This window comes from Coptis chinensis, chromosome 4, assembly GCF_015680905.1.
Source record: "Coptis chinensis isolate HL-2020 chromosome 4, ASM1568090v1, whole genome shotgun sequence".
NCBI classification, from domain to species: domain Eukaryota; kingdom Viridiplantae; phylum Streptophyta; class Magnoliopsida; order Ranunculales; family Ranunculaceae; genus Coptis; species Coptis chinensis.
Window position 1 is genome coordinate 96303486 of NC_141459.1, and position 144179 is coordinate 96447664.

General features: G+C 37.1%; 6 protein-coding genes and 1 long non-coding RNA gene across 14 annotated transcripts; 5 read left to right on the plus strand and 2 right to left on the minus strand.

Annotated features, from left to right (window-relative positions):
* Positions 1-33001: 33001 nt before the first annotated feature.
* LOC147505932 (uncharacterized) lies at positions 33002-34224 on the minus strand. Its single transcript, XM_086604194.1, has one exon. It carries the CDS (start codon positions 34164-34166, stop codon positions 33258-33260), a length of 909 nt encoding a protein of 302 aa, XP_086460320.1. The 5' UTR covers positions 34167-34224; the 3' UTR covers positions 33002-33257.
* Positions 34225-59262: 25038 nt separating this feature from the next.
* LOC147505933 (Terpenoid synthases superfamily protein) lies at positions 59263-62091 on the plus strand. The gene is given in 3 exon segments (XM_086558320.1): positions 59263-59321; positions 60725-60887; positions 60889-62091. Coding segments are annotated over 2 exon segments (912 nt in total). The 5' UTR covers positions 59263-59321; positions 60725-60746; the 3' UTR covers positions 61660-62091.
* Positions 62092-64011: 1920 nt separating this feature from the next.
* Positions 64012-74400, plus strand: LOC147505934 (uncharacterized). The gene is given in 14 exon segments (XM_086558322.1): positions 64012-64268; positions 64360-64539; positions 64621-64741; positions 64819-64882; positions 67492-67544; positions 67635-67690; positions 68398-68550; positions 68699-68937; positions 69288-70891; positions 71052-71854; positions 71856-72003; positions 72995-73397; positions 74003-74065; positions 74160-74400. Coding segments are annotated over 14 exon segments (4014 nt in total). The 5' UTR covers positions 64012-64209; the 3' UTR covers positions 74228-74400.
* Positions 74401-76486: 2086 nt separating this feature from the next.
* LOC147505935 (Protein phosphatase 2C family protein) lies at positions 76487-78915 on the minus strand. Of its 2 annotated transcripts, XM_086558323.1 has the most exons (6): positions 78730-78878; positions 78488-78661; positions 77863-78138; positions 77323-77581; positions 77068-77195; positions 76487-76859 (listed from the first exon to the last, which is right to left on the minus strand). In XM_086558323.1, the coding sequence occupies exons 2-6, from the start codon at positions 78524-78526 to the stop codon at positions 76722-76724; spliced, it is 840 nt and encodes a 279-aa protein (XP_086414449.1). In that variant the 5' UTR covers positions 78527-78661; positions 78730-78878; the 3' UTR covers positions 76487-76721. The 2 variants fall into 2 exon arrangements, with proteins under 2 accessions (XP_086414449.1, XP_086414450.1); XM_086558324.1 differs by lacking the exon at positions 78488-78661 and having other exon boundaries at positions 78730-78915.
* Positions 78916-86538: 7623 nt separating this feature from the next.
* On the plus strand, positions 86539-97527 carry LOC147505936 (uncharacterized). 6 transcript variants are annotated; one of them, XM_086558326.1, is made up of 5 exons: positions 86539-86683; positions 86774-86999; positions 87088-87120; positions 94935-95010; positions 97133-97527. In XM_086558326.1, the coding sequence occupies exons 2-5, from the start codon at positions 86796-86798 to the stop codon at positions 97168-97170; spliced, it is 351 nt and encodes a 116-aa protein (XP_086414452.1). In that variant the 5' UTR covers positions 86539-86683; positions 86774-86795; the 3' UTR covers positions 97171-97527. The 6 variants fall into 6 exon arrangements, 2 of the variants coding, with proteins under 2 accessions (XP_086414452.1, XP_086414451.1); XM_086558325.1 differs by having other exon boundaries at positions 86556-86999; XR_015193513.1 differs by lacking the exons at positions 94935-95010; positions 97133-97527 and adding an exon at positions 91670-92111 and having other exon boundaries at positions 86551-86999.
* Positions 97528-98875: 1348 nt separating this feature from the next.
* Positions 98876-104340, plus strand: LOC147505937 (uncharacterized). 2 transcript variants are annotated; one of them, XR_015220711.1, is made up of 4 exons: positions 98876-102093; positions 102210-102319; positions 103141-103244; positions 104137-104340. It is a non-coding gene; the product is annotated as an uncharacterized LOC147505937 (long non-coding RNA). The 2 variants fall into 2 exon arrangements; XR_015220710.1 differs by lacking the exon at positions 104137-104340 and adding an exon at positions 103580-104106.
* Positions 104341-116488: 12148 nt separating this feature from the next.
* On the plus strand, positions 116489-117752 carry LOC147505938 (uncharacterized). Its single transcript, XM_086604196.1, has 4 exons — positions 116489-116638; positions 116743-116809; positions 117121-117388; positions 117544-117752. Exons 1-4 carry the CDS (start codon positions 116633-116635, stop codon positions 117590-117592), a joined length of 390 nt encoding a protein of 129 aa, XP_086460322.1. The 5' UTR covers positions 116489-116632; the 3' UTR covers positions 117593-117752.
* The last annotated feature ends 26427 nt before the right edge of the window (positions 117753-144179 follow it).

Here is a 144179-nt window from a genome sequence, read left to right on the forward strand (position 1 = left end):
ACTCACCCCCTTAAAATCCACCTTTAAAGTTTTTGTACATGTGTCCAAAACAATACCTAAAGAATAATGGCAGAATACATGTAAATAAGTATAATGTAAACCCTAAACAAGTTCAAAGAATAAACCCTAAATAAGTATAATGTAATTTATTACATGTGCTTAGATTATGGAAACACTTCATTTACAGCTTCTATGAGACCCTTTTTGTCTATCGAGATAAATGTCAATGAATTCTTGTGTTTGATCAGATGAGGCCTTAGCTTGTTCAAAAGTTTCTTCCATGTATTCCCATTCTCACCCTATAAACATATATAACAATTGGGAATAACCCATTATGCATCCCATCGACTCCCCAAATTAAATGTGCGCTTTTATTACCCTTGCATTCTTGCATTATAACCCTTCTACGATAATGAAAAGACAACTCATAGTTTTCTTGCCTTTTCGGGTTATATGTCATTTTAGACCACTTATCATAAAAGTTGCATCTTAAGCCAAAAGAAACCTTATTAACGCTTATTATGAGACTCAAAGCTGCTATGAAAAGTCAAGTCAAAGATCAATGACTTAAAACTAGAGAACTAAAAATCACGTCCTTAACTTCATAAGACTAGAGATGGATGGCCTTGTTACAAAGAAGACTTGCTCAAAACCTAGTTTGCTCAAGAAGATATGAAAATGCAATAGCAAAAGCATAAAGGAAAACATAAAGCAACATGGTGAGGTGTCTTGATTGTAGAGGAAGAGGGAAAATTAGTCTTTGTAAAAATAGGGGTGTAAAACCTAAAAGTATGAGGGACGAATACACCTAGAATTATTCTAGTGTCATGTAGGAGTAGTGAAATCTTTATTTTCAAGTCATTTACATTCAAGTTTTGTTTTTTACTTTTGTTCTTCAATTCAATCTTTTTCATTTCAAGTTTATGTTTCAATCTTTAATCAAAGTTGTTTCATTTCAAGTTTATATTTCAATCTTCAATCAAAGTTTTTATTCATTAATCAAAGTTGTTTCATTTAAAGTTTAGAAAGTTTTAATACAAAATTTGAGTCATTCAAAAACAAGTCATGAAAGTTAAGAATCCTACATTCTCTTTTTCATAAACTCCCATCAATTCATCTTCTAAACAATTTATGGTGAACCTCATTTTCAATCTTTTGAATACACTTACCACACAGCTAACAACTTCAGCATCTAAGGCCATGACACTTAGACAACATCCACCATATTTCCCTTTCAGAAATGACCCATCTAATCCAATCACAGGTTTACAACCATTGCATTCAATGATGCTTTGTAAGCAAGCAAGAATCCAACAAACTCATCTGTTTCAGCATGTTTGTACCAATTCACTACACTTCCCTGATTCCTTTTCAATATATGGTTTTTCAACTCGGATACTCTTTAGTAACTAGTCTCATAATTCTCATTTATTTTCTCAAACATCATAACCTTAGATTTCCAAGAAGTGTAATAAGATAACTCAACTCCATATATTCTAGAAACTTCCTTGTGAACATCTACATGCTTCATGTTTGGGTGATCTCTAAGGAAATCCTCAAGAACGGTTGCAACCCTTGGAGCTTTGGCTTGTACATACAACCCGATTCTTTCCATCAGCCTCACAAGTATGAGTCCCCACATATTTTCTTAAGTTCACAGTATGGTGGTCTGTAGTGAGACTACATGCCACCTTCCTAGGGCATCCTTTAACCATTTCTTGATCTGAATGGTCTTTACCAATACAATAAATTATGTACCTCTTCTTGTCATTTTGCTTTTGCTTGAAACTGAATATGTCTTATATTGCCAAAGTCTTAAGAAATTTTCTACATTATTTCATTGACTTCCATTGCATGCTAGGTTCTAGCTTGTTTTTGTTTTCTTAATACTTTGGTATTGTTCCCTGGTACAAGTTGCTTGTGAACTTCCCAAGACTATTAATCACATCATCAACTTCTTCTTCAAGATATGTTGTTTCATTCACCAAGTCATTAGCAATCAATTTGTAATATAATCAGCATGTTCATCATCTTCTTTAGGTGTGAAATATTTATCTTCATCATATCATCAAATGATTGAGTACTTTCATATCTAGATCTCATGTCCACACATAGTCCACTAGCCTCAAACTTCTGAAAGTACCTTCTAGGTGCATCTTCATCTTCACTCCCATCATTCTGTACAACATCTTCACTCACATTACTCTGTATTGCATCAACAAATGCTTCTCCAATTTCAAATAACTCAGCAAACTCATTCACAACATCTTCTATAGTTTGTTTTATCTCTTCATATCCATCTTCACCTTGATTAGTGTTCTCAGTTGTAGGACTAATGTGAATTGTTTCATTTAGAGGGTTTGGACTTTTTAGAATGATATGGGTTTTTGAAAAGGTGGGATACTATTAAGGGTTGTTTAGTGGGGATCTTATAATGCTTATTAAATGGTTTACTATGGGCCTTCTAGGTGTAGGGAGTTCACCTATTGCACTCATATCCTAGGCCCATAGTAAACCACAAACAAGCCTTATATTGTATCCCACTAAACAACCCAATGGTATATCCAAAACCCTCTACAAATGCAATTAACACCACTAATGGGAACATCACCCCCCACAGGTTTGTGAATATCTTCAATGAGCCTCATATAACTCATTTCATCCCTATTTAACATAAGATGAAACTGAGAACCACCATGATAATCTAGATATATCTTTCATTCTACCAGACACTATTTGCATCAAGAAACCATCATAGTGTATCACAAACTCTCTCTGACCTCTTAAATGTGAAGCCATCACATAATCAATTGCATACATACACAGCATGCATATAAACACAAACAATATGCATACAAACACAGACATCATAATTAAATAAGGTTTAACAATAGCAACATGCTAAATTTGTAAATATATATATAGAATTAGAGACCAACCCCCAATTAATTTTTTAACGTTCAATATGAAAGCCCCAATTTGTTACAAGAAATTGGGGTTAATTTATGTACAAAGTAAAAATCGATCCCTAATTTGACGAAATTAAAGCCCCATTTTATATGGTATAATTTGGGCTAATCTATGTTCAATTTCAAAACCCCCAAATTTCAAAAGTAACCATAGTTACAAAACTACCCTTCAAGTAATTTCTAGGGTTTGGTCCCCACATTCCTTAATGTATTCATCACTTTTCATGCATCACACCAACACAACAAAATTACATGCAACACTAACATAAAGGTCGTACCTTTCCACACACTTGATCCAACACACACTTGTTCCAACGAAATCAAAACTTCCTACTCATAAATCAAACACACTTGTTTTAAAGGGTAATCGATGTTTTAAATTTGCTTCACTTGTACTGATGAAGTGATAATATAATGAGTTGAAGAGGAAATGAGCTGATGAAGTGATATGATGACTTGAAGAGGAGTATGGTTTTGGAGTGGGCTGGAGTGAGAGAGACAACAAGTTAGTTAATGAGAGAGACGAAGGTTTCATAAGCTTTAAGAAAGAAGGATAACTTGTGTAATTTTTCCGCGTTCTCCACCACATTCTCGTGATATGTAAAATCCCCAAACATTTTAATCCAAGTCGTCAATGTTTGTAACATAGATACTTGTTACGTGGACTTTTAAATCGATATCATCGAAACGAAATTTGTATTGGATTTCAAAATTGAAATTTTACGAAATTAGTATTTACGAGATTCATGCACAACTCACGTAAAGGGTAAAACTGCCACTTTGAAAATATGCTTCGGAGCAGTTAAAGCTGACGCTGAATACCATATTAAAATTGGGACCAAAATTGAATTAACCCTAAAGTTATGGTATGTAATTATTGGCAAAAGCCATCTAAGTATATGTTACAGCAGCTTTACAGTAAGACTAAATTGCCTAGATATTTTGAAATTCAATGGGCCAATTTAGGATTGTTGTGAATTTTTTTGATAATAATCAGAGTTAGATATTGTATGATTCAAAAAACCATTTTATGTATTTTTGCATAATGATGATACTAAAAGTGGCTAACACATATTACGATTTTATTCTCAGCTGGTAACTATCGCTTGATGGCCTAATGATATACGTAGTTAGTATAGGAGGTCAGATTTCATTAAGAACTTTTTACCTACTAATATGTCAGGTCTTCTCTTAAACGGATTATCCGTTAACGGGCATAGTGTTTTGGACAGCTTATTTAGTGTCTTGAACAACTTATATAGTGTCTTGAACAGCTTTTTCAGTACACTTATTACATGGTCGTGGGCAAGACACTAAATACGCTGTTCAAGACACTAATAAGCTGCGTCAAGACACTATATAACATGTCCGTAAACGAATAATCCGTTTAAGAGAATTCTGGCACCTACTAATTAGAAAAGGGGAGAAACTACAAGTAGATTGCGATGTTCCTACCAATCCATGATGATCTATCTTGCCATATCCTTGTCCCATCCTTCAATAGAAACTATCATAGTGAACTTTCGGTTCCATAGGAAAACAGGTAGCTCCTCCTGGACTAGGAATATAATCTATTTTCATGGATATGAATCATAAGAACGACGAGGAATTTCCACTTGGATGCGCTCGACAGAAAGTTGGTCAGAATACTGAACCAGCAGAGGACACAAACGCCGATAGATATACAGACAGAAAGTTGGCACATATACCGATATACGGCAATACCATACCACAAAAGAGTATAAACACATAACAGGGCACGAATGTGATATTGATTAATTTGGAAGCTAAGCCGGACGAGCATTTGTAGGCAAACAATCAGACGCTCAGAGCTAAACCACAAGATGTTTTTTGTTTTTGTTTTTGTTTGGTAAGGTGTGAATGTATTGCTATGAAAAACATGTACATGTGTTGCGGAAGTGTGAAGCACCTAGGTGTTTCCACTCCCAGATAGACTTGATCTGGTACCTCCCATTTATATACCCATGGTGGTTTGCCCCTCACACAGAATAGTGCTATTCACATCGATTCTAGTTCCCATATTTGCTGCTAAATCGGCTGAGAAGTTAACCTCTCTCCGTCTGTGAGTAATTCTGCATGAGGTCATTTTGCTCACTGCCTCTCTCCACGCACCTAGCTTTGAGTTGTGTATACTGCATGGGACATCGCCAGTCCCAAATGCCACCACTGCTGCTCTTGAATCTGACTCTACATACCCAGAGTTGATGCCAACCTCTTTGAGCTGCAATCTCAACACTCTCCAATATGGCTAGTGACTCAGTCATATAGTTTGTCGTAATGCCCAAGTGTCTGCTATAATTAAATAAGTAAAAACCAATCCCATTGAATTTCGAAACACTGCACCAGCCCCAGACCTTCCAGGATTTCCTTTGGATTCCCCGCCTATATTAACCTCGATCTCATTTCCTTCAGGGAGCATCCAGCAGCATTCCCGGATCCTTGGAGCCGCTCTCAACCTTGGTTCAGCCCCCATAGCCTTAGGGAGTCTGACGACTGATTGTTGTGTACTCCAAGCTTTGACAAGTGCAAGGTAGTCATTACTCGACTCCTTACATATTTCTTACAGAAGTCTATGGAGGCAGTCTTCTGTTCATAAAAAAACAACTTATTTCTATCAACCGATAGAGCTACGATACCACTAACAATTCAATAAAAAACGATCGTCTCTTAAGAGGATTGATTCCCAGTTGCTGTTATAGGAGTTGTACCACCTCTTGGAGTTGTATGTCCTCTTGAAACAAAACCAACTCTAACACTTTGAGAAGCAGAAGTTCTCACATTACTTGTATAAGTTGCAACTTCGTTCCCCTTCTCGAGTTATTCTTCTGTGACTACTACCATTTTGTTGAGGTGCAACATTTTGAGTTGGTGTAGTCATTTCTTTTTCATTCACTTCTTAATCCAGCAACTCGAAAGAATTTACATTCTGCACTATGGGATCAATTTGTTTCTCCCTTGCATAAGTAATATATACAATAGATCGACCTAAGAGTTGATCAGAAGCTACCGTTAAGTTAAGTTGGCTCCATTCTTCAGCACAATTGTCAACCACATTGATAATTTCAGTTACTATTCAGCTCACTTGTTTTTCTGCTTGATTGTTTACCATTAAACTTCTTGACTGCCCATACAGAAGAAACTTTGGATACACTGCACAAAGGTTTGCTTTTGTGCCCAAACTTTTACAGTTCGTAATTTATGGGTACTCTAGATCAAGGTCTAGTTCCTTTTCTCCCATCTTAATCTAGATATAGAATTCCTATAATCGTGATCTACTGGAAATTCAACACATAACTTAGCAAAACTAAGTCTTTGTTTTAGTTTTGTGGCTAGATCTGTACACATTGGATTACCGATCGAGCTCGCAATATAGCTAAGCTAGCCCTCTTTAGGTAAATTCATCACTTTAACCCACACAGGCAGTGTCTTAATCTTGGATTTTTGAGCTTCCACCTCCGGTGACCACTGCCTGACCACAGAGTTTTCAGTGATATATACTGGCTCATCTTCCGCTAGTACTTGTCTCATATCTTCCACCAAATTAAACTTCAAATAAAATAACTCTGTCGTTTGTGGTAATGGAGTACCCACCTTCAAAACTTTTAGGGGTTAGGCAGACCCCAACCTGCGTATATTGATGTTAAAATCTTTGATACAGTTCACCTCTGGCATCCTCACTCACTATTACATACAATCTTTCATCCAGTGGAAGCATGCCATACATTATACAGTAGTCACTCATGTCACAATTCCAAACTATATAATTAGCTGCCCTATTGCTTTCTCTGTAAATATGTTGAGCAATGAGCCACTGCTTTTGAACTCTAGTGAAGCCTATTTAGAGGATGAGTCACATACTAACATGCGCACAATTGAAGGAGTGACAAGTGCAGATAAGAGTCGTCGACATAGAGTTTTACCGATAAACCAACTGCCGAATAGTAGAGAACGAGATATGTATGAAGGGTTAGTTGCTAGATGTGAGGTCGTAGAGGATGATCGATCGATCTCTCAGAGAATGAGAGAATGAAACTGATCAGTTCTTTGGAGATAAATTAAAGTAGGCCTAACACTTGTTTTGCCTAAAAACTCATCAAGCCATGTAGCGTGTTCTGAGGATCAAAATCAATGGACTACTGTGAAACCAAAAAAAAAACAAAAAGATTCAAGAGTGTGCATAAAGACAAATAGAGCCTACGTTTGCAATGATGAAGAAGGTAAGTAGCTAATGTAAAACAAAAAGATGAGATGTCTTGAGGACTACACCAAAGAGTACTGGGACGATACTTTGGAACTCACTTCTTATGTGTGCTGCGCTTGCAAAGGATTCTTTTGCAGCTATGAGAAAGCGCAGAATCATCTTAGGAAAGATCATCATATCCTAAGATTGTTAAGGAAATAATGACTAGGAAGTATGATTACTATCTCTACTTTTTTAGTTTTGAATGTAACATGGTTAGCGTACTATCTTAAGTACGATAGGTTTGAAGCTTGTAGTTTTTGTTGTGTCTTTGTGTACCTATTTTTAATGATCTAACTCTTAGGGAGGATTTGTAAGGTTTAACTTTTTGTAATATAACATGTGGGGTGGGGTCTGCTTAACCCTAGCTTAATTTTTCAAAAAAAAAAAAATGTTGCACCTCTGCCGATCGATTGCAATGTGAGCATGAGACCACTATGACTTGTAATACATTCTCACAATACCATGGCACTGTTCCCTTTCCTAGTATGATGTTAACTACCTTAATAGAGTCGGAGTTAATGACAACCTGTCTGACATTGATTCCTTCAGCTACCTTAGCTTCTCTGTTTTGTTAATGTTTCCTTGGCTGGCACTAGCCTCTCCTGCTAATAGTTCTGTCAAATTCTAAAATATAAGATGCATGGGCAAGGGGTCGGCTTGTATACAAAATTCTCTCAGTGCACTCGATGTTGCTAGTCTCCAAGTCATAGTGGATAACCATCTAGGTTCAGTGTAACTGAATCCGAATCTCTCCAAGGTTATGTCCATCCTTTGCTATTACAATCTCAATACTGTCAATTAATGCTAAAGGATCTTGATTGGTGTCCGAATTTTGTAAAACACTGCCCAAGCCTGCTTGACCCCTCCCCTCTCCCTCTCCCTCTCTCTTTTGGAAGCACCATCACAGTATATATTATCATTTACCAAAACGATTAGTTGGTCAGCTTTTACGCTCCTTGGTTTTGCTCGCTTTAGCCTAGTCGATCTGGATTCAATTCCAAAGACTTCAGGATTTAAGGTTATCTTTACTACAGAAATTCTCTTAAATGACATAGTCTTGACGCATCTTATTTAGTGTCTTGAATAGCTTATTTGGTATCTTGCATGACTATGTAATAAACGTAAATGAAAAAGTTGTAAAAACACCATATAAACTGTTCAAGACACTAAATAAACTGTCCAAGACACCACGTTAGTTAACTGATAATCCGTTTAAGAGAAAGCTTGATATATCTTTACTAATTAAACTCAGTATTGTGTGACATATGTTCTTCCTTCTCAGTCTTGTGCATTCTGAAAAACTAGGTCTCACCACAGTACCGGCCTGCAGCTGGTGCATTATATTCCAAGTGTGCTTTACAGGGTGCTGCAGTTTGTAGTCATGTTACATGCTTCCTTCAATGTTCTCAAAGTGACCATACTAAATTTACAAAATATTTTTTAAGACGCTGCCAAGAAAGGTGTGTGGATCGATTCTCTAGGGTTTTGACACGGTGATACTACTCGAGGTTAATTGTTTCGTCGATTAAGGGTTCACGCATATTAAAGACTAATGACCTAAAAATACAGTGTATGTATTTTGCTGTTTTTTACATTACATACAATATATTTTTTTTCTTGCCTAAAAATACATTGTACTTTCAATTTTTTACAATCAATACAATCAGTTAAATTCGATTGCACAACACGTGAATTAGCCGTTAAAAAAGGTTATGTGAGTTCCATACCCTTCTTATTTTACTTGTATGACCAAAATACCCTCAAATACAAATCGAATTTTCATTATGCACCAGAATAGAAAACTAGTATCTCCTCTCACAAAATGAAATTGTACTGCCACAAATGGAAACACTAAAAATTAGTTGAACGGCCTAGCTCTTTAATAGACTCCGTTAGCAATCCATCAATATGATAAAAACTACATGTGTTTCTTAGAATAAATCAATTGGTGATCTTAATTCCAGAAATCAATTATCTACTTCTATGCTAGCTAGTAAACACTTAGAACACTGATCCAAATCAAGATTGCCACAAAAATGACAATGTGATTGAGGCTTCACTGTATTGTACAAAGGCCTTAATGATGGATCATCCCGATGGCGATTCGAGCATAATTTTCAATGAAGGAAACAATGGGGTCAACAACAACAACTTCTAATATCTCCAACAAAGTCATCCCTAAGAATCAATTGCTCACCGCCTTTTGAAATCCACAATTCACAGACGCGTAATCGAATTCGGGAAATACCCATAATCGAATTCTTTATATTTAGAGGAATATACGCTCTAACCCCCTTCAGTGTACTACCCTGATCAGTAAAATTACCCAATGCCCTCATCTTATAAACTTAAAAATCCAGACAATATAAACTTAAAAATCCAGACGAAATTGTTGAAAATTTCATAATTGAGAAAGCAAAAGAGAAAGTTCTTTGAATTTTGCACAATTGAATCAATTTGTGGTCACGAATCACTATGAAACAAAATATCATCACACTTTTGTAGTTGCAATGATCTTGTATTTTTCTATTAGAGCATTTTAGTCATATTAGAAAAGAAGTGCTCAAATAGGGAAAGAGTGTTGGGGATGAACTCACGTAATTTTTTTTAATGGCTAATTCTCATGCCGTCAAATCAGATTTAACGGATTGTATTGATTGTAAAAAAATGAAATTACAATATATGTTTTTTAGGCGAGAGAAAAAATACATCGTATTTAATGTAATAAACAACAAAAGATGTTGTATTTTTAGGTCATGTCTATATTGAATTAGGTACATATTTTGCTAGCATTTCTATTTCAAAGAATACATTTTTATTTTTTGCTTTAGCGGAGGCACATTATGTCACAAACAAGGCAAGGCCGGTGACTGTGGACCGATGGTGCTTAAACGGAGAAAACTAAAAGATAATTAACTTCGAAAGATTGAACATACCTTCTATATATCATATTTGATCGCTAACCTCAATCCATGACCCAAGGGATGAGCCTGGAGTAGTTCTCTCGTGGTAAAATACTTGAAGGCCTTGAAATGGACCTTAAATGTGTGTTGGAGATATTGCCGGGGATCATGACGCTGGCCTATTGATCCAAGGGAGATAATACAAGCTAGCGGTTTGAGTACAAAACCTCCCAACTTAATTTCCCAATAACTTTCTTATTGAAACAAATTAGGATGTTGTATGCAGCCAAAACACAATAGTAAAGTAAATTTCTGAAACAGAATAGAAAAGTATGTAGAATTCGAGATAATATTTTTTTTTTTCGATAACCTGTAGAATTCGAGATAATATAATCAGTAAGAATTGCGTAGAACCCCAGTAAAAATGCTGACAAATTCGTTTATTATGAAATCCCACTTTCTCACCAAGACACCAACAGCAAAAATAAAAACCGTTGGTAGGTATAAAGCACCTCGATTATTCCATAACAAGATCTGAATTGATGTTCTGAACCTTGTTTTTGGATCATAAATTAGGAATAATTTTTTTTTATCAATTCTTCTGAAGGGTTTAATGATATCAATCGCTGAAACTTTAAACTGCAGATCGAAATAATCACATACAGTCGGGTTCACTTAAAAGTTCACAGCCAAAGTCGAAGAGATAACAGATATATAGATTCATCCATCATCAGCCCGGCCTATATTACAAAAGCTAAATCAAACAAAGACATGTCTCAAACAAATGTAGTTCAAACAATTTCTTATATTAACTTTGGATTCATACCAACATTAAAGATGACATTCATGAAAATACTGTCTGCTTCATCACAAAAAGTTTAAATTAACTGAAACATTAATTTTATTTGATAGGGGTCAATTGTTGATAACATAGTACCAACATAGGACCTTTCACTAACAAGTTGAGACAAGGAAACAAAAACACAAAATAAAACCACACTCAAACAATGCATAATCAAAACAATAAAACAGTCTGTTTGTCATTCCTAAGGACGACCAAGCCTAAGACTAGTGTCAACTCGAACATCTGGACCATCTCCCAACCTCAGAGTCAAGTCCAGTTTCTTTCCAGGCTGCATGCTGGACGAACCACCCACTTGATTTCCACCCCGCCAGTTCTCCCCAAGCAAATCTACAAATGCCCGGCCATTGAGCTCATTATTGACTCTTTCATTAGCAGCTAAGACAGATGATTCACGCTTACCTTGAGGAACCAGTCGAGTATTCTGACCACGAAAAACTGGAATATTTGGTCGGAAGGACAGATTCACCTTGGTCCTCAAAGCAGCTTGGAATCTCTGGGACACGATTCTCTCAGTAGTAAGTGGGTCTCTCAATGGTTTGGCTTGAACAGTTGGCACAGATCTGGAAGCTTCAGACCTAGGTCTGGCTCCTAGAGGTTGGAAATTCGGCTTGTCACTCACTGGTGAGAACTTTGGAGGCCTGGCTGCCAGTGGTCGAAAATGAATAGGCCTGTTCCTCACAGATGGAGAATTAGTAGGCCTGCTGGCTCTGACAGGTTCAACAGTCGCCATGGCTCTCGAAGGTTCAGAACTCGGCATGGCTGTCCGAGGTTCAACCACAGGCACGGCTCTCAAAGGTTCAGCATTTATTGCATCAGCATTCAAAAATTCCTTGTTCGGCTCGATACCCATGGCCCTCAAGAAATCTAGTGGGGACACTCTATTAAAATGTCCCCAAGGCGATGCATTGAAAGGTTTAACACTACGCATGGCTCTGAAAAACTCCATCGGCGTAGACCTTCCATTCAAAGGTGCCACAGGCGCTGTATTCAGAGGCTCCACAGCAGGCAGCGCGGCATTCAAAGGTTCAAGTTCCGCCTGCGCTGCGTTCGAAGGTTCAACAGTTGGCGCTGCGCTGGAAGGTTTAACAGCTCGCCTAGAGGCCCGTTTAATTCTCTGTTGTTGAGCTTGACGTTTCCTCTTCCTTACAAGTTCTTCAGTTAGGACCCGTTTAGTTGACTCTTTCACGTGGATATTCGTATGGCCAGCAACTGACTGTGAGCTGAAAAATACTTTGTGACAGTAGCGGCAAGTATAAGTGCGCCGAGGAGAAGTCGTTGATTGAATCTGTTTGTTTTCTGTTGGGGAAATTTGAGTAGCATTACTGTTTGTGCTGGAGGCAGGTTGGCTGGAGACAGCTGAAAGCACCATAGCTAGATTGATGGAAAGACAAAATGCAGAAAACAATTCAATAAGAAAGGAATGAGAGTGATGGATGAAAGCCTTGATTTCATGCTCTATTTATACATGGTTCTTTCCCATTTTTGGAAAGGGGAAATCTATTTGGTGGATTGGAAGAATATTCATATCTTTTATGAATTAAAATCTGTTGGCTATTCAATTTCATCTTTTTAATTTTTATGCGAGCTTATTTGGTTATGTCATAACTGATAATACAACTTTTTGTGCCATGTCACATTTGTCAAGATTGCATTGCATAACCAATTGCTCTTTTTCCATTGACAAAATTGCACTGAATTGGCAAGGAAACGATTTTTTTCAATTAGAATGGGAAAGAACCTTTGTGAATTTAATGATATGGCTAATTAGTTGTCTGATGATTACTTAAAATGGTCGTTTTAAAATTATTATTAACGCCCTACCAAATATGCCACATGAATGCCTTTTGAATTTAAACGTGTTTGTTGGGGCCAAAACCAGATTGACTAGTGGTTCGTAGACAACGGGAGAAAATCTCAGAGTAATTGTGTAAGATTCTAAACAATCTGATTTTTGTCAATTTTATCATGTCTTTTTTTTTTTTCCTTTTCTTTTTCCCGATAATCTTCAATTTTATCATGTCAAATATTCCTTTTGTATTTTAAAGTAAACTGCAGTATCTCAGATCGCTCCACGTAATCCAATAAATTGGGGATTTCCCTCCTAAATGTTTAGCCTAAAAAGCATAATATCCGATTTCTATTTTTCGCAAGGCAAAAGATTGGAAAATGATGTTACTCGAGCCAAGGCCCTCTTAGGCATGCCCAAGGCCCAATAAAGGGCAAGGGCTCATCCTTGTCCAATTCACCAAAAAACAGTTTTCATTATGAAGTTTTCAAATGGTAGAGGCTAGATATTTTTATATCTATTGAAGATATTCGGGGGTATAGTACAAAATATTCCGATATATCGTGATATTTGGGGATATTTATTCAAATTTTAGAGAAAGATATATAAATATCACGATATGTTCAGAGATATATACGACTACAAATATCGACGATATTTCAATGATATTTTGCGATATTTAGAGATATTTGGTGATATTTTGTGTATATAACAATTTTATTTAATATTTACCATTATATTTTAAATAAATATAAATAATGTATCATGATATATCAAGAAATATCTACAATATCTATGATATTTGTCGATATTTTGGATATATCCACGATATTTGCATGTGAAATAATGTCAAATATCTCCAAAGAGAGGGATATATCTATGATACATATCCAGAAATTGAATATCGATAAATACCCATATCCTGATATTTTGTACTATGTTCGGAGGCATGTAATAAGCAAATTCCAATACCTAAAAACTATTAAAAGTTGATTTAGAGTCGTTGAAGGAGTTCCTACTAGTAATGCGATCATAAACAAACAATTTATAACCTATCAGTACGCGTATAGTATTTGGTGGCATAGAAATGAATGTAGGATGAACAAGCTTAAATCTAATGTGCAATTCATTCTTATTTTTGCTCATGAGAATTGGTATATATACATGGGAATCTTTTACATATGATTGATCTTACTATTGATACAAGGCTACCTCAAACTTTTGAGAAAAATTGGATTACTCTACCACCAAGGTGGGTCAAGATTAACTTTGCTACTAGTTTTACGAAGCCATGAAGTGTGCTTATATTGCTGTGATTGTCAGAGACCATTGTGGCATGGATGGGAGTGGCGCCAAAAACAAAAATGGTTAGGTAGAGTTTGCAATGGAGGCTCACCTCATTTCTATTGAAGTGGCACATAAACTATAGCTCAAAAGTATCATCATAGAAGGAAATGCTAAAAGAGTGATTAGTGCTATGTATATATGGAAGGGAAGAACTCATCTTTGGAATGGAGGCTTAGAACCCTAGTAGTGAAGGGGACATAGTAGGAGCCGCAGTTAGGAGGTTCAGGGCTCAGGAAGTTGGGGAAGCAGAAATGGGTGCAGCTGAAGTGGCAGCTCTGTTGGCAAAGCAGCTCAGCTATAACCATTATGTTTTGGAGGGTGACAATTTGGAGGTGATGAAGGTACTTCAAGGATCAGACTGTCCTTGGCCCTTGGAAATGCCAAGAACTCTATAAACTCTATTGTTCTGAATTTTAGTTCATGTATCTTTAATTGGATTCGTAGGAGTTCAAATGGGGATGCAGACTCCCTAGCTAAATGGGCTAACCATCAGCTGGGTAGTTCTGATCTTTCGAAGTGTATGGTGGTTGTTTTTTGTGTTTCAGTTCACCTATAGGTGATTATATATAATCTAAGTAGTATTGCATCGGAAAAAAAGATCCCTAGTAGACAATACTTTGGTTAATTGTTGTCATTTTGATGAATGTAAGCTAAGATACACCTCGAAACTTGCAAACTATAAGTCCTACAAAAGTACAAATTGTGCATGTGGGCAAAAGACAATGACTTGATTGATCCATGTACCTTCTTTGCTTTTATTGTGGAGGCGTGGAACAACTCTAGTTATTAATGAAGTTCAGTTTATCAAAAACAAAAAGAAAAGGAAATTACAACATAGGCCATCAGTGTTGTGAATAGATATATGGCTAACGATCCTTAGTCGATCAACCCGGTTTTTGTTTTAATCAGATCGAAATGATCGAAATACATGTATAGTAAACATGTGCTTGAATGTAAATCGATGTTATCTAGTTAAAAAGAGTCGTTCCTTAAAAGAGTCTGTGAGGCACTGCACAATGAGATGGGATCGTACTTGATTGAAGATACATATAATTATTAATGATGATATATAGCTCGCACATAGCAAAATGCTATATTATCATTAGATGTTTCTAGAGCAATCTCGAAGGAACAGTCATCCTCCCGATCGTCTTGATCTTTAGCTTTTATGACTTAGGTTTCAGAATATTCTTGCACAATGGAGGTACAAGAGGGAAGGTGTGTGCGCTTGATTTGTCATAACTAGATTTTTGGGCCCGTTCAACGAACGGGGACAGTTTTTATATATATTTTTTCATTTTATTATTATGTATCAAAAATCTTATTTCCCAACTATGTTGAAACTCATACAGTAAATTAATTGATCAAAGTTTCCATAGTCAATAATTTGTTATGACTATTAAACAAAGTTACAAACATAGAGCGCTTAGCAAAATCCATTAAAAAGTAAAAACTTGCGCTCTTGGTTATCAGTGTGGGAAAGACTGGCACGAAAGAACTCCACTGCCATTTCCTTATAACACTTGCTGCTTCTAACCCCAATAACTGTAACATTTTGACCCACTAAAGAAAACAATTAATTATATCTTTTTGCTTCCACTTATACTTGTAAACGACATATTAAAATGAGATTTTCATATATGAGAAGCCACAATTGGTTTTAATCTAATGGTTCAATTTAAGTTTGTTTTTCCCTTATTCGAAAAAACTACAAAAGAGAACCAACCTTAGAATACTTATTTTTTAGTATTTAATCTCAAAATACTCATTTCGTCAAATAAAATTAATTAAGTACAAAACAAAATTTAGTTGAAATCTTATATGTAGCTAGTAGAGCTTATGCATCAAAATCGATTAAACAGAGATATGGAAAGAAAACCAGATAAAAAAACAATTAATTATATCTCTTTTTTGCTTCCACTTATACTCACATTAAAATGATATTTTCACAAATGAGAAACAATGGTAAGTATATGAAAAAATATCATAAAGTGCAATATATATGTAATATATGTACTATGTAGTACATTACACAGCAGTTGGGCAGAAGCTAATTAGGATTTATGTAAGCACTTTTCAAAATGAAATTGCTAATCTAACTCCGTATAATTAGTTGAAAGTTAACGTATGGTAGTTGTTTAAGCTTTATCAATTTTGTTTGGTGTGTTGTGCTTTAGCAGTACCACAACTTTTATGTTGTTATACTTCTTGGTAGCTTTAGTATCTGAGAGTTTTGGAATATGCAATGCAACAATCACACAACATAATAATATATTACATAGTTTTGGAAGCTGATGCATGCTGCTTAATTTTCAGAGAAAATATATATAACACTACTTTTTAAAATTGTTTTATAAGACATACCAGTGATAAATGAAAAACCTTTTTGTAGCATAAGAACTCTGTTTACAATAGAGTTGCCTTACAACCACATACAATTGTTGCCTATGTATTAAAGCACTATACATATGCATGGATTCGGACAAAAAAGGATACAAAACTTCTTATGAATAATACACACCCTTAACACTATTGAAAAGTGGTTGGCACGAATTTTCTTGTGTGAACTGGCATATCGGACTCTCGTAGTTCCAACAAACAAACTGCTCCAGTGCTCCTTAAAGACTCATAAGTCATATCCATCAAATGACATATACTTATTTTTGGGGCAGGCCATCTGAAGTTCATCTTCATGATGCTCCTCTAAGAAATTAGCTATGAAAAACCTACAAACACATGGATTACATATTACTCCAAATAATTCCATTAACAAATCACTAAAGCTTGAGCACCACATCCGAAAAAACGGTTCCAAGTATGCATTTTAATGGTGTTTATGGCTAACCTGTACCACTATACTGGTGTTAACGAACTTCTTTGTTTTTTCTCAAAAAAAGTGATTAATCATAATACAAAAGTTACGTTGCGTATCAATGTAGGCCTTCCAAAATAAGAAAGTTGTGTTTCCGTGTCTGCAATTAAATCATGATATTGGTTCCCACTTTTACCTTTATAGCTTATGTTTCCTACTAAGACTTATCTAACTCACCTTAGCAATCACCCGATCAATATACATCTCTCTGACCCACTAAACATTCCAAGGATTATCTCCTTGTTGCAAAAATATATTCTCAGACACCACATTAAGATATCATCTATAAATTATCTTATTAATAATTGTCTATCAGCTTATTAAATGAATCAAAAAGTTGAAACATGAAACATGTGTAGAAATTAATATTGGCTACTCTGTAATCATCTCAACTAAAAAAATAGTACCGAGCATCTTTAGTCACCCACTCAACCAAATACCTGCATGTGAGAGCTTGAAATTGTGGACATGGCTAGCTGCAGGCTTTCTTATTCAACAATAACCTCTTCCAGGTTTTAAGGAAGCAATTCTTCTCTCTAAGTCTTGGAGCCCGATGATGAAACAAATCTGGAACTTAAGGCGGGGTGGTGGAAGCAATGGTAAGCTTATGGAACACGAGGAACAAGGTGTACTTTAAGAGTAAAGTACTCAATCTTATGGACTGTAAACAGTTTGTTAAAGCTCAAATCGTATGCACCCATCACCGGAGTAAAGTTTGCAATGGGAACAACAACTGGGAAACACTAGTTCTCAACTTTAACCGGGCAAGAACTCAAGACCCAAACAAGCACCTCAACTGAAGATATGTGTTCGGATTCCTCCAGAACTAAACATCATGAAGCTCAACATCGACGGGGCGGTGTTTGGGAGTCCCGGGCCTTCGGGCATTGGGATATGTTGCAGAGATTCTGAAGGAGAGTTCATCTTCACTTTTTGCAAAAGACTAACAAATGGTACTATAGATAGAGCTGAAGCTTATGCAATTGTTGAAGGGATTGAAATAGCTATCAGTAGAGGCTTCTATCATCTTTGGGTGGAATCGGACTCTCTCTCTCTCAATTGTGACCTCTTTCAGTTCAGGAGCAATACTATGGGAATTACAATCAAGATGGAAGAGATGCAAACAGAAAATCACATCGATCATGTTCACTTATAGATGGAGGGAAGCCAACATATCTGCGGATACCCTTGCTAAAGCTGGAGTTGTTCTTCCCATCGACGGTTTTCTGTTTTTTGTAGGAAAGCCCGTATGGCATTTGAGCAATTTAGTATAATATGTTAATGCCTCCTAGATAGAGATATCTATGGATGGTTATGAACTTGGAACTGAGAGATTGCTCCGGCAAGATTTCATAACCATTCTTTTGTTTTTTCTTTAATATATTTTCACCTTACCAAGCAAAAAAAAATAAAAATGTGAGAGCTTGAAATCAAAGGATGCATCAAACATAATGACATATCCGGCATCCAAGTAATAATTATTGTCAGTGAGACTTGAGAGGTTGATAGTTGCAGTAAGCCATGACAATACCATTTGTAATTCTTTAATGTGTTTCACTGAATGGGTGCCTTTAAATGAAATAATTTTTTGTTAAAAGACTTACAAGTATTCGTAATTAAGCATAGGATGACACATAAGACCCACTAAAGACTAACAATAACATTAGTCATTGATCAGTAGATTATGTACTTTCCCTTTAATAAAATTTCCTTTACTAAAAGAGAAAAAAACGAAAACGTTAATAGTATATATATAGTCTATATATGACTTGCATGAACTCCAAAAATCTTAGGTCAAAATCTAATTACTCAACTTATGTTTCATTATGAAGTTTGCATGGAGCTGATGCCACACTCAATGAAATGATATGAGAGAGTTAAAAATTGATATACCTTTGCATATTCCTAAAAAGTAAGATATAATGTTACATTGCTAACAGAAATAATAACCCTCAACTAATGATGGGCAAATCTAATATCAACACAAAAAAAGATAAACTATATACGCTCACCACCAAATGGCATATTGTTGACATTGGCTTCAAGGATTGCTTGCATCTTACTTGTATTGTACAGGCTATAGATTATGCGTGTAAATGCAAATGGCGAGTGGAATGCAACAATGACTGCAATTCATTATAAGGGTGTCCTTATAATGAAGAAAAGTTTACATAGTACCAACACGTACTTGTATACCTTGGTGTCTTTGTATATCCATTCGGCCTTGACTATCTGCAACCAATGTATATTCCAATGTTACCATGTTATATGCTTTCAATAAAAGTAGGAAGTGAAAACCTAAACCAATGATTAAAATTAATAACACTAAAAGCAATTTTGATCAAGTTGTCATCTATGTTGATTATTATAAGGGTGTGTCATTATTGTTACACCAAAGTTTCCAATGTGCATTTCTAATTAATCAGTGTCTTTACCATGCATACTATGATAACTTAAGTTGTCAAGGCGCCTACTCCAACTAACGATCCCCTTGCAACTTATGTTGTTAAGGTACCTTTCTAATTAATGAAAAACCAAACCAAGGCACTTTCACAATAAACATATTATCCAAAATAAGATCAAATCGATATGTATATAGCAAAAAACCATTCATCTACTAATGAAGAAGGTCTCGATCTGTCCACATGTTGTAAATCAATGTTTTAATGAAGAAGCAATACCTGCTAAATGCGGTTTGAGGTTCATGCCAAACGTGGCAAGCTACCACTCTAAACGTTTTGATAAATGCTTTGTCAATCTCGCTCTCATAACCAATGGATTCTTATGATTGAAAAAGACCTACAAAAACAAAATAGCTGCCATGAACAATTTACATAACCCATTTTATGTGATAAAAAATTAAGATATAAGTAGTACAAAACTATTTCTCTTGTTGCACATACATATAAAGAATAAATATGACATATGATATAGATGACATACCAACTATTTCTCCAAAAAGTTCACTCAAGAGTGTCTCACGATCAATTAAATTGCCCTCCAGGATGCAGTCGCATAGAACTTCTAATTAATAATATATGATTGATATCGTCCCCAATTGAAAACATTAAAAAAAAATAAGAAAAACAATTATGCTGCAATATAATACATAGACCTACATGGATCCATACTACACAATCTAGTGATTCCATGACAAAAAATTATTTGTATTGAGCAATACGCATGGAGGCAATGTCCACATGCATATCTAAGAAGTAGATTGAATATTTAACTTTCCAAACTTTTTTTAAAAAAAATTCCTAGTCCTCATTATGGATTAAATAAACAGTTGGAATCTCTCAACCATGTTATTTCATAGATCAGATGCAGCTAAAGATTGTAATATATAAGAGTTGATTACTGGGAATGTATCTACAGATAAGCCCGCCCTATAGATCCAACATTGTCTAAAGTAAACTAATCAATAATAGGATTCAGAGTAATAATTCTCAACCCAGCATAACTGTTTTAACCATATAATATTTTTTTTATTAATATTAATAGTTAATAAATTACTTGAGGTAACAAACCCGGCCAATTGAAGCCGATGAAAACTTTTAAGCATATTAATCATACGTCTATAATGCAAAATTGTAAAAGCTGTAAATGCAACACAGTAGCAAGAACGAACCTGAGAGATTAAGAATTCTTTGGGAGCAATCTGAAATAAAATCAACATGCATAAAAACCCAAGGTAAGGAAAGGGGAAAAAATATATTGTGGAACCCCTAATCTATTAATATATTAAGTATTATGGAAACAAATAAGGGGTTTTCACTGTTGGAATTCAAGTACCTTGCAAAGAATAAAATGATCAAAGAGAGAAAACAGAGCAAGGAGAGTTAGACCCCTTTGGAGCTAAACAGAAGGGAAGGACTCTATGTAACATCTCTCAACTATGCGCAAATGAGCATCAACATGCTGAAATAATAAGACCAATTACAATGTCATCTCCATGTTGAATTACTCGAAGACCGTGACACATTACTAATCTCGACGAAGTCAAAAGAGTTACAGACCGGCAAACATGAGCATGTACTTGTATGAGTGTGCAGTGGCAGTACATGCAAAACCCAAAGTTGTCATAAAAGTGTGTTCCTGCAATTGAAAAAAGAATAGCAAGTAAATGAATGGGAGTCTAAGCTATTTTCAAAAAATAGTGTAACACCCCTAATTTCAATACACTGAAACCTTATAATTTAATTCTGAGTCAAGAATCAATTTCCTTGATTATACTCTACAATCACATAATGGTGATAATGAAGCCTTCTGTATACTTAAAAATTACAACCTACAAGCTCGCTAGTATTCACTTTCTCTCACTCTCTCTTTTTTCTCTTTCTCTTAGTCTTTTTTCTCTTTTTTTTCTTTATCCTTCCTCATCTCTTTTCTTTATATCTACCTTTTCTTAACTCCCCACTCGTGCAGTTCCTTAACCACTTTCCATCCAGCGATCTCCATCTCCTCACGTGTCGCGTCACCTTTTTTGCGGTTAGGGTTCCGCGGCATTGATCTGTTGCATCATGTCTTCTCTCTACTACTCCGCATCTGGCCCACTTGCCACCAATAACCTCTCATGTCATGAATATAGCCTATACACCTTCACTGCCATTCAACGGAAAATCAAGCCCTAAACCATAGATTTCCATCGAGAAAATATTGAAAATAGATAATATATTAGCCAACTAATTAATAGATATAGATGTGTATTATCTTCCATCATAGATTCTAAGGCTAAGGAATAACATTTTTCCTTTTATAAAGAAAAATCACCTATCTAGGCGTGGTTATGAGCCATCAGATATGCTTAAAGAAATTGATGGTAAATAACTCAAATCCACGTTATTGAGAAGATACTAACTTTCTTAACTCCAATAAGATGGTATAATTAGGTGTGCAAAAATAGTAGCTATATAGGCTGCTGTTTTCTTTTCTTTTTTGGCTATATTAAGGTATTTGCTTAACAAAACAAAAAGTCTCCTAATCAGGTCATCAATCTATAATTAAATTTACTACAAACTCAAACAATAATAACATGAGCATATGATATTACATGAGCATGAGCATAGTATATGAAAAATACATACTTCATGATCCATTATTTTAGTCCTAATTTAGTCAAGATTCATCTGACTTCTATCCAGTAGTTGTGCCACACCTGCAAGTAACTACTATTTTTTTATTCATCCCAAGCAAAGGATCATAACAATCGACCCTGATAAAAAATGAGCATTTCTCATAGGCTCACAGTACATTTACTTAAAACAACACAGTACAGAGATCAACACATTTTTATTGGACAAATTTGAATAATCAATTTTCCCTGATGGATTTGAATTAGACTTAAGCTAACAATAACATGTTTTCATCCATAGAAAGCAAGAGGGATTATACTTAACAAAATGGTACTTCAACATATCATGGCTGATACATTTATAGAACACTTCAAAAGACTTCTCTAAATGTGAAGTTGATAAGAACTACTCTCATGAACTATAAATAAGGCTCATCATTTATAAAGCCCCTAAACTGTTAATAATTTAATATCCATTTCCCATTACATGCTATAAGCATAACCAATTAAGGAAAAGAAAAACAATTGCTGTCATAGACTTACCTTCAGTTTGCACAACTTGAGTTTTAGTAGACTTCTGCAACTAATCAATTGGCAGAAGAACCATCCTGGGTGCTACTTAACATTATGTCTAGCTATACAATATTGAACTAAATTCTTTGAAATGATGGTTTAACCAATGAATCGTATGCAAAGAATATTTTTAGTACCTTTTTATTATCTGAACAACCGAATATTTTCAACTGAGAAGTTGCAGGTGCTAAGATATTTCTATCTGAAAGTGCAAAAACCATATACTGAACATAAAACTCGAACAAAAAACCCATCAAAAGATAAAACATCCAAGAATAAACTAATTGGTTAATATAATTGAAATTCAATAATATTACTCAAAACACATTGTATGGTTTTCAGTTAATGCAATATACATTGCAATCAAACAATAGCGCTGCTTCAAAAAAAAATCTAGTATGTCTGCACTTAAGAGATTGAAAAAGTTTAAGAGAGTAGCAACTATTTTTCTATGGAGATATGCTCAAGGAATCCATACAAACTAAAGAAACCAAGGTCTAATTTATGTATTGAAGCTCCTCGCTTTAACAACACTAAATAGCAAAAACTAGTGCCCAAAGAACATTGTGCTTGACTATTAATGCAATCAAACATCAACTGGCATATACATAGTTGCAAATTTGAAAATGTCCTCAACAATCTTACAGTATATAACATGGAAATTCAAGGTAATTAAAAACATGGGCATTACCTGATGTCTATAATTCCAATACCCACTCCATCCAACAATTAAAACAACATCGTCAACACCACCACGAACCGAAGGCAATTTCAACAAATTGAAAGTCACAGATATCAACACTTTGGATATATTACAATGTGTTTCGACCAAATATGATCAAAATACTAAGTGATGACGAAAGAGATGAAGAACGTAGAAAAGTAATGGTGATCGGGAGAATGATAAGACTGTACCTTTCGGTTGCTTACGTACCCAAATTATCGATGGAATCAAGTCTCAAGAACGTAGTTCTGTATGAAAAATAGTTTGGTATTTATATAGGTAGAGTAGAGACTCCTTGTAGCTCAAGTATTCTTATAACTTAAGTAATTGTAATTGAATATAACTCTCAACTGATAATTATCTCTTATATAAGAAACAAATATGGACATAAATTAATGTATATTAGTGGCAAGCCATGTGGCTAAGGTTTAGCCTTAGACACATGAGTTAATGAGCATGTACATTGATCCATGGTATTGCAAATTGGGCTTTAGCCTTGTCGATTAAACGAATAAAGTGGAGACCCTTACCAATGGACATTTGCCACGTAGGTGAAACACAATGCATTAGTATGAAGTTGGCAAGTCGAGGATCGATGTCTTTTTTCTTGCTTTGAAGGTATGTAGTAACCTAACTATTCCAGTCTTTCGACAATGTTGAATAGTGAAGTGTGAGTGCACTATACACACCATATCATGGAGATATGTTTGTTCGCAAGAACCAAGAGCTACTATACGTCTCACAAAACCAGTTAGGTCTAGCAAAATTATATTGTTTGTGCATTTTCAATAGTGCTAGATGTAAAGTCCTGAATTATTATTAAGGGTATTTTTATAAATTTCATATCAAATCTAGGGTCGTTTATGTAAATTGGTCGTCGGGTTTATATTTCAAACGTACATAACTTAATGAAATTTAACTCTGATTCATAAGTCATGTTAGGTAAGCGACCCATATGCGAAAATTTAACAAAAATGTCGGTTAGCGGTTTCCTGCGTTCGAAGCAAGCATGAGTTAACAGCTTACATGCATGAGTGTGCTATCGTTATAGCCTGCGGTGGGATAGAATGTAGGAGATTAAATTAAGCTGGATGGGCCTGAAAAATAATTACGACGCGAAGTCAAATTCGTTAGTGGTTAGGAGTCTAAGTATGACGTTAGGCCTAATTTAGTCATGGTGGGCTTGGGCCTTAATTAAACATAGCAAGTAAAGACGAAAAATAGAACAAATCGCACGAGACAAAAAAATCGCACCAATTTCTTTTCTTCTTCCCCAATTTCGCAACACTTAAACCCTAGGAGAGAGAAGCCTCAAATTCTCCCAAATTCAGTGATCCAAACCCAAAATTCAAACACCCAATCCTTAGTAGCACTCAAATCAAGTGTGAAGCTTCGAAAATTCTTGGAGTTGCGTCGTGTTTCCGCGAAAGGTTAGTGAATTTCGCCTACAGTAAATAGATTGAACTAGATTTCAATGTAGTTGGTTGTATTGATGAAGTATAATTGAAATGGGGTGGGTTTAATGTCGGCAGTAGCTTGTTTGGAGAAGGAGAGCTTGCGAAATTGGTGGAGGAGAAGCTAGAGTGAGCGAAAATTGGTGGAATCGAAAGCTAAGGAGCGATTTTTGCCGACTTGGTAAGAATTTTTGGTTATTCACTTCAATTTCGAGAGACTCATGTTGATTTATAACTGTTTAAGATTTGATTGAGTAATGATCGAGGGATAAGGAACACCCACCGATTTTATTAATAGAATTAATGTGAATTGAGAGGTGTAGAATTCGTCGTAGTTGGAATTTGGAATGGATAAGAGTGGTGTGGCCATAAGGTCCTACAGTGGCTGTAAACGGACTACCGAGCCTGTCAGAGTATTAGTACCAGAAATGGCATGTAGCTCTGTTAACGATAGTTAGATGAAAATTTACCCGAAACCAAATTCTTAACGTCGAGATTCTTCTCGACTTTCGTAGATAAGAATTTCCTCGTTAGTTTGATAAACTCTAACGACCGACGTATACATCTGATGTTATAGGAGTGATCTCGAGTGGATTTGGTTAAGTGGGCTTGATTTGGTTAAGTGGGCTGGAGGAGAACGAAGCTTGCTAAGGTAGGAACTTACATACCAATATATAGCATGCTTATTGTCATGCATGATTTGATTGTTTTAAATTTGAGAAAAATAGTTTGCGTATCAACCATGCATGTATATGTGATATCCATGTTTTGCATTGTATTCATCGATATAAACTATATATATGGATAGCTTTCGTGTGAAAGGGTTTTTGTGAAATCGGGGTAGCAGGGATTTATTTTCTTGTTAAAAGAGCAAAACTGGTTTTGGAAAGGGTTCTCGTCTCTTGTCTTAGTAAGGAGACAGAGAGATGGATTTTGTAATGCGGGTAAGGATTACCCGGTTGTTTTTAACTAGGTGTGAGGTTTTGGATTGTTCCTGGAATGGTTGTTGTTGTTTACGATGATTCGCCGTTTGGGAATCATCGGTTGTTATTTACTATGACTGGGCCGTTTGGGAGTCATAGGTTGTTTTTATTTGATGGTGGGAAATCCAGGAACTCATACCTACAGAATCAACGATTTAAAAGGAAAACTAAATATGTAATTATAGTATTTTAAAAATAACTGGTAATACGAGTATATATATATATATATATATATATATATATATATATATATATATATATATATTACTACGCTTATCACGAGGGGATTTGGAAAAGAATTGGTGAATTCCTATAAAGAAGGAACTGTTGTCGCATTTCCGGAGACGACAGTTCGCTCTAGGATTCTGATAAGAGCCCAAAACTGTAGTTTTAACCCTGTAACACTCATACTATTAGACCAATTATGTGAGTAATAATTAAGAGTTAACACCGATTCGTGTTTTATGCATTTCGGGCTTCAAAGTCCATTATGTGCAGAAATGTGCCACTTTAGCGAGATAAAGGAGCAAAGGTCGGTTACTAAGGAGTTCCGTGATTAAAGGCTAAGTTTCAAGAAGACAAAGCCTTTCTAAAGCCCGGTCAAAAGCTGAAAAGTCGACGCGGGCAGAAACAGTACACAAGTCAGCAGAACTTCCAAAGGCCGTATCTTTGGACTCAGACCTCGGAATGGGCCTACCTTATGTCAAAACGACTGGCTCGGAAGGAGCTTTCCAATGGTCTAAGCTTTGATCCAATAAGAGGAGCAGAAGTGGACAAAAAGTCTGTTGAAGCCAACTGCAGCTGAATAGGCCTTTTTGGACTGAAAGAATTGGGTTTTGGGCCTGATTCTCTGGCCCAAAACGTGGCTCCAAGCCCATGCATGATTTTTGGATCTGAAAGTATAAAAACCAAAGCTTAGCTCTTTGTTAATGGTAGATAGGGTAGATAGTTAAGGTAGCTAGTTAGACCTAAAACTATATAGAATTCTAGATCTAGTTTTCAGTAGAGTAATTAAGTTTAAGTTCCATTTTTCAATTCTTGTTTTAGATTAAGTCTTTGAATCATTGTTCTTGATTGATTAGATAAATAAGAATAGTTATTTTTGTCAATTTCGATTCTTGTCAGTTACATTTGTGTTAGATCTGATTTCATTTATTACTTGTTATTCAATTCTTAGTTATTAATTAGATTTTAATTATTGTTTAAATTAGATTAGTAAATTTCAAGTCTTTATATTATGTTTAGTTTTAATTTAATCGGAAATGATTGCGTAATGATTCTCGGCTAAACCTCCATTAGAGGGGGTTGAGAAGCCTTGATGAAAGCTTGATTCCGATTATCGTAGAGTCGTCATAAATTCCTTTCCACTATAGAAACGATTAGTTCACCATGAGAATGGATTTAATCGTTCACATGCTAGTTATGAATAGGTAGGAATGCCATGTGTAATTAGGGATTAGGAGTAACCATATTGTTCTCGCGATTCAATTCGGATTCTGATTACGATTAAATCGGATTAGTAGGATTAAGTCGAGTTAAGGTGGAATCAATCCCCCTCTAACTCCTTATCATAGAATCAACGTAGCATTCCCATAGTTGTTCTGATAATCGACTAGTTGCATCTTGTGGGTAGTTGCATCGTAGTCTAGTTGCCACTTTGTAAATCTCTCATTAGACTTTAGAGTTAAGAGTACTTATACGAAGAGAACATTAACATGCGGAAGGACTAGGAGTGGAACGAATCACTCTACTCCACTATATCTCATAGGATTGAGAGTAGAAACTTTGATAAACATATAGGCACATAAGATAGTTTTAGTTTACTTACGTTTTGAGTTTCATCGTTCATTTCGTAAGTAAACTATCCATTTTTATATTTTATCAGATTCCAACTGTGGTGTACACCTTTCGAGGTGGTGGGCCACCTTTAAAGGGATGCATCACAGGATGTAGTCCGAAAATTCCTTTTCTACTTTTTCAGATAACCATGTTTGTACGTGTCACGCTGTATGGTGATTAACTTGTGTGAGATTACATGCTACCTCGATGAGGTTTAGACGCGAGGAGTGAGAGTTTAGTCCACTCACGGATGTGTCGGGGATCCCGAAAGCGTCTGCGGTCGGCCGAACGGTTGACCACCGTAAGTTAGGGGACAGCCGCATGGGGTCGTAGGTCACCGCAGGCCCCACCGAGCCCTAAAAGCTTTGGGGATTTTGTGTGTACGAACCACAACAACGGCATTCGGCTCCTGCCCGGTAAAATCGAGGAAAAACACGGTGCATGGTTCACACTGGAAAGTACTGAACCGAGATTTGCCTGTGATTGGGGCTGAGTACCAGTCGTACCCTCACCATTCTAATAGGATGCAGCGGCCACAATAGTTGTATGATGATTGTGAAAACTATATTTTGAATATTAACGAAGCATGTCGAAATGATTTATGCTAGTTAGTGATGTATGTATATAGTCACGATATGTTGATTCGTATTATGAAAACCCTGCATGTTTTAAATGTTTTTATAAGTAGACTATTTATTGGTTATGTCGTTTCTCTTTTAGGCATAGTTGTTGCTCATCCTACTTAACATTTCGCAGGGCGAGCGATTCTTGGAGGAGGCTTTTCCTAACCCTAGCGATGATGGTTATGGGGATTTGGGAGGATTCCCTTATGCTTGACGAGGACAGAGTCAAGTTCATATTTTGGGTTGTATAGAGATAGTCTAGTCATTTTGGTTGTATATATAGAGAGCTCAAACTCATTTTGATGTATTTATTTGATGTATTGGAGTGTAGTTCATCTTAAACATTTTGGATATGTATATGGGCATCACAGTTGTGTATATGGTGCAGATTTTGTATATATATGGTTGTTGGAAGGGTATTATGAAATGTCTAGGTTTATGACAAGTTGTAGGGTTTATGAATGTCAATTAAACAAAGGAAGCTCTGCCGAAATTTCGGTAGAATTGGGATGGTGTCGGCCTTGAGATTCACTCATCGTCCTCGGGATGTGTGTTGGGGTCTCGGGGCGTGACACTAGAATATTTATATCCAAATCCGAATCTGAATATGAATCCGAACCCAAACCGAATCCAGATTCAAATATAAACCTAATCAGGTAACACTAAAATTTGTATTTAATTGAAAATAATATGATATTTTATTATTTCTCCGTATCCAAATCCGACCGGATATATCCATATATATATTTTTTGACTTGAACTGAATTGGATTCAATTCGGATCAGTTTCAAGTCAACCTGATTCCTTGCCCTACTGCCCTCAGATAAAGGAGCAAAGGTCGGTTACTAAGGAGTTCCGTGATTAAAGGCTAAGTTTCAAGAAGACAAAGCCTTTCTAAAGCCCGGTCAAAAGCTAAAAAGTCGACGTGGGCGTAAAAGCGATTACCTGAAGTCGTGAGAACTTCCAAAGGCCGTATCTTTGGACTCAGACCTCGGAATGGGCCTACCTTATGTCAAAACGACCGGCTCGGAAGGAGCTTTCCAATGGTCTAAGCTTTGATCCAATAAGAGGAGCAGAAGTGGACAAAAAGTCTGTTGAAGCCAACTGCAGCTGAATAGGCCTTTTTGGACTGAAAGAATTGGGTTTTGGGCCTGATTCTCTGGCCCAAAACGTGGCTCCAAGCCCATGCATGATTTTTGGATCTGAAAGTATAAAAACCAAAGCTTAGCTCTTTGTTAATGGTAGATAGGGTAGATAGTTAAGGTAGCTAGTTAGACCTAAAACTATATAGAATTCTAGATCTAGTTTTCAGTAGAGTAATTAAGTTTAAGTTCCATTTTTCAATTCTTGTTTTAGATTAAGTCTTTGAATCATTGTTCTTGATTGATTAGATAAATAAGAATAGTTATTTTTGTCAATTTCGATTCTTGTCAGTTACATTTGTGTTAGATCCGATTTCATTTATTACTTGTTATTCATTCTTAGTTATTAATTAGATTTTAATTATTGTTTAAAATTAGATTAGTAAATTTCAAGTCTTTATATTATGTTTAGTTTTAATTTAATCGAAATGATTGTGTAATGATTCTCGGCTAAACCTCCATTAGAGGGTTGAGAAGCCTTGATGAAAGCTTGATTCGATTATCGTAGAATTCGTCATAAATTCCTTTCCACTATAAAGCGATTAGTTCACCATGAGAATGGATTTAATCGTTCACATGCTAGTTATGAATAGGTAGGAATGCCATGTGTAATTAGGGATTAGGAGTAACCATATTGTTGCTAGAAGCGATTCAATTCGGATTCTGACGATTAAATGGATAGTAGGATTAAGTCGAGTTAAGGTGGAATCAATCCCCTCTAACTCCTTATCATAGAATCAACGTAGCATTCCCATAGTTGTTACGATAATCGACTAGTTGCATCTTGTGGGTAGTTGCATCGTAGTCTAGTTGCCACTTAAGTAAATCTCTCATTAGACTTTAGAGTTAAAAGTACTTATCTGAAGAGAACATTAACATCTTGCTTGAAGGAAGGACTAGGAGTGGAGCGAATCACTCTACTCCACTATATCTCATAGGATTGAGAGTAGAAACTTTGATAAACATATAGGCACATAAGATAGTTTTAGTTTACTTACGTTTTGAGTTTCATCGTTCATTTAAATAAGTAAACTATCCATTTTTATATTTTATCAGATTCCAACTGTGGTGTACACCTTTCGAGTGGTGGGCCACCTTTAAAGGGATGCATCCGCGGGGATGTAGTCCGAAAATTCCTTTTCTACTTTTTCAGATAACCATGTTTGTATGCGTGTCATTTGTATGGTGATTAACTTGTGTGAGATTACATGCTACCTCGATGAGGTTTAGACGCGAGGAGTGAGAGTTTAGTCCACTCTGGATGTGTCGGGATCTGGCGGTCTCTGCGGTCGACGACGCGGTTGACCACCGTAAGTTAGGGGACAGCCATTATGGGGTCGTGGTCCGCAGGCCCACCCGAGCCCTAAAAGCTTTGGGGATTTTGTGTGTCTGAACACAACAACGGCATTTCAGCTCCTGCGGGTAAAATCGAAAACAACGGTGCATGGTTCACACCTTTGAAAGTCTTGAACCGAGATTTGCTGCGCGATTGGGGCTGAGTACCCGGTCGTTACCCTCACCATTCTAATAGGATCAAATGACCACAATAGTTGTATGATGATTGTGAAAACTATATTTTGAATATTAACGAAGCATGTCGAAATGATTTATGCTAGTTAGTGATGTATGTATATAGTCACGATATGTTGATTCGTATTATGAAAACCCTGCATGTTTTAAATGTTTTTATAAGTAGACTATTTATTGGTTATGTGCGTTTCTACTGGGCATAGTTGTTGCTCATCCTACTTAACATTTCAGACGAGCCAGTTGCGGAGGAGGCTTTTCCTAACCCTAGCGATGATGGTTATGGGGATTTGGGAGGATTCCCTTATGCTTGACGAGGACAGAGTCAAGTTCATATTTTGGGTTGTATAGAGATAGTCTAGTCATTTTGGTTGTATATATAGAGAGCTCCGCTCATTTTGATGTATTTATTTGATGTATTGGAGTGTAGTTCATCTTAAACATTTTGGATATGTATATGGGCATCACAGTTGTGTATATGGTGCAGATTTTGTATATATATGGTTGTTGGAAGGGTATTATGAAATGTCTAGGTTTATGACAGGTTGTAGGGTTTATGAATGTCAATTAAACAAAGGAAACTCTTCCGAAATTTCGGTAGAATTGGGATGGTGTCGGCCTTGAGATTCACTCATCGTCCTCGGGATGTGTGTTGGGGGTCTCGGGGCGTGACACTAGAATATTTATATCCAAATCCGAATATGAATATGAATCCGAACCCAAACCGAATCCAGATTCAAATATAAACCTAATCAGGTAACACTAAAATTTGTATTTAATTGAAAATAATATGATATTTTATTATTTCTCCGTATCCAAATCCGACCGGATATATCCATATATATATTTTTTGACTTGAACTGAATTGGATTCAATTCGGATCAGTTTCAAGTCAACCTGATTCCTTGCCCTACTGGCCGGGTAAAGGGCATAAATGATATCAAAATCACATATATTGTTCATCCTTGTCCAATGTCTCTATATTATATATGACTAGTATCCCCCCATACGGCAAAGATCTGGCACCACCTTCGATGCCCGGCCGAGCATCCGCCCCTTTTTTTTTTTTTAAATGAGCCCATACTCATGTTTCGAGAGCCCAGCAACCCATAAAAGTTCATCCCAAAAACAGTCCAGGCCTTTTTTGCGTGGGGTGGGTGAGGTGAGAAAAACTTTTAAACTCACTCCAAAAAAACTTGTTAACTCACCCCAGAAAAACATTTTAGTGGCTATGGTTAGGGGGTGTCATAACCACGTATCACCTTATGAGGTGGAATTTGTCAACCCACTCCACCCTTCTTTGTTATATAGATTGGCCAAATTTTCACAATCCCCCCTTCAAATTCCATTTTTTTTTCCCACTTTTTATTCATTATTTACTTTTTTTTTTGCTAGGTAAGTTTAAATATATTAATAAAGAGAAACATACAAAATAATGGTTTGAGTATGAGAAACCTAAACTCTGATTCTAACCGAGATGTTATGTGGACTCTAACAAGGGCTTTTCCCATCGATTGGATAAGCCATGAAGGCTTTCCTTTAGTGATGATACCTTATCCATTATTTACTAAAAGCTCCCTATATCCAATTTATTCAAATAATACTCTATTTCTATTTTTTATTATTTAGTAACAACTCCCTGTGTCTAATTTATTTGCAAAAAAATATCAATTTCCGTAGCGATATCTTATGTAGTGATGTGTATAACTTGAAAAACCGGTGCTTCGGATTGGATACTGAGCTCGTAAATCTGAGGAGATGTGACAAAAAAGTAATAAGGATGTGTTTGTTAAATTTTAGCTAATGAAAAGGAAATGAAATAAAATAGGTGGTCCACTATGGAATGGAATGTAAATGAAATAATTCTAAAATGGTGTGTGTTTGTTAAATTGGGAAAAAAAAAAATCATATTTGTTTGCAAAAAGCTATGCAAATGAATAATTATATTGTTGTGTGCTACTAGATAGTCCCTAGCTATTCATTTCCTTTTCTTTTCTCAAAATTTGTAGGGATTAGCTAAGGACACAAAATCAACAAACACTCATATATATTTATGCAATGCAAAATTATCCCTACTTGTATCAGTAATTTAGTACCTAAACACACAAAATCAATCTCAATTCTCACCACCTGACATCATCAATTTACAATACTGAACTGCCTTTTTATATTGTGAAAAGAAAACAAAATGAGGACATCCCAACAAAGTTTCCGCGACACCAATCCAAATCCGTTTAACCTAGCAATCAGCCCAGGCAGCAGACACCTGTCCCCATGAGTCTGTCAAACTGTCATAAACGACGAAATGTCAATCATCGTATACGAGTAGCCGCATGATAAATAAAACGTCCGTTACCGTCACTAATGGCGTCAAACCCAACTGACCGACACTGAACAGAAAATTTCTCAAACCCAGGTGGAACCGAAACATTAGACGGAACTGGGTTTATCGTTCTCAGATACGAACCGAACCACTTCAATTGCATGTACCGGTTTTTTCTCCATGGTGGCAAAAGAAGATCTCTACTCTTCAAAGATTTCTTGGCTGCATCACACATCAATTTAACTATTTGCTTCAACTCTTCACTTCTCCCTACATACACCCTAGGCAACACTTTGAACAAGTCTTGGTACTCAATCGTCTGTCGCGCGATTTCAAACTCTCCAGCAAACTCAACATCTATAATGTACCGTTGTTCGGATATAATAACATCGATGTACTCGTAATTTCCTGACGTTAAAGCACCATTGCCATCCCATTTAGTCTTGCATATACCAGCATTATAGCCTAATTCTCGCAAATACGTCATTATTCTTCTTTGAAAAATTGATTTATTTGGTTTGAAGAAAAGGAACATATCCATAGCTAATGAAATATGAGACAGTAACGTTGTATGAAAAGAATACCCGGGTTGGCTAGAACTGAAACTTGAATTACTCAATAGTAGTTTTTCAATCTCCTCTTTCCGTTCAGATACATTGATGACTATATTAGAATCTTGAAAATCATCTTGCACTTGTTGTAGAAGATGTACATCGTTGTCCTCCTCTTCTAAGAAACCATGAACTAGATGAGAAAGACAAGGAGAACCATCATGTTCACTTCCACTACTACTACTACTAATATAGTGATCTAGACTTTCATCTTTGCCACATAAACAAGCTTTAACTTTATCATTCAAGGGATCTGTAACTCTCTTTGATCTAACAAACACAGCCATGAAATCCAAAAACTAAGATTTTGAGCTTTAGGAAGAAAAATTCTTGGATTTTATCAAGTTGAAGATGGAGATATATATATATATATATATATATATATATATGACAGAATGGCTTCATATTAACGTCGGAATATTCGTAATAAGAGTCACACTTGTACGGTGACTTAAATATTTTATTCCTATTTTACCCTTTGCACATATAGGATAACGTTGAAAATTGAGAGACTAATTGCACACGAGAGAGTTAGAGAGCATATGCTACTGCTTATGCCCTTCCGTGGCAGCATATGCGGCGACACTGTCCTTTATTCGCTTCGTATGTTTGAAATGGCATGGTGAGCTCCTGGTTTGCCACGTTTCTTATGTTTTGGTTGCGGTGGCATTGTATTTGTGCAGGCCACTGTAGTTGCATAAATGCATGGTTGTATTTTGAGGCAGCACCATTATTTATTATTTATTATTTATTTGGAAAAGATATGTTGGGTGTAGGGGTGATTTCGGATCGGTCAAAGCGTTTTTGGAAAAATTTCAATTTTGGAATTGGTAAAATTCGGAAGTAAATCGGAAATTTGAATTATGTAATCAGATTCTAACTCTTTTAGGATAATTATTTTTTTATCCAGTTAATACATTCATTTAACAATCATTTTGAAATGTATTAATTCATTAAACAATTTAAACTTTTTAACACATTCATTCAACAAATTTTTTTTCATGTTAGTTCATTAATTCAATAAATAGGAAGATGAGAGAAAGAAAGACATTTACTAGAATGATAATATTGATTTATTGAAATTGTGAGAGAGACAATGTTCTACTTTTCTAGAGTTTTTATTTGGTTTGTAAACTATCTGTCAAAACCCACTTGGGGAAATTTCCTCTCCGACCCTCGATCCACTTGTATTAGATGTTGGGTGTGTGGCATTTGCACTTAACATGGATGCTAGATGCGGAAAAGGATGGGGTTTTCCCTCTTTTGCATTGGCACTGCTCTACTAGACATTGGACTTCACGCTCTAATTCACACTATATATACTATATATTGCATAGCTAGGTAATTCAGCTCTTCCGGTCACACTGTACATTTGTATACATGTCTCACGCGTGTAGGCATACTCGACCTACTAAATCAGACAATGGGTTTAATCTCCCTGCTACTTAAATGGTTGCACAAAAACTCCCTATAAGTGAACAAATGCATAAAATCTCCCTATTATTTAAAACATAACAACAAAGCCAAAATAGACCAAAATACCCCTGTAAAAACCGAGCTGACGTCATTAATCTTTATTTATAATTTCGGCTTAAGGACAAACCAGCACTACAACAAATAGGGTTTTTAGCGACGAAATTATTACCGACGTTTTTATTTCGTCCCTGAAATTCACCTTTTGGCACGTTTACATCGTCCCTAATAGTCTGTTGGTTTCAGCTGGGAAAATTAGTTTTTGCGACGTTTTTTTCGTCGGAAATTGTGTTCTCGTGATTAAAAAGAGTTGAAACTGTGTAGTGCCGACGATAAAAACGTCGGAAATGGGTTTCTACATAGAGCGATGATTTATTTCGTCGGTACTGATATAAAAGTAGCGACATTTCAGACTATCGTGGGAATTGGTATTTTATACCGACATTTAATACTGTCAGAAATTGTGTTTTCGTTTGCGCGCAATTTCGGTAAAAACCAGCGCCAAATACTTTGATTTTTCACAAAAAAAAAAAAAAAAAAAAAAAAGAGGGAAGAAATTTTTGGGAAAAATAATTAGAGAGGAAAGAACAAAAGATGTAAACTAAAAAAGGAAACAAAAGAACAAAAGATTTCTCTCCTCACCTCCGAATTCCAATTTACTTTCCAGGTACTCATTTCTTAATTTTTTTGTGATTGTTCTTACCCCCTTTCTCTTCCTACCTTCTGTAATTGTTGCAAATTCAACTCTTTTGTTGTAGGCTTTTTATTTCGGGTTCGGTTTTGCCTTCTCCTTCATCCTTCATTGAGAGAAAGCAAGTCAAATTCTGGTAAGTTATGAAACAAAAATCATTCTTTGAACTTGTTTACCGATAAAATCGATGAAAGCTATGATTTTTCTTTTTGTTTCTACAACATTGAAGCTGTTTTTGTTTGGAAGCAAGAATTTTTAATCAAATTTGTTTGTAGAAATTAAAGAAGCAACTTTTTTCTGGTATTAGGAAGCAATATTATGAACAAATGCGTGAAAGTGCATAAATTTTGTTAGAAGATAAACATTGGTTTTATTGTACTGTACTGCAAGAATTTGCTATCTACAAAGGAACCTCACGTCAAGGTTTTTTAGATTAGAACATTATTGGTGAATTCATTGCAGAGCATAGCAAGACTATTTTTTTTTATAGGTAGCATAGTAAGACTATCCCTCGAAGCATTCATTTGAGGAATGAAATTGTAATATTCTTTTTGGTAGTGAGATCATAAGGATCATATATTTTATGATAGTTATAAGTCTGTAACAACTAACAAGCAAGCTGTTGAGATATTTTCATTCATTCCATGGGAAGTTGTTATTATACTTTTATACTAACATCAGTTTGATATAAAATGTCATCCCACGTCAATTAACTTTTTGGTACAGATCTGTCTTTGTTTGTTTCTTAAACTAAAGGATTATTAATATCAATAATAATGAGTAGTTAGTTCACTAGTCCTACACTCCTCTACTTAACAATACTTTAATGACGCATTCATACACATCCAAGCAATTATGTCTCTCTTTTGCTATCCATAAAGCCTAATAACATTCGGTCGCTTATTGGACTCTGTGAATATACTTCATTTTTGCTAGCTTTAGTTCAGGTATTTTTTTTTTTGCTTGTTGGGCCTACGAATATTTACTTTTTTATCATGTTATTTTTGCTTACTGGCTATTTAGAGATATATCAATTTATTATTTCCTGAGCTGGTAGTAAATAAGTTTTTGCGTGGTTGTTTGAAGTGGTAGCTGAATATTTGGAAAGTATATAGGTTAGTTGAGCAATAAGCTGAGCTACCTTCATGGAGTTCAGATTCCATGGGAAGTGAGTAGCTGCTTTGTAGTTTGTACACAATTTGGATTTTGGGTTCACTTTCCTTGGCGAGTCACGTGCTCAATTTTCTACTTAACTCATTAATTAATTTGTTTTAATACCTTTTGTGCATAGGAACGGATATGGATAAAAGTTGGATGAATATATGCATAGGCCTGAATACTTTCAAGGTCTTAAAGATTTTATTAAACGCTTGCCACCAATCATTTAGACAAAAAGCGTGTAGATGCGGTGTCCATGCAAGAAGTGCAATAATAGGTATTACCTGCACATCGATGTAGTAAAAGATCATTTATTTGATTCGGGTATCGACAAAAGATTACACTCGATGGGTGCATCATGGTGAGCCTTTTTTAAGTAATGAGTGATGATGATGATGATGATGATGATGATGGTTCGGGTGGACATTTTCATGGGTTGGACGACTTGCTTTCGCAGATGTAGCACCGATTCCTAGGGATATTTTGGAGCCTAGAGTGCAACATTCAGAAGCATTTGCTGTTCCTACTACAAGAGATGGAAATCCAGAACCATTTGCTAAACTTTTGCATGAAGCTCAAAAGCCTTTGTTTCCTGGTTGCAAGAAATATAGTACGTTGGATTTTCTCGTAAAGTTGTTTCATCTGAAGATAATTAACCGTTGGAGCAATAAATCATTATTTGACATGGTTCTCAAGTTATTTAAGGATGCATTACCAGATGGTGAAACACTCCCGAAGTCCCATTACGAGGCCAAGACGTTATTGCGAGGCTTAGGACTTGGTTATGTTTGTATACATGCTTGCATCAATGATTGTATGCTTTTTTTGGAAAGAAGACCAAGATCTTGAAAGTTGTTCAATTTGTGGTGAACCGAGGCACAAAATTAATCAAGGGAAATGTAAAAAGATACCACAGAAAGTCTTGAGGCACTTTCCACTAAAACCAAGGCTTGAGATTGTTTATGTCTAGAATGACTGCTGAAGACATGAGATGGCACAAAGACAAACGAGTTCGGAGGACAATGTACTTAGGCATCCGCAGATTCAAAAGTTTGGGATGACCTTGACAAGGAATATCCGTGGTTTGCTTCTTGATCCTCGCAATGTTAGGCTTGGTCTTGCAAGTGATGGGTTTAACCCTTTTGGTGACATGAGCAGTACTTACAAAGATGTGGCTGTAATGCTTATGCCGTATAATTTGCAGCCTTGGAAATGTATGAAAGAACCATTCCTTTTCATGTCTCTACTTATACCTGGACGCAAAGCACCTGGAAATGATATTGATGTTTACATGCAACCGTTGATAGAAGAATTATTGGACTTGTGGCAAAATGGGGTGGCGACATTTGATGCGGCGACAAATAAAATGTTTGTAATGCATGCAGCAGTATTGTGGACAATAAATGACTTTCCCCATCATGAAATTTGTCCGGTTGGTCCACCAAAGGTAAGATGGCTTGCCCGAATTGTAACAAGGATACATTCTCTTTGTACTTGAAGAACGGGCATAAGCAATGTTACATGAACCACGGCTGATTTTTGCGGCCAAGACATCCTTTGAGAAAGCGTCTCAAGCAATTACCTGGTGGAATTAGTGGTAGCAAGTTTGAACCAAAGAAATTAAGTGGGGAAGATGTGAGGTTACAACTTCTGCATGTCGAAGAACAAACATTTGGAAAACATCCAAATAACAAGAAGAGAAAGCGTACTGAGGCTGAGTATAATTGGACAAAGAGGAGCATTTTTTTTTGTTTACCTTATTGGCGAAGCCTTAATCTGCGGCACAACCTCGATGTTATGCACATTGAAAAGAACGTTTGTGAGAGTGTTATGGCAACGTTGTTACACCTAGAAAAAACAAAGGATTCAGTGAAAGCTCGAATGGACTTGGAAGCATTGGGTATTAGACCAGAGTTACATCTGATTCCTAGGGGTAATAAGTTTGTTATACCCCCTTCTTGTTATATCTTGTCACCTGTCGAGAGAAAGAGCTTCTGTGAATGGTTGAAGACGGTAAAATTTCTTGATGGTTATGCATCAAACATTTCTCGATGTGTCAATGTTAAAGAATGCAAAGTATCTGGAATGAAGAGTCATGATTGCCATGTTCTTTTACAACGAATTCTCTCAGTTGCACTTCGTGGTTTCTTGGCTAGTGATGTATCAAGTGCATTAACCGAGTTGGGTTTGTTTTTTCGAGAACTATGTTGCAAGACATTAAATCTGGAAATGCTCGAGAGATTAGAAAAGGATATTGCTGTGATACTTTGTAAGCTTGAGTTAATATTTCCGCCAATATTCTTTGATGTCATGGTCCACTTAGCGATTTGCTTGCCATATGAGGCGATACTTGGAGGACCAGTTCACTATCGGTGGATGTATCCAATTGAGAGGTCAATGTTTGTTAGCTATAATTTAATTTGTTTTTACTTATATATTTCTACTTAGAATTCACTTGTTTAAAGTCTAAATAGGTTTTTGAAAACTCTCAAGCAATATGTTCGTAATAAAGCACACCCAGAAGGATCCATTGCTGAAGCCTACATTGACACTGAATGTCTCACATTCTGCTCAATGTATCTAGAAGGAATTGAAACACGCTTCAATCGTGAAGAGCGGAATTATGATGGTGATCATTCTAAACAAGTCAAAGGGTTGCATGTTTTCACACAGAAGATTCGACCATTAGGAGCTCCCCAAATTATCGAACTTAGTATGAAGGATTTCAATAAGGCTCAATACTATGTGTTGAATAATTCAGAAGAAATATCTTCACATTTTGAGTAAGTCCCCAACTTAGTTTTCCGACATTGTATTTATTATATATGAACATATATGTAATATTTTATTTTAAATACCACAACAACACATGGTTGAGCTTAAAGACAAAGTCCACATGAATTAGGCGAAAGGCAAGAACGACACTTTGCTGAATGGTTTAAAAAACGCGTAAGTATTGGTTGAGTTTTTCAAGTAGTTCCTTTACTTGAGTTTGAGAATTTTGTATTTGCATTAATTTTTTTTTTTTATCAATATAGATGCAAGTAATGCGTAGAGAGAAATCTTTTGAAGCAAGTGACGAACTGTATTCATTAGCATGTGGGCCTGATCGTCGTGTGACTCGGTATAGTGGCTGCATTGTTAACGGAGTTAGATTTCATACCAAGAACCGCGAGGCAACACTCCGAACCCAGAATAGTGGCATGGTTGTAAATGGAGAACACCAGTCAAAAGAAATGGACTTTTATGGTGTCTTAACAGATGTTTTAGAGCTAAATTACCTATTTGGAAACCGAGTTTTTCTTTTCAAGTGTGATTGGTGGGATGTTGGAAATAGGATGGGAATAAATATAGATGACAATTTCACTAGTGTTAATGTCTCAAAGAAGTGGTATAGTGATGACTCATTTGTGTTGGCGACCCAAGCAACTCAAGTTTTCTATTTGGAAGATACCAAATTGCGTGGTACTTGGCAAGTTGTGCAAAAGGTAACTCATCGAAATGTGTATGACGTTATAGAGAAAGATGAAGTGACTACTCCAGAGAATGATGATGAGGCTTATCAACAAGAAGAGCAGCTTGGAAGGGAAGAAATCCAAAGTGAAGATGTTACACTTGTACAATTAAACAGGGAGGATGTGGAGCCTGATGAAGTTGATGAGAATGCGGTAAATCAAAATCTAATGGTTGTAGGCAATGACTTCATTGATGATGATTCTGAGGTTGAAGAAGATGATACATTACTAGACTATTACAAAGGAAGAAGAAGGGAATGCTTCTAGTGATAGTGATACCGACATTGATTAGAAGTTCATGTAATAACATTATAAATCATGAATGAGTATAGTATCACTTCTAACTTTTCTTATAATATTAATTTTCTTTTAGTTATTCTTCTTTTTATTTACCATTTATGGTTTTCAATAAATAATTATCCATTTTGAATGTATATCATTGTTATTTGTCAATTTATTGCTTATTAATATTATGGGATTGCATTCACCGACACTTATTGAACTAATCTATATTTCTAAACCCTAATTTTTTGTTCTATTTAACATTGTGGTTTTATTATTTGTGATCAACCCTTCATGTCTCTTGTGTAGTTATGGCACCTGGTCGTCCTCGACGCCCATATGCTAGTGAGCAGCCTCAATCCAGTCAGGGTGGTTCTTGTATGGGAGATAAACTCATTCTTTTAATTTGTTTTACTTTTTTATTACGTACAAATACCTAACTCTATTCATGACTTTTTTTTTTTTTTTTTTTTTTTGGTTCTAAATAGCTTCTGCAACCAATCGTAAAAGGGTTAGAGGAAGGGCAAAAAATAAATATCTTACAAAACACATCAAGCGGGGTGGCGGGAAACCAAGAATAGAGATTCTTCCTGGGAAAGCGAGGCCTATAGGCGATTGGGGCCAAGAATGGATTAATGAGCTTGGCATGATAGCTAAGGATGACATACCCCCTTTTGCCCATAAGTGGAAGGATGTGGATGATGATACAAGAACGCTTCTTCATGAAAAAGTTTTGGTAAATGAGTAATACATATTAATTATTGCATTTCATCTCTTAGCTTTGTGAGTTTATTATATTACTACTATTTCAAGAGCTTAAACGTGGTATGTTTTTCAAATGAGTTAATTATGAGAGTGAGATTATTGCTTACTAACTAATTGGTAGATGCCTTGCATTAGTTCATTTAAATTGTTTGTATAAAATGACAATTTCATTGGTTGAACTTTTGTGTTAGTTAAGTTGTTTATTTTTGTCTAGCTTATGTTTATTTTTCGTTCTTTCTCTTTTCCTTTCTTTATTTTTTTAATATTTTTTGTAGGATAAGTTTGATATGGATATGAGTCAACCACATGTGGTGTCAGCTGTAAATGGATATTTAAGGGACCGCTTTAAGGATAACAGGTGCAGCCTTCACATGCACTATGTGAACCTACCCAATAATGTAAACAAACGTGAACACCCATACAGCAGTATTTCACAAGATGCGTGGGAAAGTTGGTGTGATTTCTGGGAAACTGAAAAGTTCAAGGTAACGATCTGCACTTTAATGATCTATCTGATTTGAACTATAAGGATTGGCCTCATTGTAGCGAACTTTCTTTATTAACTACTTGAAGACTTTTCAAGAGGAAAAAACATACTATGGAGGAACTCCCTTCTTCCTTTCTTCCCTTCTTGCTAGCCTACAAGATAGGATAATAAGTACTTTCATTCATTCGATTCCTAATACAAATTAAAATGCATTTGTTTGGATGTAGAATGTCAGTGAGAAGACCAAGTATAGTTAAACGTTTTTAACAACCGCCACCGTGGTGGTTCAAAGTCTTTTATCCGGCTCTTGCAGATATGGTATGTATATAGGATTTCTTATTACTTAGATAATTATGTTTTTAGTTTCTTAAACAAATGGTATAACTTGTCTCTCTTTGGAAATGGTACAGCTGATCCCGAGAGCCAACAAGAGCCTAGTCAGATTGAACTGTATAAAAATACCCACTACAATGAAAAGAAGGTTGGATTTCTCTTCAAAGTCAAGAAAAAACTATGTAAGTAATATGTACTCTGAAATGCCCACTATTTGTTTGATATTTAGTTCTAACTAACTAACAATAATATAGGAAAGAATGTATGAACTCCGATCAAACCTCCACAAGAAGGCTCGACCCCATTGAGAGAGCAACAAATATTTGATAGAATATTGGGTGTAAGGCGGGTTACAATAGAGGCCTTGGTCATGGACGGGGTAGCTCCATTAAACAAAGCCGGAGGTGCATATGTGAATCTGCAGAGGTGGATCAGTGAGGAGGAGGGCAGCAGATGGGAGAGCCAGCTTGAGGAGTTAAGTAATTGACACAAGAGAGAATGAATGCCCAACAAAGGAAATCGATGCCCAAAAGGCAAGAATCGATGAGCAACAACGCGCATTGGACTTCCTTATGTCGAAGTTCCGAGAATGCTCCTTAATTGTGGTACGAACAACTTTTGCTCCTTTATCATTTGAAATTAGTTTTCCAACTGCCATGATTTTGAATAACTCTCCATGTTTCCTCGTTGTTTTATTGGATTTTTTCTTTCATGCCTTCAATTGTTTAGGTTAGTTGGTTCTGCCATGCGTCAGTAGATTGTACATAACTTTCTGCTCATTCCTTTGTTTTACAAACCGCTTTTGTTGTTCTTGAAAATAGACTTCTCAAGCTTTCCATGGGCATTGGAATCTTGGTGGAGTGTTCAGATTCTAGGTTAAGTAATCAGTTTTTACAGGGGATTTTGAGGAGTAATATGTACAAACCACAAAGAACCAAATTTGGTGATATTAATGTAATAAATTTATTTGACTCATGGAGAAAAAAAGAGATATTCTTCTATGCTTGTGACGTATCATAGTTGAGAGAGATACAAACCTAGGCAGAGCAACAAAGATGTTTATTAGGCAAGGAGCATTCTACTGGGACAAACATTGACCCCAAAGATCACAAGCTATTCCACTCTGTCTTTTTGGTTCCAGAATACATCCACCATTGTTTCTGTTCTTGGTAATGGAAGCATTGTACTTGGTGTCTCTATCACCAATATGTGTGCTACTTTTGCACTATGAAGCACGCCTACTTCTTCATAGGCAAACTATCTCAGGTCCGACACGCATTGGATATCGATACTCCCGATTTGCCTCCGACATGTATCCGATACTCGGTTGAAGTATCCAATCTTTGAATATTTTTACAACTTTGGGAACGCTTTGGGACACCGAGGGACATGCCCGTGACATGCACATGGCACTATTTGTGTATTTTGTTCGTTTTTGATATTTTTTCACCGAGAATAGGGATTCACTCGTTTAAAACAAAAACAAGATAGGCGAATTGGATCCAACTGAAGTTATGCTACTTATTGCTTAATCTGTTAGAATTGCCATATCCTACTGTTTGAAAAGTGTCGTATTCGCGTACCCGTGTCGGGGCTTATCCATATCCTATTTCGGTGTATGTGTTTCATAGTGTCTGCATGTCAATTTTATGCGTACATGTTAGGTACTTAAACCAAAGTTCTTATACATGGGCCTTTGATACTTCAACAATCAAAAAGAGTCGAACGCGAGAGACAAAATGTTATTGGAGATTAAGACTTCACATGTTATGTTAATATTGGGCAATGAGCCCAGGAACAAATTTTATCTCATCTAGGTAATCACCTATATTTTAGGGAACAGAAAAGGCAGAGATGGATCTGATCCTCTTTGATACCATGTCTAGAAAATAGGAGACAATTTACTGAGATTATCAACTTTATACATTCAGTGAGATGACTTAATTGTCTAGAGACTAAGAAATTCACTTTGAAGAGTGTCTACGAGGCACTGTGCCGTTTGCAAAGACAAGGTGATATACCCAATTTAGATTGTTGCAAAGGAAATACTAGTTCAGTCTCTTTGTTGTCCAAAGAAGAGAGAACTCTATTTATCCATATAAGTGTATGTTAGTAGTAGCAGCCCCCCTTGAGTGGCAATTCTAGATCCACCCCTGCCATCAACTGCGCTTCTTTGTGGTAGTCAGGTGCTACTACGTCAGTCGTGCACACATATGACGGGGACATAACATTTGGGTCTATTCAATAATAGTTTGGACTTTTACTCTTTTATGAGAGGTTGTGAAAATAAAGCATCATTCGGTGATTTGGTCAAAGTTGCACACTATAGACTAGTAGCTAGAATTATAGGAAACATATATGGCCTTTACCACTTCGACAATTGAACCTAGGAGTGGTGATCTTGCTGTTGGTGAAACTGCTTGGCCTATGTTCCGTCCACATCCCTAGCTAGACCCGGTTCGGGAACTCAAGTGGTTGGCTGCTCAATTCCATCAGGTCTTGAATGTAGGGCAGTTCACTCAACAACACCACCCCAGCCGAACTCAGAAATTAAGGAAGCATGGTCTTTTCTCTCTTTCTTTATCCAGCTATCAGCAGTTCAGACGCAGCTGATGCGAGCTTCTATCAACTTCACCGTTTTTTCTTTAGTGCTATACTCGCTTTCTTTCTATTAATTAGTAAATGGGCGAGGACGGACGCCAAAGCACCATACCGTATTGAGATGCAAGACCTGGCAAGGGAAGCACGCTTTTAAACAAAAACAAAGGCCGACTCAGGAGAAGGCCCTTCCAGACTTGAGATCCCCCTTATTCTTTCGATCGATGCCCTCCGTCACCCAAATGGAAGCTCTATAACCAGCTACTACGCGAGAGGGAGGACGGACGGAAAGCAAACTCACTTTAGCGAGATAGGAGCACTTGTTTTGTTAAGGATCCCTCCTTCTTCTTGCCCGGGTTGGCTTGAAGGCTTGGGAACTTTATTGGCGGGCTTACCCGGGCTTCCTTCGACTTTCGGGGTGAAATCGCCATTGCTTTCGCTCCCATCGCGGTTAGCTCTGTCGATAAGCTCCCCGTGTTAGCTCTGTTGTTGGCTCTTGCCGTTAGCGATGGTTGCCTGCTACAGTCGTTTTCAGCGCCCTCGACATATATCACATATACATATAATGATCAAAATCGCCTTGATTGCTTTGATCGAGTGTTGATGCATCAAGGGTAACAGCCTCGAGCCTCCGGTTGGGTTGCCCGGCTCTTTGCTTCGATAGCAGCCATCTAGTTCTTGTCCGGTACCCATTCCGAAAGTGGAACGCATTGTTAAACGAAATGCCCGAACCGTTGTCTTCGCAAAGCCTTTATGCCTTCCTCCCGTCCCGTGCAAATTCATATCTGAGGAGAAGTGGAACTATTGAGAGATCAGATCTTACGCCCGGGCCGTGAACATGCTTTCTGGCGAGATCGGATATTTGTGAGCTCGCCGGACATTAACGTTTTGTTATGCCATTACATTATTAACATGGAGATCACGAATATGCACATTTATGGGCTCCGCACTCTGTCGGTGTGGTTCAGTTGGTAATTGCCTGGAAACAGTTAGCGATAAGTGAGATTACACACCAATAAGCTACACAGCTACATCGGCGAGGGTTTCGCTATGCCATCCATATGGTGTTGCAATTGTTGTTTCCTCACATTGGGAGTCTGTCCTAGTACAGAACCCTCAATGCTCTCTCTTAAGTGTCCTTCGAGGATCCGCTCGATCCGATCTCCGATCAAGAGGTTGGGTAGGTGGAAAACAGAAGTCGGGAGTCAAATCAACAAATCAAAAATAGAATATCTACTTTGTTGCCGCTCAAATCTAATAATAAAAACGCTACAGATATAAAGGCGAAGCTAGCCAGCTAGAAGTAGAGTGAAAATCGTCCCAAAATCCTTTTTAATGAATAAAGGCATTTATCGTCTAAGGGTCTTCGCTTCGGAAAGCAAGCAATAAGTATAGGTGCCTCGTGTCAAGGGCCTTCTATTCCTTTATATTCCTAGTCATAGTAATGTAAGTAAGGGCTTAGGCATTCTAAGAAGCCTCGCGACCAAGCTGCATGCATGCATGGGCAAGAGGGGTCGGTCTCACAAAAAAGGGGCTCAGATCGCATCTTGTGTCTCCCTAATCAGATATAATAGAAGAACTCGGGCAAACAACCAATGTATTATTCTGCTGCCAAGTGTGTCTGCTCCGCTCTATGATCCGGTCAATCACGATGATCCATCCGGTCAATGATATTTGATTCCACTTCTTCTTTACCAAGAAATCAGATTCCGATTGATACTTAGTTGTTCCTCCATCAATCACATCATAAGAACAAACCAAACCAGCATAGCTCGCAGACGAGCACGGGAGGCTCAGAAGTGAGAAAGCCCTTGGGGCTAGAGAAAATCCCAGTTTCGAATCGCACTAAGCCCAAGTAGAGCTAATGAGAGTCGCCTTGGTCCATGAAGGAAAAGCTCAAGCTGTATCTCCTTGCTCTGGTAGCTCAAAGCCCACCGGTACTGGTCGACCCGCTGCTTACTTACCTAAGAAAAAAGGGCAGGATTTGATTCATAAACTAAGCTCGCAGGATCTAAAGTGGAGTCTCACTACAAGTCGAGCTTGAAATGAAAAGTCCAATGGATAAAGTCTCGCTTTAGCATGGCGATATCGATATCGTGAGGTGTTGTCTTGTTCTCTTTTCACCTTTATAACTCCTCCTGCCAAAGGTGCGGATGGGTTCGGGTGGCCTAACGAGATAAGCATAGCAAGGTCTTTTCATATGAACGGGAAAGAAGAGGCTGGGCTTAGGAGTACTTAAGAGCAAAAACCAAGCTGCTATAGAAGTTAGGAGCTTGGCTTTTTCCTATTTTTTCTTCGGGTTGATTTAATCAGGAAGGAAGGGATTTCTCGTAACAATAGGAGAGCAGACAGATATAGAGCACTAACACAGTCAATCCGAACTTATTATAAATACAAGTACTATTAGTTGAATAAGATCTAGCATTTAAAAATGCGTAGATAGGGGTTTTTTGGGTCATGTTCATTTTACTATTGAGTTATTGTTTTCATTTAAGCAGTAAGCAGCAGTTAGTTTGTTATCTTTAGGCTTTTTTGAGAATCGATATAAGACTAAAGATTCAACATCCTCCCGTTGCCATACCCTGGAGAAATCTCCCACTTTCTAAAACAAGGAATGATTTATTGATTATATAGGTTTTATAGAAAGTACCGGCTTTGAGGTTCATATTTCCGGGGAGGAATGTACCTATTAGGGTCAACATATTTCCCTAATCCTCTTTATTTCTAAAATAAGAGAAAATCTTCTTTTTTTTTTATTCCCCCTTTTATCTTAGTAAAAACCGGAATTTCAAAACTGTAAAAGAAGCTTAAAAGCACTATAGCATACTTTTGGAAGTAAACACTCATTGTTTATTTCGGTAACTGCCTCTCAATGTAGACCTCCTGTACCCTTTTTGGCACTATGGGGTAATCCTTGTAGGAGTCCGTTCACTCATTAGTGACAATAGATGTGTCAATCATCCCCGTTCGGTACCCTTTTGGAAGGGTACCTCACTCCATTGTACCATAGTAGTTAGTTCCGGAAAGGGGAAGAATTGTCTCTTTCGCTCACTTCCTCTCAATGTAGACCTCCCTTCGCCTTTTTGGGGCTATGGGAGGTCTACTTGGAGTATGTTCTCTCATTCGCTAGAATTGATTGACTAATTCATACCCGTTCGGTACCCTTAAAGAAGGGTACCTTCACTCCATTGTACCAGTGTTGTTAGTTCCGGAAAGGGGAAGAATTTTCTCTAAAAGCAGGTAATCGAAGGGTTTATTTATAGCTTGAGCGTTTTTCATCATGAATTAGTGGCCAGCGGTTAGTGACCCTTGCTTGAGTACCCTCACTCTGGAAAGATTGACTTCACGAACCTACGGAAGACTAAAAGTGTGTTTTTCATTCACAAGAGAGCTTGAAACAGATAGTATGAGTTTATAATAGTATGAGTTTATATCTTTCTTTTTCTCTAAAGTAGTGGAAGCACTACAAAGAAACCATTAGAAGAAAATGAGTAAGCCACTGACCAAGGCGGTCCGCGGGATGCATACAACAAGTATGGCTGCGCGGGATCACACGCGTGGCCAATGCAAGCCTTACGGGAAATGCTAGAGGTACGGCTCATGGTAAGGCCATCTAGGTCAGAATTGCTGCATATAAAGTGTGTTGGAAAACTGGGTGTTTTGGGTCTGATATACTTGTTGGGATGGATTGTGCAATATTAGACGGTGTTGATGTGCTTTCACTTTCACTTGGTGGTGGGTCTGCACCTTATTACTGCGACACCATTGCCATAGATGCCTTCCAAAGTGAGAAAAGGGGTACCCACTTGTTATATATGTCTTTGCATCTACAAAAAGACAACATTATTTTTGTTCCGACAGACAAAAAAACAGACACAGCTTCATTTTACTATTTCCACCTCAATAACTAGCTAAGTAATCTGATACCTTCTTTCTCTTATTAGTTGACTTCACCGACCCCAGTTGTGTAGAAAAGGCATTTGGTTTTAGATTTCAGCTGGGATTTCTCAAAAAAAAAAACAAGTATATGGAGAGATGGTCCTCCTTGTATAGCTTTTATCTTAAGATATTGTACGTTAGTTGTCTCAAAGATATAACTGTGGATGAGTTTTAAGAGGGACAGATTGTCTCCCGGCGTTCAGACCATTTGCTTAGACGGCGTCGAATTCGTCTCCAAGCAGATTATAGGCCATCGCCAAACCACCGTAGGCCATTTCGTTTACTATTCTCTTATCTAGTTAATTAGTTATCGTTTGATTTTTTCTAAGCCCATAGCTATATATGTTACTTAGATTAGTAATGAATTAATCTTCTCTTATTGGTATTGAGATTTTTGTTCGTTTGCTTGAGATTCGGGAAAAACCTTGAATGAGTTGAAGTGAAGTGAAATACCATGTGAAAATAGATTCGAGGTTGGGAATTGGTTAATTAGTGGAGTTACATAATTAGAACATGAGTGAGGAACCTATACCGCCTTCCTCATCGGAAATGACTTAATCCATTCGTATAGAAACGCCCTATCAATAGGAGAACTACGATTGGCTTGATCCCTAAATGGGTACGTAGGCAATCACAAGGCTCAGCCGCTCCATGTACAAGGAAGTCGAGTGTTTAACATGTTTTATTATTATTGATAAATTTTGGTTAATTATGTTTTCGAACGTGTTAAACATGATCTAAATCCTTTGATAATATTGATTATATTGCGTGTTGCTAACGTGTTTATTTTGAAACTTCGTTAATCGTTATCTGTACAAAGATTTATATAAACAAAATGTAATAAGAATTGTCAAGTAGCTGAAAGAGGATGAACAGGTACCTACCGTTCTACATAGAGAACTAGAATATAGGTTGCTAGACTAATACAATGCAAGCACCAAGTAATTAACCTTGTTTAATTATTATATACATGCATTGACTAAGTGACTAACGTTGGTCATTTGAGAATAAATGACAGAGACGTACAAGTTTGTTTGATAAGTATCAACCATGCAAGCTTCATCACCATAACCGTAGCTTCCGCTAGGATAAGGAACCTTCATTCTTTAGTTCAAATTGATTCTTTTTAACTTGTTTTGTAATAATTTAGCTATTTTTTCACATTATTGAATTATGAAACACTATTATACTGCATTCATTATTTAGAAGTGATGACGATATTTAGCGTTCAGAGATATTGGGTAAAAGATCGGTTTCGTGGCGCTGTAGCTACTTGATTTAACTGGCACTTGTCGAGATGATTAAGTAGCCGGTTCCACGAATCAATATATCTTTTAGTAGTCGGGTTTATGGCTGAGGTATTTTTTATATTAAATGGAAGTATATTATTTGAATTTCAGGTTAGGGCCGGGTTTTAAATTTATGAAATGTTAGAAATACAGAGGAAACTCTGCCGATTTTTTTTTAGAATGCGATGTGTAGAGGTTGTTTTATATTTTAGTTCTAGTTTGGACTCATGTGAGTCAAACCCGCTCACGTCTTGGTTTATTAGATTGTTGAATATTTGGATCGAGCTCTTTTATTTGAATATTCAATTGTCTGAGAAATTGGGGCGCTATAGTATAAGATAAGTAATGACTTGAAGAATTAAGGAGAGGGTGCAATAATGGAGTTACCTTCTTTGAATTGGTAAGAAATTCTTTTAGTTTGGTGAATGGAGATATTTTTAGCTTGCAGCAGTGTTGGAGGTGGATATGCTTGCTGCTTAGTTGCGCTAAAACTTTTATAACAAACTATGGAGTAGAGGGGTGTTATAGCTAGCCAAAGATATGTCAGAAGATGGCCTGTCAGTGGCCTGGAGGATGGCCTATAGCAGCCTACGAGTTAAATTATACTAAAATGGAGAGTAAAACACTAATTAGGTGAGTGTTAGCATTTAGTATCTCATTTTTTTTTATCGTTGTACATACTAACATATTCCATATTTCTACGTTAAATAAATATCATTATAACTGATTAATTCTTAGATTTTAATTATGTGTATGTGAATTCTAGGAGCCAATGAGGGGTATAGTTTGTTATTTAGATTACATGTCTGGTGTTGGATTATTTGGATTATCTTTAAATACATGTTACCATATCTTGGTTTGACATATTTCAACGAATGTGAACTAAATATTGTCATATTTTGTTTACAGGTTCTCATGTGGTTTGGAAGAAACAATTTATATGGGTTTGTTTGGGCATTCTTCTTTTGGGATATGAAGTACTATGCGATAGATGTTGGATGTTCAGACAATTTTTTTTGATGTTTTGTTGTTTATAAGACTATTGTATATATATATATATATATAATGAATCATATTACTCTTAAACATGGAAAGAGCGATCTTTATAAATTACTTTTGAGAATGTTGTTGGTTAAATTTAATGTGGTTGAATTGAAGTTATTTATATGATTCTTTTAGGTTTTGTGATTGAAAGAAACGAAGTAATGTAAATATGTAATTGAACAAAAACAGGGTTAAAAAAAAAAAAAAAAAAACGCTTTGTTAAAGCGTCGCTAAAAATAAATTTATAGTGTGAAACCATATAAGCATATAATTTGCGACAAATTTAAAAAGCGTCGCTACAGGTTCATTTTCAGCGACGGTAAATATTGTCGCTATATGAATTTAGCAACCAAAAATTTGGTGTTGTTGCCCCGAAACAAAACGTCGGTAGTATAAGATTACAACGACGAGATATACAACGTCGCTACAAGTTAATCTTTCGCAACGGTAAATAACGTCGCAATAGTAATTAAAATAACGAAAAATTGGTGTTCTTGCCACGAAATAGAACGTCGGTAGTACTATATAGTACCGACGTTTACAGAATCGTCACTAGTAATTTATCTTTAGCAACGAAATATAACGTCGCTATACTAATTTTAGTAACGAAAAATAGGTGTTCTTGCCACGATAGAGAACGCCGGTGGTGCTCCTCATTACCAACGTTTTCTTAAATCGTCGCCAGAATAGAGCTTTTGCCACATTTTAAATAATCAAATTAAAATATATATACCGACGTTATTTTGGGCACTACCGACATTATAAAATGTCGTTGATATTGTCCATTCACTGACGTTTTTTTTTTGTAGTTTCTGATCTTTAGCGATTGTACTTCTTGCGACGACCATAAAAACGTCGCTAATAATAATTACCGACGTTTTTTGTCGTCGCTAAAACTCTTATCTGTTATAGTGCAGGCTGACATCATCTTATGTAAATTTGTATTTACATATGACAATATAAAATTACATAGTCTTCTTAACCTATTTAAATTTAAATTTTCATATGAAATTTTTTTTTATAAGAAAATTTAAATTTATATTCTGTCTGGTGTCGTCGAAAAATTTTCAATCCCAAAAGTTACTATGTAAATTTAAGTTTTTATAGCTCCAATGACTATATAAATATAGTTTTACATATATATGACTATGTAAAAATACATTTACATATATTCTGTCAGGTGTCGGGAAATTTTCAATCTCAAAAGTTACTATGTAAATTTAAGTTTTTATAGTTCCAATGACTATGCAAATATAGTTTTACATATATATATATGACTATGTAAAAATACATTTACATATAGTCCGGAAATTTTCAATCCCAAAAGAGTACAAAAGGAAATAAGATAAAATGGGAAATAAAAACAGACCAGATTTTATCTTTTTTTTGGAAAACAGGAAAGTTATTTAACGAGACCTAAATAATAGGGAGGATATGTGATATGGGTAGATGGGAGGGAGTTTATACTCAACCGAATTAGAACCAAGGGACTGAGCCTCATTTATTGCGTGCTTAATCGCCTTACCATTTGTACTGCATTGTATGCCATAGTTTATGCCGTCTTGGTACGGTTCTACCAAATACCCATCAAGTAGGTACTAGGTAGTATACTGCCATTTCAGAATCTATCAGCAACATAAGTTGTTTATATAACATTCCTGTTGATGAATCTATCAGCAACACAAGTTGCTTATTTGCTTATATAAATTCCTGTTGATGAGCCACCTTCAGTGTCCAGTGACAATGGCTATAACAGAATTACTTCTGGTCCTGGAAAACAAGCATAGTGGGTCACCCAATTTACCCCAAGATCGTACAATGCACGTCCACCCTCTTGGGGCACGCGCGCTGCCTCATCAACGGTTTTAACTTAGGAAGACCTTAAAAGGCAATCAGCGCTGGCTATTTATGACTAGGATCATTTTAGTTTTTGCTGGAAATGACTTGGAATTAATCTTGGATCATTGCTTTTTTTTTTTTGGTAACCTTGGATCATTGCTTTGAGTTGGATCTAAAAAAACTAACTTCCCTTTTTAGTCCTAAATACGACCGTGTGAATGTGTGATCCACCCCTCCCAGCTGATGGAATAGCTCCCATTTCCTTTGCTTAATTATATATATCTGTTTAAATGACACTTGAACATCCGCGATCTTGCCCTCCTACTAGTATGTACTTTAGCAAACAAAAATGTCCTAGGCTTCTACTATTACCTACAGAGGGGAAGGCAGACCCCTACCTCCACCTTAAATTGCTAATGGAAAATGTGTGTGTGTGTGCGTGTCTTTGTGTTCGGAAAGGGAGGGGGGAGGGCCGGAGGGGTACATTAAAAGCAAATAAACCATACTAAAACTAATGCAATAATGTACCAATTTTGTTAAAATTAATCAATGATATATAAATTTCCCATATATACCAATCAATCTTGAAAAAATATCTTTCGATTCTTTGAGTAACCCCATAATTAAATAAAGCATAAACAGTATATTCTTGTTGGAAAAATTAGTCGAATTGGTCTTCATATATATTACCAATTTGAGTTCGGGGTCCAAGCAAAACCTTAACACATAAAATTACAAAAATATATATAAAAAAATAAAATAAAACACATCACGCACAGACAGCACCACTACGGCGTTCATCTATTTTGTAATCAATTACAATTTCAGTACAGTTCATATCTAAAGTGCAATTTCAGTAAAAGCAATTTCACAACCTCCACCACATTTTGAAAAAATGGAATTTTAGTGCAAGCAATCAAAAATATTTTTAAAGCAAAAGTAAATACATGCATTTTAACTTTCAAAAAATTAAAAGTTCACAAAGATTTTAATTTTAAAATTTCCTGTAATACATTTGCCATCTCATGAGCTAATAAATTCTGCAACGTGTCACCCAGTCATAACTTCGTTTCCATCTAAACATATTGTCAAAATAATCAGTACCATTTTTTAGTTTCTTACTTATATTATACAGACTACTAGACTATCTTTTACCCGACTTCTCATCTTTGCCTATTCGTTCCTATATTCAGTTGTCTCTTACTTTTCCATCCAATTAACTCGATCTAATGGCCAACCAAGAGAAAAAACTAGAACTGGTGAGTGGTAAGAAAATTGTGGACGACAAACCAAATGTGGAAAAACTGGTTAGCGAAACCCCCAAGGAGAGTACTAAAAGAACCAGTATATTTATGTTCGACTTAAACCTTCCTTATGTGCTACCAGAAGAGGATGATGATGAGAAGGTGCAGGATGTTGCTTTGGCACCAAAAAGGAAGTGGTTCGAAGAAGCTGAGTCCAGCAGTATCAACCACAAGAAAAAGCTGTTGGATCAGAAACTGATGCCCCCTCCTGCTGAAGCTGAGAACCAAAGCTCTCCCAGCACTGAAAAGATGGTAGAAAAGAAGAAGGAAAAAGTGGGAATAGATTTGAACTCGTCACTCCCTTTGCCTGATCTTAATGTTAAAGATGAAAATATTACCAAGAAAGGAAAGGGAAAGATGGATCATGATTGGAACCTTCAGTGGTGATTGGTTGGTATGTAATTGATGATTTCTTGAAGTTAGATCGAATAACTAGAGCATTTGTTCTATGATGAATTTTGTTTGTGTGTGTGTGTGTGAAGAACAACATGCAGAAATATAGCTAAATGATGTTATGGTTGAAATAAAAAAAAAACGGTGGAAAACCTTATTTAGTTTGGCACATTCCCTAGTTATACTGGAATGTGAGAAGTTGGATTGTATTTGATCATTTTCAGCGCCTTCTTGATTGTAGGCTCTAGAGTTTTCATGTAGGGTTTAATTTCTTTCTTTTTGTTTGGACTAATTTCAGCGACTCCTTATTATTTAATCTTTCTTACTTGTGATCTGATCGAATTGCGCTGGCCATCTATTATTTCGAGGCTAACTAACCTTAGCCAACTCGAATATATATATGTTTTTGTGGTAGATGCTAGAGTTGATCGATCACAGATGGGAGGATTATGCCTTACCTTCCATCTTCTCATATCCTCGAACAGTACGTATGTGTACTAAGGTCCCTCCTACATGAGGACTCAGGAGTGCACTGTTCATGAAGAGGAGATTACGGAATTACAGATCGTCAATTGATGTTACTGTCCAGCCTTTGGTTCTAGCCAGATAGACTCATCGATTAGTGTGCATTTGTATCCTGCAAATTTGTAAAATTTTCTAGGTAACATCTTAACAAGCAAAGGAGGAGATAAAAATAAGACTCCTTAGGTCATTCGAAATGGAATTCCATTTCCAAAAACTTCGACGACAAAGGAGATAACAATCCGGTAAATATTTTTCCTGCCATTATTTATTCCAATCAAAATTGCAAAGTTTTGTGTGTATTTGCAGGTTTTTTAGGGGAGGAATGAAACACAGACGAAATCCTTTTCACTTGAAAATTTACAAATTTGCAGGTAAAGGTACTTAACAAGAGCAACCATTACGTCAAATAACTGCTTACATTCTTTTTTATTTCTTTATTTTTCGTGTGTGTGTATGCATAGAATGAAAGAGTGTATATACAATTGTGATCGAGAAACTCCTTTAATTTTCGCTAAAAGGGTAAGTTAGTATGGATATGATCATAAAAAGAAAAAGAAATGACGTACAGCTCTTACAAAGTACGTTACAAGTAAAAGATGAAAGGCTATTGCACTAGTAATAAAGTATGTATGTATTGTTCAACAGTACATACAGGTAATTGCTGCAGCAGCAATGTTACCTTCAGACCAAGTGTGAGCATGCAGTCTATGCAAGCCATCACTATGCATTTCTAAAGTTTCGAGCAAGGCAGGGATGGAGCCACATCCATTAGAGCTGTGCACACATTTTTGGCATACAAAATGAATTAAGACCTGATTTTTTGTGAATATGATATATTGGCCCACAGTGGAGATCATCCTCAGGGAAAATCATTTGGATATATATGTCTACCCTTGCGGAAACTAGTATTCAATTTTGTACTTTTATTTAACATCCAGAATAATCCAATTTCATAACAACTTTTGAATAAAGTTAGACTTCTTTCAATGATTAATTGAAATTTTGTGGGCATGTTCTCATGGTGGGGAGATCATATCTACAAAATATAAACCCTTAATTCAACTTTCAAGTCCACATTTTCATGGATGAGTGTACAATGTGGCTCGATCTATCATTCCCCATATATATGAATAAACAAAAATACTCTCAAGATCTTGTCAAGAAAGAAGTTGAAAATAGCTAAAATTTTCAATAATAACTAACCCTAACAGTTTAAGAAAACTTTTACGAAGAATTTTTTTAATATTTATCAGAACCTAGAGCCCTATTGTGCGCCCTCTTTACGTAGTCAGGCAATTAACATTTATCATACCTATCTCCTTGTAAATAAAGTAGATGCACTCTAAAAAACATGACAAAGTTCTATATCTTACTCACATTAGGACGCAAACCTATATAGGTTTTTCCTTTTTATATTGTTTCTCTCATCTTATTATCTCCTTCACCTACTATGTAACTTTTCTCGTTCTTATTAATAAAATTTCAAGCTCGATCACTTAGCACAAAAAAAAAAAAAAGGATGCAAACCTATATATGCATTAAAATCTGTACCGTATGATAATTAAATGGGGTTATAATATAGATAGGGATTTGCAAAATCCCAGCATCATTTCTAAAAAAAAAAAAAAAATTGTAGGTATATATATATTTAAGAACACAAGAAGAATCAGACATAATTGTTGCAGAATAAATAAGGTAAGAGCTCAATCTTACCTATAACCCGGCCTTAATTAATTAATAAATTGGAATTATTGTGACGATATTGCAATTAGATCACCCTTCCAAGTAAGATATCAAAACCTACGCCTTCTACAGCAGAAGATTCATTTCTATCGTTGTCCTTGCAAGTTCAAGAAATAAAGCTCATTTTAACTCTTACATGATTGTTACTACGTATGGTAGGACCGCTCAAAATCTATATACCAATTGGTCTTGAGTTGGATGCTTCGAATTTAAGAAATCCGTGTCCAATTTGACGAGAACAAGCAACAAACATGCATACATGATGTTTGCTAGAACTTTTACATAACAAATTTGTAAAATCATTGTCTATACATACTCTATGTAAATACCAAATTGGGTATATTTAGGACTCACTCTAATATTACACCAAATGCGGTTACAGAGATATCTTCCATCAAGGAGAACAACCATTAACAAACACTTAAAACCTAGTTTTAAGCCAAGGTAGTTTTAAGGGTTAGTTTTTATAGATATATAGTGTGAGGAGAATCATGATGACAAAGAATGGGTCTTGGCTAAGAATGTGGCTGTGCAATACGAAATGGTATGGCTGAACAATGTAGTTGGTAGAGAAGTATGGTTGTTGAGGTTGGCAAAAGGGATGATGGTCATAGTTGGTGAGGTAATGGTGCTGTGATGTTGAGATAATGGATGATGGTTTGTACTTGATGCGTGTGGAGAAGGACAACGCTCTAGGTCGGCTTGGTTAAGGGCGTCCTACATGGATGTGGCATTGGTGGAACGGAGTAGAATATAGAACGTAACGTAGTTCCTGAGTTCTAATCCGGTTGGCCTGAGTGAGATGTCTTCTGTTAATAGAGCGGTGTTGATCGAGTACAAAACGTAGTACCTGGAATCCTGGATTATATTGTAGTCTGGCCAGCCTGGGCGAGATGTCTTCTGTTAATAGAGCAGTGTTGAGTATAGAGCGTAGTACCTGGATTAATGTAGCCCGGTTGTCTGAGTGAGATGTCTTCCATGGGTATTCTTTACTTGTTTTGATAGCTTGACCTGATGTGCTGCTGACGTGTCATCTTCATGTGATTGGTGCTCGAGGTTGGATGAGTATATGCCCTTACAGGCTTACACTACTCTGTATATATAGGTAGGCATATCCGCATATATCAATATATGTTTAATTGTGAGAGCTGATGAAGCTAATTAAGTGACTATAGTAATGATGGACCTTCGAACTTGGAAGTACATAATTGATAATTGATCGTATTTGTTCCTCTGTTTGCCGTTAGGCTTCTTCAAAGAATATTGAGCCAAAAACAATATCATGTGATTCATATCCCTCCATTCGTGCAAAAGGACGTAAGTTTAGTGCTAAACTTACTAGTCTAGCAGTCTAACCAAATGCAATGTGCTAATGTCAGCTGACTTTAAACCTAACTAGTCTGGGCCTCTATTTGTTAGATGATCTAGGTGAAAAACAAAATAGTGAGATGAGAAAGGTTAAGGCTGAGTCCAATGGTGCATCCACCCTCTATCTCTATTCCACCAAAAAACAGTGTGTTTGAAGATGAGGAGTCAATTTTAGTGTCCAATGGTTTGGACCATTCTACACCACTTCAAGTGAAGCCGTTTGGGTTGGTGGAGACATAAAACAATTTTGGTCATAATTAGTTTCTGACTTGGTGGGGACACAAAACAATTGTCTTCATTCCACACCACTTCAAGTGGCGCCGTTTGGATTTTTACAAACCACGCCATTTCAAGTGGCGTAGAATGCACTCTCTATTCCTCAATAACACTCTCTATATATAGAGAGTTATATTGAGATAGGAGGGGAAAACCACCCACTCCCTCACCACCCACTCCCTCCGCTTTTAAGAGAATGGGGAGCCATTGCACCCAGCCTAAGGGAGGAAGGGATACTAACTCAAATGTCCATTTCATTTGTTGATTACGGGCCTGGTTCCCACCTTAGTGTTGCATAAATACTAACAGAGTCCATGACAGCCCAATTAAGTACCTCATGGGCTTCAAGTATAACTTAATATCTACCCATTTGGTCCAGCTCAAAATACTCAGACTCTCACACTCTCTTTCTCTCCCAAGGTACGTCCCTATTTGTCTCTAATTAGACAATTTTTTTATTTAGATATACCATTCTTTACTTTGTGTAGATAGCAATGAATGTTTTTGAATGGGATTAAATGCCATTTTAACTTATTTATCGGTGGAGTAGAATATGCCGATTAGAGGCAATATTAAATTCCAAGAGGTATTGATCTAAGACAATGGTCTTGACGGGATTAAGTGTTGAAAAAATGCTTTAGTGAAGAGATATGATGCGGAATGAGCATTCCCATGAGTAAAGACTAGATATTTCGTGAATAATAAAATTAGGTGAATGAGTTGAAATCAGTTTGATGCTATAGGAATAAGGTTTTAGTAAAGTTGGTCATAGGCAGGCTGCGGATGGCGGAAGTTTATAACTCCTGCTAAAGTCTACCACAATGGTTGTAGGCAGGCTGTGGATCTAATAGTCTAAGACAGGGTGAAGTAGTCTAAGATGCAGAATGAGCATTCCACAGTTTGCACTGAGTAGAGAGTAGATGTGTTTTCAATGATGAGATCAAGTAGAGCGGTAAAAGAATCATGTTCTGACTTTGAAGTCAATTTTTAGATAATTTGTGTGTTTAGATGTTATAGATTAGGTAATAGTAAAGGGTTGTAGGCAGTCTGCGGATGTGGAAATTTCTTGGATGATGTGTTACTGCTTAGTAGGATTAGTAGTTCTGCCAACTAAAAGGAAGTTAGTCAAGATTGTAGGAAAATATTATGTTTAGTTTAAAATGGGAGTATAATTTTGGAGTTAAGAACGATAGCAATAAAAAAGGTGGTAGCTTATTGTCATAAGGTATTTCCAAAGAAAATGGAACTTCTGGTTTAGAGAGTGTGAACTGCTTTTTGGTACCATAGACCATTAGTCTGTCTCTGATTCTGGAAGCACAGACTGCATAGAAAAGTTTAACGGTTGTGGCCAAGGAAGAGGTTGCATGCAAGAATGGAAACAGGGGAGCCCCAGTTTAGGAAATCCAACAACTTTTACTACAATCAGTACAATAGTTCCTGAATATAAGGCTTCTCCCCTCTCAAAAATCAGTCAGTTTATAGTCTATTGAGCCAGAAAGGATTGTGCACAGACTAGGCATTTTATTAAGTCTATTTATAGTTTTTATACGTTACTATTTTAATCCACTTTTGAATTCAAGAGTTCTACACAAAGTACAATATTGAAGGTTCTTTATGTTTGAACAACCAAACTGAGTATTTGTGAGTATGGTATATGTAAGTTTAATTTTATGATAGAAAACACATCCCTGAGAGTAGCATAGTTTCTAGGCTGATTACTAAAGCTTTACTTCTACCTTTATTTTATTTTTATCTTCCCCCCCCCCCGAAGCTTTTCCTACTATTGGATTGTTTTACTCATTGCATTTTCTTTGGACTTGCAGAAAGAAGCCTGCCGAGGATTTGATGAATGGTGCTTCAACATCCAGCAGCATTCGAGCAGCCTTATCCTACTGCGTGCAACAAGTTCGAAGTTATGATTACCACCACTACCTATGTCTCCTCCAACTCCCACATGACATGCGGAAGGCTGCATTTGCCCTTCGCTGCTTTCAATGTAGAAACTGCTAGAGCCATGGATGTGGCCTCCGACCCTAGGATTGGCCTCATGCGTCTTCTTTGGTGGCAAGAAGCCATAGATAAAATCTATTCCCGCAAAGTAATCGAGCACCCCACTGCTCAGGCCCTCTCTTCAGTAGTCTTTGATCACAAGATAAATAAAAGTTGGTTGAAGAGGTCTGTTGAAGCTCGAATTAATGATGCAAGAAGGGAGGACGATGATATTCCAGAAAAAATTGAAGAGCTGGAGCAATATGCAGAGGATACAATGTCCACCATTTTATACTCAACACTCCAATCTGGTGGAATAAAGTCCACTAATGCTGATCATGCAGCCTCACATATTGGGAAGGCAAGTGGCCTCCTGTTGCTGCTTAGATCACTACCTTATCATGCTAGTTGTAATAGACTGATTTCTTACATACCTGCTGAACTAGCATCCAAACATGGGTTGTTAGTTGAGCAGGATGGCAGAAGGCAGATACGTATGGACTCCCGTGAGGGATTGACAGATTGTGTTTTTGAGATGGCATCAGTTGCTAATGATCACCTGCAGAAGGCTCGTGAGTTGGCTACAACAGTGCCAACCGAAGCACTTCCTGTTCTTCTTCCATCAGTTCCTGCACAAGTTATACTAGATTCCTTAAAAAGAGTGCAGTTTGATGTCTTTGATCCAAAGCTGGCAAAAGGGATATTGGGTATTTCACCAATCTGGTTTCAATTGAAGTTGAATTGGTATGCATTGAGAAGAAAATATTGATCTTCTCTTTCTCCCTACCCCTGCCTCCTGTGTAGAATAATTGGCAAATGAATACGCAGAACAGTTGTACCCTTTGTTGTCTCAATGTAGAAAGTGTAGCTATTAGCTAACAACTACTTGGAGCTAGTAGATCGATAGGTGGGCCAGCGGATAGGTCAGTGCTTCTTTATTCTTCTTCATTCGAATTCAATTTTGTTTTTTACATCAGACGAAATGACTTAGATGTATTTTTGTTGTAACATTGAGGAAGAGAAAGGCTACCCAAGAAATGTTGTAACCTCCCCCCCCTGCTGTTATTTTTTCTTTCTGCTATCTTCTTCTCTATCTTTACTATCTTCCTATATGCTCAATGGTTAAATGCTCGTTTACGATTGTGCTTGGATGCTGTAAAATTGCTGGTGCTAATAAAGTTTTGACTAAGCTTGCATATTTTGTCAAGTTGTGGTGGAACACCTATTATGGTACTTGCAGCTGGCAACACGCTTTGTTTAAGTTCAAACTTACTTAATCCTAGCTCTAGTTTACATGGAAACTTTTGCAATCAACCAAGCACAATCGTATGAGTGCTAGCTATGAAGCTCATCAGTTTTTCTGAAACTCAGTGCTGCCTTAACGAATGGATATCAAACCAAGTAGCAGCAGCTATAGCTGTAGCAAATTTTCCCTGGAGGGAAAGCTGACTCCGGATGTTGAATACACCTTGCAACTGAGACATACTGTCATTTTTACTTTATATTTTCACTCTGATAGTTTTGCTACTGGATGTTTGGATAATGTCGGCCCCTAGTATGGGAACCTTTTCTCCAAGATTGTCAAATCACCAGGGGTTAGGTTTGAACTGGGTTTCAATGAGTTTGAGCTTTATTAGGCCGGTCTTTTCGGGTCTCATAAATTATAGGTCAAGTTCAGATGGATCCGGAGTCCCTGAGCAAGTGAGCAGGTTTGTTAAGTCCTTATCTGCCATTAAGCTCCTAGGCCCTGCCTATAAGTTTTGAACTTGCCCTCCCACCAAGCCTTCAGATTTCACGCTCGAACCTAATCCTTAATATGTGGTACGAGGAGAGGGTGTCTTCATTCTTCACCAACAGCAAACAACCATCCTGCAAAGGCGCAAGGGAGTCCCATTTTGCCCGACAAGACGTTACGAGCGAAATTCAAAATTATTAATGTCGCATTTTCTGATATATGATCAGTTTGATGATTTTCTTTAACACGACTTCAAGCTTAAAACATAATGATAATCCTGTAATCCAGTGCCAAGTCTTGTATAATAAAACAATATGGTTTGCAACATATCATTGCGAAATTCATAAGTACTCAGTTATTCATTGGCGTTAGATGGGATGACTGATTGTGGGCTGGGCAATCTAAACTTTCCAGGCCTACAGAAACGTCGATCTGCTGAACAAAACCATTACTTTTTTTTTGTAAACAAAACCATTACTTGAATCTTGATCATATGAGATTATTAAGTTATTCCCTATAGTATCTTATTGTACTGTATAATATTTGAAGTAGAATACTCAATTATGACCACATCTTCTTCACCAACGGCTAGTGCAGGTCAACGAAAATGGTGCAGTAAGCTACCTAATACGTACGTAACAAAATCGTCTTAGAAATTGAAAGAAATTTCAAAACTTCAATACTGATTCGAAACATCATTATTGTTGACACTCGACAGATACAACTATACAAGTGCATCTCCCTTGAGTTAACATGGTGGTTAAGCTGCCAAACATTACTGGCCACCACGCTGTCTTTTATAGCTACCCAAAGAAATTTCACTACTTAATTCATTTATTCTTTCTAACTATAACAAATTCATTAGAGCTTAAAAAAATCTCTTCTACTTTGAAACCTTTTATCCCGTATTTTAGCTGAAAACAAATGTCAAAACAACTCCTAATAAACGACATGGATACAAAATTACAAATCATCCAATAAAATTTCTCATGTCATACCAGACAAATGAAATAGCACAAAAATGGTCACAAGAGACACAATACAATACCACACAAGAAGAAGAGCGACCTAAAGATGAAGACAACTTTAGGTCCCATTGCATTACAAAAAAAGGTTTGCTATAGTTGGCCAATATTATTGTCTTTGATTAGTTTCTTTGTCAAGTACTTATCACCGAGTAGGATCCACTAATCGTGTTAATTACTCAAATGTGGGTGAAGCCGAATTTTTTGTTATAATGGACCATCCACTAATCTTTTGTTACCTCTCATTGGATACCCCAAGTGTTTTTCGGCGCATGTGATAGATAAATTGACGAAAGTACCCAAACTATTATAAAGCGTTACTGAGATATATATATATCAAAACAAAATGATGAAAATGTTTATGGTCCGAAGGCTAAACTAACACTTTAACTCTTTATTATTATTAATATTACTTACTTCACTTCCGCCAGTTTACTTTCCATTTCTTCTTTTTTTCTCTGCTCTACTTTTTGACTTTTTTTTCCAAAACGATGATCATCTTTCATCTTCATTTATAAACCGTTTTAATTCAGATATTAAAAGTTATATTTATACTGAAATGAAGTCGAAGACTCGACTTGATTCTGCTGTGTTTCAGCTCACTCCAACTCGAACCAGGTGAATAATTATTCTTCTTTTTATGCATGCAATTAAATTTCTGTTGTTTGCAAATTGGTGACATTGGTTGTGTTGAATTATATATATATAGGTGTGATTTATTTATAGTTGCGAATGGGGTAAGGGAGAAAATTGCTTCTGGGTTGTTGAACCCTTTTCTTGCCCACTTGAAGACAGCCCAAGATCAGATTGCAAAAGGTGGTTATTCAATTACACTTGAACCAAGAGTTGATAGTGACACGACATGGTTTACCAAGGGAACAATGGAAAGGTTTGTATCGTTTCATTTGAGCTAGTATGGAAATCGTAAATACTGTGTTAAGTTATCTGAAGATATATATATCGTATGTAGGTTTGTGCGCTTTGTAAGCACTCCAGAGGTCTTGGAACGGGTGAATACCATTGAGTCTGAGATCTTGCAGATTGAAGAATCCATTGCGATGCAAAGTAATGAAAATATGGGGTTAAACACTGTAAGTATAATGGCCTACATATGTATTTTTGGTGTTCATTGTGATGAGAGGCCACTTATTCGGTATTTTAACTGTAGCAAGTAGAGGCGCATCAAAACAAGGTGGAAGATCATCAAGTAGGATATCTGGAAAGCACTGAAGGTACAGTCCTTCATCCTCAAAAAAACAGATAGAAGTATTATAATCATCTCATTTCCACATTGAATTGTCTGGAAGAATGTTAGTCAGATTTGATTTTCTTTAGTAATAACCAAAATGAAAAGTACATTCCTTTTAGTAATCCAAAGTTTAAATAGGAGAGTCTTTTTCTTTGTTGATCTGGGGTTCTTATGTATACCAACTAGTTAGGTACAAATGGAAAATAAGCTATGTTACATGGACACCCCATATTTCAAAATTAATCAATATTGGATACATATCAACATGTTCGTGTCGGACACACATGGACACATTGTACGTGATATATCACAATTTTTGATATTTTACCATGTCAGACACTTCGTATCCATATCGGATACATGTATCTGTGTCAATGTAACTCAGCAGATAAGTTGTCAGTGAAGGGGTACAAGTGTTCAAGAAAGTTAATGTGCAAAGGTACATTATGCAATTAGCCCAATGTGTTTTTCAAAAGTTGGGGACCAAGTTATGCAAGTAGTTTCAGGACATTCCATTTGCCCTTTTTTTTTATAGACAAGAGTGTATAATTATACTTTATTCTTTATGGTGTTGGGGAGGGGGTGAACTTGGGGGAAGTTGCAAATGTGTTCGGGTGTAGTGTGGAGACTTTGCCTACAAGTCTACAACTTACTTAGGTTTGCCCTTGGGAGTGCGAAGCAAGTCTAAAGCTATTTGGAACAAGGTGATTGGGAAGGTGACATATAGGCTTGCTGGGTGGAAGTCTAAATACCTATCTAAAGAGTGGGGGAGGAGGAGGTGGACCTTTGTCTAGTCTACCTTGAGTAACATTCCTAATTATTATCTTTTGTTGTTTTCATTTCTTTTGGGAGTGGTGAAAACTAGAGAAGTTTTTTAAGGGATTCATTTGGGGTACTGTTGATGAGTGGAAGAAAATGCATCTTGTCAAGTGGGATAGGCTTTGTCTTGCTAAAGAGGAGGGTTGGGATGTAAATATATATTACTTATGAATCGATTGGTGGTAGCGAAGTGGTTATGGAGATATGGGGAGGAAGGTGATCAATCGTGGAGGAAGGTCGTGGTAGACAAGTATGGGGAAGGTACTAGTAAGTGGCATATCAAGGAAACCAAAAATCCTTATGGGATCACTCTTTGGAATGGCATTGTTAGTGGAGGGAGGGACTTTGACAAGGTGTCGCCTTTACACCGGGTACCGGGAGGAGCTCCTTTGAAGAAGCAATATGGTGGCATTTATTTGTTGGCTAATAAAAAAAATTGAACGGTTTCGGAATACATGGAGAGAAGGGGACAAAATCTAGAATGGAATGTGTCATTAAGGAGAAGTTTAAATGATTGGGAGGTGGAATCCTATGGGTCTTTTTTGGCTACCATTTATCAAGAGGGTGAAAAGTCTAAAGAGATTGATTGGAGGAGATGGGTGTTGGAGGACAAAGAGGAGTTCTCGGTACGGTCTCTCTATTGAGATTTGTCCAAAGCGTATAAATTGGAAAATCTTCGGGACGAAAACTTGCTTCACAACTTTCCATACAAGAACATATGGATGGACTCTACTCCATTTATTTTGTAGTGGTGTTCTTTTGTTGGCTCACTTATTTGGGGAGAATTAAGACTATTGACAACTTGAATAGAAGAGGTATGAATATCCACAACATTTGTTCTTTATATATGGAAAGGGATGAAAGTGTGGATCATATCCTTCTCATGTGTACTTTCTCAAAGAGTATTTGGGAAGCTTCTTCTCCTCATTTTGGAAACGTTGAAGAATGCCTACCAATATCAAGGAAGCACTATGTAAGAAGTTAATACAACTACCGCTCTCTTCATCATGGATGGCGGAGCATCTACCAATAGCAATTGTATGAACCTTGTGGAAGGAGAGGAATGCAAGGGTGTTCGAGCAACTAGATAAGGAAACCCACAAGGTAGTGTAGGGGGATAAAAGAGCAGCTATACGATTGGGCATGTGCTAATGTTTGCTTCAAAGGGGTTACCTATCAGTCTATAACGACTTCATTTGTAATCGGGACACAATTGTAAATTAAAAAGTGTTTGTAATTGGGTTGGATTTGGGTTTTACCGCTTTTTTCATCTAGGTCTAGTAGCTTCTTGTTACAGCACCTAATTTTTGTATGTGTAACTTTGCAATATCAATGAAATATGACTTTTACCGATCCACAAAAAAAATTTATAGTTTATTCTTTTATTTTTGCTTGGTTATGTAAGTTTATTATTGGCTATTGAGGTTTGAGCTGCTTGTACTTTCATTTTTATGTTTCTGATTGCGGCATCTCATACCAATAAAAAAAGTAATAAATAAGTACATCAGAAGGAGGCTTGAACTGTGTTGGTAAAGGTTGTTACAGCCAATCCAAAGTACTGTCTACCTGATGTACAGTCTGGGTTGGGCATGTTTTTCTTCAAGGAACTACAAAGTGTTCAACCAAGGAAAACCTTGGAGTGACTGACTTCATTACCTTCCTTTGCTCTGTTTCTTTTCATTACTCGCATCTATATGATTCATGTACATTGGCTTTCATGACAAGTTTTATTGACACACACAACCAGAAATTACATTCTTTCTTGCTGTGCAGGTGTAAAACCTACACATGACTCTGACACAGAGAAAGCAATTGTTTTATACCAGGTATTTCTGAATCACAAGCCTTCTCAAGATTCTCACCGATGACTGTTTTAGTTAATTTCCCTGAAGTTGGTTTTGTTGGATATATGGCAGCCTGGAGCATATCCGCCTGAAGCTAATGGATCTACCACACAGGAGAGAAACTCAAAGTACATACTGGTGCTATCATTAGCTACAACTATACCTTCTTTTTTTGGAGAAAATTTGCAGTCTAGCTTATTCCCCTTTTCAATACTATGGATAAATTGGTTAGAAAGGAATAGGGAACGGCTTGAAGGGAATAGTGATCAGTTTTTTGTCTTAGTAATGTCCCAAATGGTTGAGGGTGGACATTCCTTTGAGTTGTTTGTTTTTTGATCAGGCAGAACTTATGTTTAAGGAAGATTGTATCTTCATTCTGACACTCATACATGCTTCTGTATAGAGGAGAAAGAAATGAGGTGTGTGTGTGTGTGTGTGTGTGGGGGTCATTGTCTGAAAAAACTCTTTACCTAGCGTGGGAAAATATGTACCGATATATCTGAAAAATCAGGGATGTGTATTAGAAACTCAGGTACCAGATATCGGTATTTCCATTATATAGCCACGACCTTTTTTTCCCACTTTTACCTTCAATTGAATGTATTTGTAATTATAGTGGAACTTCAGCGATTTGATATGTTTGAAGATATTGCTCTTTGGGCCTTGTCACCTAGGTAGAATCTTTATAGGATGGCCTCATTACATTTTTGTATAGTTATGTCTGGTCTTACCTCTTATACACTTTCATCAGTTGCCACTATATTCATCTCAGAATACTTGCAATTGTTTTTATGCTGATCTTTTTTTGGATGTCACATGTTATATATCTTATCAGAGTTCAGCTCTTAAAAGTACTAGAGACCCGGAAAGTTGTGCTGCAGAAAGAACAAGGCATGGCATTTGCACGTGCTGTAGCTGCAGGTTTTGAAATGGATCACATAGTACACTTAATATCTTTCGGGGAATGTTTTGGAGCCACCCGTTTAATGTAAGTGTTTCTTTATATATATATTTTTTCTCCCCAGGATATAAACATGTCATGCTATTTATTCTTTCACTGATTGGAAGTTGGCTGCAGTCATCTGTTTGGACTTCAAACTTAATCTACCAATGATTCCATCTATGTGTTGCAACAGGGATGCGTGCATAAAGTTTGTGCAGCTATGGAAAGAAAAGCATGAAACTGGACAGTGGCTTGAAATTGATTCAGCTGAAACAATGTCGGGTCCTTCTGACGTCTCTTCTATGATTGCTCCCGGCACTGTGATTTCTATTGAGGCAAAGAAGCAGAATGAATCCGGGGAATTATGGCATGAGTCGAATGTAGATTTGAGCAAGGAGGGTAGTGGGAAGGCAAGCCATGATACCGGTGCAGGTATGATTTTCATTGTAGATGGGGCAGTCAAAAAACTTCATTTACATTTTTCCATTTTCCCTTTGGCTTAAGATATTTAACCTGAAATAAATCTTCTACTATCAAATGACGTTTGAAATTTTGGGGGTAGCAAACCAACCATCCTTCCAGAAAGTTTTTTCATTTGGTTTGAGGTTGTTTCCAATTTCAGTGTACACTGTTAGAAGAATTCTCTACTTTTTAGCACATTCAGATCCCACAAAAAGAACTAAAGCAGTTCTTTAACATGCTTTTTATAAAAATATTTTCTGACGTCTTCTTTGGATATTCAACTCAAATGAAATAAGAATGTATTATTTAAACTTTGCCAGAGAAAAGGCCTCCACTGGATACACAAATACCCCCAGGCAGCCAGGAGTATTTCCAAGGACAATATCAGCATCCTATGTACCCTCAGTGGCCTATTCATCCACATGGAGCGCCTCCCATCTTCCAGCCGTACCCAATGCATGCCATGCCTTACTATCAGAACTATCCAGGAAATGGACCATTTTTCCAGCCACCCTATCCTCCTATGGACGATCCTAGGTTCAACCCCACACAAAGAGTGGGACAAAGGAGACAATCCATGGAGAGTAAAGACAGTAACACAGAATCAGAGTCTGGGGAACCGGGTGTTCCCAGAATGAGGCCTCAGGATGTTTCTGAGTTAGAGAATGAAGGCTCACAAGGCCGGGAACCACGGAGAAAAGGTGGTCGGGCGAGTAAAAAACAAGCGGGCATGGTTGTCATACGAAACATCAACTACATCACTTCAAAGAAGAATAATTCAGGGAGTGAGTCAGAATCAGCATCTGACCGTGAAACTGATGATGAATTTCAAGATGAGATGAAGCTTAGGAACTCTAAAACTTCTGAAATTGGAGCAAAAGATACAAGCTCTACCAATATATATAGCCCTTCTGGGAAGGACGACGGAGTTTATGGAGAAGAAGCTGATGGTGAATCCTGGCAAGCATTTCAGAAATTCTTATTGAGAAATGATGACAAAGATGTGCATAATACTGATCAAAATATGTTTTCTATGGACAAGGAAGCTCAAGTGAAACAACCAAAAAATAAAACAGGACCAGATCCTATAATTCCCCGTGGACAAGAGTTGAGTGAACTTCATGATGGGAGAATGATCGATCTAGATATAAACAGTCACAAGGCTACCCGATTGTTCGCTACATCAAGTGAGGAATTGGTGGCCTCTGGAAGAGACTTCAGTGGAGAATTTAGTAACAGCCGAGCAAATGTACATGAAAAGGAGTTGGAAGGTGGAAGGGGAGGACATAGGAGGCTGACTAAAGATGATTTTATGATCCATAGGCGAGAAAACCAGTTTGGTCTTATGAATTCGCAATCAGACCCATTGGATGGAAATGAGCTTGGTCATTCTTCTGATAATTGGGATATGAGGCCACCACATGCTGTGATTGATGAATCCTTTGTAGTTCCTTTTAGATCAGGCTTACAAGATCAAAGTAGAACTGGCAACCGAACCCCAATTGATATGGATGCTGAGTTTCCATCAGGGCAGCTGGACACAGAAGACCCATCCAGTAGAGTTCAAAGTCATATCAGCAGCTATGAACCAGAAGATATGAGCTTGATTCGAGCGCGTGGAACAGAGTGGGAGTCCATTGGTTATGACCCTGCAATAGACTATGATATGCAGGCACAAGCTGATGATGTTGGTAGTGTACAGAACAGAACCCAAGATGATACAGTGAGGGATGTTAAGAAAGGGCAAAAGGAGTTAGTCAAGGATAAGAAGTCAAAAGGTCAAGATAGTCTGGAGAAGAGGAAGATAGAGGCCGCAACCAGGAAAGGGAAGCCCTCTAAGTTGGGTCCTTCAACTGAAGCACAAGCACGAGCAGCCAATCTAAGGGCCTTCAAAGCTGATCTTCAGAAAATGAAAAAAGAAAATGTATAGCTCCTTTTTTTAGCCGATATTGCCTATATTGGAAAAAGAAAACGTTTGAGAAATGAACGATTTTGAGCTTGGCTAGAATAGATTATTCTTTAGCATTTAAGTGTGCTGTTTTCATATTGTCTCGACTTACAGAAACTTAAATATTTAATTTCAGGAAGAAGAAGAGTTAAAACGGCTGGAAGCTTTAAAGAGAGAGAGGCAAAAAAGAATCGCAGGAAGAGGCAACTCAAGTCCTGCTCAATCACAACATCCCTCTCAGATGAAACCAAGGTTGCCGACAAAGCTTTCTCCAAACTCACATAAAGCATCAAAGTTCAGTGACTCGGGGCCTGGATCATCATCGCCTATACAAAAGTTACCCATCAGAACTGCTTCTATGGGATCTAACGAATCTGAGAAAGTCAGTAAGCCCAGCAGACTTAGTAACAGTGGTCGCTTAGCTGTAAACAAATTAAGCCGCTCAGTGTCATCACTACCTGAGCTAAAGAAAGACAAAGATGTGACTACACCTGAACCAAAGGTACCAACCGCACGAACTAGAAGACTGTCAGAGCCTAAAACAAGCACCAATCGTCATGATGCACCAGTAAAGCTGCGAAGTCCTAATCCAGTATCGAAGTCAAAAGTATCTGATGAGCCTGAGATAAAGAAGATTTCTGCAATTATGAGTCTTGACAGAACTAAGGCTGCAACACTTCCAGAGCTGAAGCTTAGAACACCAAAAGGGACCTCAGACATAATTGAGAACAAATCAGCGGCAAAGGATACACAAAAAGCAAACGGAACCAGATCTTTAGTAACTCCCAACAGTACGGAAGTTGTAGTAAATAAAGAATACACATCACATGATAGAATTGGAGAGGACAACCCAATAATTGAGAAAGGTGTTGTGGTGCTTGATCATGAGATACGCTCAATGCCTAGTATACAGGGATCGGGAGAAAGGCTGGAGATAAGATGGTGATGATAAAGCAGGAGCAAAGCCTGATCTGGTCCCAGAATATGCCGCAATCCATGCTCCAGTTTCACCACAACTCACGGGTGAAGTTGTGGCTGCACAAAATCCCAGTGAATGCCAATTTAATGGTGAATCCAGTTCCCACAAGGTATACTTCATAAAACACTCGTTTGAGCTTCTTTATCGCTGATCTTATATTGATGACCTTGTATCTTCTCTTTTTGCTTCATCTCTGTGATTGTAAAGTTTGTTCTTAAAGATTTAGGTAGTTGCAAGTTAGAAAAGTTTATTAAACAAAAGTTCCATAAGCTACCATCTACCTCATTATAACTGATAGGAAAAAAGGAAAACTCATTTGTTTGAAATGATTCGGAACAGAAGCTTAATGAAGAATTTTTCAGCTGGTCGAAATGTTTTGGGCTACCATTATATCAAACTGAAGAAATGAGCCAAAATCGGAAATCTAAAAGTGTAGGTTAAAGAAACAGACTGGACTCTATTAAATTTGTTTAAATTGATAAGGGAAAACAAAACCCAGAAGAAGTCAAATTTACTCGTTCATTTGACCCAAAAAGGAAAAATCTCTGTTCTGTATAACAATAATTATCTCTTGGCCTGTATAACCCATAATCCATTCTAATGCAAAATTCGACACAATTCGAGCAAGTTTTTAATCACCCCTTCCATCTTCACATGAAAGATGAAATAAAAAAGATGGACTTCTACTTGTACATTTTGCAAAATTTTGCTTAATAGATATCTTCAGTTGTTATTCTTTTCCTTCGGGTTTTCCTAGAAATCAATATATCTAGAAAAGGCAAACATCTTAAACTGCCATAACCTCTAGAGAATCTCCAAGCGTAATATTAATTTTGAATGGTTATTTAGGATTATGAAGATGCACATGAAGACCAAAAGTTCCTTTACTGTTGTGCTGTAATTAGAGTGTCATGCAGCACTAAGTATGGGGAGTATGTTTAGGAACTGAATATGGTAAAGAAACTATGTAGGTCATTTTTGAAACAGACTCTCCAAGAAAAACTAATGAGCATCAATTTAACAGAGCACTGGAGATACTTTTTCTCAACTAATAGCAGATTATGCAATAGGAATTTAACCGATCAGAATTTTATGTTCAGGTGAAAAAAGGTCGTGAAGGGAAAGAAACACCAAACATTTCGAGCATCGGGATTTCTGGAAAGCCCTATCAGGCCCCTTATGCGTGGGTGTCATCTGTGGAAGATCGTTGTGCTACACAATTGGAGTATGCTAATGCACCTAAAAAGGAAATTGCAGCAACAAATGAGGAGACTACCAATGCCCAAGTATCTGATTTTGGAGACTTGAATTCCTTGGAAGAAAGTCCTGACTCTTCCGAGAAGCCTCGAGGCAAGGATCCCTCCAAAGGATTTAAACGGCTACTGAAGTTTGGAAGGAAGAACAATGGTTCATCTGCAGGTGAGCATTCAGTGGATTCAGATAAGTTGACCACAAATGGTTCCCATGGCGATGATCATTCGGCAAGCTCTACTCCTTATGAAGGTATTTACGTCTCTACTCTTGCACACCAAGGGGACTGATGTAACATGACTATAAATTCCTCTTTCTCTTTTTGTTTTTCTACTTCTTATTGCACTTTGCAAATGTCTTTTTTTCAGAAGTAAAATTTGATGCATTAGTGTAGGGATCCTGAAAGATTACATTAACACTTATGCAATTAGCCAGAAGCTAGTTGAACAAGACCAATCCCCATCTCCCCTAATACACCCAGAAGTACAAGACGAAACAATACAAAGCACTACAAAGTGCAACATGGAAAGAAAGGAAAAGCAGGAAAAGGAAAAAGAAGAAGATGTGCAGGCACTAACACCTCTACAAGGCTAAGTACTAGTACCTACAACTAAAAACTAGTACTGCTGCTGCTTACTCCAATCAGCACTATTTGAGCTAACTCTCCATTTTTACACCCCAATCAGAACCCATAGGTTGGAAAGGAACATTGACGTAGACAATTGCCTTCGAGCTTCACTACTAAATAAAAAAATAGAATTCCTTAGGTTTTTGGATAATGCATTTGACTAATGAAAGTAGTCCCATATGATCATTCCCTACAAGCTGACTATTCTCTCTCCCGTGGTTATTTTCAGTTCATACATTGAAGAATCTTATTTCCCAAGAAGAAACTCCAACTGCGAGCACTTCCCACAAGGGTAAGTTTTACCATAAATCTTATTATAATTGCTTTGCCACGTTCTTCTTGGTCTATACCTGGATGTGTATAACCGATGACTCTTTATTCAACAGTTTCTCGTCCTTTCTCTTTGTTATCACCCTTTCGGAGCAAAACGAGTGAAAAAAAGCAAACTTCATGACCATGGAAAATGAAGTCAATATATCGAGGTGACAATATGCCATTTTTACTTCCTTAGTGTTTGCCTGTATTGAGTGCAAATGAAGTGATTTCATGTGAATGTTTGGTTATGTATCAGGAACTGCTCTATCTATGACGCATAATATTGTATAGAGGTTGTGTTTTTTGTTTGAATTCTTTTTGTTTAGAGCGAATATAGTTTTTCATTTAGACTTGCTTTGACTGAAGTAACGTCATTTGCGTTTACAAGTCTCCTGTACTGTACTTTTTTGATCGATCTGTATGTCTTGCCATGTATGTTGTGACACTTGATTCTTTATAGTTTATCCTTCAATTCAATTGACGGCATTCACCAGTTACAAGTCTGCTGTACTGTAATAGGTTATGACCTTGTTTCAACAGAAGGACATTGTCTCAGACTTGTTTGTATGTGTTTTGGAGAGGGGGGAGTCATGTTTTTATGAGAGTTACAAATCAAAAGCTACGGTTAAGGTTGAAGGAAGGAGAAAGAGGGGGAAAAATGGGACCCAGAACTGACAAACAACTATTAAAAGAGATATTTAAGTACTGGTGATTTTTTTCTTTTCAGGAGAAATGTTTTTTCTTTTTCTCTTTTTATCAATATTTAGTGCAAATGGGCCTGAAAGGGCTATGATCACCAGCCAGGAATGGTAGTTGAACAGGAGACCATTATTAGATCTGAGTGAAACCTGGCCTGAAGGTTATGTTCAGGGTTGTACCCACCTAAGCATAGACATTAATATCATGACACACGAACATCCACGTCGCTCAATGAAGACTTGTTTTCTCTCTGGTGCACCTAAGCAGCCACGTCACAAGTACACTTTCCCTGAAGGGTTTCAGGAGACATGATTTGCTCTAGTAGTCTAGTGAGATAAGGCCAGAAGCAAATCAGTGATGAATTAATTAAACACCTGAGAATTACACTAGTAAAGCTCCTCGAGGCCGCTTGTGAGTCTTGAACCCACAATCTCCCACGTGTGAGAAGGATGCACAACCACTAGGCCACAGAGTCACGTGCAGGCAAAAATAATTACAAGTCACAAGTTGGTGGCGGCAGATCATGTCTGTTTTCTTGTCATTAGTCTGGTAGGAATGTAGAATGAAGATTTCGTATGAAACAGTTCTGATAGTGTTGGGGTATTCACAATTCAAAGAAACTTTTGTTTCACATTTTGATAGTGTCCGGGTATTCAATCTAAGCCACATTGACGGATACGCGTGTCGGTCTCTGACACGGATACGAAGTGTCCCTCACAACGATCTACATGAATAGGACACTGAGAAACATCTAATTAAAAAGAAAACTATTACTGTTTTTTAGTTGCGCTACTAATTCTTGGGCTCAAGACCGTACAAAGTGCCTCATTACAAATAATAACCATGAATGTGGTGTATGGAGTTTTAACCAGGGGCGGATCCAGGATTTTGCATTGTGGGGTTGCTACTAAGTTAATCTCAAAAGAAATACCCCAATTTTACTATAATATTATTACTATTAATTTTTGAACTTACGGTAACCATGTTAAACTTCATATTCTTTAGCACCATTTTTTTGGGGAGCAAAATTGGGTGGGATGCAGCCCGGCCCTGCCCTCTCTAGATCTGCCCATGGTTGTAAGTTTGTAACTATATTAATAGATTGTTTTCTTACTCTTTAGGGTAGACTACTATAGAAGAAACCCTAGTTTTAAATCATATTTGCAACATGTTTGTGTGTCCATGTGTCAGACACGGATTTTTTTTTAAGAATATGAAATGTCCATCTTAATTAGAATATTGGTTTCGATAATTATAGTTGAATTAGATAATTGGAATGGTACCTTACTAGCACGGTGGTGGTGGTGGAGCAACACAATGGTGGTACAGCTGTGTGAGTGGTGAGTGGTGGAGGCTAGTGTAGTGGATGGATTTGGGGAAGAAGAGAGTTAGTAGGAGAAGAAAAGGGATTTAGAGCCAGGGGTATATAGGTGGGGGCGTTTGGATCATTTGCTTAGCTATAAGACTTGTAAAAAGTAAGTAGAAGCCAATTTTGGGTCTTACAAAAAGAGCCTCTTAAAAAGACAATTTTAGTAGAATGCCTCTTATAAAAGGCAAAAACAAGCTACAAAAATGACTCAAAGTTGGTGGTCCACCTCTAATAAGAGGTTACTAGAATTTTATGTCTTATAAGAGGGAAAAACAAATGGCCCGAGTTTCTATCATCCAGGACTACATAGGAGCGAGAAAGAGGGGGGGTAGGGTTCAAAATTGGTATATATAAGGTAATACATGTAGGTTGTTGTACAAGCACAATGCAGATGTGTTGCACGTTCAATCTAAAGGGGTAGTCTACTACTCTACTCTATGAATGGTTACACTGTTCACTTGAAATCCTACTTTCGATCCAATAGCCAATAGGATCAATATTCCTTTCTGGTTTATATTTATTTCTTCCTATAAAAGACTCGTAAGATCCCATCTCACCACATGCATCAATCAAAGCGAATGATTAAGCATGAAATGTTTCCTTTGCTCATTCTTGCCAAGGCTTCCTTTGCTAGGCATTCTGCAGCTTCTTGTGGATGGTTTATGTGTCTTACTAGGTTCACAGCCTCTTGATTATTCATTACCTACAGATAAATAAACAGTTCAAGAATGTCAGAGTTTATGTTTAAGTGGTATTCATATATATTTGCAAGGTGTGTGTGTGTGTGTGGGGGAGTTGATGGGATGGGGATGCATCTTGCAAAAAACTACTTGAACAGAGGAATCATAAACACGGGAGCTGGAAAAAAGAGAAATATAGGTAATTTATTTTGGTAAATTAAAGTTTCGTACCTGCCATATACCATTGCTTGCAAGGATCACAAATTCAGTGTCAGAATCTATCTTCTCAACTGCAACAACTGGTTCTGAACGTTTCGAGGGGTTACTGCCTGCAGTTCTGATGCGCATATGCAGAGTACCTAATTTGACATGGTACATTGATAGGTGAGTTATACATCACACACACACACACACACACACACACACACACACACACAGAGAGTAAATGTTTATATTTTTTGCACCTATGTGTAATTATTTTCTTACCAGAAAACAGATTCATAGACCAGCGTCTCTTGATTCTGGGATGGTGTTTTTCACATATTTGATCAGCTACACCGTCTTTACATACAACAGCTCTGTAATCACCCATGTTTGTTGCTACAACCTTCTCCGCATTTATCACAGTCACATATGTGCAACCCGCTCTTTGTGTTTCGTGTGCTTGCTTCCCTTCTCTTAGCTTTGTTCTAATCCACATGTTGGCCTTCTTTATGGTCTCTTTGGTTCTCCTTTTGATTCGAGTCTACAAAGTATTACAGAGCAAAGTTAATATCGTCTGTTTTTCTTGTTAACTGATGTTATGTGTGTGCTTTATACTGGGTGTTGAGAAAACTTTCACCTCACATTAACTGAGGACTAGCTGTACTGCTGTGCATAGATTTTTGTAGTGCCAATTTGATGGGAGGTGCAGCCTATATTTTTTTGTCCAGTAAGATAAAAGATTTCAATTGTTTCTTTGACTCGATATGGTGATGTATGGTTCCATTTGTTAGAGGAGAAGAATTGCATTCTTTGTTGCCTTACCTGCTTGAACTCTTTATCAAAGAGGTTTGTTTGCAAGTATTTGGTGATTCTATCACCAATTTGTGGATCAAAGACTCCAAACAACCACACTTCTGTGTCTTTTATTTGCTCTCTTTGTGCAATTGTAAAATCAGGTTCCGACTCATCTAGTCCACTGAAAAAATATCGATTTTCGACCACCTGAATTCCATATGAAATCGGTGTCATCCAAGATTGCTTCCTTATGACCCCTTTATCATGTCCATCTTTTGTGAGGAAGAAGTTTACTCGGAAGGCCTACAAAAATTATAAGGTGTGTAAATTTGTGATAAACACCGAAGTACTCTGAATGAACAGGACGAAGAAAAAGGGAAAAGAAAAGGCATCCATTTTGTTCAGACGTTCAGTGTTCATTGTTAGTTGTGACCAAATTGAGATTGGAAAATTTTCTAATAACAAAAATTGGGTCCAATTCCAAGTCATAGGATGATAGGAACTTAAGAAATGATCGTTCTAGACTAGATTTATTGTCTAGTTTTGTGTGACAGGATTCTGATAAAAAAATGTCCCACAGAGTAAATACTCAAAGCCCAGTCTTTTTTCTAAACTAACAACTGTTCAAAAAAAAATCGTCAGAAAAGTGTACCTCAAAATGACTAAAGATTGTTTCATAAACCAGAATCATGTGTAGAAAGACATGATCGTATCACTTGTAGAAAAATAGCAAAATCAATATAGGCTGATTTGCGGGTGTTTGAATGGCATAACCAATCAAACACATGAAGTTAACTAAAAATATTCTTGCATGCAAGAACTTCTCCTGAAGAAAAAAAAAATGATATTACTAAAAGTACCAAAGAAATGAAATTAGAAATATTATTAGATTACCTTTAGCTTTCGATGAAAATCCTTAAGACCCATTGGTATGGTTGATTCAGATTATGTTTTTGGAGAAAGAGAGAGGGAGAGGATTAGGAGAAAGGATATGAAATCTGTGTGTAAATCCCAAAGTTCAAATGGTTGTTTTGGAGTCAATAGGAGGTTTAAGACTCAAAGGACTCTTTTATTCTGTTTAAAACTCATTTATTTACATTGATTCCATCGTTATAAATCAAATGAAGTCAACATCCTAATCCTTTTGTTGGGGTTTTCTTCAAAGAAGTCAAACATCTTAACCTGTTAGTTGGAATCTGAATTTTGGGTGCTCAACGCCATCTTTGAAGGCAGCGTCACCTCTCAATCAAAATATTAATTTTCCACCAGTCAACAACTAATATATGTGTTTAGTGCGTTTCACTTTAGTTGATCAATAGTCAAGAAAAGGTAAAAATTAAAATAAAAGAATCACTCCTATTAGTAGACTGAACTTTAGTGGTGGCTACACGGAGGCATAAACCATGCATCCTCTTGAATATAATAGTTCTATGAGTTTCAGGAAATTTAGTCCTGAAGGATTTGTGACGTTTTTATGATAGACATGGTCGAACCATTGAACGTGTGTCCTGGTGTGTTTGGATTTTGGAAGTTTGGATATTTTACATTTAGCTATAGTGTAACTTTCAAATTCATGCAACCACATGACTGCCGTTGCTCATCGTTGATTGAACAACTGTTAATACAATACACTGGTGTTGCATTATGATATTTCGTTGCAACAATGAGATTTCATAGAAATCATTTACGCAACATCAGGATATTTGTAATCCTAACGTATACTTCAGAATCCAAATTATTAGCATTTGGAAAGATTTGGAGTGGATTTGTGAACTCCTTCCAAATGGGCCCATATGTGAACTCGATACCAAATGGGCTAAAACCCCATGGACTCTCTCTCCTCTCTCAGAGTCTCAAACACACCATCTACTCCTCTCCTCTCAGACATCATGAGAGTACACTCACACCTGCCCCCTCAAACTAACAATGTTATGCATCGAGAGTTTGCCAAAAGAAGAACAAAATGTACAACTATTACTTGCAATCACTGCAATTGCCACTGCAATCAAATGCCAATGTCACTGCCACTGCTATCAAATGTCATTTACCACTGCCATCAAATGCCACTGCCACTGTTATCAAATGCCATTGCCACTGCCATCAAATGCCATCTACCATGCCACTGCTATTTATATTGATACTGCCATTGTCATTGCCATTGCCATCCTCCTTACCACCATTGCCACTCAAACCCTTATGGTACATCCCAATCAGCTTGTTCGGTAAAAGATGTTGAAATATCTGGTGCAACCAAACCAACGAATCCATTAGGGTGATCACTAACGGATAGAGACTTATGCAACTGCTCCTCCAATACAGATGATACATGAGCAGTGGAAGGAAAACCTTGGTGTTGTTTTTGCTGTTGTTGTTGCTGCCCTTGATCACACAACTTAGGACAATTAATTTTCCAATGACCCTTCTCCCTACAAAAACTACATTGATCCAGAGAAACTCTAAATTGTTGTTTACCAGAAGTATTGGAAGAGAACTTCGGTGGTACAACCATAACACTTTGCGTAGAAAGAAGACAAATATCAATGCGTGACTTATGTCACACTTCTTCAGCTACTAGCTCACTAACAATCATTGTCATGAAATATTGGCAAGGCGTTTGGTTCCAGTTTAAAATCCGGGTTTTTCAAAAAAAACCCGTTTTAAACTTAAAAAACGTTTAAAATCCGAGATTTTGAAAATCTCCCGTTTAAAACTTTTTTTATTTTTTTATTTATTTTTTCTAATCTAAAAGAAAACACGAAGAAGAAAAAAGAGTTTTGGAGTTTACCTTTTTGAAGAGTGGGCGTTAGATTGACTTATTGAGACAGTTCTATTTTGCTTTGGACTATTAATAATTAATTAGAAATTTTAAAGTTATTAACTTATTTGTAGAACTTGATTATGCCATTATGGTTGGTAATTAGTAGTATCTTATTTAGAGTCGTGTTTGGTACTGAATCTAAAATTTCTAGTATTTGGATGAGTAATGATAATTTGATACTTTCATGTATTTGAATTTTCTTTTATTTGTATTATTTTTATTTTTATTTTATGTGTCAATTATTTTTTTCACTCTTATAAAAAATCAAATTCTTTATTATCGGTTTTTACCGTTTCTTTTACGTATTATACGTATTAAACCCGTTTTTTATGCCCTACCGTTTTTTTTTTTTTTTTTTTTTTTTTTTTTTTTTTCTGTTTTTTTTCCGAAACGTTCCGTTTAAAACACGAACTAAGTTTTTTTTTTCAAATACACCGTTTTAAACCCGTACCGTACTTGGTGACAATGCTAACAATTGAATCAAGCGAAAGAAAGGGTTTGCGAAAGAGAATGGAACCACGAAGTACCTCAAATTCATCTCAGAGAACCATTAGAAACTTAACTAGCCTCCCCTCATCTCTAAACTTAGTGTATACCTGATTAGCACTTAGTTCAGTAGGCTCCAAGAGTGCTAGTTGATCCCATAAACCCATCATAGTCGCATAAAACTCTTATATGCTTTTGTCTCCCTGCTGTGCATCTTTAATATCTTGTTCCAACTGAAATCGTTTTGCAAAATTGGATTGCACAAACAACTTTGCTAAATGATCTCATACTGCTTTGGCTGTAGCAAACTTTGCCAATTGCATTCCAATAGACAACTTAACAGAATTATTAATCCAAGTAATAATTTTAGCATTATTTTTCAGCCAAGAAGCTTTCAATTCGGTATAATTCCGGCACTACTATCAGATGGAACAACCACATCTCCATACACATAAACCCACAACTCTTTTCCCAACAAAAAGTTTTTCATAACATACTCCCAATATGCATAGTTATCTCCATTCAACTTCACACTAATAGCTTGGAGAGAATCACCTCGTCCACTAGCCATTTTCAACAAATTACCAATGCTATACTACTATCCAAAGATGCAAGTTGTTCAAAAAAAAAAAAAGAGATACATTTGTAAAATCTGCAAAACTAATGCATTTAGAGAAAGAAAGAACTACTGCAACCAACCAACTCCAGTAAATACTATGCGTAATAGTGAAGAACGAACGTCTCTACATTCAAACTGATATGTATATCAATAGTTTCAGATTGAATTGGAAGATCTACTATTCAAACAATAAAGGTGCCACCTTTTGCATCAAACCATAGATTTGCAGATTAAAAAAAGTATAAGAGAAGTGTAATAAACCATTTTGCTATGAGGAAAGGGATTCTTTGGGTGCGATCAAATTTTATGGAATATGGGAGAAGCGGCGGTTACCTGCTCCGATACCATGATAACATAACGATATATTCAAAATGGCATACCAAAACCTATCATACAATGCCTTATAAGGCTGACCCTAATACAACAAAAGGAAATATCTACACTACCCATTAGTCACTCTAACAACACCATCCACTCCTCTGACTCCTCTCAGACACCCAGAGAGTACACTCACACCATCCACTCCTATGAAACACTCTCACACTCGACGACCACACACAACTTGACGACCACACACAACGATCATGACCGATTCACCTATAAATAACTTTCTCTCAATCACTCATTCGCAACAACCAAAGCTAAAGTGTCTTCTTTGTGTCATCGTCCTTCGCCTCCTACTCCTCGTACTCTCCTTGTCTCTACTCCTCCTTTGCCTCCTCCTACTCCTACTCCTACTCTCCCTATCTCCACTCCTCCTTTGCGTCTTCCTACTCCTCCTCTCCCTGTCTCCACTCCTCCTTTGTGTCCTCCTCAGAGACGGAGCCAGGATTCTAAGCCAGGGGGTGCGAGATTATGTGCACACTCCACCCTACAAAAAATAAAATAAAATTATGTGCAATTTTTTTTTGTTATAAGGTCTAAACAATAAATATCAATAAAATTATGTATTTATTTCAATTCACAAAACTAGAGTACGTTGACTACTAAGAATTTAATATGGACTGATGAAGTTAACTAGCTACTTAAGCACTTAAGCCATTAATTGATATTACTATGTCTATATATATATCTACATAATCTAGTCCACAAGTCTACAATAATTCAACAAATTGTTAACTTCCTATAATGTTATAAGTTTATATAACATTATATAGACTTATAATGTTATATATAATGTTATATAGAGTTCTAAAAGATTAACATTGAAAATAAAAGATTAACATTGAAAATAAAAAATTACCTTGTTTTGTTTTGTTTTGTTTTTTTTTCTTTACATGAAAATTTTATTGATAATGATAATGAGTTTTACAAATAATTAATATTAGGACAAACGTGTAACAAGTTGCGTTGCACCGCAAGTCCTTTCTGAATTTTTGTTTTTTTTTTGTTTTTTTTTTTAGGTTGATGTCTAACCGTTTGTTTAAGAATTGAGAGTGAAAGAAAGGAAGGAGAGCATACGAGTTTGTTATGGGTGATTAGAATTATACAAACTGACTGGTTGGGCTTTGAGCCTTTGGCTATTTGTTTTAGTCTCATCAACCCATCAAATATTCAAAGACACATTTGTCTCTCTTTAATGGTTATGAACCAAAAGAGATTGGCTTGAGAAAGGGGAAGTGATCAAAACCCATGACAAAATCCGAACTGTAGTGGGTTCTCAGCTGTTGATGTCTTCTGCTACTATTGGTCTCATCACTTTTTCTTCTCCATGGATAAAGAAAATTTTCCTTGTTCCATAAAAAGATATTGCTATGTCGTTGTGGAATTTGGAAAATTACTGTACATTGTCCAATCCCTAAGAAATACACATACTATATATAAGTATGGGGAGTATCTCTATTATTCTTATGAAAAAGAAATAAAAATTGCTCAAAAAACAATGGCAAATCTGACTCAAAGACTTAGTGACGAAGAAGTGATGACCATTATTGAAAAGCGAATTTTGCAAGGTGCTAAGGAGGTGGGGATTGATGTAATTCTAGTGGGGCTATCACTAGCCTTCACTTTCTGTTATGGAATAATGTTGATCCAGTATGTGAAAGAGAAACCATGTTCTCCTTGAAGAAGAAGATTACCGATGGCGGGATTGGCGGGTTTATGTTGGAGTTTTTATTTTTATTTTTTCTTTTTTTTTAATAGCTTTTGTAGTAATTTCAGTTGTTCTAATGTAGCTCGTAATTTACTTATTTACTTATTGAATCATGCTTTGACCATTAAGCTCTTGCCAGGCTTGAACAAAATGGTGATGGATCTGGTGTTTGATGTGTGTGTTGATTCAAATTTTAGAAACTTGAGATGAGGTTTCCTTGTTCTTGTTCTTCTTTGAATCATTTTATCTTGATTACCCTTTTTGATATTGTTCTTAACAAAAATATTTTCCTGAATCAACTCTCTAAGTCATACTTCATTATGAGTGTTGTCTTTGCACACATGCTGGCTGAGTAGATTAGTGATAATGTGGACGTTTTAGTGGAACATTAAGTTATCATCCGCAATTTCAATCTACTTTATTTTATTTAATTTTTGCTCCGTTACTGTTACTGATCGATAAAACATTAAAATAATCAAACAAAAATGGAAGAAACATAGTGAAATTTATAGGCAATTTCGAATAATATCTTTGCAATTGATTAAGTGGTTATATGAGTCCCTCGTGTAGAGTTTATTAAATTGAATACTTTGACCTAGGGGTGCCAATGGGTCGGTTTTGGGTAGGGCTTTAGCGGTTTGGGTTTGGCTTTGGGTTTTACTATTTGCGGTTCTATCGATTTCGGTTCTCAACGGTTTTAGTATGAGAATTATAGAACCCAACCCAAAACCATCAAAACCCACAATTTTTTATTGGTTTCGGTTTTAATTCGGGTCTTTATTATTTATTATGATTATTAAACAATTTCAATCATTGAAACACTAAAACTTGTTTTTATTTTTATTTTTTTTCTTTTCCTACATGATAATATTTTATGTATAATTAGTGATGTATCAACAATCATATTTTTGTTGATACATCACTAATTATACAATTTTTTATTGGTTTCGGTTTTAATTCGGGTCTTTATTATTTATTATGATTATTAAACAATTTCAATCATTGAAACACTAAAACTTGTTTTTATTTTTATTTTTTTTCTTTTCCTACATGATAATATTTTATGTATAATTAGTGATGTATCAACAATCATATTTACATCAATCTATGAACATATATCAATCATACACGTTAAAATATTTACCATTTATGTGATAATTTCAAGCTTTGATATAGAAATTAAAATAATCAAATATCTAACCCCAAAAATTTGATTTTTTTTTTACGTGCATATACATATATTTGTTTCCTTGTATTAACTCGATCGCTAATCACATATATTTATTATGCAATCACATATATTTGCTACCTTGATATATTTTACGTGTATACACATATATTTGTACACGTGTATTAACTCACATATTAAATCAAACATGCGAGTACATACGTTTTACAATTATATCTCATCACTAATTTTTAACATGAACATTATATATTGGTTTATAATAAGTGTGTGTATCACAATATATCAAGCATGTGTATCATATTTAAATATACACGTGCATAAGTTAATAAATCTAAAGTGTATTAGTTAATTCATAATATACACATTGACATTATTATTAACATCTATGATACACTTGTTTAACGTATTGTTATAAAATATACATTTAACAACACATATTCACTATTATGTTATATATATTTAATAGACTTTTACACGTAAAAAATATATTTTATATTATAATGTATGAGTTTGATTATTTTTAATATAATATAATACTAAATTTTATATATTGAAATCATAATAATCGGTTTCAGTTTCGGTTTGGGTACCCACGGGTTTTTTACTATTCGGTTCTATAGTTTCGGTTCTTTATCGGTTCGGTTCTTAATGACCCATTTTAAATGGGTCTAACTTTTTAAGACCTAGAACCGGAACATTCGGTTTCGATTCCGGATAATCGGGTACCCATTGGCACCCCTACTTTGACCTGAGCCTCGAATGGGTATTTAGTTGTGTTACTATGTCCCAACAAGACCAAATGCTTCCAGGTTGTTAGCTTTCAAAAGAGGCTTAGATGTAGCATTGTTATTGATGAAATTTAATGGGGAGACAAAACTAAAAAGGACAAAATTCCGAAATAATGAACTGAAAAACCCACCGCATTTCAAAAACACTCTCAAAGACAATATTTGACTTTTGTCCGAAAAAGACAATAGTACCCTGGTATGCACAAGTGTCGGTGGATACCACCTTAGTATGCTACCTTTGGTATACACAGACATCAGTGCATATCAAACATCATAAAGAAAATGTTATGCATAAGTGTCGGTGCATAGTATTTCTTAGTATGGTATGCCTTAACGCCGGTATACCAAACATCATAAAGAAAATGATATCAAACATCATAAATTAAAATTGTTATGCATAGACGTGAATACCAAACATCAAAAAAAATTTTGCACAAGTTTCAAAGCAGCATACCACTTATTGGTATGCGAAGTATACACAAACGTTAGTGCATACCAGACATAAAACAATAAAATTGGAAAGAGTAAAAAATAAAAAAGTAAACTCTGTCTTTATTAATAATTAAAACATGAAATCTGGTTTTTCTAGTAGTTATAAACCAAAAAATGTCTTTATTTATCAATGGTTTCAAAACCCAGCTGTCATATGTTAAAATTGAAATTGGGACTTTTGTCTTATTTCTTGTTTAAATATGTTAATGAATGCATGTGGTTGATTGAAGTGACGCAGGTCATGCATTGAAATGAAAGAGAGTATAAAGTTCTCTGCATATAATATATGGAAATCATCCTATACACTTGTTTGAAATATATTCTTTTCATACTGTGCTAGCATGCTCTTTTTCTAATTGACATTGTATAGTTGACAGGATTCCCTTATTTCTTCTTTTCTTCTCTAATTTTCTTGAACACTTACTTATATTTCTTATGTAATACTGTCACATAGGCATCAAAACCATAGCTACCGAATGACTCTGGGTGATGAGGTTGAAGATATGCTTGTTTTAATAAGTGAAGTGAAACGACAAGTACCCTCCATCACAGCAGTTTCTTCTGGTGCTATTGCTTCTGATTACAAAAGGCTACGCGTGGAAAACGTTTGTCCAAGGTTAGGCCTTGTTTCATTGGCATATTTATGGAAACAAGATCAATCTCTGCTCCTTCAAGAAATGGTAATCCTTAAGAAATTATTTTGACGATGCTTTCCTTTTATACTTTAAGGATTCTGCTTATATATATGTCTTCTGCGATCATAAACAGATATCAAAGGGAATTGCCGCTGTCCTTGTAAAGGTAAAGCTACTAATCTAACATTTTATGACTTAATTTGTTTACAAGTATATATTTAAGGCTAAATCTATGGTGCGCGAGATGTATGGTGCGCCATTACATCTCAGCCACTCATACTAAGGGTGTATTTAATGACAGAAGTACTAAATCCAAAGGCCCATAATCACCTGCGCACCATACGACCTGCACACTGAAAACATGCTCTATATTTAATACTTCTTTCTAAAATTATTCAATTAGTGCCTAGCAATTTTGCTTGTTTCTTTACATGTTTGCTAAGACGACTGGGCCAGAACCTTTTAAAGATTTGAACTTTTAAGGCGTGTTGTTCATTCATGACTTCTGCACTGGATGTGTCTTAACTGGAAAATAATATTTTCTAACCTTTCCCATGTTCTTTTAGTTTGTATATCTGTTATCAGTTTCCTCTCACTACCCTTCAGTTAAAAAGATTGTGTCCATCATAGAGTGTGGAAGAGTGACTCGCTAAAGATGTATAACTTTATATTGGATTTTTAAGTGGTGACACCTGGACAGGTTTACGCCTGAGTTTTGGTATTTACTAAAACATGGTCCAGGGTAAAAAATACGGTCGTTATGTTTAAATAGGAGTCTAAACCAAAAGAGATCAGACATACAGGATGTTATGAAGTAATAATAATTTAATGCAACAAATAATATACAAACTTGGTTATCCAGCTTAGTATACATATGGCTCCTTTTGTTTCCAATAGCCACTTAGCCAGTACTTCAACATATTTCATTGATGATGATGCTTCCTCGTGCACATTAGTCACACTATTCTCAATTCGCAATCTTTGGCCTATAATAATGGGTGGCAAGTAGTTATATCGGCTAGGACTGCCACAATTTCAGTATGTCCCATATCATTTGGACACGTAATTGGAGTTATCTTCTAGTAATCCTGCCCTGGAGTGACTAGAAAGCGAGGAGGAGCTGATGAATGATTTTTTATAGGATCAAGAGTGGTGGCATGAGGTGGAGATGGCGAAAGAAGAGGGCTTTGGGTGGTGGGAGATTGTTTTGGTGAGTGTACTGAAGAGTTTGAAGCCATACCCGAGTAAGTAGGACTAAAGCTCCTTAATGGGCTAGGCTTTGCTATCATACCCATTTGTAATGGGTTTTGGTTCCATCTGGCTCTAGGACCTAAAGGCTTTTTTGTTTGGGCTGGTTTAGGTGGTAGTTTATTCTATGGGCTCTTGTTGGGGGAGTTGACAGATCTACTATCACCTCTCTGACTCTTTCTATATTAAAACATAGTACATGTACACCTTACGTGGACAATCTCTATCATAGGTGGCACTCTCTCAAGAGAGAGTGAAGCCACGTGGATGTTGGTTCTTTCGTGGAAAAAACTCAATTACGTTCCTCTTCAGTTTTCTAATTCAACTCAAACACTTAATAAGTCACCAAAAAAAAACTCAAACACTTAATAGCATGTACTTAATGAGAGAGAGCCTAATTAGATTTTCTTCCCAACTCATTGTTGGGTTCAATGCAAATATGATAGTTCTCAGAGAATCCACTATGTATGGATGATATGAACTGCCTAAACAAGAATTCATGAACGGCGAATAGCAGAAGCCTAGCTATTAGTCACTACATAAAAAAAAAATTCATTAATAAAACACGTAAATCCATTGGAAAATAAAAAAAATACGATGTCCAATGAAAAGGTGGTTGCTATCGATCTACTCCGCTATTATAAAGACGACTACCAATATTAGTGTGACTGGACAAGCTATACACTAATATTAGGATTGGACTTGGCTAATGCTTTGGGTATACCCCTTATATCTCCACCTCTTATATATCTTGGACTACCTCTTACTTCTTCAAGGCTAGGTATACGAGATTGTCTACCTTTGGTAGAGAGATTGACTTCACGTATCTCTAATTGGAAGAATATATCCTTGTCAAGGGCCGGTAGACTTGAACTTATCCAGTCAGTTCTCTCATCCTTTCAAGTCTACTGGTCAAAAACCTTTGTTTTACCAAAGAAAGTTCTAGACAATGTATCTAAGATTTGCAACCGTTTTTTATGGTCTGGTCCCAATATGACAAGGAAGATGCATCATGCCAGCCATGAAGTATTGAGGTATACTAAGGAGCAAGGTGGACTGGGTATGATAGATGCTAGAACTTGGAACAAGGCGGCTTACTGCGGCCTGATTTTCAGATTAGCTGAGAAGGATGGATCACTGTGGTCAAACTGGACATGGAGCCAACAGATAAAGCAGTCCTACTTTTGGACTATGAAAACACCGGCAAACTGCTCTTGGGTATGGAGGGGGATACTGAAGCATCGAAACATTGCTCGGAAATATGTTAGATATGTTATAGCAGACGGGACTAACACCTCCTTCTGGCATGACCCATGGTGTTCAAGTCAACCGCTTTGGGAATCAATAGTTGCGAGAAACTCATTTGCGCTACCAAAGGATGCAAAGGTGAGTGATATTTTGAATCAAGGTAACTGGTCCTCTCTGGTGACATCTATCTCGGACAGTTCCTTGAAAAATCTCATCTTGGGTACGGAAGTGAATTGTTATCTAGACAAAGACGAAGTTATTTGGTCACCGAGTAGTTCGGGAGAATTCTCAGTAAAATCAGCGTATGCAGTTCTGCGAAAAGAGAGACCAAAGGTAAAATGGTACAGAGTGGTCTGGGGAAAGCTCTCTATCCCAAAATTCTTGTTTACATTGTGGCAATTGCTCTCAAATTGTCTTCCCACTCAAGATCGCTTGATACAGAAGAAGACCTTGCAATTCTCTGAATGCAGTCTCTGCGGTATATCTTCGAGCACTCAAAACATTTATTCTTCAACTATCACTACTCTAAACAAAAACGGCCTTTGTGAAAAACAATCTTGGACTAGGGGAGCTAGTCAAAGACTCCTCTTCCTCAATGGTATAGTATTTTCGTGTTATGTCGGCAAAACACCACCGTAATCGATATCTTTAAAGCTTTTATTGGAGCCACCGGCCCACCTAACTCAAAAGAAAGAAACGATCGAAGAAGAAGAACATCTTGTTGACGACCCAACAAACTAACCTCAAGGATTATGGCCACAATGAAGTCACATTCAGAAAAATCATCGAGGTCAAAGACTCTTACCGCTTTGAGCTCTTTGCCGATAGGTTGGGACTGCAAATGAACTTCAAACCTCGTGAAGTTCTTTGGTGTAGGTGGAAGTCAGCGGAACAGGGAGCTTACATGCTCAATACTGATGGTTCGGTCCAGCAAAATGGAAGTGGGTATGGAGGGACTATACGAGATGGCTTGGGGAATGTTGTTCGCGCTTATGCAGGTTGCTTTCGACAAGGAACTTCACCATACATCGAAATTCAAGCCATTGCAGTTGGGCTTAAGCAAGCCCAAGAGATGGGTATAGAAAATCTGGAAGTCAACTCGGACTCTCTAGGAGCCATAAACATTTTGAAAGGGAGTGAGTGCTGCCCATGGTATTGTTCTAATATGGTCAGCCTCAGATTAGAAGTATTACTTGCACATTTGTTAAATGCTTTTTAGTCATATCTTCGAGAAGGAAATCGGGCAACCGGACTACCTTTCAAAAATGTATAGATCGCCAGAAGAAGGTGTTGTTTTATTTTTTCTTCCTCTAGATGAAAAGTTACACCATATCATAGAGGAAGATAGAATAGGCACTATGTATCCCCACTTTTCTTCTAATATAGGTTGAGGTCAGCCATAACCTCTAGATTATTAAAAAAAAAAAAAAAAAAAAAAAAAAAGTTACCGAAAAAATCTGATGCATGTTTGATCAAATTAAGGAATTTTTTTACCACCGTGTTGTGCTCTTTGTCATTTACAAAGTGAAGTTACAAGAGATAAACTTAGGAGAAGAACTCGATGATGATCAAACTTTAGCAAGTTATAACATCCAAGGGGGGGTCAGTAATTTACGGTGGTCTTTCGTACGCTTGGGGGATACTTTAGCAAGTTATAACATCAAAGGGGGTCACTAATTTACGGCGGTCTTTCGTACGTACACTGGGGGGATACTTTGTCTTGATCAGGCGAAGCTCAAAGATGATATGAATTATTTGAACTAACTTGCTCTGTGCAACAAATTAAGGTTTGCTAGCTAGAACTTCAAATTCTTAATATGATCAACATATAGGAAATTATTAATGAAGTTCACAGGCCGGAAATTCCAAACAGTTTGAGAACTTTGACAATATAGTTAGAATTGCTTGAGGCATTTTGAGGAGTATATTAAAATCTCTATAGTTTGATTTCCTTAGGTATATGCTTTTTAAGCATTTATTGTCTCTTATTTGCATGAGTGCCAAGTATATAAAGTGATGCAAGAAAGAACAATAATTCTCATATACACTTTGAGTCTTAGTTTAATGCATCTACTTTGCTCTTTGACACGAAGGATCTGTACATTGTCAAACATCTTGTACAGATAATAAATCATTGTTATGCCAAGTGAATTGTTGTGATTAACACATACTATATTAAAGATTTTGCACTTATGTTTTGTTTGGCTGCTGTCTGATAGAGATGACTAAATCTCATGGGAAGTATACAATGCTTTCCAGAAAATAGAGGACCGTCTTGATCGATTAAGGGAACTTCTATGAGCACCTGCAACTGATCTATGAGCACTGCAACTTCTTTGTAGAAGTATAAAACTGCTAGAAACCAATCACACTACTATTGTTACGCGTTGTTGAATCAATTGAAACTCAACATGAATGTACCAGGAAATTATGAATGGTATGTAGGGTTTTCGATGTGTGATGCTTGGTTATTATTTTAAGGTCCTCATAGGGTTGGGCAAGAAGAAAATGTTAGTGGCACTCTTAGAGTTAGTATGAAGGAGTACTTTGTAAGTTGGAAACTTATGCCGATTTTATTACCATGACATCGACTCTGTTATATATTAAATAAATTATACTCCAATGGGAGGCTTTCCCCCACTATGGAGTGGTCAAAGCTAATTACCTTATGATAAATGGTTGTTGTGTGGGACCGAAGAAGCGTGTCGTTACTCTAAGACAGTCACTGTTGAAGCAGACCTCAAGACTAGCCTTGGAGTCATAGACACTCACTTACTCAATGGGAGGTTTCCCCACTATGGAGTGGTCAAAGCTAAATTACCTTATGATAAGTGTGTGACTGAAGAAGCGTGTCGTTACTCTGAGACAGTCATTGTTGAAGTAGACCTCAAGACTGGCCTTGGAAGAAATCAAGCTTAAACTCATAGACATGCACTTACTCAAAGTTTGGCCATGGTAGAAGTCCAAGTTCTATGGCCAAGCAGTCAAGGCTTAGAAATTGCGAATGTTAACCGCCCGCTTTAGTCTAGCAACTGTTGTGTTTAGTTTGTTTTCTGTTCTATGCTTGGGCTTTGATCTTTAGTGACCTTATTTAGTTTTTTGTCATTTCTGTAAAGATCTTAAGTTTTGATCACAATGTGACTTATGAGCAGTCATATCACATACTATTGAAAAGTTACATGCTCTAACTCTAATTTCTAGAGGACTGAAATTGAGATATATCTAAACAATTGGACTTCTTTGAATTTCTTTAAAGTCCCTTCATAATACCTAAGAAATGGAATTGAATATTGGTTTCGGTACATAACCATCTATATACTGGAAAGTGTAAGTCATCAAGGTTTTTATGAGGATGAATGGATGTAAGAAAACATTCTTCTTAAACTTTTAGTTTGCAAAATAATGTAGAGAACTACCTTATCACCCCATTGTGCGTATATATATTGTGTTTGATAACGGAAATAACTTCGGCAATGACATACATGTGCAACAATAGATCTGAAACAAAACGTACAATAGACGAAGAGGCAATGAATTTGTGAATTAATGGTAATCTGATGTTGTTAGCCAGCCTATTATCATGGTGTTTTGTGGCCACCTTTTGTCAAAAACCAAATAAAGGTTTCCTTATTGGTGGTGGATAGTTAGTATTAGATAATCACAAGTCTGACTCTTGAAGGAATAAATGTTATATCATTATCGTGATTCTATTTTCAATTTAATTCTTAATGGCACATGTTGAATGGGTTGTACGTCATACTGAACTTCTTGCACTGCTAGAAATAGAGAAATTCCCATCAAGTAAAACACTGTAAGATCCCCCGCCATATGGCCGGGTCGAAAACCTTGTATATATACTAAAGTAGAGACTTCTAAAAGAGATTTTTCTCTCTCCTATGTGGCACTATAATACGAGAGATAACATTTTCTCTCACCTGTGTGACACTCAAATATGAAACTTTTCTAATAGGCTACAATCCCACGTACATGGAACCTCTTTGGAGAGTTTGATTGTATTTCTAACTCTTATATTTAGAGAGTTTGAGTGTATTTCAAATTCTTATTTATTTGATCAAATAAAAAAAATTGCTAAAAAATAAGTGATTTGTAGAAGTTAATTTCCTACTACAAATCAAACACTTTTAATGTTCTAGTTCTTATATATTTGATCAAATAAAAAAAATTGCGAAAAAATAGGTGATTTGTATAAGCTAATTCCCTATTACAAATCATACATTTTAGTGTCTATGATAAAGCATCGACTGATTTCAATATATCCTTAACACTAAACCTCAAAACACTACATATTCTTCAGTTAATAACTTATTATAGGGTGTAAAATCAACTTCCCACGGTTCTCCACATTATTTATGGATTATGTGAGATGTACCAATTAGAACATTCAAAATGTTATTTGCATAACCCTTTCATATACCTATAATTTCCATTTGTTGTTAGTTATTAACTTCCTAAGAAGTAAACCAATATACTTCCCCGAGTAAAGTGCCCTAATACCCATCATGCACTCTCACATTGTTAACATATGCACTTTTTTCCTTTTCATTTTTTTCTTTCTTGAATCTCATTATGATTTTTTAAACACATGCATGCTACAATATGATAATACATATTGAAAGTCTATACTTGTAAAAAGAACACCAAATTTTTATTATGAAGGGGTGCTTTTATTTACACATTTGATTTATGCTTCTTTGTATGACATTGTTTTTTTAGAAAATCTAATGATATATCTAATAATCATCCAAACACAACCTCTCATATACATAGACTCGAACACTCGATTCAGAAAATGCCAAAGTTAACACGATATCAAATCCCAAGGTGCAAACTCTCCCAAGTTCTTTCTCATTAATGTAAAGAATTGTGCTTCTATCGGCATAAGAACACTATGAAAGGATCGGACAATCACCAATAATAATATTTGGAAGACAGGTAGATGTAATACATGATTATGCATGTGATGTTGTTTTTTTATTCAATGTATATAGAGCAATAGAGTTCGTTTACATGTGAATCTATATAACTTTTTCCATCACAATAAGAGTTGACTATAACAATCTAGATTTTGTATTCGGATATTATCGGAAAACACAAATGAACTCAAAAGCAAAATTGTATTTGGCACTTGGGACGGTTTCTTTTAGGGTCCAAATGGTAAGCAAAACCTTAACTATGTGTACTTAACTGATTTCATTTATAAACAATACATTGGCTTTCTTTGAACTGGATATATACAACCTTCTTACATTTCATTTAAGCTACTGGAATAGAAATTGGAACTGACTCTTATAACAAATACAAGATACGACGAGTGAAATCACTTCATTCAAGAGCGAGGATTAAATTAACTGATCGAGGTGTGGCTGTTTTGGTTTCCTAAGTTTTGTTCTTTTTCCTGAAAGTACAGATGATGGGATATTGCTAAAAATAAATTTTTAAAATTTGTGCTCATTCTGTGCGCAGGAAGATATGATAGTGTTAAAAGATATGGGTTATGATGCTTATAGAATGTCCATATCATGGAGTAGAATCCTGCCAAGTATGTTTCACCTCTCTAACTTCATAAATGGATATGGATGTTTATAAAATGTCCATATCATCATGGAGTAGAATCTTGCTAAGTTGTATAATAATATGATGTCCTATATGAGCTACTATTGGTATTGCATAAGAAAGCTATTGTTGAATTTGCATTGTGATAAACATTTCAAAACTTGCAATAACTCAATATGGAACTACTAACAAACTTTTGTTGAAAAGAGAGCTTGCAATAACTCAATAATTTTAGAGTTAAAATATATTGAAGCTTAAAAACTTTGGTTGCAAAATTGATGAGAGCCACCTAAATATTTTTTGGTCAGAATTATTGTTATAATTTTAATAATTTTAGAGTAAAATATATTGAAGCTTAAAATTCTTTGTGGTACTATTTGTTTATCCTACTTGTTTTGCAAATGTGAGAATAGATAAATCTACTATAAGAAATAAGGAAAAAGGTGAAATAAGATGGAATATTTGAGCATTTTATTGTAAGTTCAAGGTGTGTGTTAGAAGCTTCAAGTTTGGAAAGAGAATGTTATTTGAAAGGCACACTCTTCTTCCATCCATTTGATTATTATATTGTTCAAATCTGAAAATTAATGACTATTACTCATTTTACCCAATTCAATCTTACGTTAACACTATGACATGTTCACATTGATGAAAGACATAGAATCCATTATCTCTTCTCTGTTATTCATGTTGGAATTGAATAAGAATATTTTCCATGTATACAAACAATCACCTTTCAAATAAGTGAAAAAAGATTGTGATAATTATTACATCACATGCTGAGAAAAGTGATGTCATAGTTTTCATATGACATCACTTCGCTGAAAGTGATCTAAAATTAGTGATGTCATATGTCATATTCATTGTAGTGAACACGTTCATGTGATAAATCTTTTCAAGTGGAAATAGTGTATTCTTTGAGGATATGTAAACAATCAATCTGTTTTAGTGATTTCATAGATATTTTAGTGATTTGTACACATTAGTACGTAAGCCGAGCTGTGATAATTTACCGCTAAATCACCATAAATCTAAGAAAACTATTATACAAGCTAGATTGAGTTTAAGATAATTCAATTTAAAAATTACGGATTAATATCCTAAATCACAAACTGAAGAGGATATCTCAATTTGATCCCTTAGTTTCCAAGTACTTATGCACCATAATTGCTGCTCATTAACGTATTTTAGTTTATTTTTAATAAAAATATATTCTGATTCGAAAATTTGTGTGAGACAGTTTGTAAAGCCTTTTCAGCATACAAAATATTTAATAGATCCCTGGCGTACGCACGGGTCCAAAATCTAGTCTAAATCTATTATTGCACAGTGGGCAAAAATGCTCATAAGTGATATTAGGAGGCCACGTCAGCAGTATTTTTAAGTGGGTACACAAAGTTAATTAAAAGTCAGGACAATATTTTAATTAATTGCGATTCAGTCCCTACTACAAATTACATCTGACGTTGAATTTGCTCGAGATTCTCTAGATGTTCTCGAGATACATTATAAGAACAAAACAATTACACGCCCAATCTCGAAACCAATTTGCGATAACTATGAATCATTCAAACACAAAATTTGAATCTTTAAAAAAAACCTCTTCGACTTCAACTAGGAATCCTAAGAACCCAAAATACCTTCGACTACTATTAACCAAAAAAAATAAAACACCCAAAGCCCAAACCGATGAGTTCTCAACCTCAAAAAAATGAAGAGTTCTCTCATTGACGAAGGAAGAGGAAGCAATTCACTAGTCCATTGATTTGTAAGTTTTTTTAGTAATCTATTTTTTAATACCTGTTTTTGGGTTTCAAATGTCTATTAATAAATATCGATCGACCTCTGGGTTTGAGATAATATTGCAAGTGAGCCATCTAAGCAAGACAAAATCAGTGAGTTATCATTGTGATTGTATTTAACATGAATTTGGTGGTGCCTGCATAAGTTGGTACTTCATCTTATTAGATGATTTAGCTCAATAATATTTTTAGAATTGTATTCAATTAGATTGTTGTCTTGATATTTCACCTATATCAACTGAAACAAAAGCAAAGTGTTTGAATCAAAGGATATGATTCTCCTTTTCTTTTAAATATACTTTTTAGGTACATTAATCTTGCTTGCACCATTAGGCGAGTGCTAAAGACACATGTGCATTTGGTTTTGGGGATGGTATTTCACAGGAAAGGGATTCGAGCTAGGAATGGCCTGAAAGATTGAAAGTTGTTTATCAATCATTGGAAGCACAAATGTATAACCTCTTTAAGTTTAAACTGCATTTACTTGCTTTATTTGTTGTTTATATTGGACATCCATGGTGTTGTGTCTGCTTTCATTATATTTCTTAAAAATGTCTATAAGGTCAATGAATCTTTTGGGTATGGGAGAAAGGAGAGGCTATCCAAGTTTTGGAGTGGTTGGATATGTGTCGTGATGAGATACATTTAATACATTATCTATAAATTTAGCTGCATGATATAATGCTATAGTGAGATCATTGTGATGCCTTTGTGTTTAGTAGCTTTGGGGTAACCTAGAGAAATGAAACAGGGTAATCCCCTTTTCAGATTTTTATAGTTCATAGTTGTCCATGTTAGAGAAATACATTGAAGATCGAAGTGATGCATAACATATAATTTAACTTACTCATCTTTCCTTCTAAGTTAAAACCCATTAAAATGGAAAGAAAGAAGAGCCCGACGTGCAAAACATGTCATTGTTTGAAGTGTGACCTACAAAGCATGTAACTTAGAAGTGAGACCAAATGAGATAGACGTAAGTTCTTTTTCATAAGCTTCTTTGTTTTTTATGATAATTGTGGTAATGCAATGATGTTTGGAAACCATCTTTTTATTGGTTAGTGTAGGGTTTTTTTTTTTGTCACTGAATATTGATTAAGTGATGTATGTCAGAGATTAATTAGGTGATATGTATAACACCCTGTTTATTTCTTTTATTTTTCTTAGTACCATAATAATAATAATAATAATAATAATAATAATAATAATAATAATAGATAAAACAAAAATATATAAGATAGATATTAGTTAAGGATAGGAAACCCCGTAGGTAAAAAGATCAACTTTCATCCTTGTTTTCCCCGGGTTAAAAACAAAAAAGAGTTCACACCTAGAGATTATTTTACCCAGAGAAGAAGAAAAAAAAAAAGAAGAGACAGAAAGGAGGGTAACATCAGTAAGTAAAAAGAAAAAGTTTCGAACGAGAAAGATCGTCTTTTTTCATAGTCAGACTTCGACTTTCTTCGAATTCTTCCGTTTTTGGAAATCTAGTTGTTCCGTTTACAAACAGTGAGTAGATATTTTTTTTTTTCTTTTCACTAAACTCATAGATTTTCTTCGTTACTATTGTCTTTTTAAATTTTTACAAACTTCACACGCTCATAAATTTTTTATGCTCGCTCGTAGGTCGCTCTATGCATGCTCAGAATTTGTCAACATATATGTTTGTCTCAAGCAGTTGATTGAACAACAGAAAAATTGTGTGCCATTTGTCTGTGCACTGATTGAACAAAGTGTATTTATAATAATTCAAATTTTTTACTCTAATCACATGTTTACATACCGGCCGAAAAATTGTTAGATTATAGTGATTGAGTTTTTAGCATGTTTTAGACTGCCGGTTGTTTTGGTTGTGAGAACCAACCCTTTTTCATTGGTTGAAGGGGTGTCGAGTGATGGGTAGAGGTTGGTGGTTTGTTTGGAGTACTGTGTGAAGCCGTCGGACGGTGGTTAATGGCGTCGAGGCGGTTTTAGAGAAGTGGGGGATTTTAGTTTTGTTTATACCAAAAGGTTGGATTTTTTATGTGGAGCAAAACCGAACCTTTTGGTGGTGTTTGGAGTGAGATTGGTGGTCGCTGATCGGTGGAAGTTTGATCGAGGAGGAAAGAGGTTGAAGACGACCTGAGGTGATGTTGGGATTGGGCTCTAAAGTCTTTTAGTTGGGCTTGGGAGGTGGACCAGGCTCTAAAGTCCTTTGAGTTGGGCTTGTTCCTAGTTATTAATTGGCTGGGCTTTAGTTCTTTTAGTTGGGCTTGGGCCAGTATTTTAGCTTTTGTTTCTTTGGGCAAGTTTTAATTTTACTAGCTAAAAGCATGTTCTTCGAACGTCAGGTCCTACCATTTTTATTTTTAAGACTTTAACATTCAAATATTTACCGTTATGCTAACAATTTTGTTTTTTTAGACTTTGAAAATCACATAATTACTTTTATGCCATCCACTTTTTGCAAATATGTAGGACCCATTTCTGTAAATAATAATTTAACAAAAAGTGAAAGTACAATTCTATTCCTACAAAAATAAAAATAAAATAAAAAAAACACACAAAAATGCGAAATGACAAAACTGCCCCTGGGATGTACACCAAAATACTATTCCTCAACCCCTACATTTTTCTATATAGTAAAAATGTGGTTGGTCCTTATGTTTTCAAGTGGGTCGGATGGAGTAAATAAATTGGTTTAGACTTTTGGGCTTGGCCCATGCTATGCTTTGGTTTTGTTTCGGTTAGTTGGATTAGGACCATGGGTTGAACTGTTTTAAATATGGGCTTGCGTTAGGACCTGTTTGGATGAACACCGGTTTGGGGACTGTTGGGCTTTGACTGTTGACCGTTGACTTTTTGAATGTTGACTTTTCAAACTTTTGACATATTAAACTTTGTGGACAAATCTAATAATAGGATCGGATGTTGTCAAAACTTGTATAAACATGTTTGCCATTATCTAATAAAGATTTGGTGTGGTATTATGCCATAATATATATTTGGTTTTGATAGACTTTGATTTTGAGTATGTGGCTGGTAAGAACTACGAAGGCTTGATTCCAATCTTGAAAGATTTAGATACGTAGGCAGCTTTGAGCAAAAGTGCAACCACTATACTATATTATATATATTATATGGTAGTTATTGTGATAATTAATTATATATGTACAATGTTAATACTTAATTATGTACGTGCTTGTGGTGGTTTAAAAGGTATTCACGAGGCATTTAATTAACGTGTTAATCATAATTGAGAATCGGGATATCTATGATTTATATAATGGATAATGAGGTGAGTTGATTGGTTATTGTGTTTAGAATCTTTATTAATGATTCTATTGCTTGAGATGATGTTTATTTTATAATGAAAATATTATAATAAATGATAACTCTTGAGTGTTAAAATCCGGTGTAAAAGTGTCCGGTGAAAATTTAATGTGTCGCCCACATCTTTAGATCTTTCCACGCCTCTTTGATGAAAAGAAATGTTTATGACTAATGATGTCATGTGAAAAGCCGCCTTAGAGAGGAACTAAGGCATTTGCCTTGCGGGTTAGTTGTATTCCTTAATTGTACGGGAATGTAAGGTTGGGTATTCCTTGAATGTGGCGAGAATGACCCCGGGCATTCATTGAATGTGCCTTGAATGGCCCGTTAGTGATATGATAGGTATTCTTTGAATGTGGCGGGAATGACCTAAGGTATTCATTGAATGTGCCATGAATGACCTGTTAGTGTTATGATGGGTATTCCTTAAATGTGGCGGGAATGACCCAAGGTATTCATTGAATGTGCCATGAATGACCTGTTAGTATTATGGTGGGTATTCCTTGAATGTGGTGGGAATGACCCAAGATATTCATTGAATGTGCCATGAATGACCTGATATTTTGTTAAGCCCAGAGATGGTTGTGACTCACAAGTTACGAGTTTACAAGATGAAAATATGTTTCCTGGAGGCGATATCCCCGCTTGGGACATATGTCTTGTAGTTGTACTCGGTGTGAGTGAGGCACACGGATATGTGTGATTTGGCAAATGTGTGAAGTGCAAATCGTGGAGTAGGAACTAAATGTTGGGTTGTGTCTTTTAATAAATGAGTCAACGAGATAATTAATAAGCAAAGTAAAATATTGGTTTTACGTGTGATGGAGTTATTGCATATGAATATTTATATATTATGATGTATATGATTTCTTATGAGAAATGTTTATGTGGTTGGTGTGAGTTGATTGATACTCACGAGGGATGAATGTACTCCCTGTTTGTGATTCTTCTTGTTTTCATAAGTAGACGAGTGGTTTTAAAGAAAAATATTGGCTTTATGTAAGAGCGAGATATTGGATATGATTGGTTGTGTATTATAATATGATAAATATGATTTCTTACGAAGGAATGTAAATGTTGTTAACGTGATATAATTGGTACGGTGGGGTGACATGAATGTTAATATTGATGATATATTATGTAAGATTGTATATTCTTATGGTTATTGTGAGAGAAGTAGATGTATGAATTAAATGTTTAGGTTTGGGAAACCTAACTTTGTTTTGCAGGAGGGTAGGACTTAATGATATTTTGTGTAGGGACGCTGTCCTACCCTTATACAAAAGTGGATATCGGTAAGATTTAATTCAATTACTAAGTTATTAAAATGAGTTATTATAATGAGTTAATAGAATGGATGTCTTGTTTGGGAAGAAACTATGCCGGTTGAAATGACGGAACTACCTGTCTTCAAAGCTGAGAATGGTTAAGTTATGGGTACATATAAAGTGTTTGTTTGGATAAGTAAAGTATGGAATTGTTTTTATGTTGTCGGTCTACTCATACCAGCAAATTCAATTTGCTGACCCATTTTGCTTTCTTTTGCAACGTGGGTGTGTTCTTGGAAACATAGATGGTAGAATGCAGTGAATGAAGACGCTTGATTTGGATTCACTCTTGGAGTCTTACTGGTTATGAAGTATAAAGTCTTGATTTGAAACAGATGTAATAAAGTTGTTTAGTAATTCTTGAATTCGTACATTAAGAGTTATTCTTTTGGTTTTAATTTGATCTCATTTTTCTATATCGTGTTTAGTAATGGGTTATTAGGGTTTCGTTTCATCCTGGGTTTTCAGAAGATGGAATAGGGTGACGATTGAGATAATTATATCTTGGATAATTCCTTATTTTTATTTTCTGGAAATTTGGGGTGTGACAATATGGATGTGGAAGAAGTTATATTTCGATTGTTGACGAGTTATATCTTTCTTAGACAGATGGTTCTACGTACTTCTGTAAGTTCTTACCATTGACTTTTTAAATACGTAATTTTTTGCTCTTGGTGTTTGTATGTGTGGTTGTGCAATTTGTTACATTATTTTCTTTTAATTTCTTAAGAATTGATATGCAGAAGAATAAAGAAGGCGATCAACTATGAGGCAAGTAGTTTCTCTGCTAAAGAAATAGTTGGACCAGTTTTCAGTACCATAGTTTTCTACATGAGGATTCTGACAACGAACTGTAAGGTTTCTTCAGAATGCTTTGGTAATAAGTCTTTAATATTGCATATTTTTTCTCCAATTGGTGATACATGTTTAGGCTTTGATATTGTTAGTTTCTTGGTTAAACTTTAGAGGTTGGATATTGGTGAACTAGCCACATTTCTATATATGGCTTTGTTCTATTATGAAAGAGTTGAGTTTCAAATTTCATATTATAGACTATTATATATTGAGGAAATAGCAAAAGGTTATTGAAGGACGTGATATGTATTTCCACGAAAAAAAATATCTAGGCAATAATGTGTATAACCCTCCATAGTATTGCCTAACATTTATGTTTCTGATCCTGTGCAAATAATTACTATCCCCAAACCCCATCTTCTCTTGCATTCTAACATCAAACCAGTTGATGTTGAAGTCACAAAAATATTTTATAGATGGGTAGGTGGCTAGGTGCTTTACATGAACACAACCACACAACCATATGAAACCAGGTCATGACACTTTACAGTTGTACATTCTACACGTAACAGAAATATATATTCAAATTGTTATTGTAAAATTCTCATGATTAGTCTATTTTCTTATAGTAAGTCAATGGAAAGTGTAATAAGATTATCAATAACAGTAGAAGTACATCTTCCAAGTTGATTGTGCCATAGCTGAAGGATCAGGCTAAGGGTGTTCTAGGATTGGCAATAAGTGTAATATGAAGATGTTGGTGTGATATCATCATGGTTTTATCTATTCATTGAACACATGGTGCCAATGTTAATGAAGCGTCTCTTATATACTATTCAACATTTAAAACTGGTAAGTATATATCCTTTTGTTTTTCAGGTTAATTTTCTGTAAGACTTTTGCAATAGATGGTGTTAATGTGGCAACTGTCGTACATAAAAAGCTTGGTGGGTAAAGCAAAAGTTGACATTGAACCTGATTAGGTACATTCTCTAAAATTTCTCTTTTCTTACCTCTTGGTCCATAATAAGACTTTTTATAGACTACAAAGTAGTGTTACTTTTTCTTCGCCAATTTGACATTTTATCGAGCTTCGGAGCTCTAGATCATATGTTCGTAATGTTTAGAGGGATTTCTATAGACATATACATAGTGGTGCCTAAGTTAGAGGTTCAGGGTTACAATGTATAATTAGTCTTAAATTGAGTTATTAGATTTTGAGTGTTGAACTTCCCTGTTTTATCAAGTAAGTTTCTCTACATTGTTAATATATCCTATATTTGTGTTGTTTACTAAAACATTTTGTGCATTGAACTAGAGTTTCAAGAAGCTTTCCTGCTCAACAGTGCTATCATTGGCTTACCAATGTCTTGGTGTGGTTTATGGTGATCTCAGTAGCTCTCCTCTCTATGTCTACAATACCGACTTTTTAGGAAAGTTGAGCCTCTGTGAGAACTCTCCTCTCTATGTCTACAAGACCGACTTTTTAGGAAAGTTGAGACTCTGTGAGAACTCTCCTCTCATTTAGGAAGTATATGGGGTGCATTCTTTTATCTTTTGGACCTTAGCTCTCATCCCTCTCTTCAAGTACATCTTCAAATCTTTGTACAAGTTACAGAAAATAAGTATCTATGTTGAGCATGTGCACAAACTAATGGCATTGAGCTACAGCCTTGAGGCCCAAGGTTAAACGCTTCTTAACATTAAAAGTAACTTTACTAAGAATTTGAGATATACATATTTATTCCTGGAAAGGTTCTTGCCAAGATAAAAACCTCAAATTGTGCTAAGGATTGCTAGAATTTGAAACTTCAACTATTTAATTTCCAAGTGAAAGAAGGAAAATTAAACCGTCACATTTCGCATGTAATGCAGGTGGTATTTTCGCACTATATCTGCTGCACTGCAGACATGCAAGACGTTTCATTCTGCCCAATCAACAGGCATCAGATGAATAGTTAACGACGTATGAACTGGAAGGATCAACAGATACATGGCAAAGTTCTGTCGTGCATGAAATCACTTCTTGAGAAGTATCCAAATATTCATAATAGATATAGTTTGTTTAGCCAAAATCTTAGATATAGTATACTGATAAGCACCCAAAACTGTAATATTAAACCCCGAGAGACATAGCATTTTGGTCGATTATGTGTTTAATAATCATGTAATAATTATATTTTCGTACTTTTGCAGGTTTCTGCAATTAAAATAAATATAGTGATAAAACATGCATCGGCACGGGAATACGAGAATATTTGAAGTTTCCCACTCAACCCCGTGAAGCCCAACAAAAAGCCCGATTAGAGCCGGCTTTCCAAAAGAACAAAACCGGTCGCGAGCGGGTCCACATATAAAGAAGCAAAAACTTCCGGCTCAAATCGGATGAATCTAGATGCCGATGTTGGCTAGTGAAGCTGCCATAGCGACTGGCGACGAACTCTGCTCGCCAAGGACAAAAGTCGTAAAACGCCAAAATCGCCGCCACCACTTTGGACACACTAAGTGGACCCACTCTGCGGCCCGAAGGCATGACGAAGTCAAGATAGGCAGGTGGCAAAGGATGGTTTCAATTTGGTACCACCTGGCAAAAGAGAAGACACGTACCAATTCAAACCAGGTGGTTTGAATTGAAATGAGCTAGAAGACGAAACTTTAATACGGAAAAGGACAAAACAAATGGGTAAAAAAACAAAACTTTGATTCTCAAAGTTTTGAACCATTCAATTAGCATAAGGCCAAATCTAAATTAAATCATTCACGGATAGCCTTCCTATTTCAGCTTATATATATGAGGGGGTGGCCTTCGTATATGGTCTTCAACATATTCATGCTTTAGCTTCCGCCTAGTTAGTTTATTTCTTTAGTACTTACATTCTGTCATTTCCATTCCAGCAGCTTAAATACTGTAAGTTATTTTACCCTTAATAACAGTCATTTCTTTTCTAGTTTAATTCCTGTCATGCATTTATTTACTTAATGTATACAGCAAGTTTTATTATTCCTTCTATGACCATGAGCTAATCCCCCCCCCTCAGGGGGAGGGTTATGCTGCTCGTGTAAAAATCCGGATTGACTCTTTAATATTCTAGAGTCACTACTTAGGAATTAGGCTTAGATTTGACATCCGGTCTCAAAATGACTGAGACTGTACAAAGTTGGATCTGGCCGATGCTCTAGAAACGCCTCGCTTGCGACTCTGCGGTGTCGGATAGCTCTCCAATTCGGCCCAAATCCGGTGATGTGAAATCGAGCGGGAGCTGAAATAATATACCGTAGATGAGATATTATTGAAACTCCTTATGCTAGTGAAATGCGACCTAGAGATGTGGGCATGCACTAGGGATCAATACTCGACGTCGTCTCCGAAAACGAGACGAATTAGAGATGTAGTGATGTGGTAATATAAACTGTTGAAAAATGATTCTCGCATGAGTATGACTAACTCTTTTACTGTTTCTCTATTTTTGTTTACCTACATATAATCGCCGTAGTAATTTACATTATTTGCATTACCGTTAATTTAATTAAAACCAACTAAAAAGAAACCGAAAAATCCTACTCACCAAAAGTTGTAATTCCAGTTGTGAACCTATCCGAGCTCTAAGGTTTGGACGATCCCTTACTCGACCTATCCTACCAAACCCACATGAGTAAGGTAACTTGACTAAAACGTACGACTATACGGACGTTGGACTTTGGACTTCGGACTGTGGACCTCAGACTTAAGAAAATAAGTAACTGAAAACCAAAACGTGTATAAATGCGTGTCTATCAAATGGCGTCACTGCACGCCGAAGGACTCTGGACTTAACGTAATAACTGGAATACATCCATAAAAACCCCCTCCCCTACCTCCTCATCTTTTTAAATTTTCATTTATGTTACAATACTAACAAGTTACGTAACTCTTTACCCTAACTTTTTCTACTAACAAATATCGTGAACCAAGTTTTGTTTATTTTCATTAGCACGATCTAAGTAATTCCGTAGAATTTGAAGTATCTTGAATAGACAAAAGAGTCTCGGACGAGGCTGAATTAGTAGCACGCGAGACTAACTTGGAGTATCAACACTCCGGTTTTCGTGTACTGCACCACTTTCCTTTTCGATTACTCTTTTGGGCTCTCTCGGTCCTGCTTTTTCTAGTAAGTTTAAGCTCGGAGTTAGTCGATCGCTATATCGAGGAATCGCGGACGCCGTGTTTCAAACTCTTAAACTCCTCAAACTTTGTCGAGGATATTATTTGCTATAACCTGTTTTACCTCGTATATTTGTATGTTGGCATGAGGACTCCTTGCATGTAAAAGTGGTTCGTCATTACATATTCACGTTAACACAATATGATTCAAATATATTTTGATATATGCGTAGCGTCAAACCATCTGCTTAGAATATTTTTGTATGTGTATGTTACATCAATTCACGTACACGGTATTCAATTGCATGAGTTCGTTCTCGACATTCCCCTAGCTCACGTATAACTTACATATAGTTGCACGTATAGGTAATATATATTTGCATGGGTAGACTTTCTGCGTAAACTAGTATATGTTAGTTAGTTTCTATTTTGGCATCTATCGTTTTAATTGCATATTTCGTAATCACGTCTCCATAATACATTAATTACGTAAACAAAAAAATAAAAAAAATAAAAAAAAAAAATAAAAATATAAAAATATAAAAAAAATATAAAATATAAAATAAAAAATTCATAGTAATTAAAAATTTCATCTAAATCATTATAATAACACTACGCATAATACACCATCATAAATCATCATCCTATTCCATCAGTGCCTAGGAAACTTGAAAAAAATTGAGGTTGCCTAATTAAGGAACGTGCTAGTACGCGAACAACCTCCCTCAATTCTCTCGGGTGACCTGGCTGTTTGGAATATTCACACGCTATCCTAGCTTACCTCGCCGAAGTTAGCAAATTTCCAGGAAGACGTGCTTCAACTCCCTCCTTCCTAAATTCTAGAACCTCCAGTCATTGTTCGTTCCTTATGAGCCTTAAATTAAAATTTATATTTGTATGAGACTACGGTCCGGTAAACATAAGGAATTAGAACTTACATATCATCGTCGAAAATACAAGAAACAACTGTTTATGTTATCTCCTAGACATAGTCCCTCCTCCGTAAATCAACCTCGTCAAACATCTCCGTTGCCATTATCTCCTTTAACTATGGCTGAGGAAAATCTCACAGTTGAAAAATCCCTTTCAGATTTCTATACTGCCTTACAGGAAGGACCTGCCTCCTGCATTAAACTCGATGCGATTGTAGGTGATTTTCGTATTCCGCCAAACATTTTCGGTTTGTTACATGTTTACCATGGTTTAGACCATGAAAAACCGTACAATCACCTTCGTCGGGTGCAACAAGTAGTCACCACTTTCTGCCATCCGACCGTTACCAACGAACAAGTCCTGCTTAGGTTGTTTCCCTTCACCTTAGCTGATAAAGCTTCAGTTTGGCTCGCCGGACAAGCGCCGCAATCCATTTACACATGGGCCAAACTTGTTCAAGCATTCATGATAAAGTTTTATACTCAGAACAAAACTACAGAAATGCTTCAAAAGATTAAGTTCTTTCCAAAGACGGCCCCGTGAATCCTTTTCGAAGCATGGAGCGCGATTTATCGATCTACTTCTCGAATGTCCCCATCATCAACTCGACACCGCTGTATTAGTCCGTTCATTCTTTAATGGTCTCTCTGACCATCAAAAGGAAACATTAGATATCATGAACGACGGTTGTTTTATGGACAAGGGCGCTACTGAAGCATACACTTTTCTTGAGAAACAGGCTTCACGAAGCACCCATTGGGGAAACACTGATTCTTCTAGATCTTCTAAAGACACTCCTACCAAAGTTACGTCTATGTTCGAGGTCAAACCGGATCCGGAATTAAAAACTCTAATCGAGTCCTTAAACAAAAAGGTCGATGCTCTTTCGGTACAAGTAAATGAATAAAAACCCAAACAGGTCATGGCTGCCAACGCTTCCCCATGCCCTCTTTGATTAAGTCCCGAAAGCGCCGATTCTTATATTGTCCTTTTGGTATACGAAAGTGTCCTCCCCAACCTTCAAGAGGCTTGTGCTTTCAACATCCCTAATGCACCTTGGCGACAACATCCGAATTTAGCTTGGGCACCCCCGTCCAACAACAAGCTCTTCCGGTGGCAAAAACGCGTTCTGTCATCGACCACCCGCGAACTACAATTCCTATCGTCAAGGAAATCCTCCACAATTCCAACAAGGGCAAAGTAATTTTCCCAACAACGCAAATATAGGGTACCAAAACAACCGCGAACCTTGTTCCCGCTTAATCAAGGATATGGCTACCAAAATCAACCCGTGAATAATAACCGCGTGAACTAGTTCCCCGCTCCTTTGGTACAATCCACAGTAGATAAAACGGCTGAAACTTTCCCCGACATACACGCGAATCAACGAATCAAATCCTAGCTTCTATCCAACAGGTCTTCACCGTTAGCTCGGGATAAAAGTCAAAGCGTGTTCCTGGGCAAGCGGTTCCAAACCCTAAGCCTACAAACACTGCCTTTGAACTCAACAATGCACCAGGATCTAGTAATCCAAGCCAGGGTGAGGTAAATGCCATTACCACTCTTCGTTCTGGCCGAACCATCAACAATAATATACGTATGCCAGACGAGGAATCGACAGAAGCCACGACTGACGTCCTTCCAACTCCTACCTCGCAACCTATAACGGACGAAGTTGTACCTTCAAAATCTACACCCACGTCCCTAAGAAAAGATACCACTCGATCCTTATATCGCGATTCAAGCCTAAAAGCTCCGTTCCTCGCCCGTTTGGTAAAGAACAAACATGATGAACATTTTGATGAGATCCGTGAAACCTTCAAAATTTGACCATAAACTTACCTTTCCTAGATGCGCTAAAAGCATTTGCCCAAGCATGCCAAGTTTTTGAAGGACATGTGCACCACCAAATGACGTCTGAATGTACCTCGACAAGCGTTCCTCGAAAGCGGTTTTCCTCGATTACCACTACCAATGGTGTGGTAAAGTACAGGACCAATGCGACCAACTATACCATGCATGTTGGGCGACAAGTATACCGCTACTGTACTTTTAGACCTAGGTGCTAGTGTTAACCTACTTCCCTACTACTTATTTAAGCAGTTAGGTCTTCATGAATTAAAACCTACCAATATGACTCTGCAACTCGCGGATCGCTTCATCAAAATGCAAGTTAAAAGGCATAGTAGAGAACGTTATAGTAAAGGTCCAAGATTTTTACTACCCAGTGGATTTTGTCATTTTAGATACTGAGGTGGCCTGTGACTCCATTCCTATCATCTTGGGATGTCCTTTTCTTGCAACTGCTAACGCTCTCATAAATTGTCGGGACGGTTCAATGACATTGTCTTTCGGGAACCTTTCTGTCGAACTCAATGTGTTCAAATTAATGAAACAGTTTCCCGATCCTATAATGGAGGGCGAGATTAGCCTGGTTGATAGTCTGGAACATGATTATTTCACAAACTCTTTTCCCCATTTGTGAGATACACCAATTTCTTTCTTTTGATAATCCGGAGTTTGACGATGATTCGTACATAAAGGATGTCCATGCATTATTAGAGTCAGTACCACTATTTGACCCTAATGCTGCGTTGCAAACTGATTCAGAAGAACCGGATTCGCTCTTTTCCATTGAAGAGATGATCCCTCACGAATCCTTGATCCCCAATCCTCCAACTCTGGATTTAAAACCTCTACCCTCTGAGTTGAAGCACGTGCATCTCGATCTCGATGGTAGTCACCCTATAATAATTTCTGCTCACTTGACTACCGACGAAGAGGCACGTTTGATTCATGTCATTAAACTAACACCGCTCGCTATCGGATGGTCCTTAGATGATATCAAGGGAATAGACCCTAGCATATGCACGCATCACATACATCTTAATGACGGCACAAAGACATCGTGAGAACCACAATGCCGCCTTAATCCCGCCATGAAGGAAGTAGTGAGAGAGGAAGTTTTACGTTTACTTAATGCGGGTATCATATACTCTATCTCGATAGTGATCGGGTTAGTCCTCGTCCACGCGTTGTTCCCAAAAAGTCCGGCATTCAAGTTGTGCAAAATGAAAATGGTGAGTGCATCTCCACTTTCGCATTCCTTTGAAATGGAGAATTTGCATTGACTATCGCGAACTTAATGCCGGAACCCGTAAAAGATCACTTCCTCTCCCATTCATTGACCGGATGCTAGAACGCGTTTAGCGGTCATGCTTACTACTGTTTCCTTGATGGCTATTCCGAATACTTTCAAATTGTCATCGATCCGGCCGATCAAGAAAGACAACTTTCACGTGTCCCTTTAGAACCTTTGCATACAGACGAATGCCTTTTGGCCTTTGTAATGCCCCAGGCACTTTCCAACGCTGCATGCTTCACATTTTTAGTGATATGGTGGAACGTTATATGGAAGTCTTCATGGACGACTTTTCCATTTACGGAAATTCCTTTGACGACTGTTTATCCAACCTTTCTAAAGTATTAATGCGTTGCGAAGAGAAAAATATGGTACTCAATTGGGAGAAGTGTAATTTCATGGTTACCAAAGGACTTGTTCTAGGTCATATTGTTTCAAAAGACGGGATAGAGGTTGATAAAGCTAAAATTGTTAAAATTTCTTTGCTACCTTTCCCGCGTCGCATTAATTGATATCCGTGCCTTTTTAGGCCATGTTGGGTTTTACAGGAGATTCATTCAGGATTTTTCTAAAGTTGCTTTCGACCCTTAACCAATCTCCTCCTTAAGGATGTAGTATTTAGACTTCAATTTCAATTGCAAACAAGCTTTTGATACTCTAAAACCGCTCGACTACCACTCCTATCATTCAACCCCGATTGGTCTCAACCATTCGAACTGATGTGTGGCGCTTAGCGACTTTGCTATTGGTGCGTGCTAGGCCAACGGCGTGATGACAAACCCATTGTCATTTACTACGCTAGTAAAACTCTTAACAACGCCAACGTAATTATACCACAACCGAAAAGAGTTCCTAGCTATTGTCTATGCTTTGGATAAGTTTTGCCCCTACCTAGTTGGAACATCGACCATCGTATATCTTGACCATGCCGCGCGGTACTTACTTTCGAGAAAAGGCGCGAAAACAACGATTGTTCCATTTGGATCCTTCTCTTACAAGAATTCACCACGGAAATCAAAGACAAAGAAAAGAACCGAAAATGTCGTGAGTTTAACCATTTATCAAAGGCTGGTTGGTGACATCGATAGTGATTCTGAAGCTATCGGTGATTCCTTCCCGCATTTTAATACTTGTACTCAGTACTCTATTTTCTCATCTCCATGGTAGCGGATATCGTTAACTACCTAGTTTCTTGAGGAAGTCCCTCCTTTTGGTCACGTCCCGATCATAAAAAGTTCTTATCCATGTAAAATATTATTTCTAGGATGAACCCTACCTCTTTAAGTATTGTTCCGACCAACTCGTTACTCGTTCGTTTGCATTCCCGACCGGGAACACACCGACGTATTATCCTTTGCCATGAACAATCTTGCGGAGGTAATTTCGATTGGGAATAAAACTGCGGCCAAGGTGTTACAATGTGGTTTTACTGGCCTACCCTTTTCGCGATGCACACGAACATTGCATAGCTTGCATTCGTTGTCAGCACCTAGGTCGAATTACCAAACGAAATATGATGCCCTAAATCCTATCTTGATTGTGGAAATGATGTTTTGGGCATTGATTTTATGGGACCCTTCCCTATTTCTCAAGGTTTTCTATACATTTTAGTCGCTGTAGACTATGTGTCCAAATGGATTGAGGCACTCGCATGTCACTCAAATGACTATAAGAATGTCGTGAGATTTGTAAAAGAAAACATTTTCTCTCGTTTTGGTGTTCCCAAAGCTATCATTAGTGATGGGGGTACACATTTTTGTAACAAAATTTTTGGGTTTTTAATGAAGAAATATGGAGTTACTCACAAGGTTGCTACTCCATACCACCCACAAACGAGTGGCTAAGTGGAAGTCTCCAACAGAGAGATAAAGTCTATTCTGGAGAAAACTGTCAACCCCTCAAGGAAGGACTGGTCTCTCCGCTTATCGGATGCCTTGTGGGCATACCGAACAGCATTTAAGACACCTATAGGGATGTCTCCTTACCGCATTATTTTTGGAAAACCTTGTCATCTACCAGTTGAACTTGAGCATCGTGCCCTTTGGGCCATCAAAAGCCTCAATTACAATATCATCGAGGCAGGCGAGAAGCGGAAACTGCAATTAAATGAGCTGGAGGAGATTCGGAGTGATGCTTATGATCTCTCGAAATCCTACAAAGCTAATATGAAAAGAGTGCACGACAAGTACATTTTGCGTAAGGATTTCAAAATTGGCCAAAAAGTTTTACTATACAACTCCAGATTACACATCTTTCCTGATAAATTGAAAACACGATGGTCTGGTCCTTTCATTGTGTCAGCTGTGAAACATTATGGGGCAATCTCTTTGCTTATAACACCATAATAGGATATTTGCAACACGCACCTTTTTTGCTTTGCAACGGTTATTTACTGTTAGTAAGTTGCCAACGCTATATAAGCGTTAGCAATGTTGTAAAGCGTTACTTTATTTTGGTGAATTTATGGAATTAATTGCCAACGCTTGAAAATCGTTTGAGAAGTGTTACAAATCCAAAAAACCAAAACAAGATCGAAATTTCGAAAACAGGTAAACAAAAAAGAAATCGCGCTCGTATATAAAAAACCTCTCTTTCTCTCTCACAGCCGCTAGGTTAGGGTTTTCTTATGGTGACCTAACCTAAGAATGCTTCCCTCCGTGAAATCTCCATTCTCTCTCCTTCAATCCTCCGTGAAATATCCATTCTCAGAATGTTTTCTCTAGATCCCTCCGTCGTCAGGTTTAAATAATCAATCTTTATTTATCATTATTAGGGTTTAATTAGTTTTTTTTTTGTTAAAATTAGATTGTTGGATGTTAAACAAGCACAGAATAAAGAAGGGAAAACTGTTCTGTAATAAGGGGAGATTTGCATGTTTAGATCAAAACTCAACATGAGTTCAGATCGTTCACTTGACTAATGATCTGTTAATCGATTTCACTTGTTGTGGATTTCATTTCTAGTTGTTTTTCACTTCATAACTGAGTGTTTTTCAGTTTTCATCGTTAATTAGAGTGAAACTTGTGTTTGATTAACTTCAGATCTGAGAATATTTGTTGATTGTTCTCAATGAAACAGAAACAATACTATTTCAACCTAATTTTGACGTTTACGTTTGTTTATTTATAGTGATTTCACAAGAAATCAATCTTTGGAGATGTTAAGAAGCTTCAAGATGCGGTATCTACACCGCAATGGCTTGATGATGCAAACTAAGAAGGTGAAACTACTTCACAACTTCGAATTTCTTTGCTATTGTTGAAGTTTTGTGCCTTTTATGATAATTTAGAGATGAGTAGAGAGCTCAAATGCCTAATATGGTAATAATTATCTATGAAATAGACTTTTCAATTTTCTCTCAAATATTTTGTTCTTGAATCTTGGGATATTCTTTTTCTGTTGCGGTTTTTGAGTTTCTATTGAAATCGGCAAGATCGTTAACATGCAACCATGTCTTCAAGTAAGTAGAAACAATCAATTTCCCTTTTTTTTTTTTTCTTTTTAAATTCTATTTGTTTTAATTTTCTTTCCCTCTTGTTTTTCGGTTTATGCACTTCTGGAATCCATGAAGTCAGATTTGCATTGCCCAGTGTGTAAAGTTCCGTATCGGCGAAGGGGTCAGTGTTTTTCTTCTTCAGTTTTTATAATTTACACTTTAGCTTTGATTAGGTTAACATAACCCAGAATGAAATTTTGTGCTTTGATACATGCATCACAGTATTAGAAACTTGGAATGAATCTAAAAGATGGACTTTACACTTATAATGTGGTTCACTCTTTTGATGTTTGGACTTCGAGACTTCTCAAAACTTTGTCAACCTACTTAATGACATTATGCATTTATGCCTATGTTGATATACCACCCGTTAGAAAGGTCATTGCTTTGTTTGATATATAGTTAAACAAATGCCTTACACAAAAATCTTTGAGTTTTGCTAAAGGATGTGTGGTAAACCATTTTGTAGAGTCAAGTTTTTAAAAGGAGATAAGGGTTAGAAGAAAGTTGAATGACTTCTTTTTTAGTTTTATCTGAACAACACTTAGAATTTTACACACCCGTATTTACAATAAAAGTAGCTCTTATTTGATCAAATCGTGAGCACTAAAAAGGTCTAAAGATATTGGTTTTATCATTCTCATTAGGATGCACAGATCGCTCGGATTACGCTTTAACCTGACTTGCCTTTCCCTTACTTTTGCATCGCATAAGATTGAAAGTTTGGACATGTTTTGAGTTGCATTAGTCAGCCATCAAATTAAATTAACGTTATTTTCATGAACAACGCAAACTTTTAAATGCAATTTATTTTGTTTGAAATTTAATAAAGTTTCAAATCCGAATTACTGGTATCCGAACTAGTGAACTGTTTTCTTTCTCTCACAATATTGAGATTCTTGTGGTTTTGCCAGGTGTTAGTTGGACACTGCAAGTATTAGCAAGAATAGCAACTGAATAGATGTTTGATTTTCAAGGATTAAGTTGATTATATGTAGCATCTCTCTTTGCTTCTCTAGTTCTCTGAGAAGATTGTTCCCGTTACCTAGTGTTAATCTTTCGGACCATTTGTCTTGAATGTGGTACTTTGCCTATTTTACCAAGCTAAAGAAAAAAAAAACTTTGTCTTTGAACAATATTTTTAAGCTGAGACAAGTGATTAATAATTTATTTTAGCATTACCACTTTTCTATTGGGTTCTACATTCCTAGTATTTAACACCCACCGATGGATCCCTCATTCAGGCCGAGCTCTTTTCAGTCTTAGCACAACAGCTTTCAAAAATTAATGTTCTTACATCTCACAGGGATTTTTATGGTTCTCTACCGAACTCTGAAGGAACTGTCTTCAAAGCGTCTTACTCTAGATGAGAGGAATTTATTTGAGGTATATCTTGGCATCAACTTTTCTTTTCTTTGATAAGATATACAAATATTTGTCAAATCAAGTCGCGATTACTATTGAAGAAGGAGATGGGGCGTCCGGGCATATAGGACAACTCAGGCTAGGTTGGCGGTGTTCTTTTTGCCACTCCCTCATACAATCCAATACTCCCATAGCTATGCACTAAGGTCTAAGGACAACCCTTACAATGGAAGGCTAACGGATTTCAAATTCACAAAAATGTTAAACAAAGAACAACCATAGCAATCTGAGAATTCACGAATTCGTTGCAAGTCCATGTGTATAAAGATGTGCACATGCACTCCTTTTATGTTGACCACAAGAACACATATTGAAGATGCTTAGACCATGATGATTTTGTTTGGTTTGGTTAGAAAATTAATCTACTAGTGAGTGCTTCCTCTATTTTAGCTCTGGTTGTGACCACGATTTGTTGAAACAACTTAGAAATATATCTAGGTATAAGCTTCCATTGGGAGTTGAACCAATACCCTGGTCAACAACTTCCTCCAAGTTCTTGCAATGTTGGCTTAGACTCTGGATGTCCATATCTTCTTTTTATGTTGCTATGAATCTGTGATCCCTAGGTGACTTTGCAGACTTATTTTACGTTTGCAATGGCATTAAGATGCCACTCCCCGTGATGTTAACGCTTAGGCATGAGGATCAGTGGTTAACCTCTTGCACAAAAATGCATCCCCATAATCGCTATCTTTTGGGCCTAGAGTTTAAGTTTATATGGGTGAACATTATATAAAATAATATACATCTTGTCAGAACATTGATTTTACATTGGATTGCTAATCATTTTTGTGTGTGTGTGTGTGTGTGTCATTAGAGGGCCAGTGGTCATTTTTATATTTATAAACTGTATGCTTTATTCTTTGTTTTAAGGTTACATATACATGTGTCCTTGTGCGTTCGTTGTGCATGTGTTGCATGTTTGGGGAGAAAATGTGTGTCTGTTTCTAAAAGAGAAAAGTGTAGCTTTTTTGGAATTTGGGTTCATCACAAGTTTTTGGGTACTTCTTTTGTAGATATCCTCCCACTTATTCCAGTTTAGTTGGCAAATCGTGGGCGTAATGATTGGTAGGCAATACCGAAAGTGCTTTCTCTGCACTTACCCGAGAGCTTTGCATCAAATGCTCCCGTTGAACATCAAGATGATCTCTATCTAACATGTGAGAGGTGGCTGTTTTGTTTGAAGGTAGTAAGGCAACTGATTATTTCAGGATTTCAGAGTGATGCCAAATCTATGCAGGTACTTATTACAATATGGTTTTCTACACTAATATATTCGTCTCCTACTTTTGCACAAACATCTTTCTTTCGAACTATTTAATTTATTTGTTTGTGTCTGCTTAGGAGGTCCGTCCGGTCAAGGAAGTCTGCCCAGTGCTCTTGAATGCCATCCAATTATTTCTTCCATACTGTAAGTTTCGAATATATTGACATTGATTCTCAACTTCTTAGAAACTACTTTTCCTGTACTTTATGTCTTCTTGCAATAGCCCTATTTCAATCAATTTCATAAGTGACACTTTGAAGTTAGAATCCTTAGAGTAATCTGTCCATCTGAGCACGAGCAACAGCCTTGTCTAATCTATTTTGATATGAACCTTTTGAGTCTAGAACAAAATATTAGAGTGAGCTATCAGCCTATAGATACTCAGCAGAGTGCCAGTACTGCTGAGACGGGCAAGGTGCTCAAGGCACCAATCTTAATGAAAATTTTCTTCAAAGGCATTGCCAAGGCTCTGCGGAGGCGCAAGTTGGGAAGCCTAGCGTCTTGCCCTGACAACCTGATCTTGATCGTAACTCGCTTGCTTATATTTGATTCTGATCTCGCGATGCATTTCGACTTAATATCATGTCAAGATGCCTTGAGCCTAACCTCTCTCCTGCATGATCATCTGCAACATTGCCATCAAACAGAAAACTCATTGCCAATGGTCTCATGTGCTGCAGGCAGTGCTTCCGAAGCAATGCCAATGAAATTGGCTTTATCAAGGTATGTTTTTAGTTGACACTAATGGGTTTTAGTATTTTAGACCAAAAGAAAGAAAGTGGATTATTAAATTAGGGACATGATTTCCTTTCTCTCTAAGGCTATTGAATTAATAAGATGCATATTATGATTTGTTGCTATTGTCTACACTTTTTCAGTATCGCTAAAGGTGGAGTCTGCGTGCTGTGCTGGTGGAGATTGTTGTGATGAAGACATGTTTTTTTTGTGGTGAATTAGGACCTTAATAGACGATAAAAAGTTTGATTTCAGTGTGTTTAAATATGTTGGAGCAAGATTTATATGACAATTAGTTGTACTGAATATTCTCAGTAATTCTAGTTTATCATGATTACTGTTCCCATCTTAATTTATTTGCTATTACTTGATGTTTCGTATGGTGTATCTTGATTTGAATGTTTGCTAGGAATCAGATGGGATTTCTCTGGGTTCATCTGCTGATACTTATTGGCCCTTTGATTCAGCGAGTGATATAGGTGTGTTAGATTCATCTTAAGCTGTGGCTAGCTCCATGAACCGATAGTCCCTCAGCCTTGCCTCTTTGGCTCCAGCAGATATTTATAATTGTGCTGACACAATGTTAGCGTTCTCTCACCTTGGCTGGGGCAGGTTTAGCTGGTTGCTATAAAATATGAGATTTTTTTTTTATTATTTGCAACCCATCAGCAACGGTTCATAACCGTTACAAATTTAAAAACGTTGCTAAAATTTTGTACCAAATAGGCATAACAAGCGTTACAAATAATATTTGCAACGCTTAAAAACCGTTGGAAATTTCTGTTTGCAACGGCTAATAAGCGTTGGAAATTTCAATTTGCAACGGTTATTAACCGTTGCAAAAATTTCCAACACTTTACCCACGCCATATTTGCAACGCTTAAAAAGCGTTGCGAAAATTATTAGCAACGCTTTTTTGCCGTTGCAAATAGCCTGTTATGGTGTAGTTAATCCAAAAGATAACAGTGAATTTCAAGTCAATGGACAACGCCTAAAACATTACCACGAATTACGTTCACCAGATGTTGAATGTGACTCTTCTTCTTCTAATCCAAAGATACCGCACTAGATGTTTTCGTTTGGCGTGACTCAATCTTGTTTCTATAGAGGGTACGCCATTTTGGTAGCCGGTCCATCTTCTATCTTATGATCTCCAAAGTTCTTTGAAGTGTGTGGTTGCAAGCGCCGGAACCTTAGTCCACGAAAACTCTTTTTCAGAACTGAGTATAAATGTCTTCTGTAACACTAGCAAACGTGCTTTTCGGTAAACAATGGGTACCTAAAATTTCACCTCCTTCTTTCTCTTCCCTTTTTTACTCTCTACCTCGCGAACTTCAGCTAATCATTTGGTGTAAGTCTCACTTACCACGAATAGGGAATGGTCGTAGTACTTTTGCTCATAAACGACGTGCGCGAAGGATGGGCTGGTGTATGCATTGCCAAACACCCTTCTGTCTAGGCCCTGACTTCCTATCCGATACTAGCCAGGTTTAAGGTATACTTTTGTCCGACACCATTGTACCGCGCAGGATAATCTTCGTCGCCCGCTTCCGTTTCTCTCTCCAGGTTGGGATTCGCCTTGAGAATCGGCGTTAAAAGACTTCGATCCGTCTTGAGGATCCGACGTTAAAAGACTCACCTTGTAGATATGTTTATATTGTTGCCTTTTCCCTTTGCGATTAAGTTTTGCACATGAGATTCGTGGTCCAACCTCGATGTTGCATACTTGGAACACAAACGGGCAATGGATTCCACCGCACCAACCCTAGAATTGGTTACTTTGAGTCCCTTTGGGCGGTTTGAGGATAGCCGTATGTAATAAGGGCAATTTTATTAGGCCAGAAGGCGCGCCGCGGTCCAGATGGTACCGCCCCTGCCCCTAACCCCATAATACATAGAGGTGAAGCCCGCCATGCCGTTGGATTGGGTTCGCCTCCAGAGCCGACATGACAGGTTGTCTATGATTATAGATGGTGACTCTCCGGACATCCAGGTGTTTTCACGATATCTCCCTTTGTATATAAATAAAACCTAAATAAAACACTCTCCTTTAAAAAAAAAAAAAAAAAAAAAACCTTCAAGAATGACTCATACAATTGGATAGCATATTTTCGTGGCCGATCGTTTGTATCTCATTCGGCAATTCGAGTCCAAACGAAGTCGTGGGTGAGCATTTAGATTTTTAGGTTTAAATCGGGCTTTAGGCTTGATTTGGGCTTCGGGAAATTTTTCGGCCCAACCAAAATATCGATTTCTCGGTCCATTTAAACACAAAAAACCGGAAACCACGCGTCACATTTACATCATTCTTCTTCCTAAAAAACTGGATCTTGCCCCCTTTTGATATAGTCTCGCACGAGATAGGCCCACACTAAAACCAGGTCTCGCACGAGACCCTCACATCTCCGACCAAGTTTTCCTTCCGTCAGAACATCCCATTTCTTCCCCTCATCAGTAATCAATAGCTATCCTCTCTCTAAGACCAGTAATGGCCGGAAACAGGCGAATTTGTGTTGAAATCTTTTTTGGAAATTTGTTTGAAAACGGGATGTTTGCTCCATTCTTTGATCACGAAATTCACTCTAGAGGATGGGAGAGTTTGTTATATGCCAATGGAGGGCTTTATTCCAAGGATTTGGTGATGAAATTCTACGACAATGGGAGCTTTAATGGCGACCATTTTTTGGGTCACCGCCGAGGGTGTGCCCCGAAGTCACACCTGTGTTGCTCTCCGGATCACGGGCATTCCTCTAGTCGACCACGCATCGACTCGGCAAATCCGCGGTACCCACCTGACTTTCTTTACCTAATGCTTGACATGCTAATCGAGGGAGAGTACAACATCGACGGGAAATGCGCGACGTATCGGGCGTTGATTGTGACGAAACACCGGCTGTGATCGAACGTCATTGGCACCTCGGCCTTCGGACATCAACAAGACCTTCCTCCACCTTCTCTGGATCCTCCAGAGCGAAAAGGGTAACTTCGCATCGTTACCTTTCTTTTTGATATTATCACACATGCTACTCTTTAGGTCGGCCCCTCTTGCCGTTCTAGTAACGCAAGTTATGATTAATCTGGGTTTTCACGCCACCCACCTTGCTCCCCTATACCACAATATGAGAATATGCTTGTCTTTAAGAAATGCATACAGGACCCTTGGGAACCCACATCACTTAGGGCTGGCGAGCACGCTAGCGTAGGATCCTCTCACCCACCATACTTTGATGAGACTGCCATGAGTAAGATCACCCACCCCATGAGGCCCTACGTCTTGAACGATGGGTCCGAGAGACATGTACACTTTCGCCCGGTATCGATGAGGCGTACCTTTGGGCGAAGTTAAGGACAGATATGACCACTTTCGCCACGAAGTTGATGATGATGATGTGGGCGAATTCCAAAGCAGGAAATGAGAGCTTCCATGACTGCATTTCAGGACAATATGCTTACTTACGCCGAACCCGGTTCAGGCGAATGTTCATGGCGAGCCAAAGATCGATTCAGTGCTCGGTGATGGATACTCTTGGTGATATCCAGGGCGGTTAGCCTCCACGGAGCCCAGATTGCACGACGTCGCAGGACTCCCCGGTTCTTCTTCAGAGCCCCCCGAGGATTCTCGCTACAAAGACTTTTGAGGATCATCGAGAGCTAGATTTATTTTTTCCGGTCTTGTATAATATTTATATCAGATATATTATTTACGTGTTCGCATTTTCCAGCTTAATAGTAGATGGTTCCTAAATATTTCTATCTTGTTATATTAGCTATATCTAATATTATAGTATATAGGTAAGAACATATATTGGTAATAATAAATTACATACATATATATAAATATATATTTTAAATGTCATACTTAAACAACAAATTTTAACGTAAACTAACGCTTTATAAAACGCTCAAAACCGATAATGAAAAACGCATAAAAAACGGTCAGAAAACGGTCATGAACCACATCTAAAAAACGGTCAGAAAACGGCAATTTTCTTTCTATAAATAAGTTCAACTCTTCCTCCATATTCACTCATTTCATATTCTTCCCTCTACATTTCTTATTCTAAAACCGTTTTAGATCACTCCAAGCTCAAGATTCATGGATGCACTAGAAAAGTTTGAGCAAGCAGCCAGATTGAATATGGTACTCAAGTCTTCATGCTTTCGGTTGTTGTTTTATTATAGTCATGTTGTTAATGTGGCATATAGTTCTATCTAATATTTAGGTTTGTATTTAAGTCATCGTATCATTATGTTGTGTTTCCATACCGTTGTACGTTCTTACATCTTATTGTGATCGTATATCTACATTTTCCTTGTCCTTCTACTTATGTTTAAAAAAAAAAAAAAAAAAAAAAAAATGGGCATTCCTTGTCACATGCCCCATTCTTCTCATCCACACTACATCCACTTTTGTGCATATCTTAGAAGATACACGTGGTCTAACTACCCTGTGACACCTCGAAACGTATCTTTTACATTTTCGGATGGGTGCCTATTTATAACAAGGATAGATACCTCAAAAATTTAACTTCCCTTTTTCCAAAATAATTTTTTTTCACCACTCTATCTTTAATGGCCCTCACTCGAAGTTTCGTGCCTGAGCAAAATTTTATGGAAAATTTCCAAAATGGTCTTTTTCATCCTATTTTCGACACCGAAATATTACGCCGAGGATGGTACCCTCTTTTACACCATAAGCAAGCATTTTATTCCGAAGAATTGGTCTTGTTATTTTATAAAAGTGGTTATTTCCAAAACGGACAATTCTTTTGTCCATGCTAACGGATCGCGAACATGAATTGACTATGGAAATCATCTCTGGAGGTACTTCAAATTCCTATTACAAACCAAGGAGTACACCTTCAGGATTCACCTTTCGATAATATCCGGCATCTGATGTTTGCAACTATCATTCACGGCGAATACAACCGGAAAAACCGTATTGTTTATCAGTGATCTTTACAAAAGAACCAATTATCTGTGATCCAATGGGTAGCTCATAATGTCCTAGGCACGTCTAAGACTTCCGAAATAACTAAACCCCTCCTCCATTTACTCTGGGTCTTGCAGAGTAACTGCAATGATTTTTGCATTATTAAATTTCTCCGAATCGCGATCGCGACGCGTGCGGGGAAAAAGGCAGCTCCTTGACCAACCATTGTGACACTTATCATGATACATTGGGGTTTTTCTAGTACTTCTCCTCATACACCTCTTCAACAGCTAACATTCTTACCATTCACTCAAGATGTAGGAACGGATTCGAACCCCGACGCAAAGAACCATGTCGGTCAGAGGAACCAACGAAGATTGTTCCACCGACAACATCTTTACTGAAAATGCATTATGCAATGTATTTAATCCCATGGAAGGGCTTCGCTTAATTCAACAAGGACTGATGACATTATTCAAACGTCAGAACATTATTATCACCACCAAATTTCTTGAATTTCGGGACCTGCGGACAATAAACGAAGAGGAACAAGCACAATTCTTACAACCACAACCAATTCTTGGCAAATCACACTCTCATAATGGAGAACCACGCCGAGATTTACCAGACAGAAAACAAAATGTTGCAACAGGCTGTTGCACGGATTGACGGCATAGACAATCTTATAAACGGATCCCTCCCACAAAAGGATCCTCGCCATTACTTGGGCCAATGAAACCATTTAAATTTTGCAATTTTATATTATTTATCATTTTCTTTTTAGTTTTTAATTTTCGTATGGTAATTTGTTTTTTTACTTAATTATTCTCATCATACTCTAATATTTGTTTATCCTTGTCTAAAAAGTCACATTTTTTTCACACATCTTCTACAATGGAAGCTCCAAAGATGATTCCGTACAATCTTTCCACTTTCGTTGTTGAATTCTCCCAAGATATGGACATATTTTCAGAGACTACATCACTTTCGAAGTTGGTTGGAACTCTCTTATTCTACACCCGAGCGCACGCATACCCCGTGTTTGGCAACTTATTTTTATGATCACATGGAAGATCTACCACCTGTCCCGGGGTTTCCCTTTGAATGGTTTTACACTACGTATTGGTAACACCCGACACGCTTTTATGAGCCAACAGCTGGCTATGGCTCTAGACCTTCCTCCTCTTCACCAGATCTCCCCATTCAATACATGATAGAGAATGACCTTAATGACTATTCTAGGGAAGATTTTGTCGCCCGGTATGGCGATGGCCTTGCCCACGCCAAAGAACGCAGCCGGCCGGGCCGATGGCCGGACTTCACTATTCCACTAGCCAAGATGACTATGAATGTTGAACCGCCATGTTATTTATTCTTATGAACATCATGGGGATTGGCATTTTTCCACCGCATCAAAGTCAGCGTAAGACATTCCATGCATTGGCCCAAAGAACATACCACCTTCGACATTACGTAACTAGTAATTGAGAATCTTAAGAAGGCTCGGCCTTTTCGGCAACACTATATCACCCTCGCCACATAAAGATGCGTGATAGTGCTGGACGCATTTCCCTCGCCTTTGTGGCCACCTTTGGATCGGGTAAAGGTCGAATTTATGTGTCCAACAAACAAGATAATTCGCTTCTTTGCGATTTCGACATGGCGGCCTTGACAAGGTATCTTAAGAAAGTTCGCTTTTCCCCTCGATGATGATAAAATGATAGCTCATCTAGACAATGCAAAGAAGAGGAAGTGGAGTGAAGTTTGGAAAGCTATGATAGATTGGCGGGATGCAAAGGAATGGCATTTCTACAGGGACGAGGCAATGAAGGACTATCCCCCAGTTCAAGGTTGGGGCAATGTGAGTTGATGCATGTACATATTTGTTTTACGTTTTGATGTGAAATAAATAAATAACCTAACAGTGTGCTACTCTAACAGTGTGCTACTATAACAGTGTGCTTCTACTTTTATGATGTATAATATATAGTGTGTTACAATAAATTTTTGTGGAAGATGTCAGCTTTATTTTTGCTCAAAGCCTCTCAGGTATACTCTTTCTTTCTCTTAACACTTTGAGGACACAGTGTTTGACTGTTTGGGGGTGGTGATAACCTTTTGCAAAAATTAGGCATGCATAGTTGTATATAGTTTACTTAATGTCTAAATAAACGTATTTAGTGACAAATTCTCGTTTCTCTTTCTATGATGAAAAATATTTAGAAATCTCACCCTAGCATCAAAATTAGGACTTCTTCTTAGAAACTTAATTTAATACGTATGCAATAGTTCTTACATCTTTTCATGAGCATTCATGCACTGACTATCATTAAATGTACACAGCAGTAAGTTTCTGGGACCCACGGTTAGACAACTTAGTTTCCATATCCTGTAAGAATCTAATCAAAAGCCTCAAAATGTATGATATATGAGTAATGACACAGATGAGTAGTTCTTCCAAATAGAGAAGTTCACACGTCTACTTACTTGATCACTACCCAAATCGTAGGCGAGAATTTAGGCCTTCTTTGGATCGATATAGCCAAAAATTCACACCTGTAAAAAAAAATTTACCGCTAGTCGCCCAATGAACCTTTCATTAATCCTTTCTACTTCACCAAAAATCATTACCCATCTAGTAAACTACAAATAATTAAGCCTACCTAGATGATGAGTATGAGAAATAGGATGAAGTGCAGAAAAATGAAGAGAAAAACCTTGTCACAAATCAAAATCAGTTACCTGTTTAAGAAAAGAAAAGAAAAAAAAAATATAAATATGTTTCCAAAAATCAAAAAGAAATGTCAAGGTTAGAATTCCCCAAAAAAATCAAATCAAAAGGGAATACAAAAGCTTGAAAAATCCAAGTATGGAAACCCATGTTAGAAGGGGAAAGAAAATAAGGATTCTCTAGTATAAATATCTCAAGACCTTATTCTCTCATACTTATCATTTTGAATTTTCTATTCCATTTTCTTCTACACTACCACCTAAGCCCCATAACACCTAATAAAGACCTCTAGCTCAATTAGGAATAGGATAGTGTGATAATAAGTAGTAGTTGTGACTTCTAATTCGACCTCGGCTCCTTTAACCGTCATTGAGTATGTGAGGAAACGCGGTGCCCACCGCATTAACCGGAGATAGCAAAGCTTGAGTGGAAAAATAAGAGAGAAATTGTGTTTTCGACACATACCGCGGAGAACCTACTTAAGGACGCTTATCCAAAGGATCCGTAAACGCCCTGCTTTCAGTACATTTCATTATTAGATCCCCGCATGCATGCTCATACATAGATGTTTCGATTATTGTATGTATCTTAACTTGAATTTCGAAGAATAAAATCCTTGTTTCCCCGCTAGTGAGATGTCTAGATACCGAGATTAATTAAGGAAACAAGCCTTTGTTATCGAAGTCGTTGTAGTATAAATGAAGTTTGTGAGTATCTTCTCTCGAAAAACTCTCACGAGGCTATAACTCGGCCCACTAGGGAATTCCTAGTGGTTCAAGGCCTTGTTGCATACGGTCAATGCAACCGCACTTTGCAAAATGAGATTTAGCTTAGGACAACACATTTTTGACCACTTATCGTTTTAATGTCTCTTCTTTGCTTGAGGACAAGCAAAGTGCTGTTTGGGGGTGGTGTGATAAGCACCCAAAACTATAATATTAAACCCCGAGAGACATAGCATTTTGGTCGATTATGTGTTTAATAATCATGTAATAATTATATTTTCGTACTTTTGCAAGTTTCCGCAATTAAAATAAATATAGTGATAAAATATGCATCGAAGTACGGGAATACGGGAATATTTGAAGTTTCCCACTCAACCCCGTGTGAAGCCCAACAAAAGCCCGACTAGAGCCAAAGTTTCCAAAAGAACAAAACCAAAGCGCGACGGGTCCACATATAAAGAAGCAAACTTCCTCCGGCTCAAATCGGATAAATCTAGATGCCGACGTTGGCTAGTGAAGCTGCCATAGCGACCCGGCTTAATTTAACTCTTCTGCGCAGGACAAAAAGTCGTAAAAACGCCAAAATCGGGCGCCCCGACACACTAAAGTGGACCAACTCTGGCCCGGGAGGCATGACGAAGTCAAGATAGGCGGTGGCAAATGATGGTTTCAATTTGGTACCACCTGCAAGAGAGAAAGAGACGCACCAATTCAAACCAAAGCTTTGAATTGAAATGAGCTACAAGACAAAACTTTAATACGAAAAGGACAAAACAAATGGGTAAAAAAACAAAACTTTGATTCTCAAAGTTTTGAACCATTCAATTAGCATAAGGCCAAATCTAAATTAAATCATTCACGGATAGCCTTCCTATATCAGCCTATATATATGAGGGGGTGGCCTTCGTATATGGGTCTTCAGCATATTCATGCTTTAGCTTCCGCCTAGTTAGTTTATTTCTTCAGTACTTACATTCTGTCATTTCCATTCCAGTAGCTTAAATACTGTAAGTTATTTTACCCTTAATAATGATCATTTCTTTTCTAGTTTAATTCCCTTTAAATGCATTTATTTACTTAATGTATACAACAAGTTTTATTATTCCTTCTATGACCATGAGCTAATCCCCCCCCCTCAGGGGGAGGGTTATGCTGCTCGTGTAAAAATCTGGATTGACTCTTTAATATTCTAAAGTCACTACTTAGGAATTAGGCTTAGATTTGACATCCGGTCCCAAAATGACTGAGATTGTACAAAGTTGATCATTGATGCTCGAGCAGTCACTTCGTAGCGACCCAAAATGTCTTCGCGACTCTCAGGTGTCGATACTCTCCAATCTCGGTCGTCATTGATTTGAATCGAGCCAGGAGCTGAAATAATATACCAAAGATGAGATATTATTGAAACTCCTTATGCTAGTGAAATACGACCTAGAGATGTGGGCATGCACTAGGGATCAATACTTGACGTCGTCTCTGAAAACGAGACGAATTAGAGATGTAGTGATGTGGTAATATAAACTGTTGAAAAATGATTCTCGCATGAGTATGACTAACTCTCTCTCTGTTTCTCTATTTTTGTTTACCTACATATAATCGCCGTAGTAATTTACATTATTTGTATTACCGTTAATTTAATTAAAACCAACTAAAAAGAAACCTAAAAATCCTACTCACCAAAAGTTGTAATTCCAGTTGTGAACCTATCCGAGCCCTAAGGTTTGGACGATCCCTTACTCGACCTATCCTACCAAACCCACGTGAGTAAGGTAACTTGACTAAAATGTACGACTATACGGACGTTGGACTTTGGACTTTGGACTTGGGTCTTTGAACTTCGGACTTTGGACTGTGGACCTCGGACTTAAGAAAATAAGTAACTGAAAACCAAAACGTGTATAAATGCGTGTCTATCATATACATACATAGAGAACTTTTTCTTGCTAGCTTTAAAACCAAATAATATGATTCCCTCATTCCCATAATGAAATAATATCTGCCTAAACTTTGTTAGTTACTCAATACCGTTTGAATGTTACTTGGGGCTATAACTTTGTCAATAGATATAATTGTTTGCGTTTATAACTTTGTCAATAGTTTAGAACTTTGCGATATAACTGAAAGTCTATTTCTTGGAGGTATAAATGTTCATTTCAAATGTATATATAACTTTGTCAATAGTTTTATTGCTATCTCTTTCTGAAGTTTATATATAAATAGGAAAGTTGCAAGTCTGTCACGCCATATTCAATTGGATATTGATTCACTAGGTCTCTCTCTCTCTTTTTCAAGAACAGCTGTTTGGGCTTACTCTGGGGTTGAGACAAAGGTATGCACTTTTGAGGCTCTAATGTCGATGTCTGGAATGGTAGTTGTATTTGTGTAAATTGGCATGCATATGGCCTATAAATTTCTTTCTTCGGTATTGATAACATGCAAATTTTTGCGAATTTTAAAGCAATTTGGGACCACTAAATGGAGTTGTATGTTTGTTGAAGTCGAGGTCCATGTTGAAATATTAACTGATAGTGTGCTTCGGTGTTATGTTCCTGGACACGCTTCTAGCCGTATTCCGTTTTAAGTCACATACAGTAATTGGCTGGCTTGCGGTGAAGTCCGAGAGTCTAAGTTTTGTGAAAAGCTATCACCTGAATCTTCCTAGGCTGTTATAAGTGAACCTAATGATGAAATGCGAATTCAGATATGTCTTGCAAAATCGATGAAAAATGTTATAAATGTGATAAATGCCATTTAAATGATGAATTATTTTCTTCGCAAACGAAAGATGAAAAATAGTGGGAAACTTTAGAGAAGGCTTCCATTGTTTTTATGCAAAACCATGAAAATCCTAGAGATGCACTGATCAAGAAGTTGCTGAAAGACAGGTTGTATGAATGGCTTGCATTCACTGATGAAGGACCATGTATTCTGAAGGATGAAGGCCAATGAGTTATCCATTTGGCGGCAGCTCTTGGATTTGAATGGGTATAGGTCGAATAATCGCTGCAGGCGGAAGTCCCAATCTTAGAAATGGACATGGAAGGACAGCACTTCATTGGGCGGCATATTATGGGAGGTTACTTTACTAATCTGTAGGTTCATTTACTTGAACCTTTTTTTTTGTTTCCTTAGTTGTTAATTTATCTATGTGAAAGGATTACATTTTGTTCCCAGTTGCACTGAACTTCGAAGTGGGTATGTGCAACCGTCGACATAGTACCTTGGCAACTGAGAAACAGGTCGCGTCATGCATGTTCTGGGAGCTTCACTTGGTGTTGATGTTTTCCTGATTTTTGTTTGTAGGCCTCCTCTCCTTTATAAGGTGGAGGATCTCATATATTGTTTCTAGATGTAAAGTACTCTTAGGACATGTTGATTTTGAAACTGTACATTTAATGTAATCAAACCTTTATCCGAGGATGTAACAATTCCTAAGTCAGGTTCTCATTTTCTTTCTACGTTTGTAAACTATACATTTTACTCAATAGAATTGACATGCCAAGAAAATGAAAAAAGAAAATGGACTACTGTCGGATAATCTCTTTGAATATACTTTATATGGTTTTAATGTTTATTTTCCATTTCTACTCTATCAATAAATCCAAATAACAAATTATTAGTATGTTTGAGAAAATCCTACTCTGTCATTGACATTTATGCTTGGACCGCAAGACAAAGGACTGGATGCACCAAAGACAAAGACAAAGGTATATGTGTCCTTTGCGTGTGTGAATCAACTCAGAGGAGACTTGCAACTATAGCTAGGGTGCTTTCTTGTTGTTTCTTGTTGGGCCAACATCACCCCTTGGACCGCAAGACAAAGGACTAGATGCACCAAAGACAAAGACGTAGGTGTTTGTGTCATTTGCTTGTGCGAATCAACTTAGAGGAGACTTGCAACTATAGCTAGGGGGCTTTCCTGTTGTTTCTTGTTGGGTCAACATCACCCCTCTTCACTTGGAAGTATGCCTGGCCAACTCAGAGGAGATTGCAGCTATATCACAGGAAAGAGTTTGGCCAACCTTAAAGTACGCATGACTCTCCTTAACGTGCTCGTGTTCTCATGATAATATAAAATGATAGATCTCCTACTACTGGTTTTAGCAGCATCTCCTCCGTGAAAGATTCAATCGCGTGGTAGTCTATTGGAGAGGTTAAAAATTGTGGCACACGGTTAAATGTCGTGTTTTAGGTGTGCATTAGCATTGTGGGTCCTTTGACCGCTTTGCTGCTCTGATCTATAGCCCGATCGAGGGTAATACCAGACATTTGTGAACTCGATACCAATTGGGCAAAAGACTCATTGACTCTCTCTCCTCTCAGACACACCATCAGAGATCACACCATCTACTCCTCTGAGACACACCATCATCAAAGATACGTTACCTGTTTATTTCATATATGTTAAAAATAGAAAATACAAATTGACTTTTTCGAAATTGTGATATCATATTAGTGAGTGATACGCATTCATTTTCACTAACCAATGGCATATCTTTCTAGTTTTTTCATAATGAAGCATTGAACGACCACTTATTTCCTGGCCATTGGAGTCGTTCGAAGTTCAAACTGTTCCTTCAACTAAGACGTGTAAAATTTGAGACCAAATTATTAGCATTTGGAAAGATTTGGAGTGGATTTGTGAAGTCCTTTCAAATGGGCCTATCTGTGAACTCAATACCAAATGGGCCAAAGCCTCATTGACTCTCTCTCCTCTCAAACACACCATCCATTCCTCTCCTCTTAGACACCCAGAGAGTACACTCACACCATCCACTCCTCTGAAACACTCTCACACTCGATGACCACACACAACGACCATGACCGAGATTCACCTATAAATAACTTTCTCTCAATCACTCACTAGCAACAACCAAAGCTAAAATGCCTTCTTTGCGTCCCCGTCCTTCGGCTCCTACTCCTCGTATTCTCCCTGTCTCCACTCCTCCTTTGCCTTATCCTACTCCTACTCTCCCTGTCTCCACTCCTCCTTTGCCTCATCCTACTCCTACTCTCCCTCTCTCCACTCCTCCTTTGCGTCATCCTACTTTTCCTCTCCCTGTCTCCACCCCTCCTTTGCGTCCTCCTAGCTACTCCTACTCTCCCTGTCTCCACTCTTCTTTTTCCTCCTCCTACTCCTACTCTGTCTGTCTCCACTCCTCATTTTCCTCCTCCTCCTCCTACTCTGTCTGTCTCCACTCCTCATTTTCCTCCTACTCCTATTCTCCCTGTCTCCACTCCTCCTCATCCTCCTCTCCCTGTCTCCAATCCTCATTTTCCTCCTCCTACTCCTACTCTCACGGTCTCCACTCCTCCTTTTCCTCCTCATACTCCTACTCTCCCTGTCTCTACTCCTCCTCCTCCTCCTCCTCTCCCTGTCTCTCCCCCAGAACTCACTGAGAATGCCAAGAACTGAATCAAAAGAGATTGGATTGAGAAAGGGGAAGTGATCAAAACCCACAACAAAATCCGAACTGTATTGGGTTCTCAGCTGTTGATGTCTTCTGCCACTATTGGTATCATTTTTTTCTTCTCCATGGATAAAGAAAATTTTCCTTGTTTCATAAAAAGATATTGCTATTTCGTTGTGGGATTTGGAAAATTACTGTACATTGTCCAATCCCTAAGAAATACACATACCATATATAAGTAAGGGGAGTATCTTTATGTGTCTTATGAAAAAGAATTAAACATTGCTAAAAAAAACTGGGAAATCTGGTTCAAATAATTAGTGACCAAGAATTTATGAGAATTTGTGATGGTCGAATTTTGCAAGCTTCTAAGGAGGTGTGGATGGATGTAATACTAGTGGGGCTATTGTTTGAATAATTGTATGTAAACATCAACTAGAGTAGAACAGACGGAACAGTAGACAAGGACAACAATAACAAGGAACAACCAAGGCGCGAATTAGGCTGTCCTTAAGGAAAGATTTCGCCCCTTCTGGTGGTGCAGAAAGTCAGCAGTGACGTCTTCCTTAGAGGATTCAGTGGTTTAAAGCAGTTTGACTTGCACTAGAACAAACTACTATCTAGAATGACAATATAACTCTCTCTGGCGACTATAGTAAGCAGAGAAAAAGAAGAGACAAGCTTCAATTTTTCTGATGGGTTTCACGAGTGCATCTTCCAAGTTGATTGTGCCATATATGAAATGTGAACCTTTTTTTGTTTCCTTAGTTGTTAATTTATCTATGTGAAATGATTACATTTTGTTCCCAGTTGCACTGAACTTCGAAGTGGGTATGTGCAACCATCAACATAGTACGTTGGCAACTGAGAAACAGGTCGCGTCATGCATGTTTTGGGAGCTTCACTTGGTGTTGATGTTTTCCTGATTTTTGTTTGTAGGCCTCCTCTCCTTTATAAGGTGGAGGACCTCATATATTATTTCTAGATGTAAAGTACTCTTAGGACATGGTGATTTTGAAACTGTACATTCAATGTAATCAAACCTTTATGCGAGGATGTAACAATTCCTAAGTTAGGGTCTCATTTTCTTTCTACGTTTGTAAACTATACATTTTACTCAATAGAATTGACATGCCAAGAAAATGAACTATTGTCAGATAATTTCTTTGAATATACTTTATCTGGTTTTAATGTTTATTTTCCATTTCTACTCTATCGACAAATCCAATTAACAAATTATTAGTATGTTTGAGCAAATCCTACTCTGTCATTGACATTATTTATGCTTGGACCACAAGACAAAGGACTGGATGCACTAAAGACAAAGACAAAGGTATATGTGTCCTTTGCATGTGCGAATCAACTCAGAGGAGACTTGCAACTATAGCTAGGGGTTTTCTTGTTGTTTCTTGTTGGGCCAGCATCACCCCCGGACCCAAGACAAAGGGATTTGGATGCACCAAATACAAAGACAAAGGTATTTGTGTCCTTTGCGTGTGTGAATCAACTCAGAGGAGACTTGCAACTATAGCTAGGGGGCTTTCTTGTTGTTTCTTGTTAGGTCAACATCACCCCTTTTCATCACCCCATTTCACTAGGGTCAACATCGCCCCTTTTCACTAGGGTCAACATCACCCCTTTTCACTAGGAAATACGCCTGGCCAACTCAGAGGAGATTGCAGCTATAGCTCACCAACTCAGAGGAGATTGCTGCTATATATATCACGGGAAAGAGTCTGGCCAACCTTAAAGTACGCCTGACTCTCCTTAACGTGCTCGTGTTCTCATGCTAATATAAAATAATAGATCTCCTACTGCTGGTTTTAGCAGTATCTCCTCCATGAAAGATGCAATCGTGTGGTAGTCTTCTGGAGAGATTAAAAATTGTGGCACACAGTTAAATGTTGTGTTGTAGGTGTGCATTAGCATTTTGGGTCCTATGACCGCTTTGCTGCTCTAATCTATAGCCCGATCGAGGGTAATACTAGACATTTGTGAACTCGATACCAATTGGGCCAAAGACTCATTGACTCTCTGTCCTCTCAGACACACCATCAGACATTATCCACTCCTTTCAGACACACCATCATCAGAGATACCAAATTTGCATTAGTAAAAAACAATGTTACATGTTTATTTCATATATGTTAAAAAAAGAAAATACAAATTGACTTTTTCGAAATTGTGATATCATATTAGTGAGTGATACCCATCCATTTTCACTAACCAATGACATATCTTTCTAGTTTTTTCGTAATGAAGCATTGAACGACCACTCATTTCTTGGCCGTTGGAGTCATTCGGAGTTCAAACTGTTCCTTCAACTAAGACGTGTAGAATTTGAGACCAAATTATTAGCATTTGGAAAGGTTTGGAGTGGATTTGTGAAGTCCTTCCAAATGGGCCCATCTGTGAACTCGATACCAAATGGGCTAAAGCCTCATTGACTCTATCTCCTCTCAGACACAACATCCACTCCTCTCCTTTTAGACACCTAGATAGTACACTCACACCATCCACTCTTTTGAAATACTCTCACACTCGACGACCACACACAACGACCATGACCGAGATTCACCTATAAGTAACTTTCTCTCAATCACTCACTAGCAACAACCAAAGCTAAAATGTCTTCTTTGCGTCCTCGTCCTTCGCCTCCAACACCTCGTACTCTCCTTGTCTCCACTCCTCCTTTGCCTCATCCTACTCCTACTCTCCCTGTCTCCACTCCTCTTTTGCGTCCTCCTACTCCTCCTCTCCCTGTCTACACTCCTCCTTTGCGTCCTCCTACTCCTACTCTCCCTGTCTCCACTCCTCCTTTTCCTCCTCCTACTCCTACTCTCCCTGTCTCCACTCCTCCTCCTCCTCTCCCTGTCTCCAATCCTCATTTTCCTCCTCCTACTCTTACTCTCATGGTCTCCACTCCTCCTTTTCCTCCTCCTACTCCTACTCTCCCTGTCTCTACTCCTCCTCCTCCTCCTCCTCTCCCTGTCTCTCCCCCAGAACTCACTGAGAATGCCAAGAACTGAATCAAAAGAGATTGTCTCGAGAAAGGGGAACTAATCAAAACCCACGACAAAATCCGAACTGTAGTGGGTTCTCAGCTGTTGATGTCTTCTGCCACTATTGGTCTCATCACTTTTTTCTTCTCCATGGATAAAGAAAATTTTCCTTATTTCATAAAAAGATATTGCTATTTTGTTGTGGGATTTGGAAAATTACTGTACATTGTCCAATCCCTAAGAAATACACATACTATATATAAGTATGAGGAGTATCTTTATGTTTCTTATGAAAAAGAATTAAACATTGCTAAAAAAAAACTAGGAAATCTAGCTCAAATAATTAGTGACGAAGAATTGATGGGAATTCTTGAAGGTCGAATTTTGCAAGCTGCTAAGGAGGTGTTGATGGATGTAATACTAGTGGGGCTATTGTTAGACTAATTGTATGTAAATAGCAACTAGAGTAGAACAGAAGGAATAGTAGACAGGACAGCAGTAACAGGGAACAACCAAGGCGCGGATTAGGCTATCCTTAAGGAAAGATTTCGCCCCTTCCAGTGGTGCAGAAATTCAGCAGTGGCATCTTCCTCACATGATTCAATGGTTTAAAGCAGTTTGACTTGCACTAGAACAAACTACTCTCTAGAACGGCAGTATAACTCTTTATGGCGGCTATAGTAAGAAGAGAAAAAGAAGAGACAAGGTTCTATTTTTCTGATGGGTTTCACAAGTACATCTTCCAAGTTGATTGTGCCATAGTTGAAGGATCAGGCTAAGGGTGTTCGATCTAGGATTGGCAATAAGTGTAATATGAAGATGTTGGTGTGATGTCATCATGATTTTATCCATTAATTGAACACACAGTGCCAATGCTAAAGAAGCATCTCTTATATACTATTCAACATTTAAAACTGGTAAGTATATATCCTTTTGTTTTTTAGGTTAATTTTCCATAAGGCTTTTGCAATAGATGGTGTTATTGTTGCAACCGTCGTACATACAAAGGTTGGTGGGTAAAGCAAAAGTTGATATTGAACCTGATCAGGTACATTCTCTATAATTTCTCTTTTCTTACCTCTTAGTCCATAATAAGACTTTTTATAGACTACTAAGTAGTGTTACTTTTTCTTCATCAATTTGACATTTTATTGAGCTTTGGAGCTCTGGATCATATGTTTGTAATGTTTAGAGGGATTTCTATAGACATATGCATAGTGGTGCCTAAGTTAGAGGTTTAGGGTTACAATGTATAATTAGTCATTGGTTTGCTTAAATTGAGTTATTAGATTTTGAGTGTTGAACTTCCCTGTTTTATCAAGGAAGCTTCTCTACATTGTTAATATATCTTATATTTGTGTTGTTTACTAAAACATTTTGTGCATTGAACCAGAGTTTCAAGAAGCTTTCTGCTTAACAGTGCTGTCATCGGCTTACCAATGTCTTGGTGTGGTTTATGGTGATCTCAGTAGCTCTCCTCTCTATGTCTACAAGACCGACTTTTTAGGAAAGTTGAGCCTCCGTGAGAACTCTCCTCTCTATGTCTACGAGACCGACTTTTTAGGAAAGTTGAGACTTCGTGAGAACTCTCCTCTCATTTAGGAAGTATATGGGTGCATTCTTTTATCTTTTGGACCTTAGCTCTCATCCTTCTCTTCAAGTACATCTTCAAATCTTTGTACAAGTTACAGAAAATAAGTATCCATGTTGAGAATGTGCACAAACTAATGGCATTGAGCTGCAGCCTTGAGGCCCAAGGTTATTCTTAACATTAAAAGTAGCTTTACTAAGAATTTGAGATATAGAATTTTATTCCTGGAAAGGTTCTTGCCAAGATAAAAACCTCAAATTGTGCTAAGGATTGTTAGAATTTGAAACTTCAACTATTTAATTTCCAAGTGAAAGAAGGAAAATTAAACCGTCACATTTCGCGTGTGTAATGCGGTGGTATTTTCCTTGTATCAGATTGCTGTTCTCTGCAGACATGCAAGATGTTTCATTCTGCCCAATCAATCAATTATCGGATGAAAAGTTGACGACGTATGATTTGGAAGGATCAACAGGATACATGGCAAAGTTCAATGTAGAAATCACTTTTTGAGAAGCTTCCAAATATTCATAATAGATATAGTTTGTTTAGCCAAAATCTTAGATATATTATACATACATAGAGAACTTTTTCTTGCTAGCTTTAGAACCAAACAATATGATTCCCTCATTCCCAGAATGAAATAATATCTGCCTAAACTTTGTTAGTTACTCAATACCGTTTGAATGTTACTCGGAGCTATAACTTTGTCAATAGATATAATTGATTGCGTTTATAACTTTGTCAATAGTTTAGAACTTTGCGATATAACTGAAAGTCTATTTCTTGGAGGTATAAATGTTCATTTCAAATGTATATATAACTCTTCCAGTAGTTTTATTGCTATCTCTTTCTGAAGTTTATATATAAACAGGAAAGTTGCAAGTCTGTCATGCTATATGCAGTTGGATACTGATTCACTGCGTCTCTCGCTCTCTCTCTCTTTTTCAAGAACAGCTATTTGGGCTTACTCTGGGGTTGAGACAAAGGTATGCACTTTTGAGGCTCTATTTTCGATGTCTGGAATGGTAGTTGTATTTATTTGTGTAAATTGGCATGCATATGGCTTATAAATTTCTTTCTTCGCTATTGATAACATGTAAATTTTTGCGAGATTTAAAGCAATTTGGGACCACTAAATGGAGTTGTATGTTTGGTGAAGTCGAGGTTCATGTTGAAACATTAACTAATAGTGTGCTTCGGTGTCATGTTCCTGGACACGCTTCTGGCTCATTCTGTTTTATGTCACCTACAGTAATAGGCTGGCTTGCGGTGAAGTCCGAGAGTCTGAGTTTTTGTGAAAAGCTATCGCCTGAATCTTCCTAGACTGTTATAAGTGAACCTAATGATGAAATACGAATTTAGATATGTCCTGCAAAAATATTTTGTCTTGGATTGAACTGAAAGAGTTTGGACTGCTCTGTTAAAAAATGTGATAAATGCCATTTAAATGATGAATTATTTTCTTCGCAAACGAAAGATGAAAAATAGTGAGAAACTTTAGAGAAGGCTTCCATTGTTTTTTTGCAAAACCATGAAAATCCTAGAGATGCACTGATCAAAAAGTTACTGAAGGACAGGTTGTATGAATGGCTTGCATTCATTGCTAAAGGACCATGTATTCTGAAGGATGAAGGCCAAGGAGTTATCCATTTGGCGGCAGCTCTTGGATTTGAATGGGTATAGGTTGAATAATCGCTGCAGGCGGAAGTCCCAATTTCAGAAATGGAGATGGAAGGACAGCACTTCATTGGGCAGCATATTATGGGAAGTTACTTTACTAATCTATAGGTTCATTTACTTGAACCTTTTTTTGTTTCCTTAGTTGTTAATTTATCTATGTGAAAGGATTACATTTTGTTCCCAGTTGCACTGAACTTCGAAGTGGGCATGTGCAACCATCGACATAGTACCTTGGCAACTGAGAAACAGGCCGCGTCATGCATGTTCTGGGAGCTTCACTTGGTGTTGATGTCTTCTTGATTTTTGTTTGTAGGCCTCCTCTCCTTTATAAGGTGGAGGACCTCATATATTGTTTCTAGATGTAAAGTACTCTTAGGACATGTTGATTTTGAAACTGTGCATTCAATGTAATCAAACCTTTATGTGAGGATGTAACAATTCCTAAGTCAGGTTATCATTTTCTTTCTATGTTTGTAAACTATACAGTTTACTCAATAGAATTGACATGCCAAGAAAATGAAAAAAGAAAATTGACTACTGTCGGATAATCTCTTTGAATATACTTTATCTGGTTTTAATGTTTATTTTCCATTTCTACTTTATCAACAAATCCAAATAACAAATTATTAGTATGTTTGAGCAAATCCTACTCCGTCATTGACATTTATGCTTGGACCGCAAGATAAAGGACTGGATGCACCAAAGACAAAGGTATATATGTCATTTGCGTGTGCAAATCAACTCAAAGGAGACTTGCAACTATAGCTAGGGGGCTTTCTTGTTGTTTCTTGTTGGACCAACAACACCCCTTGGACCGCAAGACAAAGGACTGGATGCACCAAAGACAAAGACAAAGGTATTTGTGTCCTTTGCGTGTGTGAATCAACTCAAAGGAGACTCGCAACTATAGCTAGGGGGCATTCTTGTTGTTTCTTGTTGGGTCAACATCACCCCTTTTCAGTAGGGTCAACATCATCCATTTTCACTAGGAAGTATGCCTGGCCAACTCAGAGGAGATTGCAGCTATAGGCCTATATCTCACCAACACAGAGGAGATTGCAGCTATATCACGGGAAAGAATCTGGCCAACCTTAAAGTACGCCTGACTCTCCTTAACGTGCTCGTGTTCTTATGCTAATATAAAGTAATAGATCTCCTACTGCTGGTTTTAGCAACATCTCCTCCGTGAAAGATGCAATTGTGTGGTAGTCTTCTGAAGAGGTTAAAATTTTTGGCACACGGTTAAATGTCGTGTTGTTGGTGTGTATTAGCATTTTGGGTCGTTTGACTGCTTTGCTGCTCTGATCTATAGCCCGATCGAGGGTAATACCAGATATTTGTGAACTCGATACCAATTGGGCCAAAGACTCATTGACTCTCTCTCCTCTCAGACACACCATCAGAGATCACACCATCCACTCCTCTCAGACATACCATCATCAGAGATACCAAATTTGCATTAGTAAAAAACAATGTTACATGTTTATTTCATATATGTTAAAAATAGAAAATACAAATTGACTTTTTTGAAATTGTGATATCATATTAGTGAGTGATACCGATCCATTTTCACTAACCAATGGCATATCTTTCTAGTTTTTTCATAATGAAGCATTGAACGACCACTCATTTCCTGGCCGTTGGAGTCGTTCAAAGTTCAAACTGTTCCTTCAACTAAGACATGTAGAATTTGAGATCAAATTATTAGCATTTGGAAAGGTTTGGAGTGGATTTGTGAAGTCCTTCCAAATGGGCCTATCTGTGAACTCAATACCAAATGGGCCAAAGCCTCATTGACTCTCTCTCCTCTCAAACACACCATCCATTCCTCTCCTCTTAGACACCCAGAGAGTACACTCACACCATCCACTCCTCTGAAACACTCTCACACTCGATGACCACACACAACGACCATGACCGAGATTCACCTATAAATAACTTTCTCTCAATCACTCACTAGCAACAACCAAAGCTAAAATGTCTTCTTTGCGTCCTCGTCCTTCGGCTCCTACTCCTCGTATTCTCCCTGTCTCCACTCCTCCTTTGCCTTATCCTACTCCTACTCTCCCTGTCTCCACTCCTCCTTTGCCTCATCCTACTCCTACTCTCCCTCTCTCCACTCCTCCTTTGCGTCATCCTACTTTTCCTCTCCCTATCTCCACCCCTCCTTTGCGTGCTCCTAGCTACTCCTACTCTCCCTGTCTCCACTCTTCTTTTTCCTCCTCCTACTCCTACTCTGTCTATCTCCACTCCTCATTTTCCTCCTCCTACTCCTACTCACCCTGCCTCCACTCCTCATTTTCCTCCTACTCCTATTCTCCCCCTGTCTCCACTCCTCCTCATCCTCGTCTCCCTGTCTCCAATCCTCATTTTCCTCCTCCTACTCCTACTCACGGTCTCCCACTCCTCCTTTTCCTCCTCATACTCCTACTCTCCCCTGTCTCTCCTCCTCCTCCTCCTCCTCCTCCTCCCCTGCCTCTCCCCCCCGGAACTCACCGAGAATGCCAAGAACTGAATCAAAGAGATTGGATTGAGAAGGGGAAGTGATCAAAACCCACAACAAAATCCGAACTCTGTATTGGGTTCTCACCGTTGATGTCTTCGCCACTATTGGTATCATTTTTTTTTCTTCTCCATGGATAAAGAAAATTTTCCTTGTTTCATAAAAAGATATTGCTATTTCGTTTGTGGGATTTGGAAAATTACAGTACATTGTCCAATCCCTAAGAAATACACATACCATATATAAGTAAGGGGAGTATCTTTATGTGTCTTATGAAAAGAATTAAACATTGCTAAAAAAAAAAAGCTGGAAATCGGTTCAAATAATTAGTGACCAAGAATTTATGAAAATTTGTGATGGTTGAATTTTGCAAGTCGCTAAAGAGGTGTGGATGGATGTAATACTAGTGGGGCTATTGTTTGAATAATTGTATGTAAACAACAACTAGAGTAGAAAGGCGGAACGATGAACAAGGACAACAATAACAAGGAACAACCAAAGGCGAATTAGTCGTCCTCCCAGGAAAGATTTAAGCCTTCGGTGGTGGTGCGAAAGTCGGCCGATGGCGTCTTCCTTAGAGGATTCATGGTTTAAAGCGGTTTGACTTGCACTAGAACAAACTACTCTCTAGAATGACAATATAAACTCTCTCAGGGCTATAGTAAGAAGAGAAAAAGAAGAGACAAGGTTATATTTTTTCGATAGGTTTCACGCGAGTGCATCTTCCAAGTTGATTGTGCCATATATGAAATGTGAACCTTTTTTTGTTTCCTTAGTTGTTAATTTATCTATGTGAAATGATTACATTTTGTTCCCGGTTACCTTTGAACCCGAAGTGGGTATGTGCAACCATCAACATAGTACCTTGGCAACCGAAAATGTCGCGTCATGCATGTTCGGGAGCTTCACTTGGTGTTGATGTTTTCCTGATTTTTGTTTGTAGGCCTCCTCTCCTTTATAAGGTGGAGGACCTCATATATTATTTCTAGATGTAAAGTACTCTTAGGACATGGTGATTTTGAAACTGTACATTCAATGTAATCAAACCTTTATCGAGGATGTAACAATTCCTAAGTTAGGGTCTCATTTTCTTTCTACGTTTGTAAACTATACATTTTACTCAATAGAATTGACATGTCAAGAAAATGAACTATTGTCAGATAATTTCTTTGAATATACTTTATCTGGTTTTAATGTTTATTTTCCATTTCTACTCTATCAACAAATCCAATTAACAAATTATTAGTATGTTTGAGCAAATCCTACTCTGTCATTGACATTATTTATGCTTGGACCACAAGACAAAGGACTGGATGCACTAAAGACAAAGACAAAGGTATATGTGTCCTTTGCATGTGCGAATCAACTCAGAGGAGACTTGCAACTATAGCTATGGGGTTTTCTTGTTGTTTCTTGTTGGGCCAGCATCACCCCTTGGACCGCAAGACAAAGGACTGGATGCACCAAATACAAAGACAAAGGTATTTGTGCCATTTGCGTGTGTGAATCAACTCAGAGGAGACTTGCAACTATAGCTAGGGGGCTTTCTTGTTGTTTCTTGTTAGGTCAACATCACCCCTTTTCATCACCCCATTTCACTAGGGTCAACATCGCCCCTTTTCACTAGGGTCAACATCGCCCCTTTTCAATTGGAAATACGCCTGGCCAACTCAGAGGAGATTGCAGCTATAGCTCACCAACTCAGAGGAGATTGCTGCTATATATATCACGGGAAAGAGTCTGGCCAACCTTAAAGTACGCCTGACTCTCCTTAACGTGCTCGTGTTCTCATGCTAATATAAAATAATAGATCTCCTACTGCTGGTTTTAGCAGTATCTCCTCCATGAAAGATGCAATTGTGTGGTAGTCTTCTGGAGAGGTTAAAAATTGTGGCACACAGTTAAATGTTGTGTTGTAGGTGTGCAGTAGCATTTTGGGTCCTTTGACCGCTTTGCTGCTCTAATCTATAGCCCGATCGAGGGTAATACTAGACATTTGTGAACTCGATACCAATTGGGCCAAAGACTCATTGACTCTCTCTCTCCGGACACACCATCGGACATTATCCACTCCTCCGGACACACCATCATCGAGATACCAAATTTGCATTAGTAAAAACAATGTTACATGTTTATTTCATATATGTTAAAAATAGAAAATACAAATTGACTTTTTTGAAATTGTGATATCATATTAGTGAGTGATACCGATCCATTTTCACTAACCAATGGCATATCTTTCTAGTTTTTTCATAATGAAGCATTGAACGACCACTCATTTCCTGGCCGTTGGAGTCGTTCAAAGTTCAAACTGTTCCTTCAACTAAGACATGTAGAATTTGAGACCAAATTATTAGCATTTGGAAAGGTTTGGAGTGGATTTGTGAAGTCCTTCCAAATGGGCCTATCTGTGAACTCAATACCAAATGGGCCAAAGCCTCATTGACTCTCTCTCCTCTCAAACACACCATCCATTCCTCTCCTCTTAGACACCCAGAGAGTACACTCACACCATCCACTCCTCTGAAACACTCTCACACTCGATGACCACACACAACGACCATGACCGAGATTCACCTATAAATAACTTTCTCTCAATCACTCACTAGCAACAACCAAAGCTAAAATGTCTTCTTTGCATCCCCTCGCCCTTCGCTCCCTACTCCTCGTATTCTCCCCTGTCTCCTCCTCCTTTGCCTTATCCTACTCCTACTCTCCCTGTCTCCACTCCTCCTTTGCCTCATCCTACTCCTACTCTCCCTCTCTCCACTCCTCCTTTGCGTCATCCTACTTTTCCTCTCCCTGTCTCCACCCCTCCTTTGCGTCCTCCTAGCTACTCCTACTCTCCCTGTCTCCACTTTTCTTATTCCTCCTCCTACTCCTACTCTGTCTATCTCCACTCCTCATTTTCCTCCTCCTACTCCTACTCTGTCTGTCTCCACTCCTCATTTTCCTCCTACTCCTATTCTCCCTGTCTCCACTCCTCCTCATCCTCCTCTCCCTGTCTCCAATCCTCATTTTCCTCCTCCTACTCCTACTCTCACGGTCTCCACTCCTCCTTTTCCTCCTCATACTCCTACTCTCCCTGTCTCTACTCCTCCTCCTCCTCCTCCTCTCCCTGTCTCTCCCCCAGAACTCACTGAGAATGCCAAGAACTGAATCAAAAGAGATTGGATTGAGAAAGGGGAAGTGATCAAAACCCACAACAAAATCCAAATCAGATTGGGTTCTCACCGTGTTGATGTCTTCGCCACTATTGGTATCATTTTTTTTCTTCTCCATGGATAAAGAAAATTTTCCTTGTTTCATAAAAAGATATTGCTATTTCGTTGTGGGATTTGGAAAATTACTGTACATTGTCCAATCCCTAAGAAATACACATACCATATATAAGTAAGGGGAGTATCTTTATGTGTCTTATGAAAAAGAATTAAACATTGCTAAAAAAAACTGGGAAATCTGGTTCAAATAATTAGTGACCAAGAATTTATGAAAATTTGTGATGGTCGAATTTTGCAAGCTGCTAAGGAGGTGTGGATGGATGTAATACTAGTGGGGCTATTGTTTGAATAATTGTATGTAAACAAAGACTAGAGTAGAAACGACGAACGATGAGACAAGGACAACAATAACAAGGAACAACCAAGGCGCGAATTAGGCTGTCCTTAAGGAAAGATTTCGCCCCTTCTGGTGGTGCAGAAAGTCAGCAGTGGCGTCTTCCTTAGAGGATTCAGTGGTTTAAAGCAGTTTGACTTGCACTAGAACAAACTACTCTCTAGAATGACAATATAACTCTCTCTGGCGGCTATAGTAAGAAGAGAAAAAGAAGAGACAAGGTTCTATTTTTCTGATAGGTTTCACGAGTGCATCTTCCAAGTTGATTGTGCCATATATGAAATGTGAACCTTTTTTTGTTTCCTTAGTTGTTAATTTATCTATGTGAAATGATTACATTTTGTTCCCGGTTAGACCAACTTCGGTGGGTATGTGCAACCATCAACATAGTACCTTGGCAAATGAGAAACAGGTCGCGTCATGCATGTTCTGGGAGCTTCACTTGGTGTTGATGTTTTCCTGATTTTTGTTTGTAGGCCTCCTCTCCTTTATAAGGTGGAGGACCTCATATATTATTTCTAGATGTAAAGTACTCTTAGGACATGGTGATTTTGAAACTGTACATTCAATGTAATCAAACCTTTATGC

What these genes read in the sequence shown, in the direction of transcription:
- LOC147505932 (XM_086604194.1), bottom strand. Translation starts at nt 34,166, where the DNA reads ATGGCTGTGTTTGTTAGATCAAAGAGAGTTACAGATCCCTTGAATGAT.
- LOC147505935 (XM_086558323.1), bottom strand. Translation starts at nt 78,526, where the DNA reads ATGATTCTGGTTTATGAAACAATCTTTAGTCATTTTGAG. An exon ending in GTCTATGAATCTGTTTTCTG is followed by an intron (nt 77,196 to 77,322) that starts GTAAGAAAATAA and finishes ATGTCAAATTAG; the next exon opens with GTACTCTGCATATGCGCATC. An exon ending in CAAGCAATGGTATATGGCAG is followed by an intron (nt 76,860 to 77,067) that starts GTACGAAACTTT and finishes ATTTATCTGTAG; the next exon opens with GTAATGAATAATCAAGAGGC.
- LOC147505936 (XM_086558326.1), top strand. Translation starts at nt 86,796, where the DNA reads ATGACTCTGGGTGATGAGGTTGAAGATATGCTTGTTTTAATAAGTGAA. An exon ending in CTCTGCTCCTTCAAGAAATG is followed by an intron (nt 87,000 to 87,087) that starts GTAATCCTTAAG and finishes GATCATAAACAG; the next exon opens with ATATCAAAGGGAATTGCCGC. An exon ending in TTGCCGCTGTCCTTGTAAAG is followed by an intron (nt 87,121 to 94,934) that starts GTAAAGCTACTA and finishes TTCTGTGCGCAG; the next exon opens with GAAGATATGATAGTGTTAAA.
- LOC147505938 (XM_086604196.1), top strand. An exon ending in CCAATTATTTCTTCCATACT is followed by an intron (nt 116,810 to 117,120) that starts GTAAGTTTCGAA and finishes TTTTCTTCAAAG; the next exon opens with GCATTGCCAAGGCTCTGCGG. An exon ending in ATGAAATTGGCTTTATCAAG is followed by an intron (nt 117,389 to 117,543) that starts GTATGTTTTTAG and finishes ACACTTTTTCAG; the next exon opens with TATCGCTAAAGGTGGAGTCT.